The 106,139-nt window shown below is 44.3% G+C and overlaps 14 protein-coding genes across 14 annotated transcripts; 9 read left to right on the top strand and 5 right to left on the bottom strand.

Annotated features, from left to right (window-relative positions):
- The first annotated feature begins 608 nt into the window (after positions 1 to 608).
- LOC106710123 lies at positions 609 to 1,470 on the top strand. Its single transcript, XM_014502106.2, has 2 exons — positions 609 to 704; positions 1,070 to 1,470. Exons 1-2 carry the CDS (start codon positions 693 to 695, stop codon positions 1,298 to 1,300), a joined length of 243 nt encoding a protein of 80 aa, XP_014357592.2. The 5' UTR covers positions 609 to 692; the 3' UTR covers positions 1,301 to 1,470.
- Positions 1,471 to 4,855: 3,385 nt separating this feature from the next.
- LOC106710112 (fibroin heavy chain) lies at positions 4,856 to 8,846 on the top strand. The gene is made up of 3 exons (XM_045681049.1): positions 4,856 to 4,922; positions 5,331 to 5,828; positions 8,329 to 8,846. The coding sequence occupies exons 1-3, from the start codon at positions 4,911 to 4,913 to the stop codon at positions 8,746 to 8,748; spliced, it is 930 nt and encodes a 309-aa protein (XP_045537005.1). The 5' UTR covers positions 4,856 to 4,910; the 3' UTR covers positions 8,749 to 8,846.
- A 1,863-nt stretch (positions 8,847 to 10,709) lies between these two features.
- On the bottom strand, positions 10,710 to 11,407 carry LOC106710124 (keratin-associated protein 21-1-like). The gene is made up of 2 exons (XM_014502108.2): positions 11,311 to 11,407; positions 10,710 to 11,222 (listed from the first exon to the last, which is right to left on the bottom strand). The coding sequence occupies exons 1-2, from the start codon at positions 11,320 to 11,322 to the stop codon at positions 10,791 to 10,793; spliced, it is 444 nt and encodes a 147-aa protein (XP_014357594.2). The 5' UTR covers positions 11,323 to 11,407; the 3' UTR covers positions 10,710 to 10,790.
- A 9,098-nt stretch (positions 11,408 to 20,505) lies between these two features.
- Positions 20,506 to 23,078, top strand: LOC106710098 (DNA repair protein XRCC1). The gene is given in 9 exon segments (XM_045681048.1): positions 20,506 to 20,763; positions 21,013 to 21,123; positions 21,332 to 21,418; positions 21,613 to 21,798; positions 22,041 to 22,076; positions 22,165 to 22,203; positions 22,206 to 22,320; positions 22,467 to 22,728; positions 22,802 to 23,078. Coding segments are annotated over 9 exon segments (1,164 nt in total). The 5' UTR covers positions 20,506 to 20,712.
- A 1,869-nt stretch (positions 23,079 to 24,947) lies between these two features.
- Positions 24,948 to 27,458, bottom strand: LOC106710108 (eukaryotic translation initiation factor 3 subunit F). Its single transcript, XM_045680897.1, has 4 exons — positions 27,296 to 27,458; positions 26,747 to 26,893; positions 25,464 to 25,687; positions 24,948 to 25,373 (listed from the first exon to the last, which is right to left on the bottom strand). The coding sequence occupies exons 1-4, from the start codon at positions 27,402 to 27,404 to the stop codon at positions 25,020 to 25,022; spliced, it is 834 nt and encodes a 277-aa protein (XP_045536853.1). The 5' UTR covers positions 27,405 to 27,458; the 3' UTR covers positions 24,948 to 25,019.
- Positions 27,459 to 28,027: 569 nt separating this feature from the next.
- LOC106710099 (bolA-like protein 3) lies at positions 28,028 to 29,798 on the bottom strand. Its single transcript, XM_045680961.1, has 3 exons — positions 29,607 to 29,798; positions 28,443 to 28,592; positions 28,028 to 28,229 (listed from the first exon to the last, which is right to left on the bottom strand). The coding sequence occupies exons 1-3, from the start codon at positions 29,652 to 29,654 to the stop codon at positions 28,092 to 28,094; spliced, it is 336 nt and encodes a 111-aa protein (XP_045536917.1). The 5' UTR covers positions 29,655 to 29,798; the 3' UTR covers positions 28,028 to 28,091.
- A 697-nt stretch (positions 29,799 to 30,495) lies between these two features.
- LOC106710104 (ribosome biogenesis protein BOP1 homolog) lies at positions 30,496 to 35,784 on the top strand. Its single transcript, XM_045680848.1, has 16 exons — positions 30,496 to 30,704; positions 30,778 to 30,894; positions 31,436 to 31,507; positions 31,860 to 32,202; positions 32,436 to 32,598; positions 32,697 to 32,838; positions 32,917 to 33,099; positions 33,187 to 33,336; positions 33,442 to 33,609; positions 33,707 to 33,881; positions 34,241 to 34,459; positions 34,540 to 34,643; positions 34,718 to 34,891; positions 34,962 to 35,107; positions 35,211 to 35,360; positions 35,631 to 35,784. The coding sequence occupies exons 1-16, from the start codon at positions 30,636 to 30,638 to the stop codon at positions 35,782 to 35,784; spliced, it is 2,529 nt and encodes an 842-aa protein (XP_045536804.1). The 5' UTR covers positions 30,496 to 30,635.
- A 2,038-nt stretch (positions 35,785 to 37,822) lies between these two features.
- On the top strand, positions 37,823 to 52,805 carry LOC106710101 (rho GTPase-activating protein 4-like). The gene is made up of 12 exons (XM_045681047.1): positions 37,823 to 38,455; positions 47,117 to 47,300; positions 47,549 to 47,927; positions 48,590 to 48,718; positions 48,808 to 49,383; positions 49,550 to 49,766; positions 50,125 to 50,443; positions 50,530 to 50,736; positions 50,914 to 51,119; positions 51,210 to 51,285; positions 51,741 to 51,862; positions 52,552 to 52,805. The coding sequence occupies exons 1-12, from the start codon at positions 38,338 to 38,340 to the stop codon at positions 52,803 to 52,805; spliced, it is 2,787 nt and encodes a 928-aa protein (XP_045537003.1). The 5' UTR covers positions 37,823 to 38,337.
- A 2,964-nt stretch (positions 52,806 to 55,769) lies between these two features.
- Positions 55,770 to 60,561, bottom strand: LOC106710102 (protein charlatan). The gene is made up of 8 exons (XM_045680904.1): positions 60,057 to 60,561; positions 59,017 to 59,962; positions 58,566 to 58,931; positions 57,771 to 58,313; positions 57,235 to 57,473; positions 56,498 to 56,645; positions 56,345 to 56,437; positions 55,770 to 56,221 (listed from the first exon to the last, which is right to left on the bottom strand). Exons 2-8 carry the CDS (start codon positions 59,290 to 59,292, stop codon positions 56,141 to 56,143), a joined length of 1,746 nt encoding a protein of 581 aa, XP_045536860.1. The 5' UTR covers positions 59,293 to 59,962; positions 60,057 to 60,561; the 3' UTR covers positions 55,770 to 56,140.
- A 1,778-nt stretch (positions 60,562 to 62,339) lies between these two features.
- LOC106710103 (regulator of G-protein signaling 17) lies at positions 62,340 to 67,655 on the top strand. Its single transcript, XM_045681046.1, has 7 exons — positions 62,340 to 62,446; positions 64,803 to 64,891; positions 65,474 to 65,482; positions 66,126 to 66,215; positions 66,332 to 66,393; positions 66,835 to 67,001; positions 67,329 to 67,655. The coding sequence occupies exons 1-7, from the start codon at positions 62,411 to 62,413 to the stop codon at positions 67,653 to 67,655; spliced, it is 780 nt and encodes a 259-aa protein (XP_045537002.1). The 5' UTR covers positions 62,340 to 62,410.
- Positions 67,656 to 77,030: 9,375 nt separating this feature from the next.
- LOC123721658 lies at positions 77,031 to 77,765 on the bottom strand. The gene has a single exon (XM_045681045.1). The coding sequence runs from the start codon at positions 77,763 to 77,765 to the stop codon at positions 77,031 to 77,033; it is 735 nt and encodes a 244-aa protein (XP_045537001.1).
- Positions 77,766 to 93,885: 16,120 nt separating this feature from the next.
- On the top strand, positions 93,886 to 96,048 carry LOC123721657. The gene has a single exon (XM_045681044.1). The coding sequence runs from the start codon at positions 93,886 to 93,888 to the stop codon at positions 96,046 to 96,048; it is 2,163 nt and encodes a 720-aa protein (XP_045537000.1).
- A 5,619-nt stretch (positions 96,049 to 101,667) lies between these two features.
- On the top strand, positions 101,668 to 102,135 carry LOC123721656 (basic salivary proline-rich protein 4-like). The gene has a single exon (XM_045681043.1). It carries the CDS (start codon positions 101,668 to 101,670, stop codon positions 102,133 to 102,135), a length of 468 nt encoding a protein of 155 aa, XP_045536999.1.
- A 3,537-nt stretch (positions 102,136 to 105,672) lies between these two features.
- LOC123721655 lies at positions 105,673 to 106,053 on the top strand (the record flags this gene model as incomplete). Its single annotated transcript, XM_045681042.1, has 1 exon — positions 105,673 to 106,053. A coding segment is annotated over exon 1 (381 nt), but the record flags the coding sequence as incomplete, so codon positions are not given.
- Between the last annotated feature and the right edge of the window lie 86 nt (positions 106,054 to 106,139).

Below are 106,139 nucleotides of genomic sequence, written 5' to 3'. Positions count from 1 at the left end.
ACATACGTCGAACACGCGCGTGCAATATTTTTGTAACTTAAAACAGAAACGTCGTCAGAGGAAAGGCTCTGATCTAATTCGGACCTGAGAAAAAGAATATTCAACTAATTATGAATTAATGTTATAATTTTTATAAAGGGTTTCGTCCTTTTACGGTTTAAAAGTAATTAGTGTCGCACATGTGTAACGGAGCGCCATATAAAAGTACTTTTTGGAGGGAATTTCCAATGTCAACATATTCAAATATGTTTTGCAGCGAGCTTATTTCGTATACAAAACAATATTCAAAACGAAGGTGAAATACCCAATAAGGTGTCTTTTGTCAAAGACAAAAATATTTAGAAGATTTAGTTGCAATTAAATCGGTGACCCATGTGATTGGCATTTGGAACGGCTACACAATTTTTGAATATCGTTCCATCATGTTCACGATACATCGAACATTTTCAACGAACTGTGCGCATGCGGCTCTAAGGAATGCAGCAACAGAATTTGATATATGAACAACTTTGACGTGGTCGTCCGAGTGACGTCACAAGACAGGAGTTAGTGCGGGCTGGCGGAGTGGCGGTTGGTCTACGGCGAGGCGGCGCATCACGTCACGCGGATCTTCTGGCCGTATATAAGGAGGGAAGCTCGTTCTAAACCTCGTACTGGTACTTCGCTCTCAAAGAAGTCAACAACAACACAATATGAAATTCTTCGTAAGTTGTTTTACTCTGTTTTGTTTTATTTCTAAAAATACTAAGTAATTTCCTCCATTACTTCAGTTTGTATAGGTACAGAAACATTTCAGCAACAGTTTTATCTTCTTATTCGCAATATACTTGATGATAATAAAAGTACTTGGTGATAGTATATGATATGACATAAAAAAAAATCAAATTTAGATTAAAGAAATAGTATTTGACTCTTTTGACACCTTTAGGAATTGAATTCCCCTAGGTCCGTTCTGAGTGCGGGTGCGAGGGGAACCTCATTTAAAGATTCGCATGAAGATCAGTTTTGATGTCATCGTCGTTCAGGGGCCACATTAGAACATGATGTGTAAGTGTGTTTGTGTGCTCAGGCGGGCATCGTGGCTGTGCTGGCACTGGTGAGCGCGGCAGCGGCGGGCTTCATCCGCTCCGGCTGGTCCTCGCCAGTAGTCTACTCGCGTCCGGCGGTGGTCTACTCGCGTCCGGCGGTGGTCTACTCGCGCCCGGCGGTGGTCTATTCGCCCTCTTACTACGGCGGCCTCGGCTACGGCAGCCACGGCTATGGCGGCTGGTCCTCCGGCTTGAGGAGCGGCTGGTGGTAACCGCCGTGTGCCTATTGTCATACCGATACTCGACAACTCCCTTGCAGGCAATAAGTTTACCAGTCAGCTGTCACTACTCTTGCAATAAGTTTTCGTGATAACTATACTCGTATAATTACACAACTTGCCTCGAGTACCTTCCTTATATGTTTCTGTGATATCAATTTTTTTTTCAAAAATAAATTTATTTTAACAATTTTGATTTTTTATACACCTTTGACCTTTATTACTGATCATGTTTACGAAACGCGTTGCATTGTTGCAAAATTAGTTTTAATAAGTATACAAAATGCCGAAATCATACTTATTTGTTATGTATAGTGATAATACATGGCTGATGAATCCGGACTTAGTTGTAAAGATGCGGCCACACAGCGTACGATGTAACAGGAAGTGGAATAGCGTAGTAACTACGCCTGGACATACGTAACAAGCTCAAGTTGCAGATACAGATAATAAGTACAAGAAGGAGTTAAATCGTCGTAAGAGCCACGACATATTCATTAATATAAACTTCTTATAAACTTTGCGGACCAAAGAAACAGGTGTACGAGATGCTTCAAATTGAATGAAATTTTTTATTGAACGATACGCGGATTCACAAGTGGTTGTTATCACAAAAATTTATTCACGGATATGTGAAGCGATATTTTGATGAATTTGTAATCGCTAATTTCCACTGGCGATGTATCCACACATACATTAATGTTATCTTAGTATTTTCAGAGAGGATGAGAGAGAGAGAGAGGTTAATAACGTTTTGTGGAAATGTTTCAGTAGTGAAAAATAACGATTACAGTGTGAGTTCCAACAGGTTACAATCACTTCGTACTCAACACTCTCAAACGTAAGTCGTAACTCCGATGTAAGCAAATAACTCGACAAACTGACGGACATTTTACAATAAACTGTGTTGTGTTAATTGATACGTAATAATATAACTGATTAACTAATTAACTTAATGTTAATTGAAGGAATTTTGTTGATTGAATTAGTCGTTTTTTTTGTTCAAGCTGCTTTATTTTGTAAACAACTAATAAATTACTCACTGGTTTGTAAATTCATGCAAGTCAAATATATTATTGCAAATATTTACATAAGTAAATTGAGGTCATTCTTTGTATCGGAAATGTATCAAAAAGGATTGTTTGACAGGTGGTGACAATGTCGTGTGCTTGTGCCGACCTCGGGGGCTCTCAGGTAAATATAGACAAGTCCCTCGTACAGATTATGTATTTTAAATTCATAAGTATTTGTAAATGAGATATTGTTACCTTTAATAAAAAATTTCGTTACGAAATAGTAAACGTTTTTTTTTCTTTTTTATATTTGTATGCAAAGCGTTGCTTTCAAACTTAAGTTTAGCCGGCTACGAAGAGAATATGCTAAGAAAAGAACATTAGCAACCCCGTGAACATAAATACAAGTTTAACCGGCTAAAGTTTTTGTTCACACCTATCTTTAACCATAACATCAACAGACTACACTTAAATCAAAACCAAAGTGGGCCTAGCAGGAATATTTGTGACAATCACCATCATATCGTGATCGACATAATTTGTATTAGAATTTGTGCAGCACCCATATCGGGCGAACAGAAAGCTAGAAATCTCATACTAACTTTTACATAAATAACTATAATGTTACGAAAGCGATTGTCAGTAGTATTCGTGGTAGGTCCACAGTTTGAACGTACAATGGCGAATATTTTTTTCTCTCACATGTAGTGCTAATACACTCCGCTAGATGGCAGAAATTTAAAAATAACAATATTGCAATAATTCTAAAATCCAAATCAATGTAGAAAGATGAGTTTTCCTTCCGGACAGTATCTGTGTCATGTCTTTCTATCCCGCAGAGGCGCGAAGTTTTACACGTGCCTATTAATTAGTTTTGTCCTTATAGAAATAAAGGTTCATTGAGTTAGATAAATATATTTCTTTCGACATTATCGTCGTTAGCAAAACAGCAACCGCAGCGAGTCACCACAGCCAGCGCTGCTACCATTGCACCTTGAGCCAATAGGTGCAAAACACCTAAAATATAAAGCTGTTTAATCTGCATTATATATATAAAAGTAAACTGATTGACTGAATAATTGATTGATATTTCAACACACAGCCAAAACTAGCCTTCTGTTAGACTAACTAGATTTCTGTTATTACATAGGCGAGTACTGAGTAAGAATTTTAAGAAATTCAGCACCTAAAAGTCGATACTGGAGGAGGGGGGGGTGAATGTTGATATGGAGATATGGTATTTCTTCAGCAGAAAACTGACATAAACACTTTGAGAACAAATAATTAACTATGTGTTCGGACTTTTTCAAATTCATCCTTTAAAGCTCTATACTCTATAATAAGGGTTGAAAGGTCATTATAGACTTTTAAACTCCACGCAGATGAAGTCTGGGGAAACAGCTAGTCTACTGTATCAAGCAAACGACACAGTTTTTTGAATAATTTGTTTTTTTACATTCTTAAGTTAGCGAAGCTTAGTTAAAGGAAATAAAACTTGCTTTATTAGCAAACGAATGACGTTAGGACACCTCGGTGGTGGATGCCGCAGCAATGAGGCCAAGTTCACTCATTTCGATTTAGAAAAACTTAGATTTGATGCTTTTCCTTTGATTTAATAAATTGTTTTTGTTATTTCATATCAGATATCAATCATTGGTACTATATCGAGTGATGCATATGTTGTTTTTTAAACTTTAACTAATTCGAATCTAAGGTCGTAGGAGCTACGTATGAAAAATTTTTGAAGCAGTTTTGCTTTTTACAAAAATTTAAACGACCGCTCCTGGAGAACATTATAAAATACCATCTGCCAAAAGGATGAAAATTTTTTTGTTGGCTCCCTCATGGAACCACAAATGCATGGGGTTGTCCTATTGACTTAGGTACTTTAAAAAAGCAGAAGTCCTAGGGAAGATATAGACTTACATTCTTGACATGTATTCACTATACAACATCTCGCTCGCAGATCTTTATATTACATAATTATAAATTATAGTCAATAATTATAAATCATAGTGTTGAACTTATTATGATAGTGGTAAATATCAGGTACAACATTAACACTGTCTTTAGTCAGTAACTTGCTGTCGCCCGCGACTCCGTTTATATGTTCTTTCAGACTATGTTCTACATGTGTGCCAAATTTTATCGAGATCCGTTGAACCGTTCTGGAGATACACACATCCATCCATCCATCCATCTATAGATACAAACTTTCGTATTTATGATATTAGTAACATGTTAAGTAAAATATATTTAATTTTTTGTTGATCTCCCTGTTAATTTTGTACTAATATGTCTACAAGCGGCTCGTAAGCCTGACGTTATGCTAATTGTGATTATTAATATAAGAGTTGGAAATCGTCTCGATTATGTTAATGTAAAGATGAAGGTTTTTGCCGCGGTTTAAACTGTATGATAACTAGCAATAAATTATCTATGGGACCTAATTCAAGAACACATGTCGGTGCGAGGACACCTTGCGACATACAGACCTACGGACATATATATATACTGACACCGAGGAGAGGACAGACATCACTCGCCGCCCACTAACCAGAGAACCAACCAACAAACAACAAAACAACATCATGAAATCCTTCGTGAGTATAAATCAGAGTTGACAGTTTTTAATCAGCAAAGAAATTTTGAAGTTATAAAAATCAGATAATTACCTGCTAAGATATTTATGTTTATATTTAAAATAAATTGTGAACTGTTCATGGTTCAAATACAATGATACCGAACTTAGAAGAGAAAGTTCTCAGTTATCTCCATCATGACATTTATTTTGAAAAACAAGTACTTAATAAGTTCAGGTGCCATTTGTGCCAACTTGTTGATACACCGCAAATCCTATTGTCGAGTCCATCTTCGATACACAGCAGCCTCAGTACACACGATGAGGACACTTCTGTTCCACACAAGTTAATAAACTTAATATTATTAAAAATATATCAGGATTGCTCTTTCCTTACCTCAGGTTCTTTAACATATTGTTTTTATTTTAGATCGCAGTCCTGTGCCTGGTGGCGAGCGTGGCAGCCGGCAACGTGCGCGAGAAGCGCGGCTTCCTCAGCGGCCTGCACTCCGCCCCCGCGGTCAGCTACTCCGCTCCGTCTATCAGCTACTCCGCCCCTGCCATCAGCTACTCGGCGCCCGCTGTCAACTACGCTACCGCTCCTGCAGTCAGCTATTCAGCCGCTCCTGCTGTCAGCTATTCAGCCGCTCCTGCCGTCAGCTATGCCACCGGTCCCTCGGTCAGCTATGCCGCCGGACCCTCAGTCAGCTATGCCGCCGGTCCCTCGGTCAGCTATGCCGCCGCTCCTGCAGTCGGCTACGCCACCGCTCCTGCCCTCAGCTACAGCGCTGCGCCCGCCGCCCGCCTCGTCACCGTCAATAAGGTGGTCAACGTAAACAGAGTGGTCAGTGTGCCTCAAGTAGTGAACGTACGCAAGGTGGTGTCGGTACCGCAGGTGGTCTCCGTCAACAAGCTGGTGCCCGCTGCCGCCGGCTGGTGATCGGCGCACTATATTTTCCAAATCTAGTCGATTCTTTATTTTGATTTTTAAGTTCATTTTAAGTTTCGTTTGTTATGCTGTTAAAAACTACAAATATATATTTTTCTAAATATTTTACTTATTTCATTTTGTTTATACCCTATGAGTAAGGCATACTAATATGAATCAACTAATTTGCATTAACAATACGGTAATCTATATCATTCGGATTTGAGATTCGGAAAGAGCTCTTACCTTGCAAATATTGTTTAGTACCGAATAGTATCGATAGATCCTGCCAAATGTACAAGATATGAATATATGTACCTACTTTTTCCTGCTCCGACCAACCTTTTCTTATCAGAAAATTTTCCGATCCTTTGGCCATTGTAGCATTGGAACATTGTTATACAGGATGTCCAGAAAATACATGTACAACGGAATAGCACACATTCCTTTGTTGAAAATATGATGATTTAACGCAACTTATCTCTATCTAAAGTTGCGCGGTTTGGGCGCTAGAGGGCGCCATAGCATATAGATTATCTAAATACATTTCTCTGCCAGATTTAAAGTGTATAAAACGGTGTGCGCCAATCCCACGTGAGTGGGATAAAGCCAGGGAGACAACGCAATGACGATTTCTTCAAATATATCTATCTCAAAATTCCTGAATGTATTTTATTCATATTCAAACTATGAATTTTATTTGTTGTACTAAATACAACTTAACAATGCGATAATACCCAATAGTACGTATGAACGGGGCGTTTGATTGGACGAGAAATTGTTACTTTCAGATCACATCAGTTATATTGTGGAAAAGGCATATAAAAATTTGTGAGTTTTCACACGGACCTTATTTTATATAGTATTTTAAATTTTTATTTTTATAGAGTATTTTAAAGATATGTTTACATTAAATAGAATATCGAGCTGTATATAAAAAGCATATCGAGGGAATTCAAAAAGTCTTTATTAATCAGTCAATTATAAAGTGTGAAGAGTGTCATCTTAGGGGTCTATTGACTGTGAAGAAAGGCTGACTTTACTTGACATATGCTTATTGTATGATATTATACATAGTTATGTCGATTTTAAGTTTGTTAGGAGCTAGTTTGTAGAAGTTGAATGGAATACGGCGTACCGAAATGTCGGATTTGTCATACAGGGAGTATTCCACGTCCCTATGCACACCACTAACTACGCAGCCAACAACAAAATAACGCGAAAATCCACAAAGTCATTTTACCTAATGACAAATAACAGTCATGAAATCAAATATTTTTATAAATGAAGCGCGATTGCTGATGTTTTCTTCATGTCTTTAATTGTACATATAAATGGTTTATTTATGAATTAATTCATGTTTGTGAATACTATTATTGGCCGGTACATCATTTATATACTAATTGTATTTATGTTTTTAATAACTTGTTCGTTTTATTTCAATGAATAAATAAATAACTTACTCTTCTCCAAAATATACCGAAAAGATAACAAAAATTAGAAAAAATGTACAGAATAAGTCGAGTTTTTCTTTCATCTTCATCATACATTTTATCTGGATTTTCAAATCCGTCAAAAAGACTTTATTATCATAGCAATGACAAGGATATTGTTCAAGGTCAATAAGAAGGTTTTGATTAAAACACCATAACTTTTAAAATCGACGTTATGTTTTTATTTCCATGGAATATATTTATTTTAATGCACCTAATCTACAATAATTAACCATCAAAACTTAAAATATGTTGTACAGACCAGTGTTATAAATATATTACATAATTGATTTCTTAATACATCCTGTATGTTCCAATGCAATCGAGTCTAATTAAATGATTTACAAATATTGTAAATTGTGTAATTATATAATTTACAACATTTGTAGATTTGTGTGATTTTAAGGCGATCTAGATAGTGAGTGTTAAATATGCCATTATATGGATATGGTTTAAGTCGTAAACGTTGCCCGCAGCGACATCGCGCCAAAAAGTTCCCACATTCGCACGCGGAGCATTCTTGTTCATTTCTCAAGTGCAATCTATGACATAATACACACATATTATACACTTTATACTATTCATTGTATTTTGGTGTACATTTACATTATCAAAAAGCGTACTTTATTTATTTTGTACAACTTATTTATATTACTGAAGAAATATCTTCTCGACTAATGCAAAATACTAAAAAATTTACCTTAAATGCACTCATTATAGATACAAAGATAATGCAAAAAACTGCGAGTCGACCACTGAGTGCAAATTTCGGGTGCTTCGTCCGGCGAGGACGACTTGCGACACCTCTTCAACATCGTGTTATATATATACGGTGGCGCGCAGGCCGGGGCACCACTCTCCGCTTGCAGCTCGCAGATAGCCGATAACCTCACCGACTCTCCCCGACATGAAGTCCTTCGTGAGTGCTTCTCATTCATGCCGTTTCTCCAATGATTACGAGGTGATGAAGGCATAATGTAAAGGTGTGTGAATTTGTTTGTCCGCAGCTGGTAGTACTGTGCGTGGTGGCGTGCGCGGCGGCGGGCGCCGTGCGCGAGAAGCGCGGCTATCTTTCCGGCCATGGAGGTATCGGGGGCTTCGGAGGCGGAATCGGGGGCTTCGGGGGCGGAATCGGGGGCTTCGGGGGAGGCTACTCCGCGCCCGCGGCGCAACTCGTCACCGTCAACAAGGTCGTCAACGTGCCCAAGGTGGTGAGCGTACCGCGGGTGGTGACCGTTAACAAGGTGGTGTCCGTGCCGCAAGTTGTATCCGTCAACAAGCTGGTGGCGTCGCCCAGCTACTCATCCGGCTACGGCAGCGGCTACGGTGGCAGCTACTCCAGCGGCTACGGCAGCGGATACTCCAGCAGCTATGGCAGCGGATACTCCAGCGGCTACGGCAGCGGCTACGGCAGCGGCTGGTGGTGATTACCAAAGCCCTCAGGGTTCAAATCAGCTCCTCTAACTCGGAGTAACAAAGCATATTATTTAAGAATTTTGTTAATAAATTAGATTTATTTTTATAATTACTTTGTATTTTATTTATAGAATGAAAATTTTTTATAACCATATTTTAGAATCAACAAATGAATGTAGGTCATGGTATGTAATTACATCAACACTCACAATGTTGCTCAGTGAGGGAGTGACAAGAGCAACAATACGACAACAACACTATAATATTGTTATTATATACACAACACAAATAGTTATTATATTCTTTTCTCGTCTCTGAACCCATTGAATTAATGAATCAAAACTCTGCCGTTGCAGTTGTGTACTTTAGTAAAAACGCACACAGCAACAAAGCTTTATAATCAAAAGTAAGAATGTATTTTTCATTGTTTAATAAAGTTCTGAGTACATTTAAGTATGTTATCTTAAATTCACTTTCTATCGAAATCTTAGAACGTAATCCCATTGTTTCATGCAAATTGTCTTTCTTCATTTTGTTTTTCGGTAAGTTCCCGCGGCACATTTAAGGAACGTAACCATAGCCAATGCGAAGAAGTTTCTGTAATTCGGAGATATGCTACCTATCCTGTATGCGTCTCCTCTGTCCCCGTCTATCTTTGTGAAAGCGGTAAAGGAGGGATTGACTGTTCCTCTAGGAAACCTCGCCTGTAACGTCATGTTTTATATCTAAACTAGCCGTTTCCCGCGACTCCGTCTGCGTGGAACTAAAAAATAATAATTAATTAGTAGCCTATGTATTCTTCCAGACTATGTTCTACACTTATGCAAAATTTCAGCGACATCCGTTGAGCCATTCTGGAGATGTCTGTAGTAATAAACATCCATCCATACATTCGCATTTATAATATTAGTAAGATTAATAACTTAAAATAACACACATGAAAAAAAACAGTCGAATTGATAACCTCCTTCTTTTTTAAGTCGGCTAAAAAGAACTGTGTACTGGTGTGAGGGCGCAATTTCATTAGTCGATAACGCGGTCATTGTACAGTCTTCGGGGAGAGGGGTGTCCCCGCATATGAGCTAACGACTCTTGAAAATGATCATTTCATTCTATTGCAAACGTCCGCGTCGTGCGGGCACTCAGTTGACAAGTACAATGCGCGGTAAGAAAAAGTAAGGACGCGGGCGCAAAAACTAATGAAAACGGTTCTCGCATGCGAGCGCTATGGCCTGCGTGAAGAAAAAATCTCTTGTACTCCGCATACGGACGCTGACGACGTTCGATGAAACTGCGCTCTGTGTGAAATTAAATGTAAGTAAATGATGTTCGTGCCTGGTGTGAAATGTAGCAACAAGTCCCAGCAACGACTAAGTCAACAAGCGCTCGAAGAGTTTACTTTTACTAATTACTAGCCGTTGTCCGCGACTTCGTCAGAGCGGTATTAAAAATATGGCCTAGGTTACTCCCGTTTCTACGTTCCGTTTCATTCTAAAAAGGTTTCTCGTTTTTAGTGAAACTTCTTGCTCGGAAAATAATTTGTTAAAATTATATTAATTACATTTAGTTTTTTTGCCGTTCATAATGACGTATTTTAACTTTAGCAGTGTAAAGAACATAGAGTCCAGTTAATGTGATATTATAAATAATTTAATGTGTTGGTTAATAAGTTAAGCGCTCACTTTACTTAAAGTTTTTGTGCTTACGAAATAAGTTAGTTCAACTTTAAAAAAAACCCGTGGCAACATATGTGGCATGTTTCATACAAGTTGTGTTGCAATTTGGATCATAATGATAAAATCAGTAGCGGGCGCGCCCTCTGTCTACCGAGCTCGGATACACATCATGTCATCTATGGAGCGTTATCTTCCCTGTGTTCCGTGCTTATCACCTCGGTATAAAATGCATTATGAAAGTTAAACTCAATTGAAATGGAAATGAGTAAAGAGACATTTTTATAACAATATATCTAATTTATTAACAAAATTCTTAAATAATATGCTTTGTTACTCCGAGTTGGAGGAGCTGATTTGAACCCTGAGGGCTTTGGTAATCACCACCAGCCGCTGCCGTAGCTGCTGCCGTAGCCGCTGCCGTATCCGCTGGAGTATCCGCTGCCGTAGCCGCTGGAGTATCCGCTGCCGTAGCCGCTGGAGTAGCTGCCACCGTAGCCGCTGCCGTAGCCGGATGAGTAGCTGGGCGACGCCACCAGCTTGTTGACGGATACCACTTGCGGCACGGACACCACCTTGTTAACGGTCACCACCCGCGGTACGCTCACCACCTTGGGCACGTTGACGACCTTGTTGACGGTGACGAGTTGCGCCGCGGGCGCGGAGTAGCCTCCCCCGAAGCCCCCGATTCCGCCCCCGAAGCCCCCGATTCCGCCTCCGAAGCCCCCGATGCCTCCATGGCCGGAAAGATAGCCGCGCTTTTCGCGCACGGCGCCCGCCGCCGCGCACGCCACCACGCACAGTACTACCAGCTGCGGACAAACAAATTCACACACCTTTATATTATGCCTTCATCACCTCGTAATCATTGGAGAAACGGCATGAATGAGAAGCACTCACGAAGGATTTCATGTCGGGGAGAGTCGGTGAGGTTATCGGCTATCTGCGAGCTGCAAGCGGAGAGTGGTGCCCCGGCCTGCGCGCCACCGTATATAATACGCGGATGAGCGATATTTCGCAACACAACCTCGCCTCACTTGCGAATTAAAATATAAAAATTTTGTCTTTGTGCAAGTTACGTCGTATTAAGATAATATGATGCGAGATTAACATTATTTATATTAACATAAATGTCGATGAACATGCGACATCATGGCCAATGTCAAACCTCTGTTGACTGAATTTTTTAAGTACATCAGCAAACGCAGTTGCCACAGCAAAGCTAAGCGAAGCTTATTAAATCTTTCGACGTATATTGGTTGATCCAGTCCAGGGGGCGCACACAAAGAGAATATTTTCCTTTCCTTTGCGTCCCCTCTTCCGCTGATTAAAGAGGCTACGCATCTGCAATTGCGAATTCTATGGACATCGATCGCTTCGCTATTTCGGCGAATTCAAGTGTCCGCTTGTCCGTTTGCTATCTAATGATAAAAAATCTCGGAGACTTGAAGTTCAAATCACAAATTTAATTCATATCAATATGAAATAATAACCTTTGATGTGGTAGATCACGCCCGTGACACACTTCGGTAAGCAAAATACATTGTACATAAGCGTTATTGGAACGTTTAACTCCATCTTTAAACAAACGTACGTCATACATTTTATGGGACATTTTAGCAATTAGTTCACTCACTCTCTGTTTTACAAAATGTTAAACTAGTCTTATATCTTATACAATCCGTCAGTTACGTGCTCTATATCATTTCATAATAATAACGCTAACAGCAAGGTCACAGAAATAAAGTGGAGACGAAACGACTGACGAGACTTACTTCATTAATCCAAAACCTGCTTATTTTTAAGTGTCGACATTTTATTTGCCTTTGTGCAATTAAGTTGGTACAATTTCACAAGCGTAAAACCAAACAATATGTAATCAAAAGTCTAAAGTTTATGATATTTGATACAGTGTAATCGCGCGTCATTGCAGATCGGCGCCTACTCCAGTTTCCCGACGTCCCCTCACTTTGACCAAATCATCGGTACATCTAATGGGAGACTTTCTGTGACGAGACGTTGCCATTACAAAACTTTTCGGGCAATGAATGTAGTTCAAAACGTGAAGTAATAATCTTATTAAAAACTAGCAGCGTGACTTTTATTGGTGCATAATAATTACAGTAAGGAATGTAAGCACAGAATTAACCAAGATGTCGGTTGAGTATTTTGCTAGCATTGGCTGCAATCGTGAGCGTAAACGAATTTCATGGTCGTTATATTACGTACTAGCATAGGGTAAGACAATGGCAAAGGATTCTGTTGGACTGTCTTAATAAGTAAATCAATAAATAAAGAAGAGATCCAGCGAGCAACCGCTCCGATAATGTCCTTGCTAGCTCGCCGATCATGCCCGCCGTGCAAGCTCGGTGGCAGGGCTCGGCGCCTCTTATAGTACAATTCTGTCTTCCAACCTAACGTTATTTAATTGAAACTGAAATTTCATCTGACGTCTAGAAAGCTGTCGGTGTAGAACATTTTGTTTTTATTTTGTCGCCGCCGACATATTTATTTCAAGGCGTTCAACTTTCTTTGCAACTTCTCTGGGTAGTCGAAAGAAGTAAAAAGTCGTTATAGTATTGTACTGTGTTGTGGTCTCATCTTAGAATTAGCTATCATACAAACAAAATCAATCTTACGTACACGGGAAAAACTTTACTATGTGCTTAATGGAGTACAACTTTCTCGCTCTTTTGTATATTGACTATTTGTTTTGTGATTGAAACTCTAAAATAACTATAACCAGAGCTGGGCGTTAACTCGTTAATCCGTTAATCGTAAATTAACGAAGTTAACATTTTGCTTAACGGATTAACTTTTAAGTTAACTTCAAAAAGTGTTAACGCTTTTGTTAACTTCCGTTAAACTCAACTTCCGTTAATAAAAGTCCGTTAATCGTTAAATTAGAAACTTGGAGACGTGCTGTCATTTTGTTTAAATTACGCGCCACGCCACGCTCGTAAGGTCAGCTATGTTGGGCGACTGTCGACGTCTCGAATGGTGAACGAAATAGTTGATAAATGATATATGTGAAGTTCGCGTGCAAGTGTGATGCATCAGAGCGTCCGGGAAAGACGTGACCAACAGGACAAAACCAAAAGAAGGTTCGAAATAGTATATTTCATTACGAGTATATAAAAGCACGAGTATGTAATAGCCAGAGCTGGGCATTAACTCGTTAATCCGTTATTCGTTAATTAACGAAGTTAACATTTTGCTTAACGGATTGACTTTTAAGTTAACTTCAAAAAGTGTTAACGCTTTTGTTATGTTCCGTTAAACTCCACTTCCGTTAATAAAAGTCCGTTAATCGTTAAATTAGAAACTTTAAGACGTGCTGTCATCGAATGGTGAACGAACGAGTTGATAATTGATATAATATGTGAAGTTCGCGTGCAAGTGTGATGCATCAGAGCGTCCGGGAAAGACGTGACCAACAGGACAAAATCAAAAGAAGGTTCAAAGTAGTATATTTCATTACAAGTATATAAAAGCCTGAGTATGTAATAGCCCACATTCCGAACGCTCTTCGTCCCTGCAATACGCCACTTTTTGAGCAACTGTTTTAAAACACTTTTTTACTCGTGCTTTTTCTTTAGCTTTTCTAAACTTGTCTTTCCCAACTGTCAAAATAATGTCTGTTAAAAAGAATAACCAACCACGAAGTTTTTACAAAAAAAAAATCATTGAAGTTTTTATGATTCATGCAAATATTTCTAAAAAAAGCTCCTAATTTGTTACAATATCAGATTTAATGATTTGATTCAATGAATTAGGTTAGTTTTCATTTTATTTAATCTCATTAAATTTCATTTTCATTTCATATCAATAAAAATAATCTACTGAAGACTTGGTTGTTTGGGCATAGTACCCTTTGCCTACCCAGAATGGGTAAAGAAAACAAAAAAATCTCTGTTTGTATTCTTTTACGGTTGGCGCCATTTTCCAAACATTTTAGTTAGTTGAGTTTATTGTGTTTTTATTATTCTATTAAATTGCTTCATTTTTTCGCAACTGTATCAAAAATAGTTGTTTAGTACACGTGCGAAACTGTCATTCCGCATTCGTAATGAAATATACTATAATGCATTCATACTTGTCTCTAATACTAATGTGTACATTCTATAAATGTATAGTCTAATTAATATTTTAAACAAATGTCGCCACATAAGTGTGAAATTAGTATGTGTAATTTTGGTATGGTTAACTGTTAACGATTAACTTTAACTTGCGTTAAATTTTCGAGAATTTAGCGCTTTAACGATTAACGAAGTTAATTTTTTAATTAACGAATTAACGATTAACGAAGTTAACTTTTCGATTAACTGTGCCCACCTGTGGTAATAGCCCACATTCCGAACGCTCTTCGTCCCAGCAATAACACGCAAAACACTTTTTTACTCGTGCTTTTTCTTTAGCTTTTCCAAACTCGTGCGTTCTCTTTCCCAACTGTCAAAATAATGTCTGTTAAAAAGAAAAACCAACCACGAAGTTTTTACAAAAAAAATCATTGAAGTTTTTATGATTCATGCAAATATTTCTAAAAAGAAGCTCCTAATTTGTTACAATATCAGATTTAATGATTTGATTCAATGAATTAGGTTAGGTTTTGATTTTCATTTCATATCAATAAAAATAATCTACTGAAGACTTGACTTGACTGTTGTTTGGGCATAGTTCCCTTTGCCTACCCCAAGTCTATGACACGGCAATAATAATACCGTGAGTGAGAGAGATACAGTTATACACAATTCCTGTGACGTGACAAAGACAGGGATAACTATCTTCCGTCCCTTTCTGCGTACCAGGGTTTGGGGTTTGTTTGGAACAAAGGTTGTCCCCTACAAACAACCTAGGTTGTCCCTAACAAAGTTTGACATTCGTGCTATTTTTCGAAAATTGTGAGTACTTAGTGGCTGTAATTGTGCAAAAATATTTTGATATTACAGTTTTAGTAAGGTAAAGTTTATAAAACATGGTATACTGCTGTATCGTCGGTTGTAAAAGCCGTAGTGAGCGAAAAGAGAAAAACATAACCTTTCACTCGTAAGTACTGAAACTACGCACGTATTCACATGTATTCATACAAAATAAGGAAGAAAATACAAACTAGTTGTTCTTTACAGTCTTTGTAATAACTAATATGTTAAAATACGGGTAAAATCAGCTAAAATAAAATAGTATTTTTCGAACATTATGCGCCCAAACGCAGATGTCATTTGTGTCAAATAATATACTGTAGATCTGGGAAACAAGCGGCCATATTAAACTTCTTTTCAAATTGGTTGGTTATTACCCGTAAAGATAATACCACCATCTTGTTGTAAAAATTACCCTGAATTTAGGGGAAATAAATTAAAGTATGTATAATGTATATAAATGAAACAATTCACATTTTTTATACTATTTTCAACAGATTTCAAAAGGAGTTTTTAATTCTGGTATATGCTGTGTTTTTAAATATTTGATACTTTCTTATCCCGTTGATTTTAAAGAGTATGCTTTTTAATTTGTCTCATGTAAATTTTGTTTCTTAGAAATTACAATCAAAATAGTTTAATATTAAGTAGTTTTACATGTAGTGTTCACTGTAATGATATACAGAGTAATTTAAAATTATATGACTATAATATTGGTATGTTTTTTGTAGCTTTTTATGAAGACTTAGGGCTTCGTGCAAATCGAAGAAAAATAGGACATCGTTTGAATGCTCGTCTAATGGACCTAAGACTGAAGAGATGCCGCGCTTTGTTGAAGCAGTACGCGGGAAAAGAATATCGGGAAATTCTTTTTTTGGAGTCACTCAAGACATCCTTGATTAAGGCAGCCGCCGATATTGACATGGACCTCGTTCGTGCTGCGATAGACGACTGGCCGAGCAGATTGAAGGCCTGTATTCAAAATCACGGATGTCATTTTGAGTAAACTTTAGTGTCATAAGAATCTATGTTTTGTTAAGTTCATTTTGGTATATAAATGGTCACATAATGAATAAACTTGTTTCAATTATTTTATATTAAACATGTAACAGAATTTATGACCTGACTAAGTATTACTAAAAAAATCTGTTTACGTAATCTTAGTCACATAAACAAAAATTACGCATTGTTTTTTATATTTATTACGTTTATTAATTACAATTTAATTGGGAATATATAAATTGGTCTATATTAAATTATATCGTAATTATTCATTTTCGGGACAAAACAAATAACTGGTAACCCCAATCCTTTTACATATATATAGGTATAGTCTATAGTACTCTCTATCTGTCCCTTACGGGTGAACGCGCATGCCATATCTATATAATTCTTCATCTGAGGCCTACCCACAAGTCTATGACACGGTAATAATAATACCGTGAGTGAGAGAGATACAGTTATACCCAATTCCTGTGACGTGACAAAGACAGGGATAACTATCTTCTGTCCCTTTCTGCGTACCAGGCTTTGGAGCAGCGTTCGGAACCGTACGATAATTATCGTACACATACGATAATTTTGTGCCTACATACGATGTACGATAGCATATTATTATCGTACGCAGATTGTACGATAATTTCTATCATGATGCAAAATTTGAGAATTTATATTATTTCACTCATGCGTTGATAGTCTAAACCGCAGTAGCATGATTTTATTTTGTCCAATAAAATCTTGAGAAAATACCGGGAAATACAAGTTCTTTATTCCTATTGGTCCTTACGATCCGCTCTACTAAGTTTCACCACTGCCAATACTGTAACTTTATCCAGCGCCTGCTGTACACGCTTTCTTATTGGTTAGTATAGCATCTACCAATGCGAACAAGAGAATATAAGTTCGATATTTCGATATTTCGATTATGTTCACACTTCATATGTATCGTATATTTTGTGTAGAAAAGTTGGCAGTTATTTCGTTATATTACTATGATTATATGTCCGTTTTCGCTCTGACAAACGGAATTATTCAAATTAAGTGAAGAAAGAAGTAATTTTTAATCTTTATGAATACCTTAATTATATTAAATTATTTTTTAAAGACTATATTAAAATATAAAAATTATATTTTCTGTTTTTATGAATATAAGTGTATATTGATTAGTGATGTAACGAATATTCGCATTCGCATTCGCATTCGCCAATATTCGCATATTTTTCGATATTCGCATTCGCATTCCTATTCGCAAAAAACGATGCGAATATTTAGCGAATGTATTTAACAAACAAAAAGGAAATTATTATATGGTTGCATATGAAATGATAACACAACTGATAAGATTTATATATTTTTATTTAACCATACTTGAATTAAAAAAAAAATATTATGGAACAGTCTTGGTAAGCAACTAAATTAGAAACACTTTCTCTTTTGTTCTTGTTAGTCTAATTAAAATATTAACAAAATCACAACTTAACTCCACCACAGAAAAAATAACGAATGTCCATGCCTTACATATATTTTGAAAAAAATCTAATTCTAAATTCAAGTATCTTTTGTGAAAACAGAACTTCAGAGATCCAATCAAATCTAAGTATAATATTAATTTATAACCTTTTTGGCTTTAATTATATATTTTTCCATCCCACTATATATTTTCTAAGAATTAAATATGATAATGAAATATAAACTTAAAAAATCAAATAATGAATACTTGACTATTTGTAAATAAGCTTTTTACAAAAACAAAAAATATTTATTTCTATTTAAAATTGGGTTAAATTTGGGAAATGCAATAACACCAAACTAACCTCAAATCAAAACAATACTTTTCGAATGAACTTTCTGTGACTAACTTCGTTCATTCAACCTGTATCGGCTCGGCTATGTTCAATTTAAACATGGCCGACACGAAATGTCAAACATTTTGCGCGCGCTTTATTTGAAATTTAACATTCGCATTCGCATTCGCATTCGCGAATATTGAAGATGAATATTCGCATTCGCATTCGCATTCGCGAATGTGAAAAATCCAACATTCGTTACATCACTAATATTGATATATAAAAAAAATTCTTTGATTTTTTATTTCACCACCCATTCATATCCATTTCTTCTTTATAAATACAAAATTTTGACGTGTTTCATACCCAACTTGCATGAGAACAGTGAAATTTTGTCTAAGTGAATTTTAAGTTTGGCGCGTTTATTGAACTTAAAGTGGAAAGGGAATCAGTTCAGGTCTGTACCACGTGTAAAACATTTGGGTTTCAGTGTTCTGTTGATTTGACAGCGGTGGTTTAAAAAAGATAAACTATAAAGTACTTGCATGCATATCAATATTACAATTTATATGATTAATTTATCTATAATAGACATTATCCTAAAAAATACGATAATTTCGATCCATGTACGATAATTTTACGCCCCTGGTACGATAGTCAGTCCACTTCAAGTTGCTAACGCTGCTTTGGAGTTTGTTTGGAACAAAGGTTGTCCCCCACAAACAACCTAGGTTGTCCCTAACAAAGTTTGACATTCGTGCTATTTTTCGAAAATTGTGAGTACTTAGTGGCTGTAATTGTGCAAAAAATTTTTTGATATTACAGTTTTAGTAAGGTAAAGTTTATAAAACATGGTATACTGCTGTATTGTCGGTTGTAAAAGCCGTAGTGAGCGAAAATAGAAAAACATAACCTTTCACTCGTAAGTACTGAAACTACGCACCTATTCACATGTATTCATACAAAATAAGGAAGAAAATACAAACTAGTTGTTCTTTACAGTCTTTGTAATAACTAATATGTTAAAATACGGGTAAAATCAGCTAAAATAAAATAGTATTTTTCGAACATTATGCGCCCAAACGCAGATGTCATTTGTGTCAAATAATATACTGTAGATCTGGGAAACAAGCGGCCATATTAAACTTCTTTTCAAATTGGTTGGTTATTACCCGTATAAATAATACCACCATCTTGTTGTAAAAATTACCCTGAATTTAGGGGAAATAAATTATAGTATGTATAATGTATATAAATTAAACAACTCACATTTTTTATACTATTTTCAACAGATTTCAAAAGGAGTTTTTAATTCTGGTATATGCTGTGTTTTTAAATATTTGATACTTTCTTATCCCGTTGATTTTAAAGAGAATGTTTTTTAATTTGTCCCATGTAAATTTTGTTTCTTAGAAATTACAATCAAAATAGTTTAATATTAAGTAGTTTTACATGTAGTGTTCACTGTAATGATATACAGAGTAATTTAAAATTATATGACTATAATATTGGTATGTTTTTTGTAGCTTTTTATGAAGACTTAGGGCTTCGTGCATATCGAAGAAAAATAGGACATCGTTTGAATGCTCGTCTAATGGACCTAAGACTGAAGAGATGCCGCGCTTTGTTGAAGCGGTACGCGGGAAAAAATATCGGAAAATTCTTTTTTTGGAGTCACTCAAGACATCCTTGATTAAGGCAGCCGCCGATATTGACATGGACCTCGTTCGTGCTGTGATAGACGACTGGCCGAGCAGATTGAAGGCCTGTATTCAAAATCACGGATGTCATTTTGAATAAACTTTAGTGTCATAAGAATCTATGTTTTGTTAAGTTCATTTTGGTATATAAATGGTCACATAATGAAAAACTAAACTTGTTTCAATTATTTTATATTAAACATGTGACAGAATTTATGACCTGACTAAGTATTACTAAAAAAATCAGTTTACCTAATCTTAGTCACATAAACAAAAATTACGCATTGTTTTTTATATTTATTACATTTATTAATTACAATTTAATTGGAAATATATAAATTGGTATATATTAAATTATATCGTAACTATTCATTCTCGGGACAAAACAAATAACTGGTAACCCCAATCCTCTCACTTATATATACCAGGCTAAAGGACACTGATATCCAATGCCTTAATAAATTAAAAAAAAAAAAAACACTTATATATAGGTATAGTCTATAGTACTCTCTATCTGTCCCTTACGGGTGAACGCGCATGCCATATCTATATAATTCTTAATCTGAGCCTACCCAGAATGGGTGAAAAAAACAAAAAAATCTCTGTATTATTTTACGGTTGGCGCCATTTTCCAAATTAGAACCAGAATTTAGCTGAGGGTAAAATTTTTGATTTAAAACTGGTAACACTGTTAACAAACGTCTTTTCATCGGCCAAAGGACTTTGAATCCAGGTCAGAAATAAATAATAAAAAAAACGTCTTTTCATTTGACAATTACGTTTTCGTTTTAAATAGGTTACAATAGTTTATTTACTTCCGTATTGCCGCGAAAACTTGCATAAAATGAATGACAAACTTATAAAATATTAAGGTGATAATATTAATAGAATACTGTTATGCCGCGTGTTAAGATTGACTACGTTGTTAGTGTAAGCAGCGAAGATCCAGTAAGTAATTTAACTCTGAATTACTTTCTAATAAGAAAGTATATATTTGTTTAATAAGTGATATTTGTTTACAACACCTAATGTATTTTATTGGTCCTGTCTTGGTCCTGGTCCTAGTCAGCCCTAGGTTTAGGGTATTTTGTAAACTTTATTTTGCCTCCCACAACTATTTTGTTTGTAGACAACTAGTTTGTTAGCTATATTGTCTGTACTTAGTCACAGAAACATCAAAATATTAACATGATGTAGGATCACCCGGCCAGCAATCTGCTCGCCAGCGAGGTGAGCAAGCGACGCTGGCTGTGCAGTGCTGGCGCGGGCGAGGGCGCCGTGCTGCTGCAGCTGCAGCGCGCTGTCACCGTCAGTACTCTGTTTCACTTAATTTATAACTCTCATCACAACTCATTTTCAAAGCAACATTCCTGGGTTCACTGTAATCCAATTTTTTTATTCTTCACTTCTTGTTCAAGTATACACATAAGAGAATATATATTAGATTTTAATATGTATCTGTAGGATCCAATTATTAAATAATGTTTATTAATGTAGTTATATAATATGTTTTCAGATATGTGGTGTCCATATCGGAGCACACCAGGCCGCATTCGTGGAGGTGCTGGTGGGCACTGCAGACCGGCCCGTCGACCAGTATGAGGTATGTCGGTATTATTACACAATTTCTGTTTTGTTCTCTGAATGTATCCGTTGATCATTCCTTCATCAAAAATGTAACCTCTCGTCCACTAAAAACAATGGTCTTTTACTGCACCATGCACCTTCATCTCAAAGCTAGCGATGGCAAATCGATGCAGCAGCAGATGGAGACCAAGTTTGATTGCGTGTTGGCAGGTGCTGGTGCCACGCTGCATGTTCTCGGGTCCGGCGGAGTGCCGGCGGGCGGGCGCGGGCGCGGCCGGTGCTGCAAGTGACCGCGTGCGCAGCTTCAACGTGGAGCAGCTGGCGGAGGGCGCGCGCCGGCGCCGCTGGGACCGCGTGCGGCTGCTCTGCTCGCAGCCGTACAACAAGCACTGCCAGGTCTCTCTACATCTCACTCTGTCAGACCTCACTTGACACTGCCAGTTCAGCCATACTTTTACCGACAAATTTTGGTCCTTCTTCCCTCATTAAGAATAGTACAAGTCGATAATGGATTTTGTCAAATTTATTCTAGAAAATTAATCTAGAAAGTGATGCATGTAAAATAATTTCTTTATGGTATTTTTACCAAATTAAATTTTTTATACTTCTTTTATATTGAAATTTTTGTCAATTTCTAGTTTGGACTCTCTTTCATTCATATTTATGAACCGGAAGTTGTAACGACTGAGTCTTCTGCGGCGGCCGAGCCTGTCGCCTCCGCCCCCGCCTCGGCCCCGGCCCCGGCCTCGGCCCCAGCCCCAGCCACAGCCCCCGCCCCGGCCCCAGCCCCCAGAGACTTGTTGCTCTCCCTCGGGAACTACTCCTCGGACGAGGACGAGTTCCGGCCTGGGGCATTGTTCGCTAAATATCGACAGAGTCTGAAGCAGAACGACGACAACGTCAGTAGTTGTAACTCAGGTATTGAGGATTACATTCAAACTTATAATATTAGCTGAATATCGATGGCTTCGTTTTGTTCGTGGCTCTCACCGCCCGCCTATTTAAATTGAAATACTTTATATATTAAATAAATAAACTAACATATACTATTTATTTCAATTAAGATGCCCAAATAAGAAAAGCGTCCGCGCAAGCATTGAAAAATATACCAGATGCGGACACGAGACTCAAGAAAACTGCAATAGAAAGCGGCGGCGAGCGAACACCGCGCCGAGCTGCGGCCGGCGACCAGCGCGAGGTGCTGCGCGGCGTCGTGTTCGCATTGAGCGGCTTCGTCAACCCCCAGCGTGCGGCGCTGCGGGACCTCGCCCTCGCCCTCGGCGCCCGCTACCGCCCCGACTGGACCCCCGACTGCACGCATCTCGTGTCAGTGCACGCGCATCGCAACTCTGTGTATATTGAACGTCCCGCTGTATTATACAACGAGACGTCTTTACAGGTGCGCCTTCCCCAACACGCCCAAGTTGAAGAAAGTGGTAGCGAGCGCGCCCCACGCCCACGTCGTCAGCGCCGACTGGCTGCACGCCTGCCAGCGGACCCGGCGGCGCGAGCCCGAGGCGCCCCACGCGCCCCGCGCACCCCACACGCCCCGCGCGCCGCGACATAAACACCCCGCGCCCTCGCCCGCACCGCCCCGCGCGCCCCGCACACACCGCGGTTCGTGCACTCAACTACAGCAGTCTTATTCACGATCAGACCGAACACAGGGAAAGTGATTTTTATAATTTACGCAGACGAAGACACCGACGACACCGACGACGAGATAGAGAAGGTGCGCGCGCGCAACAAGCGGCCGCGCCTCGCCCCCGCCCCCGACCCCGACCTCGCCCCCGACATCGCCCCAGACCCCGCCCCCGACATCGCCCCAGCCCCCGCCCCCGACATCGCCCCGACCACTCCGCCTTCAGACAACGACGTCTCCTTCATCTGCGACGAGAGGTTTAAAGGTGACTCAAATGTTCAGTAGTTTAATGGTTTTTACAATTAAATTTATTTTAGTTAATTTGTGATGCGAGCTCTCTACAAGTATATGTTGTGCGACCGACTTTGCTACCCACTAAAGTCAATAAGTCTGAGTGGTAAATGAAGGCTGAGCTCGGCCGCAGGCAGCGTGACGCTCTCCAGCGACTCGGACTCGGCCACGGAGGAGGAGGAGGCGGGAGAGGAGACGCCGGAGGTCGGGGAGGGCTCTGCTCGGGGCACCCTGCCGCCCTTCCTGGAGGGGCTGAGCTTCAGGGTGGAGGGCGGCGCGGGCGAGGGCGCAGGTGAGGGCGAGGGCGCGGGCGCGGGCTGCGACGTGCGCCTTCTGTCCCGCTACGTGCGCGCGTACGGCGGTCTGCTGCTGCAGGTCAGTCTCGCTCTCTCTCCGCTCTCTTCATATATATGTCAGTGTCGAATATTGTTCAACGAATCTTTGTCATTAAATATAAACGTTTTCTGTTTCAATCATCGTGTTTCAAATCATCAATGCCGTGTTTAACTCTCCGGCGGTCGCACGGCAGGACTGCGACCTGGAGCAGGGGGCGGCGGTGGACTACGTGCTGTGCGCGGGGGGTGCGGGGGGCGCTGGGGGTGCGGGGGGCGCAGGGGGTGCGGGGGGCGCGGGGGGCGGGCTGCGCGTGCGCGCCGACTGGCTGTGGCGGTGTCACGAGCTGCGCGCGCTGGCGCCCACATACCCATACGAGCTGACGAGCTGACCTCCGGCAAACTTCATACAAACATTATTCTTCTAAATATTAAATAACTAAAGAATAATAATAGTAATTATGATATTGTAGTTATTTCTGTTCATAAAAATCCTTAACCTCAATATTTATACGAGCTCGAGCACGATTTATGTACGTATGTACGGCGTCTTCTGTGGCTGTGATAAAATATGATATTGCATACGTAGATGTCCTATAATTCTGACACACCTAATAATACATTTATCGGGAGCTCAGACAAAATAAATCAACGGGGTTCGCATAATATGAAACCTTATTAAAAATTATGATTTTTTTATATCATAAATTGACACCTGAAAGAAAGCGGACATCTGAATTCTCCGAAATAGCAAAGCGACCGCTGCCCTTGGACATCTGCAAATGCAGGTGCGATGCAGGATATTTCTCCTTCCTATGCGTTCCATTACCGCTAATTTCCCCTTCCCATTATTTCCCTAGTAAGAAAAGGGTGGGAAGAGAACGTGGACTAAAATTAGGTCATAATTAATTATTTTACGTTTTTATTGTCAAATCAATCTTTGTATCTAAATTAGATGGAAAAAAATATCTAAAATTATCTATTACTATAAAATTTCAATAAAAATGAAAATTGACAAAATTTGTGAACCGCCAGTGTTAAAAACTGTATATCTGTATACCGCGGCTCGCACGATTCTACAAATTGGCGCGAGAGTATTGTAGCGGGAACAACAAACAACCGCACACACAGCAGAGGACGCGAGTGAACATATCGCTCCCTGACTTATTACTCTTACCAAATGGTATAATCCATGATTGTGTCGTAAGTAAACATTAAGCTGTAAGTATTGAGAGGCAGAACGCCGGCGACACGGCGCTACATAAAGTAACAGAAACAGGTCACGGTTTGAATGTTTTATTGGTGACTTATTGCAATAAAATGTATGTTGCCGGCGGACGGCAGGCGGCGGGTCACTGCGAGGTGAGCAGCGTCAGCTTCTCGTTGAGCTGCAGCTGCGTCTTGACGAGCTGCGCGAGCGTCACCACCATCAGCAGGTCCTTCACGCTGGAGGCGAACGCGTCCGCGAAGGAGTCGGCCGCCAAGCTGGGCAGAGAGTGCGCCAGCTCCAGCAGCGCGCGCCCCGCCGCCTTGTTGCCCGCCTCGCGCCCCGCCACCACCTCCTCCACGTACTGCAGCACCTGGTCCAGCGAGCCCGCCAGCCGCGCCGCAGCCTCCGCCACCTGCGCCAGGTCCGGCGCCGGCTGCACCTGCCGCGCTCGTCCGCTCGCACCTATCGTCTTCTGACACAGCTGCAGACCCACCACCTGCAACAGACCGCACGCCGGTACAACCTCGGACAAATGTGACACACGCCCGCAGTCCAACAATACGGATAGCTGATGGTTAATGCGCACCTCGGGCTCGTAGCAGATGAGAGAGACATCGATGGGTGTGAACATGCAGCCCTGCTTGCCGTGCGGCACGCCCAGCGGCACGCACACGTAGCCCCGCAGCCCCATGCGCTCGCCGGCCAGCGACGTGTCCAGTGTAACGTGCACCGGCTCGCGGCACTCGCGAGAGTAGTACTCGTGGATCACCGACGAGTGGTTGGTCACCTCGTTGCCCGTCGCCCACCACCCTGCCCGCAACAACACGAATCTTAAGTAAATGTAGTACAACTGACTCCGACTTTCTTAATCTCACCATTCATATTTTTGAAAAGAAAAACAACTTTAGAACATTTCAATTTACAACAAAAATGTACTAGCTAAAAAACAATTGCAAATAAAAGAATCTTCCTGCTTCCATATTAATGTAGAATTGCCCTTTGTTTTGTAGAAGTACTGGAACATTCAACATTCACTTGTACATTCACAAGCACACATATTTGCAAATTTAAATGTTATCAATGAACAATTTTGTACGCAGCACCAAACATGTTCTATGTATGTTATTATTTGTTTGTCAAGTATACAAATGTATTTTCAGCAACTGTAAATGTTTACTTGCTGTATTAGTCTTGCCATCGTCAGACCATACCTAATAATATCAAATTAATTATACTTTTGCACTCATGTCCGTCATAGTCACTAGTGCTAGTGTTAGTTTTCGCACTAGTTCGGTTCTTTGGTTCTACTAATTATTTATGGTAACAATAAAGTTACGCGATCTTTGTTTACTTCAAGCATTTTCCTTAATTATTTCCATTAAACCAAATTACTTACTTCAGATACCCAATAAATGTAGTTAACAGATTTTTTTTATTACTTAAGTTATTTTAATCCATACTTATATAAAGAAGAATGTTTTGATTGTTACAACAAACCAATTAAACAATCATTAGCATGTATTTAAAGCACCTTAATCTTAATTCCTGCTGAGTAAATACTTGAGATAAAAAAAGATTATTTTTTTGGACTTCTACCACAATTAGTTGGTAAATCTTTAACCAGTTAATCTTCTCTGGTTCACCAGTTTGCAGTAATAAGTATATCTTATTTCTTACTAATATTATAAATGTGATTGTTTAGATGGATGGTATCTCTGGAACGAGTCAACAGATCTTGATGGATAGGCTACTAATAAAGTTTTTATTTAATTCCGCGCGGACAGAGTCGCGAGCCACAGCTAGTTCACATTCATATATAACAAAAGTTTTTACATCATCCACCCCGAATCCCATATCAATGTAACTTACCAACAATGTTTTCAGAGGCATTAACCCGCCGGTTGAGCTCATACACATCCATGGCATAGTTTAGCTCAGCTTCCACCTGGTCTGCATGCTCCTTGTGTGGCACACAAAAACAATTTGTCACTTCCACAACACCCTTGTCCGATGTGCCTTAAAAGAAATAAGTTATGTTTACCACAAACATTAAGTCTTAGAGGTAGAGAACCACCATCCCTATAAATGTATATTTGACATTTTCAATTAAAAATTTGTACATATCTATTTCCCAACTAATCTTAAAAATGCACATTTTTGGATTGATGTATGGATGTATGTAAGAAGGTATCTCCAGAACGACTCTACGGATCTCGATTAAATTTCGCAAAGATGTCAATTATAGTCTAGTAGAACACGTAGGCTTATTATAATGTTATTTTTTATTCCGCGCGGATGGAGTCGCGGGCGACTGCTAGTTAGTAAATAGTTGTCGAAAGCCAAATCCTATAGGTTATTCCCATGACGTCTACTAAAACGTTAAATAAATCATGATGAGTATATAAAACATTTTTTTACCCAGCAACGTGCCAATAACTCGATGTGAATCCGCATTTCTTCGCTCATATGCATCAACGATTTGAAATAAAACTACGGGATGTATCTTGACAACTAAGTTTAGGGCCATTTTGGATTTCAAGAAAGAAGAAATAAAAAAAACTGCAAAGATATCAATCAAATTGACAGCAATTTCTAAATCTAGAATCAACATAGATCATATATATTATTATACTCTGTACCACTGATTTCTATACATATAGACCGGCAAGACTAAAATAGTCCCGCAAAGATCTTTTAGTTTTTTTACATTGACAGCGGGGCGCCTACAAGTTTTAAGGGTTACCAGTTGGCATAAATCTCCTAACTTTTTCAAAACTGGTTGTAACTTCAAGCAATTCATTTCCAAGTTATGACATGCAAGCATACTAGCAATTAAATAACATAAGCGTCATAACATCACGCTTGATTTTTAAGCAACAGGCTAGCAGCGACTCTCTCATTGGTTCAGATATCCTTGTTTCACTAATTCACTATAGAACGACAAGGCTATCCAAACCAGCTCACTAGCGCCCCACTATCAACGTCAAAAAATGTCTCAAAATCCTCTTAGTACCGTAGGTCACTTTTTTTCTTTTCTTTTATGTCACAAGCTGGCATAATGTAAACCAAGCATAGCTTATTTTCCTATTACTTAGTCAAAAAAGTGCCATACGCATTGCTGAAATAGCTTCAAAAAATAAAAGGAAACCACTATTTTAACAACATTTTATTTAAAACAATGACTAATATTAGGTAGCTATAGCTTTATTGTATTTTATTCAGAAGATGTAGGCGGCGTGGTGTGAATGCGTATCCCGTGCATTTCTGCTATTTCATCCTTTAGGGACTCTGTCACTAAGCGATGCTGCTTCACGCGAGACAGTCCCGCAAATTCTTTGGCTTCCACACTTACCTGTACAAAGTAACATGGGTTTATAAATTTACATTATAATAAAAAAAACAATAAGTAGCCTATGTGTCCTTCCAGACTATGCCACAGCCACATTCTACATCTAAGCCAATTTTCAGCGAGATCCATGAAAATGTTTTGGAGATACCTTCTAACAAACATCCAAACTTTTACAGTTATAATATTAGTAAGATTGCCCGCGTGTTAGATTATTACTTCAAACATGGCGCCGCAGCCGCCGGAGATGTCCTCGACGCTGAGGTAGGTGATGCCGGGCAGAGCGCGCCGCAGCGCCGCCGCCAGCTGCTGCTCCTTGCCCACGGCGGCCCCGTCGCCCACTCCGCCCACTCCTCCCACAGCTCTTATCTACTTTCACAATATCATTATGATTTTTAATTATATAGTTAATATGATCTCAGTCTTTTATACATACTATATGCCTTTAAATGTTAATTATTGGAGTTCAATCTTACAAGTCAGTTAAAATTAAAATCAGTATATGTTATTGGAAATTATTATCTATATATTTTTTTTCTATATTTAATTTACAAATATCTTTTCTATGTATTGTGATGTTGGCAAATGACTCACAAGTCTCCCTGTGAGTGAAAAATATGTATACCACAAAGTATAGATCTGAGATGACTGAAGATTAGTTAATCTGACTTCATGTAGTCAAAATGTTGATATTAGGATGGTTGTTCCGGGTTTAACAAGTGATAAAAATGGTTTGTTTTGGCAAACTCACATGAAAGAAAAGAGCAAAGTTAACTTATAAGTTAAAGTTTTGAGTTAAAACTGCTGAAACATCTATACAAAAACAATATGTATTTGAACACATGCTTTGGGTTGCCAAACGGGGTAGCCATTGGGCTATGCCCATAAATTATTGCATATGTTGTGCCACAGAATATTTGGAGAAAACTGAGTGTGGACACATTTATTGAATAGCAACAGACAGTTTATTCACTGATATACTACTCTACTACTGATTACTCAATATGAGGAGCCTTCAAAACTATCAGCCAAAATATAATAGGCACACTGTGCAAATTAAATATATGCCTAAAAGAGAATTATAATAGAGTTTCAAGTAAATAGAATGGTTATCAGCTTCATCTTTAAATACTGTAGTCAAACAAATTGTTTTAAATAATATTGAGATACAAATCTATTACAATCTGAAATTATATTTGAATGTTATTCACTATATGTAATTCTATATTCACTATAATGTAATATGCCTATAGTTAGACAGCATAAAAACTACAATATAGACCTTGTGCATCTTTACTAAAACATTAGTTCTACAGCTATTTATTTTGTATTGTATGTGTTAATATAAAATCATATGACATATTTAATGAAATTATTTCTTACTTTAGTACTAATAAGAGGTCGCAACGTTTTTAAGAAAGTCCGCAACATTTTGTGTTCTGTTTTTAAACATTAATTGGACAGAAAATCGGCAACATATTAAACAACAAACAAATTTTAAACTGAAGTCTTTACAAGTGATTCCTAAAATCTTATCACTTAATTTTAATTTTTTATTTATGCAACTATCATAACTCTAACCTTAACTTGCTATTGCCATGGTAGCCTGACAGCTGATCAGCTGTCTCAGCTTTCAACTGTCAAAAAATTATTAATTATTGATCTTTGAATACTCAATGAAATAATTCAATACTCAACTGTTATTTTATGGATTTGTAATATTTGATTATAAGTCTCTAACACGTTGAGGAAAGCAAGCAAAGAGTCTCCTTCACCTATAATTTCCTAAGAGAAAGCTGTAGTCTAAAATTAAATAAAAGTAATAAACCTACACAGTTATTTGTTTGTATCGGTGAGGATGGCGCTGTTATAGCGATTAGTTATCCTATTATGAAAGTATTAATATTATAAGTACTTCGTGATATCTCGCCTTATTTTATGCGTCTATGCGAAAAACCTACGCAAGTAATTTCTTAAAAAGGGCAACAACAACGTTATTAATGAAATCGTTACCATGTCATTGACCTACTTGATAATTTGATGAATTAATATGCTGAAAAATATTTTTAGACGAGAAGTCCAAAATACTGAATTTTTTTTTTTTGAGTCATCAAAACAAGCTTGACGGTTTGGTTCGTTGGATGTTTGACGCAGATGTAAAGTTTTGCAAAATCACTGGAAATTGTACCACATAGATAACAGGTTGTTTGTATTGATGGCAGGCCTTACCTACTCTTTGGTCAAAATATTCATTCATTCATTCACTGTCAGTCAAAGTTGAATCTTTCAAAACACGTGTTCATTAAAATTTTGAATAAAATGCGGTTTTGTGAGTTTTAGGTTTAAGAGAACCGCATTAAACTATCAAACAATTTTTGTAATATGTTATGGTGATACTCATTTGTATAAACAATGCCACCTTATAAAACGGGATTACTTAAAAGAAAAATATCAGAAAATACCAATAAAACAGAGGATAATGTAAGATTATTTTGTTTATCGTCGGTATTATGGTTTAAAAATAATTATATTAATATATAGTTTTATATTGCAGAGCAGTAACAGTAGCTGTGATGATCACAATTTAATTACCGGTGATTTAGACAAAGAGGAGGATTCCTCGGACTCTGACAACGAGGACGGTGTTGTCCCCTCGGACACCGAACTAGATGTACATATTAAACTAAGTTATAGTTTTAAGTTATTATAACCAAAATAATGTAATACTTTACTACTCACTAATCCTTACTAATATTATAAATGCGAATGTAACTCTGCCTGTCTGTCTCGCTTTTACGCCAAAACTATCAAACTGGTTTTAACGAATACACAGATAGTCTAGAGCCAGAGAAAGGACATTGGCTACCTTTTAATGCAGAAAAAGATTTGTAAGGGGTGGAAATTTGTACTTGAAGTATCCTCATTTTTACAGTTAGAAGCTTGAAACTTATTTATTAAATCAAATTAGGCTGTTAATTTCATGTAATAAATATGAAATTTAAAATTTGTAAAAGTTTGTATGGGAATATGTGAGGTTAATCTGAATGTTTTGTAAGTTTAATATGTTTTGTTGTAATCTTAATAATATTATGTTTTTTTTTTTATTTTTTTTTTGTGCAGTCAGCGTTACCGGCGACAGTATATATACATAAAACTAAATGTGTCAATGTGTTTCTCTAAAAGTAATACCACTCAAATAATATCATTTTTAGGGAGTAGTGTTTGATAGTGGAGACTCTCTTCTGAGTGATGATGCTGCTAATGAGTCTTTAGAAGAGTCATCGGTGAGTTTAATTTTAATCAAAAGCATTGTCTATTTTTATTGGCAATCTTTTCCTGTTAATTCTATTCTTTTGATTTTATTCTGGAATATATGTTGTTGCTGGTGCTATATCTGTTTCATGTGTACTATGGGAAGACCACAGATGACCTGCCTCAAAAAATAACAAATTAGCCAATTTTTTTGTAATGTTTAAAGTAACTTAGCATAGCTGCTAAAGATCTTACAACAAATCCAAATTCTTTGACTAACATTCAAGTATTTAGTTCGTATATTGTAATACTAATTACATGTTTCATACTTGTTATATATCTGAATAGCTAATTTACTGTTAAAAGATTTTGATTGATTTTCAGGATGTTAGTGATTCAGAGGAAGATGAAGCATCAGATGGCAGCAATGAGGAGAGTGATAGTGATAAAAGTGAGAGCAACACTGAAGGCACAAATGCAAACACAGCAAAAAGTAAATTAAAGCCTGACAATGAAGACAGCGGCGCGGAATCAGGCAGCGGTAGCGCGCTCCGCCCACCTCGCTCACCTCGCTCATCCCGACATAATACCAACAAGAAGCCATTTAAGAAGAAAGAATTTAAACAAACAAAAACTGTAGCAGACAAAAATGCAAATAGTAGTGTAGATGCTTTGGAACAAAAGATTAAAGAAGTTCAGGTTAACATACAACCTGTGCAGGAGAAAGGTATTTTTGCTGACATTTTATTATGCCCTCATAGTGTTATCAGCTTATATATAAATACCACTCGGCTCAGTAAAACTGAACCATTCGTTTTACGGCCGTACCTAACTATTGACTCTTTAAGATCAATCTGACTGTTATTTTAAATAGTTTGTATAGTAGATAGATAGCGTTAGGTATTGACTAGTAGAGAGACACAAGTGAGGTGTGGGGCCATTGCACGTGTTTTGTCTCAGACGAGTACGAGTCGGGCGACACCTCGGACGAGGAGGGGCGCGTCAACACGGCGGGCGAGGTGCCGCGCTGGTGGTACGCAGAGTACGACCACGTCGGATACGACGCCGACGGCCGCCGCATCGCGCGCCCGCCGCACGCCGACCGCATCGACGACTTCCTCAGGTGCGCCCTCGCCGCATACCGCACGCCGCACGCGGCATGCCGCACGCCGCACACCGCACAGCCGACACTCACTACAAGTTGCAATCGTTCCGTTACAGGAAGTGTGAGGACCCGGACTTCTGGCGCACCGTGCGCGACCCCTCCACGGGGCAGGAGATCATACTGTCCAAGAAAGACCTCGAATTGATCAGCAGAATACGGGAGGGGCGAGTGCCCAATGCGGAGCACGATGAATATCAGGTCACTTTATCATTTATACTTTTGTCTATGATCGAAAGATACAAATAAAAGCGAATGTATGCGATCTGTTGAACGCAGCCGTGGGTGGAGTGGTTCAGCGGCGAGGTGCTGCAGACTCCGCTGCGCGCCTTCCCCGAGCACAAGCGCTCCTTCCTGCCCTCGCGCGACGAGCAGCGCCACGTGGCGCGCCTAGTGCACGCCCTCCGCATGGGCTGGGCCAAGACCCGCCGCCAGCTGGCCGACGAGCGCCGCCGCAACAAGGTCACCTCTCTCTCACACAAACAGTACTCTACATACATTTGTACGCAAGATATCGCCCGAAAAAGTACCCGCAACGTAACATTACAGGAGCTGAAGTTCTACGACCTGTGGGGCTCCGGGGCGCAGGAGGAGCAGCCGCGCGCCCTGCAGCGTCACATCCCCGCACCGCGCCGCCCTCCACCCTCGCACGCAGAGAGCTACAACCCCCCGCCGGAGTACCTGCTCGACGACAAGGAGGTACCCGCACCGCACATGTATTCTACTGCCGCCATGACCCCGCGCGTTGCATTGCATTTACATATCGTTCTTTGACGTGGCATCATGCGTTTGACACCGCACCAGATGAAGGAGTGGAACTCACTGGAGGAGACGCCGTGGCGGCGCAAGTACACGTTCCTGCCGACGCAGCACTCCTGCCTGCGCGCCGTGCCCGCCTACCCCCGCTTCCTGCGCGAACGTTTCCTGCGCTGCCTCGACCTCTACCTCGCGCCGCGCGCCATCAAGATGCGGGTGAGCCCCGCCCCCGCCCCGGCCCCGGCCCCGGCCCCCGCCCCCGCCCCGGCCCCGGCCCCCGCCCCGCCTAACGCATGTCGCCGTCCGTTTGCAGCTGACGATCAGGCCGGAGGAGCTGGTGCCGCAGCTGCCGGCGCCGCGCGACCTGCAGCCCTTCCCCACGGACGAGGTGCTGCAGTTCCGCGGCCACACCGGCCTCGTGCGCTCCGCCGACTTCGACCCCGCCGGACAGTACGTCGTGTCCGGCGGAGACGACGCCACCGTCAGGAGTACGGCAACTCTCGCTCTCACTCTCACTCTCACTCCCTCAATACACGACAACATGCTCCTCTGCAATATGTACAAACCAGCTTTCGAAATGTTGTTCGAGACTATGATATATATATGTGCCAAATGCCAATAACATATGTTGAACCTATGGCAGAGTTAACGAGTAATATATAAAAACAAAACAAACATATCCCTCGGGTACATATTTTCAGGATCGTAAGTACTATGTGTTTCTTCTAGACTATGTTCTACAATTATCTCAAATTTCAGCGAGATCGATATGTAGAACGACCAGCGTTCCGTCCCATCCCTTGATATTTATAATATTAGTAAGAAGTGAGACATTGTCGGTGCGCAGTATGGGAGGCGGGCACCGGGCGCTGCCTGCGCACCATCGAGCTGGGCGAGCCGGTGCGGCTGGTGGAGTGGACGCCGGTGGGCGGGCTGACGCTGGTGGGCGCGGCGGCGGGCCGGCGTCTCCTGCTGCTCAACCCGGGCGGGCACGTGGGCGCACACCGCGCCGCTCACCGCACCGACCTGCTGCTCGCCGAGCCCCCGCCCGCGCACGACGTCCGCAGTGAGTGCTCGCCTATCTGTCTCCTCGCATGGGTCTCGTGACGTGTGGCGTGTGGCGTGTGACGTGTGACGTGTGCGCAGTGGACGAGCGCACGGCGGGCTGCGTGCAGTGGGAGACGGTGGACGCGGCGCAGTGGGCGCGCGGCGTGCGCGTGGCCATAGCGCACTTCAAGCCCGTGCAGCACGTGAGTAGCGCCGACCGCACTCGTGCGAGGTGAGGGAGGTGAGGGAGCAGAGTTGACGCGTGTCTTGTGCGCAGTTCTCGTGGCACGCGCGAGGCGACTACGTGGTGGTGACGCTGGAGGAGGGAGCGTCGCGCGGGGTGGTGGTGCACCAGCTGTCGCGGCGCCGCAGCCAGCTGCCCTTCCGCCGCAACGCCGGCCGCCTGCAGTGCGCCGCCTTCCACCCTCACCGGCCGCTGCTCTTCGTGGTGGTGAGTGCCCGCGCCGCGCGACGTGTGCCGGTGACGTGTGACGTGACGGTGACGTGCGAGTTGTGCGCAGACGCAGCGCGCGGTGCGGGTGTACGACCTGGTGAAGCAGGAGCTGGTGCGCAAGCTGTTGGCGGGCGCGCAGTGGCTGAGCGCGCTGGCGCTGCACCCCGCCGGCGACAACCTGCTGCTCGCCTCATACGACCGCAAGTGCATCTGGTCAGTCGCTCTTTAATGTTCTATTTAAACATGGATACATTCGGGCTCGTAGACCTTTATTGACAATATTGATCCACTTTATCCTACAATATAACGTGTGCAGGTTCGACCTGGAGCTGTCGTCGCGGCCGTACCAGACTTTGCGACTGCACGCCGGCGCCGTGCGCTCCGTCGCCTTCCACCGGCGCTACCCGCTGTTCGCCTCCGCCGGAGACGACCGCCACGTCGTCGTCTGCCACGGCTGCGTCTACAAGTGAGTGTCTCTCTCGTACCTGTGTCTGTGTGTCTGTGTGTCCGCTCGCTGCGGCGCTACCCGCTGTTCGCCTCCGCCGGAGACGACCGCCACGTCGTCGTCTGCCACGGCTGCGTCTACAAGTGAGTGTCTCTCTCGTACCTGTGTCTGTGTGTCTGTGAGTGTCTCTCGTACCTGTGTCTGTGTGTCTGTGAGTGTCTCTCTCGTACCTGTGTCTGTGTGTCTGTGTGTCCGCTCGCTGCGGCGCTACAGCGCTGTTTGTGTGCGCAGCGACCTGCTGCAGAACCCCCTGCTGGTGCCGCTGAAGCAGCTGCGCGCGCCGCCGCCGCGCGACCAGCTCAGCGTGCTGCAGGTGCGCTGGCACCCCGCACAGCCCTGGCTGCTGGCCGCCTGCGCCGACGGCACGCTGCGCCTCTACGCCTAGCCTTTGTTAATAAACAAACTCTGAATATGACTGTACTTTCTTTTATCCTCCTTTACCTTTTATGAAGTGTCGTGTTCTCAAATATATCGGTGACAGAACCGCACTAGAATTACGTGTTGGTTATGTTACCAACATAATATATAACATAATTTATTTTATCGATTATAATTAATATTTATTTTATTCTATTATGTCAAATGACTATTTATTGGCTGCCAGTTTGAAGGGATGTTCGCTTGACACTTGCCTTCAAACTGACAGGAAGTAGTGAAATATATTCAGAGACACTTATTTGACTTGTGTCGTGGTGTATCGAAAAACTTGGCTTGGTCGGGCATTCGCTTGCCAGAGTCCGACCAGAACGGTTGTGTTGGCAAATAAAAGTACTCCTCGAAGTGAAGTGTTTATTTTTACTGATATCCTCACATAAAGTTACCGAACGATTAACGTACTAAGTGCCATTTGAACAGGCAAATAATTGTTCGTGTCGTTGCGAGGCATTGTGAGAAGGTCGCAACAGTTATGCCAAGTAATAGCAACATATTTTCTTTATTAAAACGACTAGCTTTCGCCGGCGACTTCGTCCGCAAAATAAAAAAATATATAAGTAACCCTATGTGTTCATCTGTGCCAAATTCGGAAATACCTTCTAACAAACATCCATATATCCATCTAATCTTTCGCATTTATAATATTATCTAGGATGTACAAAGGAACTGTTCGCAAACGGCTGATTTTGTGGCGAGGTTCAGGTACAAACTTCAAACACAATAAAACCTTGGTGAAAGAACAGTTAAAGCTTGACACAGGTGTATTTTGGGTTCCGTTCCTCGAGAAGAAAAATCGGAACCCTTATAAGATCATTTTGTTGCCCGTCAAGACCCTTTCTCTTCCCCTTCAGGAACGCGTAGAGGTATCAAGCTGGAATTTATATCAAATACTCAGATCTACTGTCCCTTGGTGCTGTGAAAACATCAAACTACACCATTAAATTAGGGGCTGAGTAAATTAAAAAAAATGTTATGCGAGACCTGTTGATGTTAGTTAGTAGTTGGGGCTCAGTTTTCCGCAACTCCACGACAAGCGCGTATTTTGCGTGAACCTGTTGATGTTAGTAGTTGGGGCTCAGTTTTCTGCAACTCCACGACAAGCGCGTATTTTGCGTGAACCTGTTGATGTTACATGACAGTTAATTTTATAGTACAGTAGTATAATAACAAGTAGTTCGAATACATGCCACCACTACAAACCGCTACCATCAGCGCAAAAATGGCGGAAATGAAATAGGCACAAAATACAACGTCTTTTAGCCAGTTCATATGTAGAGGTCAGTGGCTGTGAGTTACGGTTTCGGCTCGTTTCATTCCGTGTCCGTGATCGTGCAGCTCGTGCAGTCGTGCTAGGAATGTAACATTGAGTGGAAAAATCGATTTTTACAGTCTATGATAAAATCGATTAGTCAAAAATCGTTTTTTAATTAAAACAATCGTTTTTGCAATCCCTATTCCCTATTGTCTATTGTTATTTTGCTCCCTTAAGGGTAAAACTTTTGAAAATTAACTAAAATTGATGATACTTCCATGTATCTTCCCATCCCCTCTTTCAACCGCTTGCAAAACCTTTTTTCTGTTTAAAAAGTAGCCTATGTCCTTTCTCAGGCTCTAGACAATCTTTGTACCAAATTTAATTTAAATTAGTTTAGTACTTGTAGCTTGAAAGCAAGACAGAGTTGTTTTCTTTTTTTAATTTAATATCAGAAGGCATAAGAATTAGAATATAAAAATATATTAAACTGACTCGTTCATTTACAACAAATTTTAATGAACTTGTTCAAATGTCGTTGGGTGTGAAATATCTCATTGATAGCGCTGTTTGAAAAATCGAATAAATTATATAATCGATTTTTTTAAAATCTGCTTTTATAAAAAAAATAATCGTTCCATAAAAATCGTTTTCTTTTTTTTTATAAAAATCGATTTTTTCCAAAATCGATAATTTTTAAACATCCCTAAGTCGTGCAGTTTCGTGCAACAAGCCAACAAAATTAGATTCGTGATTTGTTGCTTTGGATCTGTTTCTGTTTGGTTGTGCTGCGGGTAGTATTGTTGTGTTTGACGTGCTGTAATGCTTTTTTTCCTTCGTTTAATTAATAAATCGGTAAACTTTGGTAGAAAGCAATACGTATTTGTTTTGGAGCTGATTAAGTTTCCTTTCAAGCTTGAAATACCTTTAGTTCTTTGTCCTTGTGAAATGTGAAGTGAATAATCCCATTTGTATTTTTTTTACGAAACAGTTTATGATTTATATTTTTGTTTGGGGATACCGCAGCGCTGATAAAAAAACGGGGCTACTTTGAATAGTTTCGAAGTGAAAAAGTGAGTCAAAAATATTTTTATTCATTAAGTGAAGCAGACTCGAGCGGTTAATTTAAATGTTAAGGGTGCGTGAAGCGCGTATTATAAAGTGTGATTGGTGCACGCGGTGACGGGGTGAAGGGGCGAAGGCGCGAGGGTGCGAGGGTGTGACGAGCCCGCGAGGGCGTCGGGTGGCGGCATGTCGGGCGCGACGACGCCGACGGCGGCGGAGTGCGCTGCGCTGGACGAACGCGACCTGGAACCCCGCACGCCCATGAAACGGCTTGGCTCTACCAGGAAGCTCGCCGCGTTCAGCAGTAAGTTTTACTTCTTATTCTTGTTGCTTGTGTCAAACTTGTAAGACGATATTAGATTGTTTACATGATAAACATCTTACAAATTTTGTACAGTGTCGATTCTTTTTTTAGACAAGCATGCGATATTCGTTCTATCATAATACCGTGACATCGTCGAAGCGGATTTAAAAAACAAATCCAGTAATAAATATAGCCTAATACCTGATTTACATTATGCCAGTAGATTGCAAAATCTGGTGAACACCACCAGTAGAACTGTACTGTACTGGAGTAATGTAAACCAGGTATTAGCCAAAGATAATGTAGCTTTTAATGGCAAAACAATTTTTGAAATCAGTCCAGTAGTTTGTTTATAAATAAAACACAACATTTGAAATTGTTACCATGTAAGTAGCTGTCACCTGCAACTTAATCCACACAGTATGAAAAAAACTAAATTAATAGCCTATGCATTCTTCCACACTGCTCTACATCTATGCCAAATTTCAAAAGGATCTCCTTTTCTGTTCCGAAGATACTTTTTCAACAAACATCCAGCTCTCCATACATCTAAACTTTGTATTTATAATATGACTAGCTGTCGCCCGTAACTCTCCTCGTGGAATAAAAAAAAAATAAGTAGCCTATGTGTTTTTCTAGATTATGATCTACATCTACGACAAATTTCAACAAGATCTGTTAAGCCATTCTGGAGATACCTTCAAACAAACATCCATCCATCCAGCCATTCATCCATCTCTCTAAACATTCACATTTATAATATTAGTAAGATTCTTTTGTTTTTGATAAAGTTTAAAATATAATTCTAGCTGTGACATTTTTGAAAAGCAAATAATATTTTAGTTATTTTGAGAATTTGGGGAAAATGTTCATTATATTCGACCTTATTTGAAACTAATTATCTACAATAAACAGTCAATTATAAAATTCTGAAATTAAATGAACAATTATGGCTGTTTACATTATTTACAGTGTAGTGTATTTGAAGTACCTAAATCATACCTTTATCATAACCAGTTGGTAAATCTTATAATTTTCTACAGCTTGAGCTTTAACAGTAACATTTACACTAATTACATTATTATAATAAATGCAATGTAGAATATGTATGTAAATAAATAAAATATTTTAATAAATTATATTAGAAATGAATGTAACAACAAGGACATGAGTGACAGGAAAACAATATTAATTTCACTTTTGTTTCCTTTCTCTGATCAGTCAAATCTTCTTGCCCCTACAATTATTTACTTTTTATCAGTTCCAATGTGCTTTCTCTGCAAAGGATTAACAAATATAAACAAGTTGCTAATGAACTTTATGAAAAAAAAAATATTTATATAATGAATTATAAATGTATAATGAAGCATGAGAACATGTGATGAGTAAATAGCCACAAACCTCAGCCGGCACCAACTAAGCAATGAACAAATATTTTCTTACTTTTATTTTAAAATCACTTTTCTTCTTTGTTAATTTTTATTATTATTTAAGTATTCTTACATAATCCATGATGTTTCATAATGTTGAAGTTAATTAAAAATGGATTTTTATACATTTTATTAAGTTTTGCCAACAGCACAGATGGCATCAGTTAGTTACAATATAGAATGCAGAAACCATTGCATTGTGTTTGCATCAACACATCACATTCTACATTGTGAAAATAACTACATATACTTCATCAATCACCATCAAAAAGCTAGTTACAAATAAAGGTGCTTAACTTTTAACTAAGCAATATTGTTGCCATGTTGTTGCTCAGTATTGTCATTTATGTTGCAAATTGTACATCAAGTTTGGATGATGCATACTAATGTAACAAATTGACACTTAAATTCGTGCTCTTACTACTTGCTACAATTATACCTTCAGTTCTATGAAGGAAACTGTTTAAGTAAACTTTATTTCCATCTTTATCCAATAAACCTCTGACGGAGGACCTTCATTAGCAAAGTGCAGATTTGAGCAAAATCAAGTGTCCCAGTGACTAGACCACTTAGTAGTAGTAGTAATTGATTGTAATGTAAAGTTTAGCGACGACAGTGTTGACGACATATCTCACCGCGGCTGTGCTCCTTGCAGCTAGAACAGATAAAGAATTGTCAATGCATCAATTTACTTTCTGAGAAGATATCGAACAGAGCTAGATAAACACATCTGACATATGCTGTTGTCCGCTGCGCTCGAGGGCCTCGAGTGCTCACTCGCGCTCGCGCTCGCCCTCGCCGCCTGCCAGCCACCACGTTACAGAGGTCGTCGACACGCAACACGCTGATAGTAATTTATTCGTTTTAGATAAATTTCAATGTTGTCTAATGTATTTCGGCGGCGCGGCGTAACGATAAGGCCGGAATATTGCACTGCGCCTTTGACAATGTTTAACTAGAGCTAGACGAATGCATCTGTGTGTATACGAACGCAACTCGCTCGACCTTGCATCTAAACCTAAATAGCAAAAGTCAACATTTTTTGAAAGTCCCTCCCCAACTTGCTGCTTAATTATAGTTTGAAGCAGAAGTGGAACTGGGCAGGACACTTATCCCGATATAAAGATGAGAGATGGACTTACCGAACTACTAAATGGGTGGGCCCAAAAGGAAAACGAAGTGTGGGGAGACAAAAGAAAAGATGGGTCGATGATATCATAATGACTGCTGGAACAAGTTGGATGCATTTGGCCAAGGACAGAGAAAGATGGAAGAGGATGGAGGAGGCTTTTACCCAATAAGGGGCCACATAACAAAACACACAAACTAGTTTACATAATCTGTTTTATATTTATTTTTTATTGTTAAGTGGAAAATAAAGCTTAAATAAATAAAACTTGCTTCCTTGATACATATAAAAAATATAACACGTGGAAAGAGGTTGAAAACGACATATGTTTATGCTTATAAACAACATTAAGCTGTTAACATTTAAGGTAAAATGTTGTAGGTTGGCGTCAAGTATGAGGTCCTCTTGGTCCGCGGCGTGCTGAATCCTGGAGCGGTGTGCCGTACGCGATGCTTGGCGCCGGGGCGCGTGAGTCAGCGCGCCGCTAAATATAACCAGCCGTACGGCGTGCGTGGCGGATAGCCGGCGATGTCCGTCGCCCGCTTTGTATATCGAGACACCTTTCCTCCTCACAATGAGTTATTGTAGACGCTATTGACGCATTCGAACACTCGCTGCGTCGACATGAAGGCCGACTACGAGTCGTTGCGAATTCCAATTTCGCGAGTGACGTCCCGTCCCGCTGCCCTCCAGCTTCTCATGGTTAGGTTAGGTTTATACTATCCGTTGCTCATCGACTTATCCATTCATCAATCGCTGTACTACGGTATCCTAAAAGACGTATGAGTTTTTACCCAAATAGAGGAAATCGTAAAAAGGTGTCGGCCATTTTGTGTAGGTCGCCAACATCTGTTGCACGAACGGGGCGGCTCGTCCGGTGCAATATCACAACCACAAAGAAAACAGACGTAAAGTGGAAGTAATTCCGCGTTTCTTCTAAAGTGTGCGCGCCGTAGACCTAATCTTAAACGTTTTTCCCTCTTATCCTGTTCTTATAAAAAAAAAAAATCAAATAAAATGCACTAAAAAGAAACAAAATAATGTCATGAAAACTCTCTAAACTCTAGTAATTAGTAGTAGGGGCTCAGTTTTCCGCAACTCTACGACAAGCGCGTATTTTGCGTGTCTCTAAACTCTAAAGAAAGTTCTCTTCTTTCTTGTAACATGTCTATATTGTATAATTATTGTTATTTCGCAGTCGGTGTCGGCCGAAGTAAATAGGTGACATTTTATATTTGAGATGTATTAGACATACTTACGTTTATATCCCTACTTAGGCCGAAACCGACTCCAAAATAACAATAATTATACAATATAGACATGTTACAAGAAAGAAGAGAACTTTCTTTAGAGTTTAGAGACACGCAAAATACGCGCTTGTCGTAGAGTTGCGGAAAACTGAGCCCCTACTACTAATTACTAGAGTTTAGAGAGTTTTCATGACATTATTTTGTTTCTTTTTAGTGCATTTTATTTGATTTTTTTTTATGTTACTTTTGAGTGCATTTTGTTTGAAATTGGTTTTTTATTTAGGTTACTTTTGAGTGCATTTTGTTTGAAATTGGTTTTTTTTTGGTTACTTTTGAGTGCATTTTGTTTGAGATTGTTTTTTTTTTGAAGTCGGCTATTTTTTTTTCTTAAAATTTTTGTTTTATTTCACAATTTTTAGTGAATTTGAAGTTCAGTTACAAATTTCCTTAATACATATAAAGACATAAATAAGACAAATAAAGAAAAGGACTTTCCTATTTGATATGTGTGTACTTCAATTCAAAAACTAATTTAGAATGCAGCAGATAACCACTTATCCTTTAAACAATGAAATAATTATCAAAATCGGTATACAAATTGAAAATTACAGAACTAATACATCGTAGCGTGCCTTTAATTTTGTCCAGCCGCGCGCCGCACTAGCATTTTTCGAATGCGCGTAGTTTTTAATAATTTAATATCTTCCAAACTATTGATCAGAATTACATAGTTTAAAGGCTAATGTAATCTGCATTTAATACTCTAGCCATCAAACATATTTATTTGGATAAGGATTCATATCGAAAATAATATAATAGCGCCGTAAGCTTACGACGCTGTTTTTCGTGTGCATTTTAATCGAAGTTTGTTCACAATAACATGGTTTTTGTGAGACATCCATAGATGATAGATATATGCCACCGAAGACTTTTATTTAGCAAATTTAAGGATCTATAATTACTCCAAACATCATTTTTATGTAAGTCATATAGTTTGACCTACGTAAGCCCAGAAAGCAAAATTGTGCTTTTCGTGTAGCATTTTTCGTTTCCGCGTAATTTTATTCTTACGATATCTCCTAAACTATTAGACAGAATGATATAGTTTCAATTGCAAATATAATCTACATTAAATTCTCCTGATAATGAACATGTTTATTTACATAAGGGTTAATACTGAACTCGAATAATAGCGTCGGAAATAGGGCATGAATTTAATTGATGTTTCTGAAGAAAAAAATGGTTATTGTGAGAAAACTATAAAAGATAGATATATGCTATCGCGGACTTTTATTTAGCACATTTAAAGAGCTACAATTCGCCATACATCATTTTTATGTAGGTCCTATAGTTTAGCCTACGTAAGCGCTGAAAGCAAAAATGTCCCTAATTTACGCAACAAATTTTGAAGCTATATTCAAAATCTACTAGTCTTCTAGTTATTTAAAAAAAAAAAACAAAAAAATGGGACCCACCTGCAAGCACTTCCTTTCGATTAAAATATTTTTCATCAAAATCGGACCACCAGGGGCGGAGTTTCGCGGTAACACACATAAAAAAAAAAAAAAATACAGTCGAATTGATAACCTCCTTCTTTTTGAAGTCGGCTAAAAAATATAGGATGGAATGAGGAGGTGGATTTGGCGGAGAAGGGGACGCAATAAAGGGAAAATATCCTCTTTCTCCGCGTCTTCTCCTTTGTCTAATTGTGGATAACCTTTGTGAATGAGATCAGAGAACCGGAATTTGTACCTGCATAGAGTTATGATTTGCGTTTCGAGCTGCGAACTGTTTGTCACCAGGTAGCTCGCAGCTCGCAGCTCGTCGACTCACATAGTTAATATTGTACACATCGCGATTAGCTGTCAGCTGCTAATTTACTTGTTGAGTCGCAGCTCAGTGGTTCAAGTCCGTGTGACCTGAACTTTTGAACCGGTTCAAAGCTGATTTGCACACGTCTACCTCTGCCGATTAAAAGTAGGCAGCGCGTCTTCAATTGCGGATGTCTATCGGCAAGCGGTAACTTCGCTATCTTAGCGAATTCAGGTGGCCGCTTGCTTGTTTGCAAACTTACACTATAAAAAAAAAACTAATGTAATGAGAAGCAGCTCTTCCTAGGAATTCACTGTCTGAGTGAGATTGGGTAATGAAAAACTTGATAACATTATTTATCAAGTATTTCAAGTAGCAAAAACCAACAATTAATCGCCTCGCTATGAGGCTGAGGGAAAGGAAAGAGTGCCTATAATCTTTAGTGTTTGTATCGCATCCCCTGCCGGGGCGCCGCGACGCAGCCGGGGCGCAGGACACGCGCGCGGTGTGGGGAGGGTGCACGGATGTGGGAACGGAGGCTGCGGCGCAGTCGTGCGGCGGCCGGCGAGGACGAGCGGCATGTTCCAGTGCATCGTGACTCCGCGCGCCGACTGGCCCGCCTCCGACCGACACGATGCTTTTGCCGGTACATATATTATAAATTTACCGCCCCCTCTACCGGCCCGCGCCGTCGGCCGCGCGCTATATTTAGCTGGCGCGTTGCCGCCACCGCGCTGCCTCGCCGCCGCCACCGCGTCGCCCCGCTGCCGGTCGACATCCGCCGCGCCGGCCGCGAGCCTCACGTGTGTTTATCGAAGTTGGACGTATTCGTACTTTTTGGTAGCTAAGGTGTTTGATCAGACTGTCGAGAACATCGAACTGTCCACTGAAACTGTATGAGAATGGCGCGGGCAACAAAAGTGATGTTAAACACTCTTATTATAGTACTAATTAAATATTCCACAGCATTCGTAATAAAAAAATAATATTTTTATAAAAAAATCTACGGTCCGGTTAGCGTCCAGTTAGCTGTGTTGCCCATTTCAGCGGCGTAAACAAAAAGTTTTATCAACATCAAACTTATGTGCCAATGTAAATTGGTTCTAAAATAGTCTAGTTACGATATAAAAAATAAATTGTTCAAATTTTATTTTAATATTGCCAAACGTTTTCAAATATATGAAATAATAAGATATTAACAGCACCCGAAACCTAGATGCATGTATGCGTATATGTATAAAGCGATAGAGGTGTGTCAGGACCGCGTCTAATGGACGTTCGTGGTCTCTGCCTGCCTCTCTGGGTTACGGGCGTGAGTTATGTTATTGTTGTTAAAATATTCCCAAAATGCCAACCAAAATGTCTACTAAAAAGCCCTTGTCACCTTGACTAGACGACAGTCGTAGTCGTGACTACTGACGTCGTCGTCACTGAGGATAATGTTGTATCATAACAATGTTGTACAATAAATATCACAGCTCAGCACAGACTCACAGAATACAGTTATACTGTTTTCCTCTGACTTTGAAAAGGTTAATGCTTATTAATCTTTAGTTATAGTCTGTAGCGCCCGGTGTTGACGGTGATGGGGTACCTTCCCAACAGTGAAAGAATTTTTCAACTCGGTTCCGTAGTTTCGGAGCATTTAATATTCAATTCGAACAAACAATCAAATCTTTCATCTTTATAATTTTAGTAGGTAAACATTAATTGGCATCGTAAATAAAGTCGATTTTTATTTGTTTTTTCTAAAACAAAAAATGTTAATCAAAATGTGAATTCTCAACAGCGTGGTGAAAACGGTTTTTAATCCGTTACGTGGATTATTAGAAGATATAGCCAAAAAGTTTACAGACAAAATTCAGTTTGTATCCCATATAAATTTTGTCCTTTCTGCATAATTGAAAATGATATCGGTGGCGAGCGCTCGCACGACACCCGCAATGACCTGCGGCGAACTCAACCACTCACCCGCTCACCGACGTCGCCGTCGCCGTCGCCGCTGACAATAGGAAGATTATGTTTTTCCGTTGTTTAGTTTTAAAGCTCGATTATCTCGCCCACTTTACTAATTGGGGCCGCTTAGTACGCATCCCGGAGCTGATAGTAGATAGCTTCAGAGCACATCCGCCTTCACTTCGAAGTTAGCGAGTAGCGCTCGAAATCAGCATTGGCATACAACTGACAATAGCATGTTTTACATTACGCCATTACAATAGGACAGTAGCGCTGGCTTGTCATGAACTGTTTCGTCGTTAGTGTCTACATGATGCCAGCCTGCCATAAGTAGTCTAGACTACTTTGACAATGATTTCAAAAACGCAATTGAAATCACTTTATTAACATACATTACATTTACTATTATAAGAAGTTATTTAAAAAATATATTCTAAATATGCCTTTAGTGAATACAATATTGATATTTAGGATCGATGTAATGCTAGGTCCAGGCTCTCGGTTAAAATTAAAATTGCCATCGTAGGTTTAAATTTGTTAGCATCATGGCACAGGCACAGTCATTACAGAATACGCCTTCATTTAAAAGTCATTAGAAATTACGAATATATACTTTGAAAAATGAAAACCACGAACATAAAGAGCGGTGGCCGATGGCGCCACATTTTTATCTCTTTTTAAAATAACCAATGAGTGGTTCCTGTACAATTATTCTCTAGACGCTGGATTGGCATAGGACAGGTCGACTACATTATGTCTGTTACGGTGGAATTGCCTAACTTGTCTCAAAACTAGTATCCATGCCAGTTATTAGACTGGCATGCTCACTGGCGCTGGTGAGTGTCTACATGGGGGAATAGTATTAATATTGTAACGAGAGTGAGGTACTTAGCGATGACGACATAAACTAAATTCGGTTACTGTTGGCCCCGGGCTACTTGACGATAGGGTAAAACTGCCTATATATTATTTGACTAATCATCTAACCGTGTTTCCGTCGGTCGATGTGGCAGTAGCAGGGCAGTGTATGTTTTGTGGTGTGAGGCCTACTGTAGGAGGGTACTGAGAGCGGCGTGCGTTGCAGACATACGCGCGCAGCTGTCGGAGCAGGCGCGCGTGCTGGAGGCGCGCGCCGAAGCGGCGGCAGGCGTCGCGGCCGAGTTGGCCGACCACTGCCGGCGTCGCGCCGACCTCGAGCTCGACTACTCGCGCGCTCTCGACAAGTTGGCACGCGCCGCCGCACAGCGCCACAAGGACCACAAGCACAAGTACATCTATACATCATTACTGCTACCATTCCTCTCCCGCATTCCGGTAACCCTCGCATACCGTGCCCTGCATCCGGCTCACACGAGGTAGAAGGTATTATCTGAACAATTATTACGATGTGAATCAAAACTGACATACATACATTCACGGCGGAAATTGGCCACGTCAATATGTAAGAAATACAATCTGTAATTCAATTTGGAACGTGTCGATCAGTGACGTGTGGTGTGGTTGTATGCGCGAGCAGACGCGAGCAGTGGCCGCTGACGGGCGCGTTCACGTGCTGGCAGGCGGCACTGGAGCAGACGCGCGCGCTGGCGCGGGACCACGCGGCGCTGGGCGAGCTGTACGGCGGGCCGCTCGCCGCGCGGCTGCAGCGCGCCGCCGAAGATGTGACACGTCTGCAGCGCCGCGGCCGCGAACTGCTCGCCGAGCGACAGGAGGAGCTGGGCGCCGCGCTGGCGGAGGCGGCGGCGGCGGGCAAGGCGCACGCGGGCGCCGCGGCCGCCTGGCGCGCCGCCGCCCTCAAGCTGCGTGCCGCGCATCTCCAGCGCCGCGCCGCGCCCGCACCGCCCGACGCGCCCCGCACACGCAAGCTCAAGGCGCTCGATAAAGAACTTCAAAAGGTGTGTTTTTATTTCATTTCATCAATAAAATGTTATCCGATCACACAAACACACAAACTTTATTTTGAAAATTGAAGGCGCCATCGCTATACGTCAAATGAAATACGTTGTCTTTATTTATAGAGATGCATGTATCCTAGCACGAATATTTATGACAAGCGCCTTCGTATATGTACGTATATGTTAACGATATGAAAATTGACGCAAATATTCGTGCTACGCTCACAGATCGTCAAAAACACTACTCCATCTGTCAGATGCACGATTATAAGGGTGTTTGACATTAAATTTTTGTTAAATTTTCAATGTGTTCTCATCTTGGAAACCTTAAATTATATTATCACTAACTGTCGCCCACTATGTTTCAAATTTCATCAAGATCCGTTGAGCCATTCCGGAGATACATTCTAACAAACATTCATCCATCTAAACTTTCGCGTTTTTAATATTGATTGAAGATTGTAATGTAGAGATTATGAGGAACACATCGATATATGTTGTCTCATTGAACAACAACAAACAACAATTTTTGCAAGGTCTAGAATCCCATACAAAAAGTAATGATCGTTTTTAACGTATGGTTTGTTTTGACCTTAAAGAAACTAAAACAATGAATAATCGAAGTGTCGATACATATTTGTGTTTGTTCGTATACGTTGCAGCGTCGCGCGCGGCACAGCGCGGCGCGCGCGGCGGCGTTGCGAGCGCGCGCAGACTACGTCCTCAGTCTGGAGGCCGCCAACGCCACGCTGCAGCGCTACTACCTGGACGACGTCGCCGACGTCATGCTCGTCAGTCACCACATTCTACTTCTCCTAGTAGGAACGCTCTGCGGCCTGCGGTCACGAGATTTACGAGAGCTTTCGTGTACGTGTCGCAGTGCACGGAGGTGGGGTACGAGGCGGTGGTGGGGCGCGCCATGCGGACGGCCGGCGCCGCGGAGAACGCGCGCGCGCGCTCTCTGGGCGCGGCGGCGAGCGCGCTGCTGGCGGCCGCGGACTCGCTGGACGCGTTGGCCGCGCGCCGCCGCCTGCTGGAGGCGCACCGGACGGCCTTCGCCCCGCCCGCGCCCCTCGCGCCCCGTCCGCCGCCGCCCGCCGACCTGGAGCGCGACATGCGCGCGCTGCTGCCCGACGAGGAGGAGACGGACGAGGCCGCGGAGGAGGTCACGCGGGAGCTGCACGCGCGCCTCGCGCAGCTCGAGGCCGCCGCCCGCACGCTGCGCGCCGAGTGCCGCGAGCACGCCAAGACGCTGGACGCCGCCGAGGCCGAACTGGTGCGCATGATGGAGGGCAGCGCGGCGCAGTGGGAGGTGGGCTCGCTGCTGGCGACCGCCGCCACCGCGCCCACGCCGGCCGCCGCACCCGCTGCGCCCACCGCGCCCACGGCGTCCACCGCTACACCGCCCGCCGAGGACGACGCGCCGCGTCGCGCACAAGAAGACTACTACCTCGCAGTGAGCCCCGATCATAATTGCTCGTTTACATGGGACGCAACGTCCTCGATGATTATTTTGTTCTAGAAGTGTTTGTTGAGCATACCTTTATATTTAGTCTGGGGATGTGATGTAGATGTATGTATGTATGTATGTATGTATGTATGTATGTACGTGCGTGTGGCAGAAGTTCCGTGCGTACGTGTGCAGCGCGGGGCGGCTCGCGCGGCTGGAGGGTAAGGCGGCGGCGATGCGCGCGCGTCTGCTGCCCGCCGGCGCCCCCGCCCCCGCCCCCGCCTCGCCCCGCTCCCCGCCGCGCCGCCAGCGGGGCCTCTTCGCTGCGCCGCTGCACGACTCGCTCCCCCCCGTGCTCACCTCCTGCGTGCGCGTCATCGCCACATACGGTATGCAACCGCCCACCCCCACCCCCGCACTCGCCCGTGTACCCCCGCACTCGGCCGTGTACCCCCGCACTCGCCCGTGTACCCCCGCACTCGCCCGTGTACCCCCGCACTCGCCCGTGTACCCCCGCACTCGCCCGTGTACCCCCGCACTCGCCCGTGTACCCCCGCACTCGCCCGTGTACCCCCGCACTCGCCCGTGTACCCCCGCACTCGCCCGTGTATATACCCCCGCACAAAATAGTCCGATGGTTTCAACAAGAGATTACTACAATTATTGTTGACTTTTGCGAGAATGAAAAAAATAAATGTAGTTCGAAGTCCAAACGATGCAAGCGTGCGTCGCGTGCGTTGTGTGCAGGTCTGCGGCACCAGGGCGTGTTCCGCGTGTCGGGGTCGCAGGTGGAGATGGCGGCGCTGCGGGCGGCCTTCGAGCGCGGCGGCGACCCGCTGGCCGGCGTGCGCGACGCCTCCGACATCAACTCCGTCTGCGGCTTGCTGAAGCTGTACCTGCGCTCGCTGCGCCCCCCGCTGCTGCCCCCCGCGCTGCACGACCGCCTGCTGGCGCTCGCCGCCGCGCCCGACGACCTCGCCTTCGTGCGCCGACTGCGCGCCGCGCTCGCCCACCTGCCGCTGCCCTCGCTGCTGCTGCTGCGCTACCTGTTCGCCTTCCTCGCCCAGTGAGTGTCCGCGGCGCCCACGCGCGCCCACAGCTCCCCGCCGCCTCCCCGCCGCCCCTCTCACACACGCCCCTCTCCCGTTGCAGCCTCGCCGAGCACAGCGAGCACAACATGATGGACGCCTGGAACCTGGCCATCTGCCTCGGGCCCACGCTGCTGGCCGCGTGGGGCGAGGGCGGCGCGCAGGTCACGGCGCAGAACCTGGTCAACGAGCTGGTGAAGCGCATCATCCTGCACCACAAGGAGCTGTTCCCGCAGGACGTGGCGCCGCACACCCTCTACCGCCGCCCCGGGTAATTAGGAAACGAAGCAAGCCAATTTGTCCGTTAGAAAAAGCAAAAGAGAGTAAAATCTTACTAATTCCAGTATTACTTAAGTATCAAATAATTTTCTCTGATTTTCTGTGTCTGTCCGTGTCTAGTGCACTATTACATTGTGTTTAATTGAGACATTTGTTGCGCAATTTACAGAGAAGAAGATGACGAGATAACGGGCGAGGGCGAGGGCGCGGGCGTGGGCGCGGGCGTGGGCGAGGGCGAAGTGGAAGGCGCGGCGGGGGCGGGGGAGGGCGACGACGAGGCGGACGCGGCCGCGCGCACCGACGACGAGCATGACCTCAACGATGACCTCTCGCTTTACGACGACGACGACGACCTGGAGGAGGAGGAGGATGACGGTGAGACGCGACGCCGCACACCGCAAGCTGCGGTACCGCTATTTATAATATGTTTATATAATAATATTGAGTTGTGTGTTGTTGTTGCAGACGAGGACGGCGGCGAGGAGCCGGACGCCGCGTGCGCCGACACATCCGGCGGAGCGGCGCAAGACGTCGAGCGCAGGTGACGGCCCCATACATACTGTACATATGAATACGGTCTGCTCTTAGGTACTAGACTAGTTAGTTAGCCGGTCGGGCAGCTCGTGGATCAACCCCAGCGACCCCCCACGTGTCCACCCCGCATTGAGCACCGTCTGCGATACTTATGTCGTGCAAACTGTCTCAAACTGCGACCCGCTCGGCTCAAGTTGCCCGCTCGAGTGAACGATGGTCTCCCGCCCGGTCGCTGGGCTACTGGAGTCTCTGCGGACCAGTCGCCCTTACATATTGCACACTCGAGCCACTCAGAACGTGTACGAGCCGAGAACCACTTCATTTTTAATATATATATTGTTTGTAATATTGACTATGTTCGTCTTTGATACATTTGCATAAGCCGACGACAGAATGCGGTCGCCACAAAATTAATAAAACTGACTTGTGTGTTTGTGTGTGTGTGTGTGTGCGCGTGCGCAGGCGTCTGGCGGAGAGCACTCCCGACCTGGTGCTGGACCTGCCGGCGCGCGCAGCCGCAGACACCTTCCTGCACAACCGCGACACGCTCAAGAAGCGCCCCGCCCCCGCCCCCGCCCCCGCCCCGCAGCCCCCGCACAGGTGACACCACCACACCACTACACCACTACACCCCCACACCACTACACCCTCACACCACCACACCACTACACCACTACACCCCCACACCACCACACCACTACACCACTACACCACCACACCACTACACCACCACACCACTACACCCCCACACCACCACACCACTACACCACTACACCCCCACACCACCACACCACTACACCACTACACCACCACACCACTACACCACCACACCACTACACCCCCACACCACCACACCACTACACCACTACACCACCACACCACTACACCACCACACCATTTTTTAACAAATTGTTTCAAAAACTACACCAATGACTGTATAGTATAAAATTTAAAAAATCATTTGCTTTGTTTTCGGTTTTTCATGTAGAAAAAGTAATTGAAATAGTTGAGATCAACAATTTCGCGTAATTTCATACGTTTTTATTAAAAAAAAGCACGTGTTATATCAATGTTACATGATTAATAAATATTAAATTGTTACTTTTTTAATGGCGATTGTTCGTTTTGATTCATTGACTCGCGTCTTCCACATCTGCACCATGTATTAACATTATTTAATTATTCAGGCAAACTTGCCCCGAGAGCGACCCAGAGCAGGGCGATGGCGCGCACCCCCCGCACCCGGCGGCGGCGGGCGCGGCGGGCGCGCCGGGTGCGGGGGGTGCGTCCCCCGCCGCGGGCAGCCCGGTGCCGGCGCGCAACACGATGCGCGTCGCCGCCAAGTTCGCAGAGCTCACGCTCACCGGCGGCTCGCTGAAGCCCGCGCTGGCCGCCAAGCCCGCGCTGCTGCGCCGCCCCACCCCGCACCCGCACGCGCGCCCTCCGCCCGTCGCGCCCGTCGCGCCCGCGCCCACCGCCGCCGCACCCGACGCGCCCGCCGCGCCCGCCGCGCCCACCGACGCCTAGCCCCCCGGCAGCGGTCGCAGATGCTGAATACTGCGTGTAAAGGAAACGCACACCAACTTGTGGACAGATTGTATTGCAGTGTTTTATATCATTTTATATTGTTAAGTCAATAATCGAGACTATTTTAGCTTTTATAAATGGCGCGACGAGTGCTGTGTATGTTGTGTTAGCGACAACTTTTTTACTGTAATTGTATAACGATTAGTTATTTTTGTACTGTGGCGGCCGACAGCGGCAGACATCGGCAGACCTGTGAATCTCTGGAGCATACAATAAATCACTATTAAGCTCTCGACTGACTTTTCATTTCGAACTTATGATAAAACTAGCAGACACCGACTCCGATATAACTTTCTTACTTTCAAAGCTATTCATGATGTCATCTTGTTAATTTTTTGAGAATGTTTTCTTTAATTATTGTCGGTTGTTTGTCAAAATGTTTATAGTCGAAGGACTTTGCGGACAGTAAATATAGTCTGAAAATAGTACAATGTAAAAACAGTCATTAGCCGCGTACCCACCTAGCGCACAGGCTCACGCGGCAGCCTCGTGAGCCAATGCCTCGGCTGGTGTGGACGTGCCTCGACCTGCCTCGGGCGCGCGTTTCCTCGACCGAGCACGGCTCGGCCCCGAGCCATCTGTTGTCGGTAAACTTGACGCGCTCAAAGGTGCCTCAGTGAGCGCTGTGCGTTAGGTGGGGACGGCTATGTTTTGGCTCGCGCGCGAAGCTACTTCAAGTTTTGTCTCTTGCCGTATTTGTCTTCTGTAATTTTGATATCATGAGCAGTCAGGAGGAGTCCAGTAGGTTTTTTTGATACGTGACTGTTTTCGTTTCTTTAAACAATAAGCAGCTAGGAAAATAGTTGTAGCTGAAAATACACGACTGTCCATTACGAATACTCGCGGACTTATGATGGCTCAGCCTGCCTCGCGAGGCGGCCACGGCCACGCGGAACAAAACTACTGAGGCTGCCGCAGGAGCCATCGCTCGCGATCCGGACACCGAGGCTGCCGCGTGAGCCTGTGCGCTAGGTGGGTACGCGGCTAATTTCTACTTTACGTAGAGGAAAAAAATATTGAAGTTAAAAAGCAGTAAAAAGGATAAAACTGCATTAACATGTATAAATAACTTTAATATGCTATCTATATTTATATAATTTCTTTTTATACATTGTTGGCGTAGTTTCTGCTACGCCCTAACAGATGGCGCTGTTGCGAAACCGTATTTGTATGAACACGATGTTGAGTACCTTGTCCCGTATACATATACTTCCCTGCGGGTTTCCACCCTTGTGGTTAGTGATGCAACGGATGTCTGTTTCCGTTTCCGCAAGTGCGGAAGTTCCGCGTGCTTTTCAACATCCGTTTCTGCTTCTGTTTCCGCAACTTTTATAACGGAGATAAAACGGAACTTTACGACGGCTGAGAGATCCAAATGCGCGGCGCTAAACGCGCAGTCCGTGCGCCTCCGCGCGCCGAAAGGCCTTTCGGCACTTGTCGCATTTGTTTGTTCACGTACTTTTTTTGTGAATTTAAGCGCGTAATATTTTCTGCTGCTGTTTGAAACAATCAGTTTCTCTTGCTGGAGTTAACTGTCTAGTTGTTGTCCATATAAAATTTGACAACTGGCAAAATGTGACTATTTCATACTTACGAGTTATTAAATGTACTTTTGAATCAGTGATAACCATGTAATATATCATCATCATTATTATCATCAGCTACACACATCAGCACTATACAACTATATACACATCAGCACTATACATCCCCACTAAGGGGCTCGGAGCCTACCCCAAATTAGGGGTGACTAGGCCATAGTCAACCACACAGGCCCAGAGCGGGTTGACTTCACACATATCATTGAATTTTTTCTCAGATATGTGCAGGTAGCATCACTATGGTTTCCTTTACCGTAAGAACGTCGGATAAATGTACATATGTAAATCGAAAAACACATTGGTACATGGCGGGATTCGAACCCAGGACCTGCAGATTGCAAGTCAAGTGCCACGAGCCACCGACGCCTAATAATTATATCTTTTTCTAATGTAGATTTGGTGTATTTGATACTTAACACATTCACTGTTTACAAAATAAAAAAGATAACAGCTGGGAGCCAAAACTTTTTATGGTGAATTTTTATTATTTAGTAATATTTTTATTTTTAAGTTTTAATATTTAAAAGCCTCCGTTTATCAACTCGTATTTTAACTTATTGCAGCACAGTAAAAATACATACATTGAAGGCTAAAGGACACCGATATCCAATACCTTAATAAATTAAAAACGGATACAAACTGTTTTTACCAAAAAAATAAATATTTGTAAATATGTTTTTTTTTCATATTATTAACACTTCTGTTTCCGCATCCGCTTCCGTTTCCGTTTCTGCTAAAATTTATTTTTGACATCTGTTTCCGTTTCTGGTTCCGCTAAGACACTTCCGTTGCATCACTACTTGTGGTGTTCGAATGCTCGATCCGGTGTTATTTCTTCCGTTCGTTGGTTGTTAATTGTTATTGTTATCTTGTCTTGTCTTGCAATTTGTAGGAGTCGTTGGTTTAAGTAGTCGAGAAGAGCGTTAAAATTTTCAGAGTTACGAAGGAACAAATATAATTATAACTTACTACCTGTCGCCCGCGACTCTGTCCGCGCGGGATAGAAAAAAAACTTAATAATTAGCCTATGTGGTCTTCCAGACTATGTTCTACATTTGTGCCAAATTTCATCAAGATCCGTTAAGCCGTTTCGGAGATACCTTCTAACAAACATCCATCCATCCATACATCTAAACATTCGCATTTATAATAATAGTAAGATATACTAAAGTATGAAATAATATGAGGTGTTGAAAAAATAATAAATAGACAAAACGAAAGAAAAATAATTTCTATTAAAATCGAAATTATAAATACCATAATATTATATAAATTTTATTCATCAATCAATAAAGCTGTTATTTTTAACTGTTACATATAACGTATTGTTTAGAATTTAACAAAATGTAACGAACTTTGAGAACAACATCGAGACAAATGATGCAGCGACCTCTTCCCGCTTCCGCTTCCGCTTCCGCTTCCGCTCGACTCCGTATTTACACTTTATACAATTGTCACTTCTTAATTATAACTACATGTACAAATAAAAAGTCATTTGGAGTTTCTTAAATAAATAATATAGATATTACGAGTATGTTCCGACAACAACAACTTTGAACTAAGGTAAATATTAAAATCCCCACACGATAGGTATCTAAAATTGTGGTAAGTAATATAGAGTTATAAAACAACGTACTCTAATGCAGAATATAATTATACATTTGGGGGAGGGCGCTAGTATCGCAGGCAGTGGTCGTGGTGTAGCGCGTGGTGCAGTGGCGCAGCGTTCTCCTTGTCGCGCGCGTAGTGCGGCGCCGCGTGCCCGGCGTGCGCTGCGTGCCCGGCGTGCCCGGCGTGCCCGGCGTGCGACGCGTGCGCCGCGTGGTGCGCGTGCCCGGCGGGGGGCGCGGCGGGCGCGGCGTGCGGCTGTTGCGGCGCGTACTCGGGCGGGAGCGGCGGCGGCTCGTACTCGTCGCCGGAGCCGTCCGAAGCTTCGAGGTAGCCGAAGAGTCTTGCGGCGCCGGCGGCGCGCTGTTCGCGACGTCGTATGGCGCCTGCCGCGGGCAGAGCGGGGGGCGGCGGCGCCGGTGCGGCTCCTCCCGCCGCTCCCGGTGGACCCCCCGCGCCCCCGGCGCCCGTCGCGCCCGCCACGCCCGCCACGGCCGCCTGACTCGTCTGGAACGCACCCGCCGATCGTCCAACGCCCGTTGGTACTTTCAAGTTGCGGCTCTCAATATGGCTAGAATATTTAATATTTTTTTATGTGAAAATGTGGCAAACGAGCAAACGGCCTCAACGCCTGAATTCGTCGAAATGGCGAGGTGACCGTTGCACATAGACATTCACAAATGCAGATGCGTTGCCGTAGGCTAATTATGATCCCGTAAACTCGTACGGTTCCCGTGAGATACGTTTGATTCACGTATTTACTCGACAACTTCGCAACGGTTTGACACATCTTATTGAAATTTTGCACAGATATAGAACATATTCTCGAGTAACACATGATATTTCACTCTTTATTTTAAATGATATGCTGGATGACTGAAGCATGACAAGCGCCCGCCGGCGCCGGCCCGATCGGGCACGAGCCCAGTATGGCGTGCGGGAACTTATTATCACCACCTGTGGACCTGTGTGACCTTAGACCAGAGGAAATTGAAGGGAAACTGAAATGTAATTTAAGAATGTGGGGTTCTTGTCAACGACCGAGAGTGTCATCGTCAATGTAAACAAAATAAGATTATGATAAGAGGAGGTTAGACGTGAGGTCGTCGCGAGATGGTTGTGGGGAGGGCGTGAAGTCGGCAGGAGAGGAGAATACTGACTGTGCATCGCGCAGGTGGAGCGCCAGCTGCTGCGGCTCGTCGGCGAGGTAGGGGCACTTGGCGCAGGCCTTCTTGTTGTGCACTTTGTGGACGTGTGTGGCGAGCCGCTCGGCGCGCGCCGCTTTGTACTCGCACAGCGCGCACGCGAACGGCTTCAGGTGAGTGTTGAGGTGCCGCTTCAGGCACCAGTTGTCGACGCCCGACCACGCGCAGTAGCAGCACGCGTAACGCCGCTCGCCCTGCAACCCGCACTCGCGTCACACTCTCGTCCTTGCTTCCCGCCCAACTTGGACGACATTTAAAAATAACATTCACCACCAACAATAATGACCACCCGATACTCAAATAATAATTATTTTAATAAGTGAAATTACACTAACTTCGAGTATAAGCATACGACACTTACGCTGAAGTCGACAAATATGAGATGACAACGGGGAGGGGAGCGCCGTCGCCGTAGTTCCGCTTCTTATTATCTCAAATCGGTATAACGAATGTCGATAATAAAGGATCACATTTACGACATCACACCTCACCTTGCGACGTACCGGGGAGGAAACGGTCGGCTTGTGTGTGGCGGTCGGAGAGGCCGCGGGCTCGGCCTTGGCCAGCGGCGAGCGCTCCAGCTTCACCGGCGACGGGCGACACTCCGGCGCCGCCGCTACGTCGCCTGCGCCTTTGACGCAGTAGTGCGCGCCCGCCGCGCTCGTGCCCGCCTCCGGCTTGATGCCGCTGGAGCGTCTGATGCGATTGAGATCGTACGGCTGGTCGCGGTGCATCCGCAAAAAATGTTTCTTGACGTGATCCGCGCGGTTAAATTGTTTCTGGCAGAGATAGCAATGGAACGGCTTCTCGTCGCGATGGATGTTTTCGTGACGAGTGAAGAGGTCGCGGCGGTCGGTCGCGTACGGGCACGCGGCGCACACGTAGCGTTTGCCGGCGTCGCCGAGCGCGGCGGGCTCGCCGCTCGCGGTGTCCGCCACCGGGCCCGGCCCGCCGCCGCCCTCCGCGCCCCCAGAGCCCCCCGCGCCCCCTGCGCCTCCCGCTCCTGTGCGTCTCTCGCTGCGCGTATTCTCCACCTGATGACAAAGACCGGACATTCTACATTTAATGTAACTTTCTTGTGAGTTATATGGATAATTTAACAAATTAATTTTTGTTTTAAAAGTAAAATTAAGGCTTTTCGAACCATTGCAAAAATGTAAAATAAAACAGGAAATTTAAAACCCTCTAGAGTCCTAACTAACCAGAATCAAAACTAACATTGGAAAATTATATGTATACATAATATGGTATTGTACAAGCGAGAGTGAATCGCGTCGCCGACGTACCTTGGTCTTGAGGCGCTGCAGGTAGCGAGTGAGGTCGTCGAGCGCGGGGTTGTCGCGTAGCAGGTGGTCTGCGGCTGCCGGATCGGAGTGATGGTCGCGCGCAAGGTGTTGCCGCACGGCTCGCGCCCACCCGCTCGCGAAGCCGCAGCCCGCCAGCGGGCATTGGAAGGCGCGCGCCTGCGAGTGCGTGCCCAGCCAGTGCTCCGCCACGCGCGCCAGGAAGCCGACGCACTCGCAGTCGGTGCACTTGAAGAGCCGCTGCGCCGGGTTGTAGGCGGCGACGCGCGAGTGCGCCCACGCCAGCGGCTCCTCCGCCGCCGTCCACCGGTCCTCGGCCGACGGGTCCGTGCGCGGGGTAAAGTTTGCCTGCACGAAATATAATTATATATATTCAACGGGTTCACGATCGGTACCACGACGAGTGAAGGAATGAGAAAGTGAAAGTGAACACCTGCAAGATGCCGGGCGGCGGGAATCCGTTCTGCATGAGAGCCGCCAAGCCCCAGGCGGTGATGTGCTCCTCGGGACGCAAGTCGTCGACCAGCTCGCGCTCGGCCGGAGGGTACTCGACGCCACCGGCGCCCGTCGCGCCCGCCCCGCCGCTCACGTTGACGCCAACGCCCATGGCGGCCTCCTCGCCATACAGCTTCTTAGTGATCTCTTTGAACATGTCCTCGCAGTCCATGGTGAGCGATGCCACGCTGGACACTCCGCCACCTCCTTCCATCTTACCTTTTTAATTTATACTTCTTTATTTCACTCTGCAAATTTTAAACCAGAATAAGAGGAGAATCCAGTGGTATAGATCGAGATTTGTAAATTTGACGAAAGTACCTCGTTGGATTTCATTTCGACATAAAAACTACTTAATTTCATTAATGACGTCAGTTTAGAAACGCCACAAAAGCTGATCGTGCAGTTCGCCAACACCATATTTAACGGGTCTACTAGACGGGGCTCAGCTAGATCCTCTGGGGATAAGAGCTTTGACTGAGATCCTAGCTTGCACCTACGGTTATCTGAGGCGTACTTAAAAATTGTAAGCGTGCGTATCGATTGCTGTGTCGCATGCGGTGGGTCCCCTCTGGTGGTGCCGAGGGCGCCGGGCGCCGCTGGGTGTCGGGTGCGATCCAACGAGATACGTTCGAGAGCGGGCCCGCGCCCCTTCCCACCCCGCGCCGCCCGATGCAACCTGCAGCCGCACCTGCTCGGCCCGCCGGCGGCCGCCTACTGGGCGCGAGTGGGCGCGAGGCGGCGGCGATCGATGACAAGGGGACGTCGCCACCCCGCGCCTCCTGTGCCACCCCGTGCCCCCGTGCCGCCCTGCAATGCTCGTCCATCGATCCGCGACGTCGGACGGTGTCGAGGTTTCTCAGAAGCTTAAATATAGCCTCTATCTAAAATATAGATAGCAAACCTCTCATTTTATTGCTATAGAAAAGTCGTTGCTACAGATACTGAAAGAATTCGTCCGTTAAGAGTTACACTTACTTATATATATTACACATAGAATAATATACTATTTTGCTATTATGTCCGCCGCTCATGGCATGGTGGGGTACATATTTTAACACAGATTACACCCCTGGCACCCGGCAGGCGGCGGCGCACAGCCTTCCGCGACCTCCCGCGACCTCCACGTATCTCCCGTAATTCATTGAATCTGTTTTCATTATTATATAGTTAAGTAATAGTTTGTTAGCTTTAAAATATCTTTTTAAAAATCACCTAAATAAATATGAATACGAGCAAATCAATGGTAGTCATCGTAAGCAGATCAGAAGAATAGTTCGTCGCGTCAACGCCTCGTCACCACCGCACGTCTAGTGAGACGTGCGGTGAGCTCAAGTAGTGCCTCGCTAGGTACTATTTGAGCTCAAAGTAAAAAAGGTATAGAAAATGGCACAAGAGAAAAAACATGACATGGCAACTAGAGTACGAAAAGGATCTTGTGACACTTTTTTGAGGTTTACAGAGCGCTAGTGAACTGCCATAATTAATTTTGACGTATACACGCCTCGCCGCGCCCGGATAAGTGTCTTTGTCATTCTATACGTCCCGATATTTTACTTCGTACTATCTTACTCGTACTATAAATGCGAATGTTTATTTGAAGGTATCCCCGGAACGGCTGAACGGATCTTGATGAAAGTTGGCATAGATGTAGAACATAGTCGAGAAGAACACATAGGCTACTAATTTTTTTTTAATTCGGCGCGGGCGAAGCTAGTTAGTTTATAAAAAAAGGGGGGGGGGGAGTCAAAGTCGTTTTCGCACATCATTGTAAATACTAACAGTAAGTTTCTACAATAATATTCGGGCTCTTCCGACAATTTCATATCCTAAATTTGATTGTGGATAAAATTAGAACTTTGAATTCTTATAATCAGTACATATACTATAACTGATATACCTGGCTAATATCACACGAATATCTCATAATGATACCATATAGTTTACGAATTATTTTTACACACTGATTAATACTCTACTTTTTGAAAAAAAAAACTTACTGATTAACAAAACTTTAGTAGTCCTTCAAATCTCACATTTTAAATTTTAGTCAATGGGAATCATATGTATTGAAAGGATAAATTAAATATTCCAAATTCAATTATATACAATTTTCATTGCAAAATTAAGGTTATTAAAAATAGCGAAGCTACGTAAAGTGAATTCCGCGCTGGTGATCCTAATGAGGGTTTGTGTTACTTCAATTTTACTATGGTAAATGGTAACACATTACAACTATAACAATACAACTTGTTGCAGAGTTGCTGATCCGTTACCTTACCTTAATGGACATATTTTATTTTTATTTATGTATTTATTTCATGTAACATTACCTAGGTAGGTACACAAATAGGAAAAATATTACATTATATTTTTTTCGAAGAAGATGTACAGGAAATATTGCCTGTACCTGTATCTGTACCTGTACCTGTACCTGTACCTGTACCTGTACCTGTACCTGTACCTGTACCTGTACCTGTACCTGTACCTGTATCTGTACATACATCTCCTGCGACCAATTGTGAATACATCTCCTTTGCGAAATCCACTACCCCTTTTCGTTGGTAAGATTCAAAATACCAGAATTTGAGCTCCGGCATCCCACTCATCAGACGAGTCGAATAATACTCTAATCATAATCTTTTGCGAGGTCGTGGTGTTTCGTCTTTCGCGGCTCGCGGCCGATGAACCACGCGTGACGCCGCCGCGGCCTATCGACCCGCCGCCTATTGATTGCGCGACGAGCACTGCGCGGCGCAACTCGGTCGCGCACGTCGCCCGCGCCCGCGCCCCTTGCCTGCCGCCCGCCCCGCTGCAGCACTGCGAGCGCCGACGCGACTCGAACGCGCTATAAATACGCGCGTGCGGCCCTCACCCACTACCCTCTAAACGCTGTTTATTTTCTCATCGTCCGCGATTGCGTCGCTTCCGCGCCTCTCTCGCTGTGCGCGGCGGCGGCGCGGTGGCGCGCTCGGCGCGGGGCGCCCTCCGGCCGCGCCTGCGCGCTGCGCCTCGTGTCCGCGCCTGCGCGATGCGCGCAAGCCGAGGCGACGGCCGCCGCGGTTCGCTCCGGCCGGGATCGACTCCTTGTGTTAAATCTGTGTCCGTACCAGAAGCTAAATATTCGAAAGTCTTTTTATAAGTTCAACTCTTTCAAATGTGTGCAGAACGATCTGAGCTACGATTTGATTATCGTACGAGTTAAAACATAGTCGGGTGCGTGTGGAGCAGCGCGGCGGCGCGGGAGGCAGCGGGCGCCGTGCCGCCGCCCCGCCGCGCCCGCGCGCCCGCTCCACTCCTGTGACTTTGTCCCCGTTCGACATGTAGGAGACATGTTAAAAGTGGCAAGCGTCCTGTTTATGGAAGAGGTAATCTGGATTGTGTTCATAACATATAGTATGATAATTCGTAAATGTCACATTTTTTATAAGATGTCGATTACCGCCGGCCACAGGCGACCCTGCCTCGGCTGGTGGCGGTTGTGTTTACACTAAAAAACACAAATAATAATTAGAGGCGGATAAGATCAATGGTCGAGAATAGGACACGCCTATAAACCGTGAGCGAGCCTGTGCCACATGATCGTTAACGTCGGTCGTCATGCAGGTGTTATTAGCAGGGCCGTCTTACCCCGTGGTGCTAGTAGTACAAGGCGCAGAGTCTTAAAATGCCCCAGCCAATGGAAATATTACGTTTAGGGGGGCCAAACTAATTTTCCCACCCGAGCGCCCAATATAATAAAGACAGTCCTGGTATCGACCGTAAAAACTTTCCGCAGGAGTGTTAAATTCTGTAAGGTCTTTTTTTCCCTCGATTAGATTATGACGGCGTGACGTTTAAAACATATTTAATAAAATATATGATAACCAATGTATAAAATACTTGTTTATATATATTACCAATTGTAAGCGTAGCAAAAAGATATTTGAACAAATTAAAGTTGCGTCGAAAAAGACAAGACGACGAAGCTTAGAATTGAATGTGGGTCCAGCACCAGGTCCAGCTCCAGCGATCAACAGTGACATTGCGCTGTAGTCGCCGGCGCATCGAGCTTAGGCTAGTCGCACCTCGTGGTGCACTTGCCAACGAACTGTCGGCGGACCTCAGTCTCAAACATCCAACATTTAAAACCTTAACATGTACCTAATGGTGACTATCACTCTGTTAACGCAAACACTGGAACTGATTTCTTTGAATGACTCTTACAATTTGCCTAGGCAAATTAAAAACGGACATAAATATACTCTTCAATAAATAACGGCTAATATCATCGTCATCAGTAAGTAATAGGAATTATGTGGACAATACAGATTTTTACATAATTGCAAATTATTGTTTATTGATAGGATTTATCATAACGACTCCACAGGCGTCTATTGTCAAACTATACTCGTACTAAACTTATACGAGTAAGTAGTGTGTCTATTTGAGGGTGATTAGTTTAACAATTCATTTGACAGTTTACGACGAGATGACGAGATGAGTTGAGTAAAATCGGTAATGAATCTTTTCGATTTTCGATGGTTCTTCTCATAGAACTTGTTATCCAAAAATTCGTGATTATTGTTTTTTTTGTTCAATATAAATAAAATAGTTTCGTTCTATTCCTAATTTATTCTTCAAAACTACATAAAGAAATAAAATATCAAACCAAAAATTGAGGTTTTGACAAATATAAAATGAATGTATTTAAATTTTTTGTACGATACGAAGACAAATAACTTAAGAAGTAAAAAGAAAACACCTAAATTATAGTACTGATAGTATTATAGTGGATGCTCGATATCTCATAGTTGTTCGTTATGTCACGTCACGTACGGTCCGACACTATGACAACCGACCATTAAGTACAACATTAAACCTCATACAAAATTAATTTGATACTTCATAGTCGTCAGTTGTCAAACTAATGACCCTTAAATAGGCACACTATAAAACGCACAACGTTTAGTTGCATAGACCGACCCTTTGTCAGTGTGAAGAAAGTCTCAACGACCCTTTTTTTTTTTAAATAATTTCCTATGCCTACGTAGTTTTAAATGTTTTCTGATAGAAGTAACCGCGACATCTGCACATCTTTGTCTTGCTCTGATAACGTTGTCCCACTATACGAGTATATCGTAGTACCTTTCTCAGTATTGCGCCATATTGAGACAAATTAATTCGGTTATTGAACTTCATTATTAGCCGACTTCAAAAAGAAGGAGGTTATCAATTCGACTGAATTTTTTTTTTATGTGTGTTATTTTTATTATAATATGTTTTAGCAAAAAAACTGACTTCAAATAATTATAAAAAGCAAAAAGAACTAATAAGTAATTCCTTATTATTATATAATTTGTATACAATTATTAATACTCTGCCTCGTGTTATGATAAATCCGAGTGTACAATCGCAGACCTGATCAGAAAGGAGGTTCTCAATTCCATTATTTTTAAGTCAGTTAAAAATGTACCTACTTCATGTAGTCCACTAAAGTTGACTTGATCAGACGGAACGAGTTCATGGCATTGCGCCGGGCGAGCTGGTCATCGTGCAGCTGTGAAATGCCACTGTTCAAAACAATACACGATACACTTGAATCTATCGGAGCACGATCGAATCTGGTAATTACGTAAGCAGGTGCACCGCACGAACGGTGGCAACATCGCAACCGACACTTCAGTCCATGACCATCCAGTAAAGTATGAGAACTATGATAATTAACATATGATTACGTTGCAGATGTGCAGCCTGGGTGAGCTGGCGCGAGGCTGCCGGCCGCCCGGCGCGCGCTGCTGCCTCTGTTGGTGTTGCTGCTGCTCCTGCTCCTGGTGCGTGCCTCATCCGAGTATCTAAATCAGCTCAACAACTAAATTGGCAGCTTACGGCTCATCTCGATTTACTATAAATTATGTGTGCCATTGAGCCGCGAGCTGCCTGCTGACTCACAGTCTGCAGCTCGAAACACCATTCATAAGTCTAAAGTACAAACTGAGCTAACCTGTGAGTCGGTTCTCTGCACTGCTTCACACATGTGAACCGTGAGATCAGCTGCATATCATGAATTTTGCTTTAGTGACGTCATACGCCGTGGTTTAAACGTACATTGGTTTTACTGGCGGCTCGCAGCTGCTGACAGCTTACTCAACGGCGACACGAAACAGTCCTGTGCAAACCACAAGTGACGCCAGATATCTTGTTCAGAATATAAAGCTTTTCGTTATCTCGCTAGGAACTAGTTTTTTTTTTTTGCAAAAAATTAACATCGCCAAACATTATTAAAACCAAAACAATGTAAAAGTAGCATAGGTAGCCAGCTCCACCAGAACAGGGACGATCTAAAGGATGAAATTTTAAAGTTGTAGTGTAATATATAATAATATATGCTTATAATATATGCTTTTCGGTTGCAGGGCCAAATGGTAAGTTCGAGCTGAGGAGTGCACTAACGGCCGCGCGGTACCCCTCTATGGTAACAACAAATTCACACTGAGTTGAGCTGAGCGTTTCAATCCTCGGATCAAACAAACGAAGATCTTTTAATGTTCGCACATGATCAAATGAGTTTAGGAGCCGAATCTTAAGTTGGCAACTAAGTCTCTCCGAGCTTTTTTTTTATAAGAAAATAAAGGATGATGCAAAATCCTGGTCTAACCCTGCAATAGCCAAATCTTAGTCAATTCAAAGTTTTTTTTTTTTCATTAACAAATTATTTCATTTTGTCATTAAGTAATATAATTCAAAGATATTTTATCAGTATAACCGGACGACATGCTCTAGGTATTTTTTTATTTTATTTTTTACGCTCATTGTGTCCCCGAGCAACTATAGTATAGTATGTTGTTTACAAAGTAGGTTGAAAAGCAATTCATTTTATTTATTAGTTTTCCTTCAAATAATAATTCCTGTCGTCAGAATCGTGACTAATGGAATTACAAATACTCTGCGTAGGTTTATATATACCAGCCCTAAAAGTGTAACTGGTTATGTAATTTTCTGTATACTCTCGATACTCACGAGCACACTCGGGCGCGGTCGGGGTTCTCTGGCAAGGCTCTGTTGCAGCGCGGCGGAGCGCGCCGGAGAGTGTAGCGCGGGCGGCAAAGCAAGCCGCCCCGGTCCGCACGAGCCGCTGCTGGTCGAAGGAGACGCGCCGTGAGTCACTTCACTATTTTGCTATTCTTTTATATGTGCTCATTACTTTTCATATTCGTTTATCTTCCTGTCGTCAGTTTACATACAAACGGTTAACGTGACCGTTACTCTCGCAGGCCTACATTGGAGGAGATCCAAAGCTGGGGCCAGTCGTTCGATCGCCTCATGCGCAGCGCAGGTGAGCTCGAGGGATTCTTCACTTTATAGCCTTTGTATAAATCGAAAACAGCAGCACACCAGCCAAAGTGCATTTATTATTTGTTATAATCCTTATATTAAAACTCTTTACATATTTAATAACATTTGCATCAAACTGTATTCACTCATATATCTCGTTGTCGACTCTTCGACTTCCCGCGCGATTCTCTTTTCACCTTTATGATTTTTTTAAAGCTAAAAAGGCTAAGGTTCTTAGTGGCCTCTTCACCTCTTCGGCAGAATGTTTAATTATACACTCAACAGCCTTGTGTTAATTTATCGGTAGGTAAATATATCAAGATAAAGATATGAGACAGGATAAGATAGATAAGGTAAAGATATCAAGGGATCGAGTATCACAGAGAGGGCTTTAAAATAGGTGTGAGTATGTGTGAGCGAGCTCATGACAGCTTGTTCACAGCGGGGCGCCGGGTGTTCCGCGACTTTCTGCGCGGCGAGTACTCCGAGGAGAACATCATGTTCTGGCTGGCGTGCGAGGAGCTGAAGCGCGAGACCGACCCCGACGCCGTCGAGGAGAAGGCGCGTTTCATCTACGAGGACTACATCTCCATCCTGTCCCCTAAGGAGGTGAGCACCACAGCCAAATGCTGCTACCATCACATTGTAACACCATGAATCACGAACGATTTTTTTTTAATTCATATTATGTGCGACAAAGTAAATGTATAATATTATGTGACAGCGTCACTCTCGTCGTGCTTGATATGTTTGTTTGTGAGTTTAAATTACTTCGATTCCATTACCATTTGTTTATCAATTCCTCTCATACAGATATATATATATGTGTATATTCGTGTGTACAAAATCAGCAAATCCATTTATATAATAAATCATTTATAGTTTAAAATATTGCAAGATAAAGGCGAGGTTTGATCCGGTGTCGGTCGTTGGCAGGTGTCGCTGGACTCGCGCGTGCGGGAGACGGTCAACCGCAACATGGTGGAGCCGACGCCGCACACATTCGACGAGGCGCAGCTGCAGATCTACACCCTCATGCACCGCGACTCCTACCCGCGCTTCGTCAACTCGCCGCTCTACAAGGCGCTGGCGAGACTGTCCGCCGGATCCCCGCCCCCCGCGCCCTCCGCGCCCACCGCGCCCTCCGCGCCCACCGCGCCCACCGCGCCCTCCGCACCCTCCACGCCCTCAGCGCCAACACCAACCGCCGCCCCCGCCGCCCCCGCCGCCCCCGCTGCGGCCGAGGAAGCTGCCGCGCGTTGACCGAGGACCGCCTCGTGCAACATACGCGAACATTGTGTCACGTGTCCTGTACATAGTTTCGCTACATATTGATTAATTATTTAACGGTTACTAATGTAAATAGACATTATTTATAAGAAAAAAAAATAGAGAGAAGTCCGCGGCCGTCGAGGCAATATCGCTGGTCCACCGCCGCTGGCGCCCTTACCCTGCCTATCCCGTTCCGAAGCCCCGAGCACCCGAACCGTATCCCTCTCCCTTCCTGCCTTTAGTCCTTACTTCTCCTCTCCGCGAGGCGGCCATTGGCGTCTAGTTAGAAGCAATAATAGGTGGACCAATCGAGTTTGCCACAAATTCAACGAAACGATACATTGTATTATTACATTTATCATTTTTTTACTTCTGTAAAATCTTAGAATAACTTTTAGTGAGATCATTGATCCTCATCTTCGGTCTACGCATATGTTGAACTAAATACATTTTATATACAATACTCGTAAATGCAATACTCGTTTTATTTTTATATCCCCCTAATTGAAGGAAAAGATTACTATTACTATTAGCTGTGGACAAAAGAACGGTGTGACACTTCAAGACCGTACGTATTAGGCCCTTCGTACATAAGGCATGATAGTTATTATTGATTGAAATATGTGAATTATAGAATTTTAATTACTAAGCACAAAGTTAACTTAGGCCCAGGCAGCGGCTGTACATAACGAATTGTACCTTGCAAGACCACCGTCTGGGCGCGACGCGCTGAACATACTTACCGAATTTATTTATTTATTTAGATACACCAACAGGTAAATTATAACACATGCACAATAACTAATATAACAAAAGCAAATTAAAAACTGAATAATAATTTATCCAAATTATAGGTGTACACATCATACAAGTATAATAAAGTAACAAACGGACAGAGCTGGGCATTAACTCGTTAATCCGTTAATCGTTAATTAACGAAGTTAACATTTTGCTTAACGGATTAACTTTTAAGTTAACTTCAAAAAGTGTTAACGCTTTTGTTAACTTCCGTTAAACTCAACTTCCGTTAATAAAAGTCCGTTAATCGTTATGCTAGAAACTTGGAGACGTGCTGTCATTTTGTTTAAATTACGCGCCACGCCACGCTCGTAAGTTCAGCTATGTTGGGCGACTGTCGGCGACTTGAATGGTGAACGAAAGAGTTGATAATTGGTATATGTGAAGTTCGCGTGCAAGTGTGATGCATCAGAGCGTCCAGGAAAGACGTGGCCAATAGGACAAAATCAAAAGAAGGGTCGAAATAGTATATTTCTTTACGAGTATATAAAAGCACGAGTATGTAATAGCCCACATTCCAAACGCTCTTCGTCCCTGCAATACGCCACTTTTTGAGCAACTGTATAAAAACACTTTTTTACTCGTGCTTTTTCTTTAGCTTTTCCAAACTCGTGCGTTCTCTTTCCCAACTGTCAAAATAATGTCTCTTAAAAAGAAAAACCAACCACGAAGTTTTTACAAAAAAAAAAAAAATCATTGAAGTTTTTATGATTCATACAAATATTTCTAAAAAGAAGCTCCTAATTTGTTACAATATCAGATTTAATGATTTGATTCAATGAATTAGGTTAGTTTTCATTTTATTTCATCTCATTAAATTTCATTTTCATTTCATATCAATAAAAATAATCTATCGAAGACTTCGCTGTTTGGGCATAGTTCCCCTTGCCTACCCAGAATGGTTGAAGAAAACAAAAAATCTCTGTTTGTATTCTTTTACGGTTGGCGCCATTTTCCAAACATTTTAGTTAGTTGAGTTTATTGTGTTTTTATTATTATATTAAATTGCTTCATTTTTTCGTAACTGTATTAAAAATAGTTGTTTAGTACATGGGCGGAACTGTCATTACAACTTTTGCCAGCTGTCAACCCTCACCTTCGGCTGCGCCTCGGCTCGGGTAGACATTTGTCGGAACACTTTGCAATGACAGGCTTTCCGCACTCGTAATGAAATATACTATAATGCATTCATACTTGTCTCCAATACTTATGTTTTATAGAATTAAGATTAATTTTCATTAATTTTCATATTAATAAAAAATAATTTTATATTAATTTAATTTTTATTAATATAAAATTAATTTTATATTAATAAAAATTAATTTTCACAATTAAAATAATCAAATTAATATTTTAAACAAGTGTCGCCACCATAAGTGTGAAAGTAGTATGTATAATTTTGGTATGGTTAACTGTTAACGATTAACTTTAACTTGCGTTAAATTTTCGAGATTTTAACGCTTTAACGATTAACGAAGTTAAATTTTTAATTAACGAATTAACGATTAACGAAGTTAACTTTTCGATTAACTGTGCCCACCTGTGCAAACGGAAACACCAAAACTTTATATAAACAAAATTAGTAAGTTTTATGTGATGAAGCTAATTATAAAGAGGAACAACTAAAATCAAATGATAACATCTCGAAGATATATATTTTTTTTTAACTAATGAACTTTTCCAAGCTGTTGGAAAAACTCCAGAGGTAAGGGACTTATTAAAAATTAAACAGAGAGGGAAAGCCAATGCACTAGCACAGTTTACGAGAAAGACAGCCGGTATCCCATCGGATCCAGCTCCCTTCTTAGAATCAAGTCTTAAACTCTGTAGACATGATCTCTGGTTACGGATAGGGACGAGAAATAGTTTGAGACGGTAGGCGTACAGAATTCGTTTTTACTAGGAACGTTTATGGGAGTATTGGGGGGGTAAACTGACGAGAATTGCTTTGGGAAGAGGTCACAAATATCGGGTCCACCGGTTGCGATTCTATCCCCAGCGGTCATTAAGGCTGGAAAAATGCAACTGCCTTTTTCTTATATGTTTGAGAAATGTTCATATATATTTTGGGTTCGATGTCAAAGATGAATTAACAATAAGCTAAAAGACATAGTACATTAACATTAGATGAAATAATTTTATAACGCCATCTGTCTAAGATGCAATGAATTCACGCGATTTTCTAAATCTAATAATGAGCTTAACGTGCCTACTACCATACCATCTGTCGGAAAGTAGCGTCAACGGTAGGTTCAATTTTTAAATTTCTTTATGTGCTAGGTGATCTTTTACATATTGTGTCGCAGGGCCCGGGGCAGCAGTCATCCTAAGCGATTTGATACTATTGTCTGACTGCTGCCTGGGCACAGTGCTCCTATAACTAATTTATTATTATATCTAATTCTAATTCTATACATAAAAACGAAACAAAACAAAACAATTCTTTATATTTGGATATAAGTGGAGAATTCTTACGATACATACATACTGTTGTTTATCTATGAAAATGAAATGCAATCGCGGAGATAAAACCCTATATCTAACGTATATCTAACATATATAACTGATGGAATACATTCTTACATTTGGTAAAACTAAAAGTTAAAACATATAATTAGTCGTGAGCTATACTCCTTATATTGGCGACATATTTATAAATCACATTATAAAAGTCTTAGGTAACTTACAAAGAATTGGTGATTATTAATGATGTTGATAGTAAAATAAAAATAAAATAAAAATATAGAAAATAAATAAAAGATGGATAATATTAAGTAATGGTATGTACTAGCTATAATGTTTCACTGATTTGTTGAAGAATTGAATAGTTTAAGGTTGTCGATGATGTGGGTTATGAATTTAACGAAGGACTCTATGGCAGACGCTTTATTGATTATTTCGGTGAGTGTATAGGGGGGCACCTTAAGATTTCCGCAAAGGAGTTCGTGGTCAATTCTTCGGCTAAGGAATCGCGGGCACTCTTTTATTAAATGGGTTAGAGTTTGAGCCGTTGTCTCGTCACAGGGGCATGCCTCGTTATCTACTATTTTAAATCTGTATAGGTAAGCCTTATGGTAACCGTGTCCCGTGAGAAATTGCGTGAGCTGAAATGTGACTTTGGTAGCCGCCCAGAGGTTGGACACACTGTCAAGTGTGGGGAGCAAAGTTTTTGTGTGGCTTCCCTGTGGCGCGTTCTGATACCTGGCTTCCCAGGTTTGGCGCTGACGAAGACGTATTTGTTGCTTAACGTATGATAGAGGGAAGTAGGCATAATCGGGGCTTCTATGTAATGTGGCTGCTGAGTTGGCTAAGGAATCTGCGGTCTCGTTGCCAGTAATACCAATGTGGCTTTTGACCCATAAAATTTTGATTTCCCCTGTATCTTTGTGTGAGTGTATATTGTTATGAATTTTAGTGACGAGAGGATGGGTGTTACTCCTATTGTGAATGGCCTGTATGGATGAGAGAGAGTCAGTAAAAATATATGTGTTTGTGAATTTTTTATTACGTGCCCAATTGCATGCTTCTGAAATGGCAAAAAGTTCTGCTTGGAAAACTGTGCAAGTGTGGTGGAGTTTGTACTTTTTGGGTGTGGATCTGTTGGTATGAGGGTCCCAGCATACAAATGCTGCACCTACCGCCCCGTCTTCTTGTTTGCTGCCGTCAGTGTAAATTTGACAGGCGTGTGGGGGGCAAATTTTGTCGGTTTCCTCCTGGTTGAAGTTTACGGATTTCAGTATTTATTCTGAGTGCAGGGTGAATGAGCTTGCCTGGAGGGGTGGGGCGTTCTAAAGGGATATTGTTGGGTATGATGGGGGATGCACCTGTGAGTCGGGTGGTTTCTATAGCATGTTGTTCTAAAATTTTTAGGTCAAAAGGAGTGAACTGAGCGAGCGCCAGCGCTGCGGTTGTGGAGACAGTGCGGAATGCCCTGATGGCTTTAATTGCAAAGCCTCGTTGTAATCTCTGAAGGTCATTTTTTATATATAGTTTATGGGCAATGTGTCCCCAAATACCCGCCGCGTAAGTGATTATAGGTGTTATTACTTGATTGTGGATGGTCCTGATGTTCTCTGGATGTGCGCCCCAAGTAGGTCTAGTGTAAAGGCAAAGTTTATTGAAAATTCGACTCGCTTTATTGATAATGAAATGCACATGGCTGGTGAACGTCAAATACTCGTCTATTATTAGACCTAAATATTTAATTTCTTTATCAAAAATGAGTGTGTGATTGTCTATTTTAATAATGGCTCTTTTAGATCTGGGAGTGAATGAAATTACTTTAGTTTTGGATGGGCCAAACTCAAGTTTAACGCTCCTTCCCCATTTAACTATTGTGTCTAAGGCGCTGTTTGTGTGGAGTTCTATCTCTTCGACGTTTTTTGTGGTAATCGTGAGGAAGACGTCATCAGCGAACGCCTGTATATGACATCCTGGGGGGAGGGGTAAATCGAGAAGTTCATCTAGGATTATATTCCAAAGGATGGGTCCACAGGTTGAGCCTTGGACGCATCCCTTGGTCATGCTTTTGGTGACTCGTGCTCCAGCATGCTCCATAGTGACTTTACGATTCTGTGTGTAACTTTGGATGAGTTCAAAAATGTTTCTAGGGCAGTTAAGTAATCTGAGACGATGAAAGAGTGCCGGCCACCAGGCATTGTCAAACGCTGCTTTAATATCTAGAGAGACCGCTATTACAAGACGTTTCTCTGATTTGGCAGTTTTAATTATATCCAATGCGCTGTGTATGGCTGAAATTGTGTTGGTCTGCTCTTTGAATCCGAATTGTCTCGTGTTGAGTTTATTATAAAACAGTAATTGAGAAATAAAACGCTGAAAGTAACTTTATGCGTGTAATCGGGCAGTAATTCGCCTTAATTAATTTTACAGTAAACGTAATCTAATCTAAATGAGCTGCGCATTGGCTTATATAGGCTGGCTACGCTTCTCCCACCAGGCATGGCGGTGGGAGGATGACGTAGGCTTGCAACTGGCGACATCTATTGGCGTGTTGTTACATTATTATTTTTGTAAGCTATGTATGTCACTCGTTTGATGAATAATTTTTCAAGAAGTTTTCCGAATACAGGGAGGAGCCCGATAGGTCTGAATGAAGTTAGTTGGGTGTTGTCTGGTTTGCCATGTTTGGGGACAATTTTGACGTAGGCCTCCTTCCACTGCCTAGGGAAATGTCGAGCTTCGAGGCATTTATTAAAAATATCCGTGATGAGTTGGGGATAGTCAGACGCGAATTGGTAGCAGATGTCAGCAGTCAGTCCGTCTAGTCCTGGTGCTTTTTTGGGGTCCATCTGTTTTAGATACTCAAGCATTTCCTCCTTGGAAAATGGGATGTCGTCAGGGGTATTGGGGCTGTCTTTTTCGGGAGAACGGAGATTGTGGTGGGAGGGTTCTGTGTCTGGGCCATCATCTGGGTAGAAGTGACGCAGTAATGCCGTCGCAGTCTCGTGAGCATTAGTGATGCAACGGATGTCTGTTTCCGTTTCCGCAACTGCGGAAGTTCCGCACGCTTTTCAACATCCGTTTCTGCTTCTGTTTCCGCAACTTTTATAACGGAGATAAAACGGAACTTTACGACGGCTGAGATTCAAATGCGCGGCGCGAGACGCGCAGTCCGTGCGCGGCCTTTCGGCACTTGTCGCATTTGTTTGTTTACGTACTTTTTCGTGAATTTAAGCGCGTAATATTTTCTGCTGCTGTTTGAAACAATCAGCTTCTCTTGCTGGAGTTAACTGTCTAGTTGTTGTCCATATAAAATTTGACAACTGGCAAAATGTGACTATTTCATACTTACAAGTTATTAAATGTACTTTTGAATAAGTGATAACCATGTAATATATCATCATCATTATTATCATCAGCTCACTATACACTGAGGGGCTCGGAGCCTACCCCAAATTAAGGGTGACTAGGCCATAGTCAACCACACAGGACCAGAGCGGGTTGACTTCACACATATCATTGAATTTTTTCTCAGATATGTGCAGGCAGCATCACTATGTTTCCTTCACCGTAAGAACGTCGGATAAATGTACATATGTAAATCGAAAAACACATTGGTACATGGCGGGATTCGAACCCAGCCCCTGCAGATTGCAAGTCAAGTGCCACGAGCCACCGACGCCTAATAATTATATCCAGAGCTGGGCATTAACTCGTTAATCCGTTAATCGTTAATTAACGAAGTTAACATTTTGCTTAACGGATTAACTTTTAAGTTAACTTCAAAAAGTGTTAACGCTTTTGTTAACTTCCGTTAAACTCAACTTCCGTTAATAAAAGTCCGTTAATCGTTAAATTAGAAACTTGGAGACGTGCTGTCATTTTGTTTAAATTACGTGCCACGCCACGCTCGTAAGTTCAGCTATGTTGGGCGACTGTCGGCGACTCGAATGGTGAACGAACGAATTGATAATTGATATATGTGAAGTTCGCGTGCAAGTGTGCGTCCATCAGAGCGTCCGAGAAAGACGTGACCAACAGGACAAAATCAAAAGAAGGTTCGAAATAGTATATTTCATTACGAGTATATAAAAGCAAGAGTATGTAATAGCCCACATTCCGAGCGCTCTTCGTCCCTGCAATACCCTCCAATCCCTTTTTGAGCAACTGTATTAAAACATTTTTTACTCGTGCTTTTTCTTTAGCTTTTCCAAACTCGTGCGTTCTCTTTCCCAACTGTCAAAATAATGTCTATTAAAAAGAAAAACCAACCACGAAGTTTTTACAAAAAAAAAATCATTGAAGTTTTTATGATTCATGCAAATATTGCTAAAAAGAAGCTTCTAATTTGTTACAATATCAGATTTAATGATTTTATTCAATGAATTAGGTAAGGTTTCATTTTATTTCATCTCATTAAAGTTCATTTTCATTTCATATCAATAAAAATAATCTACTGAAAACTTGGCCGTTTGGGCATAGTTCCCTTTGCCTACCCAGAATGGGTGAGGATAACAAAAAAAATCTCTGTATTCTTTTACGGTTGGCGCCATTTTTCAAACATTTTAGTTAGTTGAGTTTATTGTGTTTTTATTATTCTGTTAAATTGCTTCATTTTTTCGCCACTGTATTAAAAATAGTAGTTCAGTGCATGTGCGGAACTGTCATTAGAACTTGTTCCAACTGTCAACCCTCACCTTCGGCTGCGCCTCGGCTCGGGTAGACATTTGTCGGAACTCTTTGCAATGACAGGCTTTCCGCACTTGTAATGAAATATACTATAATGCATTCATACTTGTCTCTAATACTAATGTGTTATAGAATATATAGTCAAATTACTATTTTAAACAAGTGTCGCCACAAAATAGTGAAATTAGTATGTAAAATTTTGGTATGGTTAACTGTTAACGATTAACTTTAACTTGCGTTAAATTTTCGATAATTTAACGCTTTAACGATTAACGAAGTTAATTTTTTAATTAACGAATTAACGATTAACGAAGTTAACTTTTCGATTAACTGTGCCCACCTGTGATTATATCTTTTTCTAATGTAGATTTGGGGTATTTGATACTTAACACATTCACTGTTTACAAAAAAAAAAAAGGTAACAGCTGGGAGCCAAAACTTTTTATGGTGAATTTTTATTTAGTATCTGGGAATTTTTGAACATATAGATAAATTAATAATGTTATTATAATTATTTAAATAAAAAAACACAATTTTTGCATTTGATCGCTAGGGATCATCATTTTGAGCGCTAGGGATGGCAATGGTTTAGTTCACTAATATGTAGATATTTGTTCCACTATTGCATTTCTGTGTACTAATATGTTACAAGATTTTGACAAAGTCAAGTTTTTCATCAAATTCCAGAATATTGAGTAAAACATGTAAGGATACTAATCAAAACCATCTTTTATCTACATGGTTCAAGATCTTGTAACATTTCATACATACACACGTATACACACACATATACACAAAAAAACGCATATATAAGTACACACACACACACACATACAGGACATACATATATTAAAAAATATACATACATAACAAAGTTCAGACTTAGCTTTATGTGATACAAGATATTTGTATGTTTGCCTCCGTACGAACGTGGTACTAATCACTATAACACTGTAAGAATTAAACTAATACTCTTTTTCGTTTCGCTTCAAACGCCGGCGGCTTACTACTACTGCAAAGTGAACGGACCCCTCGCTCGGATCCGAGGGGAGGCGCCGCTACTAATAGCTCTGCCCACTCGGATCCGAGTGGTCAGCAGTGAATGTATTAATAAAGAAATATATTTGTAAAATGGTTTTAATATTTAAAAGCCTCCGTTTGTCAACACGTATTTTAACTTATTGCAGCGCAGTAAAAATACATACATTGAAGGCTAAAGGACACCGATATCCCATGCCTTAATAAATTAAAAACGAATATAAACTGTTTTTACCAAAAGAAAAAATATTTGTAAATGTGTTTTTTTTCATATTATTTACACTTCTGTTTCCGCATCCGCTTCCGTTTCCGTTTCTGCAAAAAAAAAATTTTGACATCTGTTTCCGTTTCTGGTTCCGCTAAGACACTTCCGTTGCATCACTAGTGAGCATCCTTAGTGAAGGTGTTGCCTATTTTAAGTGTGGTGGGGGGGCGACGCGGAGCGGTGTCCTGAAGAAGGCGATTAGTGAGAGACCATACGTTCTCTTTGTTCTGGAGTTGGCAAAATTCTCTGAAGTTTTTAGTACTTTCGGAGCGCAGATTTCGTGAATACTGGTACTTAAGAAGTTGTTGTTGAGCCGCCAAGTCTGCGATGGGTTGGTTTAGGGATTTAGCTCGATGGATCTGGTGGTGTAGTTGTATAATGGATCTTTTCTGCTCCTCTAAGGACGGTGACCACCATGGGGGCTTTGTTTTGCCCTGGCCTTTTCCCTTGACAGGCATGGAGTCAGTACAAGCAGAGCGTATAATGTTAGTGACATCATCAATAAGTGACTCTAACTGTTCAGAACTAAGAGCCGAGATGTCGCGATCCAGGATGTCAGTGTTGGTCATGCGGAGGTGAATGGAGTCTTTAAATAGGGGCCAGTTAGCTTTACTGCTGTTGAATAAGAATGTAGAATTGTTGGTAGTTCCAACGGTTCTGTTACATAAATCAAGTGAAAAGTCTATTGCATTGTGTTGGGAGGAGGGGCAAGCCTCTAGGTTGACTTGCCAGTCATGAATGTGGTCATAAATAGAGGCTGAGGAGAGGGTAAGGTCAATAATCGATGAGCGATATCTATCATGTGTCACTGTTTCAAAGGTTGGTGTTTTTCCCCGATTGCAGACAACCATGTCATTTCCGTTGGCTATCTCAATAATTTCGTGACCCCTAGCATTTGTCCGTGCACTTCCCAGGTGGAGTGCCAACCATTAAAGTCCCCCCCTACTATACGATGTGATTTGTCCTTGGCCTTGAAAAAGTCATCTAAACGCTCTAGTGTGTTATATTGATCGTTATCAGGTTCAACGTAGACCGAGGCGATGTAAACACTACGATGTCCCAGGCATATATGGACAACGCTCAAGTTAGGAGATGAGTGTTCGCTATCACCCATTACATCGCCTAACAGTGGTTTAGTAAATATGCAGGCCTTGACATTGTTGTTGCTAGTACCTGGAAACTGGAAGATGTTTAAACCGCGTATAGGTTTGACTTCCCTGCCAGTACCTAGGTATGGTTCAGAGATAAGCGCGATTTGGTGATTACTAGCCATAAAGTACACAAGGAATTCGTGTGTGCTGTTGCGAGATCTGTCTAAGTTACACTGTATAATTTTTATGTTTCTAACTGGAACCATAGTCGATACGTGAAGTTATTTTGGCTTTTATGGAACGTAGTATTGGGCATCGTGAGTCTGTGGCCTTGTGTTTAGTGTCATTATTAGAATTAAATTTTGCGTTATGGGCCTTACAATTGTAGCAGGTGGGGGCTCCCTTCTTTATATTGGTGGAGCAGGAGTCTATGGGGTGACCGGTCTCGGCGCAGTAGGTACAAGGGCTTTCCTCTGAGGGGCACCTAGCCTTGGTATGTCCAAATTGTAAGCACTTATAGCATTGAAAGAAAGGTGAGAAATCTTGAGCGTGCACACGTTGGTGGTCTACACAGAGGCGGCCGCAGGTGAGGATTTGGCGCCACACTCTGGGGTGAGCTAAAAGAACCGCATTGTATAAGTTGGGGTTGCGGTTATTCCTTTTAAATCGGAGTTTAAGGTCGTCCTCGCTGCTGATAAGAGCGGCAACTTCCTCATTTTGATTTTGAATAATTTCGACTAGCTCGTGTGAGGGGGTGTCAACGGATATACCCTTAAGGATGCACATTGGTTTCAGGCATCGAGCCGGCTCCGCCTTCACCTCTGCGCACCCCTCCAGGCGCCTCAATGTGTCGTCGCGTTGGGTTACAGAGTTGAACTCTACTCTTAATTTGTTGTTGGAAATCGCGCGTATACATGCTGGGGCATAACTATGCTGTTTAAATGATGCCTGTTTTTTGAATGCTGTCACGACTTCCTGACGTGTTTTGGAGGGTTGTACAGTACTGATTATAAGTGCCGGCTTGCTTGTAGGAAGGATCGGTGTTGCTGACCCTGAAGGTGGTGCACGTCGCGGTGTGTTAAGGGCCTGGGCATAGGTTGTGCGGTGTGTGGCAGTATTTCTCAGCTTGTTAATTTCTTCGCGCACACAAGCCACAATATCTTCCTTGATGTCATTTAAACCCCCGTAGTTAGGTGGCTGAGGAGAGTGTTGGGGCATGCCTGCGAGTTTGTTTCCGCAACGTTTTATTTCGTCGGCGGCGGACGTAATGAGTTTTTTTTTTTTTGTTTTTTTTTTTTTTTTGTTACTGGCCGTAACCGATTTCCCTTCCGAGATTGCCAAGGATATACACTCACTGAGTTTATTTAAAGTGTCCACAAAACTTGTAATGTCAACAACGTCGTCCACTCCAGCAGGGAGAGGAGGGGGTGGTGTATTGTTGATAGGCATTGTATATTAGAGAATTAATTTTGCATCACTATTAAATATATATATAACTAAATAATATTTACATACATTAACACTAGATGGCATTTTTTGAGCAATTTTTATTATATGAAATCACTATATTGGAAAAATGTCAATAAATTAAAAAGTCAATTTTGCTTTGTAATTACGCAACACAATTTTCTTCTCTAAATATCTTCGGAATTAAATGTCCTTTACACTAATGTAATGTCTTTTGCACTAGATGGTATTTTTTTTTAGAGCGATCTTTATTATACAAAATTACTATATTTGAAAAATGTCAATAAATAAATATGTCAATTTTGATTTGTAATTACGCAACACAATTTTCTTCTCTTGATATCTTCGGAACTAAATGTCCGATTTTGATGATTCAAACGGTGTTAGAATCAGCTGGCGAAGTAGTTGTCGTCCTTGTTATCTGTGGTTTTATAATATTAACCAGTAGACCGAGAAGTTTTTCATATTATGAAAATTTTGTTTTTGTTATGATGCTATTTAAGTCTATTATATACACTAGTTTTACTATTGTTATTTTGTTCACTGCACTAAATTAATATATAACAAGTCACTCACAACATTCGGTTTATTAATTTATACGTGTGTGAAGATGGAAAATTTTGTAGAAATTTATTTTCTATCGGCAAAAATCTAGATTGTTCACTAGAAGCAAGGTTTCATATCGGTGCTCCGAATTATAATTTAAAACAGATATGTTCTCGATCTTGTTTTCGAGGCGTTTCAATTTGAAGTTTAGGTAGGTAGGTAGGTAGGTAGGTAGGTAGGTAGGTAGGTAGGTAGGTAGGTAGGTAGGTAGGTAGGTAGGTAGGTAGGTAGGTAGGTAGGTAGGTAGGTAGGTAGGTAGGTAGGTAGGTAGGTAGGTAGGTTTTTTTTTTTTTTTTTTTTTTTTTTTTTTTTTTTTTTTTTTTTTTTTTTGATTTTCCACCCGAGAGTACACCCTCCCGGGTGGGAGTATATTGTCATGTTCCACAAAATTTTATACATGGTCTTACACATTAAATTATATAAAACATTGTTCGCGTGGTCCAGACAGCAGTCTTCCTTAGCGATTTGATACTATTGTCTGACTGCTGCCTGGACACAGTGCTCATAATAAAGACTAACTTAAAATTAAACCTAAAGCTAGACTATTATAGAAAAATTTTATACAACAAAATAAAACATATAAATGGATATGACATATGTGTAAATGTAATGAACAAGAAGGGTCAATTTGAGTCTTAAGGGTTGGGATTGTTGAATGCTTTTAAATGGTCAACTATATATGTGATGAATTTAGTGAAAGAATCAAGGGCAGATTTCTTAGACAGGAGTTCGGGCAGGGAGTATGGAGACACCTTGAGGCACCTACAAAGGAGCTTGTGGTCTAATCTATAATTTTGAAAGCGTGGGCAGTCCTTAATTAAGTGATCAAAAGTTTGTGCAGTGGTATCATCACAGGGGCACGCTTCGTTATCTGCGATTTTGAATCTGTAGAGGTATGACTTGTGAAAGCCGTGCCCTGTGAGATACTGCGTGAATTGAAAAGATGTCTTAGCAGCAGACCATAGATTGTCAACGCTGTCTAAAGTGGGGAGCAAAGAACGTGTGTGACTCCCTTGAGGCGCGCTCTGGTATCTCCTCTCCCAAGACTGACGATGACGAAGACGTATTTGTTGCTTGATGTGTGAAAGGGGGAAGTAGGCATAATCGGGGCTTCTATGTAATGTGGCTGCTGAGTTGGCTAAGGAGTCTGCGGTCTCGTTGCCAGTTATACCAATGTGGCTTTTGACCCATAAAATTTTGATTTCCCCTATATCTCTGTGTGAGTGTATAATGTAATGAATTTTAGTGACTAGTGGATGGGTGTTACTCCTATTGTGAATGGCCTGTATGGATGAGAGAGAGTCGGAAAAGATATATGTGCTTATGAATTTTTTATTGCGTGCCCAGTTGCATGCTTCTGCGATGGCAAAAAGCTCTGCTTGGAAAACTGTGCAAGTGTGGTGGAGTTTGTATTTTTTGGGTGTGGATCTATTGGTATGTGGGTCCCAGCATACAAATGCTGCACCTACCGCCCCGTCCTCTTGTTTGCTGCCGTCAGTGTAAATTTGACAGGCGTGTGGGGGGCAAATTTGGACGATTTCCTCCTGGTTGCTTAGTTTACTGATTTCAGTATTTATTCTGAGTGCAGGGTGAAGAAGCTTGCCTGGTGGGGTAGGACGTTCTAAGGGGATATTGTTGGGTATGATGGGGGATGCACCTGTGAGTCGGGTGGTTTCTATAGCATGTTGTTCTAAAATTTTTAGGTCAAAAGGAGTGAACTGAGCGAGCGCTAGCGCTGCGGTTGTGGAGACAGTGCGGAATGCCTTGATCGCTTTAATTGCAAAGCCTCGTTGTAATCTCTGTAGGTCATTTTTTATATATAGTTTATGGGCAATGTGTCCCCAAATACCCGCCGCGTAAGTGATTATAGGTGTTATTACTTGATTGTGGATGGTCCTGATGTTCTCTGGATGTGCGCCCCAAGTGGGTCTTGTGTAAAGGCAAAGTTTATTGAAAATTCGACTCGCTTTATTTATAATGAAATGCACATGGCTGGTAAACGTCAAATTCTCGTCTATTATTAAGCCTAAATATTTAATTTCTTTATCAAAAATGAGGTTGTGATTGTCTATTTTAATAATGGCTCTTTTACATCTGGGTGTGAATGAAATTACTTTAGTTTTAGATGGGCCGAACTCCAGTTTAACGCTCCTTCCCCATTTAACTATTGTGTCTAAGGCGCTGTTTGTATGGTGTTCTATCTCTTCGACGTTTTTTGCGGTAATCGTGAGGAAGACGTCATCAGCAAACGCCTGTATATGACATCCTGGGGGGAGGGGTAGATCGAGAAGTTCATCTAGGATTATATTCCAAAGGATGGGTCCACAGGTTGAGCCTTGGACGCATCCCTTGGTCATGCTTTTGGTGACTCGTGCTCCAGCATGCTCCATAGTGACTTTACGATTCTGTGTGTAACTTTGGATGAGTTCAAAAATGTTTCTAGGGCAGTTAAGTAATCTGAGACGATGAAAGAGTGCCGGCCACCAGGCATTGTCAAACGCTGCTTTAATATCTAGAGAGACCGCTATTACAAGACGTTTCTCTGATTTGGCAGTTTTAATTATATCCAATGCGCTGTGTATGGCTGATATTGTGTTGGTCTGCTCTTTAAATCCGAATTGTCTCGTGTTGAGTTTATCATTTTTGTAAGCTATGTATGTGACTCGTTTGATGAATAATTTTTCAAGAAGTTTTCCGAAAACAGGGAGGAGCCCGATAGGTCTGAATGAAGTTAGTTGGGTGTTGTCTGGTTTACCATGTTTGGGGACGATTTTGACGTAAGCCTCCTTCCACTGCCTAGGGAAATGTCGAGCTTCGAGGCATTTATTAAAAATATCCGTGATGAGTTGGGGATAGTCAGACGCGAATTGGTAGCAGATGTCAGCAGTCAGTCCGTCTAGTCCTGGTGCTTTTTTGGGGTCCATCTGTTTTAGATACTCAAGCATTTCCTCCTTGGAAAATGGGATGTCGTCAGGGGTATTGGGGCTGTCTTTTTCGTGAGAACGGAGATTGTGGTGGGAGGGTTCTGTGTCTGGGCCATCATCTGGGTAGAAGTGATGCAGTAATGCCGTCGCAGTCTCGTGAGCATCCTTAGTGAAGGTGTTGCCTATTTTAAGTGTGGTGGGGGGGCGACGCGGAGCGGTGTCCTTAAGAAGACGATTAGTGAGAGACCATACGTTCTCTTTGTTCTGGAGTTGGCAAAATTCTCTGAAGTTTTTAGTACTTTCGGAGCGCAGATTTCGTGAATACTGGTACTTAAGAAGTTGTTGTTGAGCCGCCAAGTCTGCGATGGGTTGATTTAGGGATTTAGCTCGATGGATCTGGTGGTGTAGTTGTATTGTATAACAATCTATGGAATACTTAAAATATAAAACAAAACTATTTCTTTCTTTTACAACATTTTCACAACTTTATTTATTCAACTGTTTTATTTCTTCTACTATTACGCACGGCTTCGTGTTACCGGCCAGTACGACCTCCTAGGCAGCTTACATCCTCTGCCGTGCTACCAAGGAGGTTCTATGAGCAATACGCGTTATACATACCGCCCACCAAGGACAATTGCTTTGATGCAAGTGTCCTTCACTCCGCCCACCATGGGACAATATGACAAATTTCTTTACAACATAACAAACTAATTAAAATATATATATATATATATATATATGTGCCCACCGTGACATGGATAATTAGATAAATTTCTTGACATTATAAAAACTGAAATTACATAAACATATCCCGCCCACCTTGACATGGGATGTTTGACAAAATTCTTTTACTACACAAGATACTAGAATCCGCCCACCATGATGTGGGAATTAAAAACTTAACTATAGTTACTAACATACCTGGACCTATCATTTAACAAATAAAAACAAACACTAAATAAACACTAACATTTCTTTCTATAACATTAACATTACTTAATATCTAAACAATATTAATCTCCCTTATTTATATTCATCACCACCTAGATGCATACCTTACTGTCAGATCCTACAAATTTTAACAATTTTAAACACCATTATAAATTCAAAACCACCTGGATGCGAACCCTATTATTACGAGTATCTAACCGTACAAAAATCTAATTTAATTCCCTATTTGAGTGAGTAATATCGACAACTAGTTAGTCATATACCTATAACCTGCCGCAAATTCAACATAACCATTTAATCACTTCATATATTACTTGAGCAATAACCTTTTTGAACTCTTAATCCGTAACCCTTGTGGCTATAAGTCAATAATTATCGCGAGAAGATCCTTGCGGCCACACGCACATGTAAACAATATAAAAACTAATGTAACCCTACAACATATCATACTTAGGTGTTACATTCTATGTTCTTTAGACTTTCCCATACTAATCAATACTTAAATAACCAAAATCTATCACTAAACGTTCCTATAGGTACTTTTTGGATTAGCATAATTCATTTTACACCTGCACCCTATGTTGCCATACCGTAACTTTACCCTAGAATATGGTAACTGTCCCGTTTCCCGATATACATCTCCTGTCATTGATCCCCTGTCGAAAACCATGTTTTTTCTATGAAATTTTCTAAAGTCATTATCCACGCAACGTGACCGTTCTATACAATTACTATTCCATTTCCGCAATTCCATTCCACCTTTCTGTAAGAATCCTTTGTCACCAAAGCGAGCGTGCGACTTAACTTTATAATTACAAGACCTGAGTACATCACTTACACCACCTGACAGTACCCAACCCAGAGCTGTAGACTGAGCTACTGTTGAGCCATTCGGATCCCTTTTTATACCTTCCCGTATCACTTGGGAGTAGACTTTGGCTCCAAGGAGAATGTCTATTCTGTTAGGTGTGTTGTAACCCGGATCAGCTAATTCTAACTTTTCAATATCTACCCAATTCAGCAGTGGAATTTCCTTACTAGGCAATAAATCCGTTACAGTATTTAAAACATAAGCCTGCACCTTCACCACATACTTTGGATTAATCCGAGATTGAATATCTAATGTCACTGTTGCACTAGAACCTACTTTACTGTTTCCTCCTATTCCTACGATATCACTCTTTATAGGGACCTTTTCCAAATTTAATAACTGTACCGCAGCTTCAGTGACAAAAGATGCCTGCGAACCTTGATCTAATAACGCTCGTAACATGTAATTAGTCCCTTTTCTCGAACTTGCCTTTACCAAAGCTGTAGGTAATAAAATTTGATTGTAAGTCCTACCTACCGAAAGACACGACACAATCTGACCTGGAGTGCCGTCTGTACTTGGTGACTCCTCACCAGCGCTTGAGCCGCTCAACTCGAGATTCTGATTGCTACCGGTTGCTGTGTCTATGCCTACGGGATGCACCAAGGTGTGATGACGTTTGCTACATGTATCACATTTAACATATCGTTTACAAAACCTTGCTGTATGGTTATTGCCTATACATACAAAACATAGATTATTATCCCGTACAAAATTACGACGAAATTCACTACTTTCGTTCGCAAACTTACTACAATGACTTAACACGTGTTCTCCCATGCAATATTGACATCTAACATCTACAACATGAAAAGATCTCCGAACAAACTGAGGCTTTGACATATTTTCCATCTTATTATTATTAACAACATGCGAATTCGATTTACTTGTATCTATTGCCTCTAAACCTCGAGCCCGATCTAGTAAAAAGTTTTTAAATTCATCAAAGGTTGACAAGACGTCCGATGAACTATTATTATTACTGTAAAACTCCCATTGCCTTCTGGACTCCTGGTCAAGCTTTAACGACAACATATAAATTAAAATTACATCCCAATCACTAACATTTACACCTAAATTACTTAAGCCATTTAAACAATCTCCAGCAGTATCTACTAAATGTTTTAAATATTGAGCCGATTCACAAGTTGCATTTCTCAAACTGAACAATCTTTTTAAAATATTTGCTGTTAAATACTTTTTATTATTGTAGCGCGATTTAATTGTCTCCCAAGCTATCTGATAATTGTCAGCGGATATAGGAATCTGTCTCAATAGTTGTTCCGCTTCGCCACTAAGATATCCTTTTAAATAATGCATTTTTTGGACGTTATCTAGGGAGTCACAATTGTGCACCAATGATGTAAATAAATCTCGAAATGTCACCCATTCTGTATATAATCCGGAAAATGTAGGAATTCTAATCTTCGGCAACTTAACATGAGATGAATTTGGATTACATTTTTCATTTGTATGAATAATTTCAGATTCAAAACTTTCTAACAACATCAATAATTCTGCTTTGTACTCCATATAGCATTCTTCAGTTCCATCATAAACATTTTGTACATAATACGTGCTACTCTTAAATGCCTTTGAATCAGACTCCTTAACAAGACTTTCATGAGTCTTATTAAACTGTTGCCACAATTCATCTAACGATTTTAACCTAATTTGTACATGCGGACGAGTTAATCTATCTTTCGGCGATTTCTTATAATTTCTTTGCGCCTTAACAATCCTATCTGAAACATCTTCTTGATATTTTAATAACCCTTCCATTACGATAATTCAAATCTTTACAAGGTTAGTATGAAAGTCACTACAAAGTTTACGAATCACTTTAATCTCTAATAGTTAATTAGAACGGACTCACTTTATTCACAAGCTTGTACGCCGTCGTCCTAATAACTCCTCCTTTTAGATCGTCGCCTTGACTCGCCGCTCCGCTGCCGTCACTCACGGGCGCCGCTAAAGCGCCTGCGCTGGCCAATATTTCCGAAGAGCTCGTCTTGACGAAATTAACAAAAGGGCATTTTCTACTTCAATTCACTTTAAAGCTATTGGATCGGACTTTTTTATTATAAGCACTAAGTACTCCCGCGCCGTCCCAATAGTTCATCCACTTCGCTCGCCGCCTCGACTCGCCGCCGCCGCCGTCACCCACTACAAGCGCCTGTGTAGGCCAATCTTTCGGAGACTCGTCGATGGAACGAAGGGAATATTAATTACACCTTCGAAAAACCCTTATCCGGCTCGATTGGACCAAAAATTATGTATAACAATCTATGGAATACTTAAAATATAAAACAAAACTATTTCTTTCTTTTACAACATTTTCACAACTTTATTTATTCAACTGTTTTATTTCTTCTACTATTACGCACGGCTTCGTGTTACCGGCCAGTACGACCTCCTAGGCAGCTTACATCCTCTGCCGTGCTACCAAGGAGGTTCTATGAGCAATACGCGTTATACAGTATAATGGATCTTTTCTGCTCCTCTAAGGACGGTGACCACCATGGGGGCTTTGTTTTACCCTGGCCTTTTCCCTTGACAGGCATGGAGTCAGTACAAGCAGAGCGTATAATGTTAGTGACATCATCAATAAGTGACTCTAACTGTTCAGAACTAAGAGCCGAGATGTCGCGATCCAGGATGTCAGTGTTGGTCATGCGGAGGTGAATGGAGTCTTTAAATAGGGGCCAGTTAGCTTTACTGCTGTTGAATAAGAATGTAGAATTGTTGGTAGTTCCAACGGTTCTGTTACATAAATCAAGTGAAAAGTCTATTGCATTGTGTTGGGAGGAGGGGCAAGCCTCTAGGTTGACTTGCCAGCCAAGAATGTGGTCATAAATAGAGGCTGAGGAGAGGGTAAGGTCAATAATAGATGAGCGATATCTATCATGTGTCACTGTTTCAAAGGTTGGTGTTTTTCCCCGATTGCAGACAACCATGTCATTTCCGTTGGCTATCTCAATAATTTCGTGACCCCTAGCATTTGTCCGTGCACTTCCCCAGGTGGAGTGCCAACCATTAAAGTCCCCCCCTACTATACGATGTGATTTGTCCTTGGCCTTGAGAAAGTCATCTAAACGCTCTAGTGTGTTATATTGATCGTTATCAGGTTCAACGTAGACCGAGGCGAAGTAAACACTACGATGTCCCAGGCATATATGGACAACGCTCAAGTTGGGAGATGAGTGTTCGCTATCACCCATTACATCGCCTAACAGTGGTTTGGTAAATATGCAGGCCTTGACATTGTTGTTGCTAGAACCTGGAAACTGGAAGATGTTTAAACCGCGTATAGGTTGGACTTCCCTGCCAGTACCTAGGTATGGTTCAGAGATAAGCGCGATTTGGTGATTACTAGCCATAAAGTACACAAGGAATTCGTGTGTGCTGTTGCGAGATCTGTCTAAGTTACACTGTATAATTTTTATGTTTCTAACTGGAACCATAGTCGATACGTGAAGTTATTTTGGCTTTCATAGAACGTAATATTGGACATCGTGAGTCTGTGGCCTTGTGTTTAGTGTCATTATTAGAATTAAATTTTGCGTTATGGGCCTTACAATTGTAGCAGGTGGGGGCTCCCTTCTTTATACCGGTGGAGCAGGAGTCTATGGGGTGACCGGTCTCGGCGCAGTAGGTACAAGGGCTTTCCTCTGAGGGGCACCTAGCCTTGGTATGTCCAAATTGTAAGCACTTATAGCATTGAAGGAAAGGTGAGAAATCTTGAGCGTGCACCCGCTGATGGTCTACACAGAGGCGGCCGCAGGTGAGGATTTGGCGCCACACTCTGGGGTGAGCTAAAAGAACCGCATTGTATAAGTTGGGGTTGCGGTTATTCCTTTTAAATCGGAGTTTAAGGTCGTCCTCGCTGCTGATAAGAGCGGCAACTTCCTCATTTTGATTTTTAATAATTTCGACTAGCTCGTGTGAGGGGGTGTCAACGGATATACCCTTCAGGATGCACATTGGTTTCAGGCATCGAGCCGGCTCCGCTTTCACCTCTGCGCACCCCTCCAGGCGCCTCAATGTGTCGTCGCGTTGGGTTACAGAGTTGAACTCTACTCTTAATTTGTTGTTGGAAATCGCGCGTATACATGCTGGGGCATAACTATGCTGTTTAAATGATGCCTGTTTTTTGAATGCTGTCACGACTTCCTGACGTGTTTTGGAGGGTTGTACAGTACTGATTATAAGTGCCGGCTTGCTTGTAGGAAGGATCGGTGTTGCTGACCCTGAAGGTGGTGCACGGCGCGGTGTGTTAAGGGCCTGGGCATAGGTTGTGCGGTGTGTGGCAGTATTTCTCAGCTTGTTAATTTCTTCGCGCACACAAGCCACAATATCTTCCTTGATGTCATTTAAACCCCCGTAGTTAGGTGGCTGAAGAGAGTGTTGGGGCATGCCTGCGAGTTTGTTTCCGCAACGTTTTATTTCGTCGGCGGCGGACGTAATGAGTTTTTTGTTACTGGCCGTGACCGATTTCCCTTCCGAGATTGCCAAGGATATACACTCACTGAGTTTATTTAAAGTGTCCACAAAACTTGTAATGTCAACAACGTCGTCCACTCCAGCAGGGAGAGGAGGGGGTGGTGTATTGTTGATAGGCATTGTATATTAGAGAATTAATTTTGCATCACTATTAAATATATATATAACTAAATAATATTTACATACATTAACACTAGATGGCATTTTTTGAGCAATTTTTATTATATGAAATCACTATATTGGAAAAATGTCAATAAATTAAAAAGTCAATTTTGCTTTGTAATTACGCAACACAATTTTCTTCTCTAAATATCTTCGGAATTAAATGTCCTTTACACTAATGTAATGTCTTTTGCACTAGATGGTATTTTTTTTTAGAGCGATCTTTATTATACAAAATTACTATATTTGAAAAATGTCAATAAATAAATATGTCAATTTTGATTTGTAATTACGCAACACAATTTTCTTCTCTTGATATCTTCGGAACTAAATGTCCGATTTTGATGATTCAAACGGTGTTAGAATCAGCTGGCGAAGTAGTTGTCGTCCTTGTTATCTGTGGTTTTATAATATTAGGTCCTTACATATGAAATTGGCGTTTTTCGTACTGGCCAATTTAATCACGAATTTCTCCTCTTTGGTAAGGAATTCCAAATTTTAATTTGTACAGCTATAGACTCATGTATCTGTGGTTCGATGACCGTCATTCGTTTGTTTTTTTTCTTCTGTTTTTTTCTGTTTGCGTCACTCATTTTACAAAATGGAAAACTAAAAATATCGCATTATTTACGATTACGAGTTCCACGGTGGCACTAGTGCTGCGGAAACGACTCGAAGGGTGAATGATGTGTATGGCGGTCGTGTTGCAAAAGAAAACACAGTTCGTTTTTGGTTCAACGTTTTCGTTCTGGAAATTTCGATCTGCAAAACAAGCCCCATGGACGGCCTGAGACTCAAGTTGATAATGAAGAGTTGAAGGCTATTTTGGAAGCGGATCCATCGCAAACCACGTCCGAGTTAGCTGCAGGCTGCGATGTTAGTGATAAAACTGTTTTAATTCACTTGAAGCAAATTGGGAAGATTAAAAAGCTTGAAAGGTGGGTACCTCACGAATTGACTGAAGCAAACCGGCAAACGCGCGTCGACTGTTGCGTTACATTACTAAACCGGCACAATAATGAAGGTATTTTAAACCGAATCATTACCTGTGATGAAAAATGGGTTCTTTACGATAATCGGAAGCGCTCAGCGCAATGGTTGGATCCTGGCCAGCCAGCCAAATCCTGCCCCAAGCGAAAATTAACCCCAAAAAAGTTACTTGTAAGCGTTTGGTGGACTAGTGCCGGTATTGTTCATTACAGTTTTCTCAAATCTGGCCAGACTATTACGGCTGATGTCTATTGTCAGCAATTGCAAACCATGATGGAAAAGCTAGCGGTTAAACAACCTAGGCTGGTCAATCACTCCACGACACTGCTGCTTCACGACAACGCTAGACCACACACTGCGCAACAGACGGCTACTAAATTAGAAGAGCTTCAATTGGAAAGTCTAAGACATCCTCCGTACTCCCCGGACCTTGCTCCAACAGATTACCATTTTTTTCGAAATTTGGATAACTTCTTGCAAGGGAAAAAATTCAACTCCGATGGGGCAGTCCAAATCGTCTTCAAAGATTTTATTGATTCCCGTCCGACTGGTTTTTTTAGTAAAGGGATCAATGAACTACCTATGAGATGGCAAAAGTGCATAGAAAATAATGGTTCATACTTTGATTAATTAAATATATTATATTAAAAAATATTCGACTTTTTTTCCTCCCATACAAAACGCCAATTTCATATGTAAGGACCTAATATTAACCAGTAGACCGAGAAGTTTTTTCATATTATGAAAATTTTGTTTTTGTTATGTTGCTATTTAAGTCTATTATATACACTAGTTTTACTATTGTTATTTTGTTCACTGCACTAAATTGAAATAATAGATATATAACAAGTCACTCACAACATTCGGTTTATTAATTTATACGTGTGTGAAGATGGAAAATTTTGTAGAAATTTATTTTCTATCGGCAAAAATCTAGATTGTTCACTAGAAGCAAGGTTTCATATCGGTGCTCCGAATTATAATTTAAAACAGATATGTTCTCGATCTTGTTTTCGAGGCGTTTCAATTTGAAGTTTTGCACTGAAAAGATTTACAATTTTTCCACTATAACTTTTCACACAGATTGTATTTTACAAAGATTTTTGCACCATTTTGTTCGTGACACTGAGGCGAATCTAACGATATATAACACTTCAATATTTGAGAACTTTTTCCCACTTCGAGTTATTTTTACTGCGGAGCCGCGCGGGAGCGATGCGTTCGCGACGGCGTCTGGCACGCGACAAGGATAGGTAGGTAGGTAGGTAGGTAGGTAGGTAGGTAGGTAGGTAGGTAGGTAGGTAGGTAGGTAGGTAGGTAGGTAGGTAGGTAGGTAGGTAGGTAGGTAGGTAGGTAGGTAGGTAGGTAGGTAGGTAGGTAGGTAGGTAGGTAGGTAGGTAGGTAGGTAGGTAGGTAGGTAGGTAGGTAGGTAGGTAGGTAGGTAGGTAGGTAGGTAGGTAGGTAGGTAGGTAGGTAGGTAGGTAGGTAGGTAGGTAGGTAGGTAGGTAGGTAGGTAGGTAGGTAGGTAGGTAGGTAGGTAGGTAGGTAGGTAGGTAGGTAGGTAGGTAGGTAGGTAGGTAGGTAGGTAGGTAGGTAGGTAGGTAGGTAGGTAGGTAGGTAGGTAGGTAGGTAGGTAGGTAGGTAGGTAGGTAGGTAGGTAGGTAGGTAGGTAGGTAGGTAGGTAGGTAGGTAGGTAGGTAGGTAGGTAGGTAGGTAGGTAGGTAGGTAGGTAGGTAGGTAGGTAGGTAGGTAGGTAGGTAGGTAGGTAGGTAGGTAGGTAGGTAGGTAGGTAGGTAGGTAGGTAGGTAGGTAGGTAGGTAGGTAGGTAGGTAGGTAGGTAGGTAGGTAGGTAGGTAGGTAGGTAGGTAGGTAGGTAGGTAGGTAGGTAGGTAGGTAGGTAGGTAGGTAGGTAGGTAGGTAGGTAGGTAGGTAGGTAGGTAGGTAGGTAGGTAGGTAGGTAGGTAGGTAGGTAGGTAGGTAGGTAGGTAGGTAGGTAGGTAGGTAGGTAGGTAGGTAGGTAGGTAGGTAGGTAGGTAGGTAGGTAGGTAGGTAGGTAGGTAGGTAGGTAGGTAGGTAGGTAGGTAGGTAGGTAGGTAGGTAGGTAGGTAGGTAGGTAGGTAGGTAGGTAGGTAGGTAGGTAGGTAGGTAGGTAGGTAGGTAGGTAGGTAGGTAGGTAGGTAGGTAGGTAGGTAGGTAGGTAGGTAGGTAGGTAGGTAGGTAGGTAGGTAGGTAGGTAGGTAGGTAGGTAGGTAGGTAGGTAGGTAGGTAGGTAGGTAGGTAGGTAGGTAGGTAGGTAGGTAGGTAGGTAGGTAGGTAGGTAGGTAGGTAGGTAGGTAGGTAGGTAGGTAGGTAGGTAGGTAGGTAGGTAGGTAGGTAGGTAGGTAGGTAGGTAGGTAGGTAGGTAGGTAGGTAGGTAGGTAGGTAGGTAGGTAGGTAGGTAGGTAGGTAGGTAGGTAGGTAGGTAGGTAGGTAGGTAGGTAGGTAGGTAGGTAGGTAGGTAGGTAGGTAGGTAGGTAGGTAGGTAGGTAGGTAGGTAGGTAGGTAGGTAGGTAGGTAGGTAGGTAGGTAGGTAGGTAGGTAGGTAGGTAGGTAGGTAGGTAGGTAGGTAGGTAGGTAGGTAGGTAGGTAGGTAGGTAGGTAGGTAGGTAGGTAGGTAGGTAGGTAGGTAGGTAGGTAGGTAGGTAGGTAGGTAGGTAGGTAGGTAGGTAGGTAGGTAGGTAGGTAGGTAGGTAGGTAGGTAGGTAGGTAGGTAGGTAGGTAGGTAGGTAGGTAGGTAGGTAGGTAGGTAGGTAGGTAGGTTAGGTTAGGTTAGGTTAGGTTAGGTTAGGTTAGGTTAGTCGCGCGCCGGTTGCCGTACCGTGTGCATCGCTTCCGTGTCGCTCCGCATTTAAAAATCTTTAAATGCGGTAAAAAGTGAAGTGATTTACGTGTGTCATACATCGGGAGATGCGCCTCGGCGAGACGCATCTAGTGATATATAACACATAGTGGACAGAGACCAAAATAGTTAAGTTTTTAGTGTTTTAGTGTTTTAACGGTTATTTCGGGCGTGGCACTTTTTAACAAAGTTTAAAAAGTGCTTCGATTTCGACGTTTTATATATCGGGAGATGCGTCTCAGTGAGACAAATCGACCGGTATAGTTTTAGTGTGGATAGAGACCAAATTAGTTAAGTTTTTAGTGTTTAAGTGTTGTAACGGTCGTTTTGGGCGTGGCACTTTTTCGACAAAGTCCAAAAAGTGCCCCGATTTCGACGTGTTATATATCGGGAGATGCGTCTCAGTGAGACAAGTCGACCGGTATAGTTTTAGGGTGGACAGAGACCAAAATAGTTTAGTTTTTAGTGTTTAAGTGCGTATTTTAGTGTTTGTAGAACTTTGCCTATGAAAAGTCTACAATCGCTATGAGTGACCAAAACAAAGCGGCTTACGACATGGGGGAGGACACCTCCATGTCGGACTACACGTGCTCAGAGGACGAGGGCGCCTCCGGGCGCCGACTGGGAGCCGCGGGCGCCGCGTGCACCGAGGACGCTGCAAGGAAAAATAAGGGAGGTAAGCCGCGGTCAGCGGCCTTGACATTAAAGTTCCGAACGGGAACGACCCATAAACGGCCGTTGGCCGCTACATCCGCGGATGAGGACGCCCCGGCCGTGGCGCATAAAGTGGCCTCCTCTTCGACGAGGGGCCGCGTTAGGCGCCCGGTAGGGGTGTACAGCTTCCTCAAGGAGGCAAAAGACTACCTGGCTGATGGGGGGGATAGTGAGGGGGAGGACCCCGACCCAACCTACCGTCCAAGCGGTAGGAAGACGAGCCCCGTAGTGGCCTCTGCAAAAGCCTCCGACGATGGGACCCCCGGCGCCCTATCCAGGGGCACGGTCGAGGCCCTCGCCGAGGAGGCTCTCAAAAGCGTGGAAAAAATAAAGGAGGAAATAAAGAAGAGTAGCCACCTAAAGGGTACCGTGTGGGGCCAGATTAACCGGGCCACTAAATGCGTTGTTGAAGCGGTTGAGGGCCTCCGCGATATAACGCCAGATGAAGAGCAGCGCAGGCTCCGCGCGGACAATGCTCGCCTTTCAAGGGAGCTGGATATTGTCCGCAACGAGCTGCGTGCCTTCAAGCAGGCGTACGTGGAGTCGCAGCGGAAGTCCGCTGCAGCCCCGAAAGAGGCCACAGGGCCACAGCAGCCCAACTTTGAGGAGGTGCTAAGATACGCCATGGAGGAAATGAAGGGGCAACTCCTGCAGTCGGTAGGCGGGATGATCAATGCCCGCCTACAAGACCTGGAGATGCGCCTTCCTCCGGAGCCCGTCATGAGGCCCCCTCTGCGTGCCGACCAACGGCAGCCGCCGCCGCCCCGTCACAAGTCCCGATCGGGGCTCGTGGAAGGCGCCATGGAGGTGGATGGGGAGGCCCAGCCACCCCAGGCGCCCACACCCAGGGCGGTAAAGAAGGCGCCGAAGAAGGGCGCCGCAAAGCGGCCGACTGCCCCCCCGCCTCCTCCTCCCTCCAAGGGAAAACAGGGGGCAGGACAGGCAGACGCGACCCCTCCCCCCCCAACCGCTGGAACAAGTGGAGAGGGGGAAGCCCAGACGGAGACTGTGGGCAACTCCTGGTCCGAGGTTGTCCGGCGGAAGAAGAGGGGAAATGCCGCTGTCGCTGCTTATTCCCCCCCCTCAGCCGGAACAACCCGGCAGATCGCCCCGGCCCCACCAAAGGCCGTTAAAATCGTGGCCCCAAAAACCGCGGCCATAGTGGTGACCCTCAAGAAAGGGGCCACCATGACCAATGCGGAAGGGGCCACGACTGACGCGAAGTACACCGAGGTCCTGGCAAAGGCCAGGTCCTCGATATCCCTGAGGGAATTCGGTTTGGAGTCGGTCAAGATCCGAACGAGCATGACCGGCTCCAAACTGATGGAGGTTGGGGGGACCACCCCCGAGGAAACCGCGGACCGTCTCGCCGCCGCCCTGGTGGAGGCAGTAGGGAGCTGGGCGGACATCACCCGCCCAACCAAAATGGCCGTCCTCAGGATCACCGGTCTAGATGACACGGTGACCACTGAGGAAGTGGCTGCCCAACTGGCATCGGTTGGCGGGTGTCCCCCCAGCTTGATGAAAGTAGGGAACATCAGGCCGAGTTTCTGGGGCGGAGGCTCCGCCCTGGTCAAGTGCCCAGCGACCGCCGCTAAGGCAGTCGTGAAGGCGGGACGAGTGGCCATCGGATGGACGATGGCCACCGTCAAAGCAGTGGAGGCCCAGCCATTGAGATGCTATAAATGCATGATGCTGGGCCACACTCGCGCTCTTTGCCCAGCGGAAACAGAGAACGGGCGTCTCTGCTTCCGCTGCGGCAGTGAAGGGCACAAGTCGGCAGAGTGCGAGGCCCCCTGCAAATGCACCGTGTGTGCAACGACGGGGCGCCCACACTCACACGTGATGGGGGGTGCCAAGTGCACCCCCCCGTCGGTGAAGGGCAAAGCCCCGGCGTCGAGCAGAGTGCCTCGCACTCAGCCCCAACCGCACGGCAGCCGTATGGCTGAAGAGGAAGAAATGCAGGTTTCTTAATGCCAAGACACCTGCATTTCGACCTACTACAGACGAACACCAACCACTCTGCCAGGGCACAGGACTTGCTCATGCAGTGCCTGGCAGAGTGGAGAATTGCTGTTGCGGTCGTGGCTGAACCCTACTTTGTCCCCCCCCAACCCAGTTGGTTCGGGGACACAGAGGGATTAGTCGCCATTGTGGCGCCGCCTTCGAGCCCGCAACCCCTCTCCCTCAGGGAGCGAGGAGCGGGCTACGTGGCGGTGAACTGGGGAGAAGTAGTACTCATAGGAGTCTACTTCTCCCCAAACAGGAACCTCCGACAATTCGAGAGGTTCCTGGATGGCCTGGAGCCGGTGGTGCAGAGAGCATCACCGGCCCAGGTCATCGTGATGGGGGACCTCAACGCTAAATGCGCAGCGTGGGGGTCCTCCATCACTGACCTGAAAGGGGCGCTTCTCCGGGACTGGGCCGTCATGATCGGCTTAGTTCCGGAGAACCAAGGCAACGCCAACACGTGCGTGCGCCGACAAGGGGGATCAGTCGTGGACGTCACGTTCGCGACCCCCGGCATCGGTGCACGCATATCGTGTTGGCGTGTCCTTGAGGAGGTGGAGACCCTGTCCGATCATTTGTACATCCGGTTCAGGGTCTCCACCGCGCCCCAGGGGTCACAGGCCCGGACGGCAGCGGCAAGACGACGAGGCGCTGAGGGCTTCCCAAAGTGGCAGCTCTCACGCCTCGACCCTGACCTGGCGGAAGAAGCCGCCATCGTCCGGGCATGGGCGGAGGAACCCCCCCAAACGGTGGGGGTCGACGAGAGGGCAGCGAGATTTCGTCGAGATCTGACCGCCGTCTGCAACGCCGGAATGCCCAGGGCGCGACGTGGATTCGCGCCCCGGGAAGGGGTGTACTGGTGGACGCAGGACCTAGCCGCCCTGCGCTCCGCCAGTAACGCCGCCCGACGGGCATTCACCCGGTGCCGCAGACGGCGGAACAGAACAGAGGAGGAGCTGGAGCGCCTTCACACTGAGCTGAGCTCGGCAAAGAAGGCGTTCTCCAGTGCGATCAAGGCCGCCAAGGACTCTGCCTATGCGGAGTTCTTGGCGACCCTAGACGCAGACCCGTGGGGGCGCCCATACCGCATGGTGCGGGCGAAGCTGAAGGTGGCGCCCCCCACGGAAACGATGGAGCCGGCGGTTCTTAGCGCGGTGGTCGAGGGGCTGTTCCCGGATAGCCCCCCTTTTGTACCACCGCGCATGACAAGAGACATGCCGGCGGACATCGAGCCGTTGAACCGATCCGCCGCTCTCGCCCCACCCCCGATAACGAAGGAGGAAATGGCCAGGGCGGCGGGCCGGCTCAGGGGGACCCGCAAAGCCCCGGGGCCAGACGGAGTGCCTGGCAAGGTTTTGCACATTGCACTGGAACACCTCGGGGAACGCCTCCGCAGACTGTTTAACGACTGTCTGGCGGAGGGGCGTTTCCCCGGGGTGTGGAAGGAGGGTCGACTGGTGTTGCTGAGGAAGGAGGGTCACCCCGTCGACTCTCCTTCCGGCCACCGGCCGCTCGTGATGCTGGATGAGGCCGGGAAGCTGCTCGAAAGGGTATTGGCTTCCCGGATCATCCAGCATCTGGAGACGGAAGGGCCGCAGCTCTCCGAGAATCAGTTCGGGTTCCGGTCCGGGCGATCCACCCTGGACGCTCTGACTGCCCTGAAAAGGTTCTCGGAGGATGCGGCCGAGAGAGGACAGGGGGCGATGGCGGTGTCACTTGACATCGCCAACGCCTTCGGCTCCCTCCCCTTCGGAGTAATAGAGGAGGCACTTCGGTTTCACGAACTGCCCCTCTATCTCCGGAGGATCGTGGGACACTACCTGCGAGAGCGGGTAGTGTCCTACATGGGGAGGGAGGGAAGAGAGGAGCGGCGGATGGCCTCCGGTGTTCCTCAGGGGTCCGTCCTAGGACCCCTGCTATGGAACATCGGCTTTGACTGGGCCATCCGCGGGGAGGTGCTGCCCCGGATGGCTGTCATCTGCTACGCGGATGATACGATGATAGCCGTCCGGGACACCACCTGGAGGAAAGTCAAGAGGAGGGCGGAAGCCGGGGCCACCCTGTTGGTCCGGAGGATCGAGGCGCTCGGACTCCGCGTGGCACTCCACAAAACCGAAGCCCTTTGCTTCAAAGGGCCGAGGTGGAGAGTGCCCGCAGGAGCGACCCTCCGGATCAACGGGGACGAGGTCGAGGTTAAGGCCCGGATCAAATATCTTGGCCTTATCCTCGATGGGGGTTGGCGTTTCGGAGATCACTTCCGGACGCTAACCCCCCGACTCGTCGGCGCGGCTTCCGCCCTCGCCAGGCTCCTCCCGAACCTGAGAGGTCCGGGCGTGCAGGTCAGACGACTGTACGCCATGGTCGTTCGCAGCATGGCCCTGTACGGCGCGCCGATATGGGCAGAAGCCCTTAACGCGCCAAACAGGGCCCTCCTCCGCAGGCCGCAGCGCATCGTTGCGGTGCGCGCATGCATGGCCTACCGCACGGTTGGCCATGCAGCGGCCTGCGCTTTGGCCGGCACTCCCCCGTGGGAGATAGAAGCGGGTGTGCTGGCCGAAGCGTACCGGGAGCGGGCCGAGCAGAGAGCTCGGGGCGAAGCCCCGGCTCCAGAGGAGCTCGCCCGGTCCCGGGCGGAGAGAAAGCGAACGACCATAGAGCTGTGGGCTGCTGGCCTAGCGGACGCCCAATACGGCGCCCGCACCATAGAGGCCATACGCCCACAGCTCTCGGACTGGTGCGGGAGGCGCCACGGCGCGATGAATTACAAATTATCACAGATTTTAACAGGTCATGGCTGCTTCGGGCGATATCTTCACCGGATACGAAGAGAGGAGACGACGTCGTGCCACGAGTGCGGCGCTGATGAGGACACCGCGCAACACACCCTTCAGGTTTGTACAGCGTGGTCCGAAGAGCGCCGCACTCTGGTAGCGGCGATTGGTGATGACCTCTCACTCCCAGGCGTAATTCGCGCCATGCTGGGCAGTGAGGGGTCATGGGAGGCGGTTTCCTCCTTCTGCGAAATAGTAATTTCGCAGAAGGAGGAAAGGGAGCGAGAGCGCGAGGATAATCCCCTCGCGCCCCCGCTCAGATGCAGGAGAGTGGGGAGAAGGAGGCGGGGTTTCGCCGCCGTACTTCCCCCCACAAACCATGCGTGAGAGGGAGGCCCCTTCAGGGCGATAACGCAGGCGGGGCCACGGAAGAAAGCTAAAGCGTTCCCGTGGCGCCCGCCATAATGCGTTAGAGGGCAGTCAGGTTTTAGTGGGTATTCCGGTCACCTTCTGTGGCCGGCGAGTCCCACACTCCCTACGCCATTGCACAGCCCGGCGTAGGCGTGCGTAAACGCATTTCCTGACTATAAAAAAAAAAAAAAAAAAAAAAAAAAAAAAAAAAAAAAAAAAAAAAAAAAAAAAAAAAAAAAAAAAAAAAAAGGTTAGGTTAGGTTAGGTTAGGTTAGGTTAGGTTAGGTTAGGTTAGGTTAGGTTAGGTTAGGTTAGGTTAGGTTAGGTTAGGTTAGGTTAGGTTAGGTTAGGTTAGGTTAGGTTAGGTTAGGTTAGGTTTAGGTTAGGTTAGGTTAGGTTAGGTTAGGTTAGGTTAGGTTAGGTTAGGTTAGGTTAGGTTAGGTTAGGTTAGGTTAGGTTAGGTTAGGTTAGGTTAGGTTAGGTTAGGTTAGGTTAGGTTAGGTTAGGTTAGGTTAGGTTAGGTTAGGTTAGGTTAGGTTAGGTTAGGTTAGGTTAGGTTAGGTTAGGTTAGGTTAGGTTAGGTTAGGTTAGGTTAGGTTAGGTTAGGTTAGGTTAGGTTAGGTTAGGTTAGGTTAGGTTAGGTTAGGTTAGGTTAGGTTAGGTTAGGTTAGGTTAGGTTAGGTTAGGTTAGGTTAGGTTAGGTTAGGTTAGGTTAGGTTAGGTTAGGTTAGGTTAGGTTAGGTTAGGTTAGGTTAGGTTAGGTTAGGTTAGGTTAGGTTAGGTTAGGTTAGGTTAGGTTAGGTTAGGTTAGGTTAGGTTAGGTTAGGTTAGGTTAGGTTAGGTTAGGTTAGGTTAGGTTAGGTTAGGTTAGGTTAGGTTAGGTTAGGTTAGGTTAGGTTAGGTTAGGTTAGGTTAGGTTAGGTTAGGTTAGGTTAGGTAGTTAGGTTAGGTTAGGTTAGGTTAGGTTAGGTTAGGTTAGGTTAATCGCGCGCCGGTTGCCGTACCGTGTGCATCGCTTCCGTGTCGCTCCGCATTTAAAATTCGATAAATGTGGTAAAAAGTGAGGTGATATACCAGTGTTATACATCGGGAGATGCGCCTCGGCGAGACGCATCTAGTGATATATAATACATAGTGGGCAGAGACCAAAATAGTTAAGTTTTTAGTGTTTTAGTGTTTTAACGGTTATTTCGGGCGTGGCACTTTTTCGTCAAAGTCTAAAAGTGCTTCGATCTCGACGTGTGATATATCGGGAGATGCGTCTCAGTGAGACAAATCGACCGATATAGTTTTTAGTGTGGATAGAGACCAAATTAGTTAAGTTTTTAGTGTTTAAGTGTTGTAACGGTCGTTTTGGGCGTGGCACTTTTACGACAAATTCCAAAAAGTGTTCCGATTTCGACGTGTGATATACCGGGAGATGCGTCTCAGCGAGACAAATCGACCGGTATAGTTTTAAGGGTGGACAGAGACCAAATTAGTTTAGTTTTATTAGTGATTAAGTTTGTTTTTAGTGTTGTAGAACTTATGAATAGTCTGCAAACGCTATGAACAACAATAGCAAAGTGACTTACGACATGGGGGAGGACACCTCCATGTCGGACTACACGTGCTCAGAGGACGAGGGCGCCTCCGGGCGCCGGCTGGGAGCCGCGGGCGCCGCGTGCAGCGAGGACGCCGCAAGGCCAAACAAGGGAGGTAAGCCGCGGTCAGCGGGCTTGACATTAAAGTACCGAACGGGAACGACCCATAAACGGCCGTTGGCCGCTACATCCGCAGATGAGGACGCCCCGGCCGTGGCGCATAAAGTGGCCTCCTCTTCGACGAGGGGCCGCGTTAGGCGCCCGGTAGGGGTTTACAGCTTCCTCAAGGAAGCTAAAGACTACGTAGCTGATGGGGGGGATAGTGAGGGGGAGGACCCCGACCCAACTTACCGTCCATCCGGGAGGAAGACGAGCCCCGCAGTGGCTTCAGCAAAAGCCTCTGACGACGGGACCCCCGACGCCCTATCCAGGGGCACGGTCGAGGCCCTCGCCGAGGAGGCTCTCAAAAGCGTGGAGAAAATAAAGGAAGAAATCAAGAAGAGTAGCCACCTAAAGGGTACCGTGTGGGGCCAAATTAACCGGGCCACTAAATGCGTTGTTGAAGCGGTTGAGGGCCTCCGCGATATAACGCCAGATGAAGAGCAGCGCAGGCTCCGCGCGGACAATGCTCGCCTTTCAAGGGAACTGGATATTGTCCGCAACGAGCTGCGTGCCTTCAAGCAGGCGTACGTGGAGTCGCAGCGGAAGTCCGCTGCAGCCCCGAAAGAGGCCACAGGGCCACAGCAGCCCAACTTTGAGGAGGTGCTAAGATATGCTATGGAGGAAATGAGGGGCAACTCCTGCAGTCGGTAGGCGGGATGATCAATGCCCGCCTACAAGACCTGGAGATGCGCCTTCCTCCGGAGCCCGTCATGAGGCCCCCCCTGCGTGCCGACCAACGGCAGCCGCCGCCGCCCCGTCACAAGTCCCGGTCGGGGATCGAGGAGGGCGCCATGGAGGTGGATGGGGAAGCCCAGCCATCCCCGGCGCCCACACCTAGGGCGGTAAAGAAGGCACCGAAGAAGGGCGCTGCAAAGCGGCCGACTGCCCCCCCGCCACCTCCTCCCTCCAAGGGAAAACAGGGGGCAGGACAGGCAGACGCGACCCCTCCCCCCCCCAACCGCTGGAACAAGTGGAGAGGGGGAAGCCCAGTCGGGGACTGTGGGCAACTCCTGGTCCGAGGTTGTCCGGCGGAAGAAGAGGGGAAATGCCGCTGTCGCTGCTTATTCCCCCCCCTCAGCCGGAACAACCCGGCAGATCGCCCCGGCCCCACCAAAGGCCGTTAAAATCGTGGCCCCAAAAACCGCGGCCATAGTGGTGACCCTCAAGAAAGGGGCCACCATGACCAATGCGGAAGGGGCCACGACTGACGCGAAGTACACCGAGGTCCTGGCAAAGGCCAGGTCCTCGATATCCCTGAGGGAATTCGGTTTGGAGTCGGTCAAGATCCGAACGAGCATGACCGGCTCCAAACTGATGGAGGTCGGGGGGACCTCCCCCGAGGAAACTGCTGACCGCCTTGCCGCCGCCCTGGTGGAGGCAGTAGGCAGCTGGGCGGACATCACCCGCCCAACCAAAATGGCCGTCCTCAGGATCACCGGTCTGGATGACACGGTGACCACTGAGGAAGTGGCGGCCCAACTGGCATCGGTCGGCGGGTGTCCCCCCACCTCCATGAAAGTAGGCAATATCAGGCCGAGTTTCTGGGGCGGAGGCTCCGCCCTGGTCAAGTGCCCAGCGACTGCCGCTAAGGCAGTCGTGAAGGCGGGACGAGTGGCCATCGGATGGACGATGGCCACCGTCAAAGCAGTGGAGGCCCAGCCATTGCGTTGCTATAAATGCATGATGCTGGGCCACACTCGCGCTCTATGCCCAGCGGAGACAGAGAACGGGCGTCTCTGCTTCCGCTGCGGCAGTGAAGGACACAAGTCGGCAGAGTGCGAGGCCCCCTGCAAATGCACCGTGTGTGCAACGACGGGGCGCCCACACTCACATGTGATGGGGGGTGCCAAGTGCACACCCCCGTCGGTGAAGGGCAAAGCCCCGTCGTCGAGCAGAGTGCCTCGCACTCAGCCCCAACCGCACGGCAGCCGTATGGCTGAGGAGGAAGAAATGCAGGTATCTTAATGCCAAGACACCTGCATTTCGACCTACTACAGACGAACACCAACCACTCTGCCAGGGCACAGGACTTGCTCATGCAGTGCCTGGCAGAGTGGAGAATTGCTGTTGCGGTCGTGGCTGAACCCTACTTTGTCCCCCCCCAACCCAGTTGGTTCGGGGACACAGAGGGATCAGTCGCCATTGTGGCGCCGCCTTCGAGCCCGCGACCCCTCTCCCTCAGGGAGCGAGGAGCGGGCTACGTGGCGGTGAACTGGGGAGAAGTAGTACTCATAGGAGTCTACTTCTCCCCAAACAGGAACCTCCGACAATTCGAGAGGTTCCTGGATGGCCTGGAGCCGGTTGTGCAGCGAGCATCACCGGCCCAGGTCATCGTGATGGGGGACCTCAACGCTAAGTGCGCAGCGTGGGGGTCCTCCATCACTGACCTGAAAGGGGCGCTTCTCCGGGACTGGGCCGTCATGATCGGCTTAGTTCCGGAGAACCAAGGCAACGCCAACACGTGCGTGCGCCGACAAGGGGGATCAGTCGTGGACGTCACGTTCGCGACCCCCGGCATCGGTGCACGCATATCGTGTTGGCGTGTCCTCGAGGAGGTGGAGACCCTGTCCGATCATTTGTACATCCGGTTCAGGGTCTCCACCGCGCCCCAGGGGTCACAGGCCCGGACGGCAGCGGCAGGACGACGAGGCGTTGAGGGCTTCCCAAAGTGGCAGCTCTCACGCCTCGACCCTGACCTGGCGGAAGAAGCCGCCATCGTCCGGGCATGGGCGGAGGAACCCCCCCAAACGGTGGGGGTCGACGAGAGGGCGGCGAGATTTCGTCGAGATCTGACCGCCGTCTGCAACGCCGGAATGCCCAGGGCGCGACGTGGCTTCGCGCCCCGGGAAGGCGTGTACTGGTGGACGCAGGACCTAGCCGCCCTGCGCTCCGCCAGTAACGCAGCCCGACGTGCATTCACCCGGTGCCGCAGACGGCGGAACCGAACAGAGGAGGAGCTAGAACGCCTTCACGCCGAGCTGAGCTCGGCAAAGAAGGCGTTCTCCAGCGCGATCAAGGCCGCCAAGGACTCTGCCTATGCGGAGTTCTTGGCGACCTTAGACGCAGACCCGTGGGGGCGCCCATACCGCATGGTGCGGGCGAAGCTGAAGGTGGCGCCCCCCACGGAAACGATGGAGCCGGCGGTCCTTAGCGCGGTGGTCGAAGGGCTGTTCCCGGATAGCCCTTCTTTTGTACCACCGCGCATGACAAGAGACATGCCGGCGGACGACGACGAACCACTGAACCGGTCCGCCGCCCTCGCCCCACCCCCGATAACGAAGGAGGAAATGGCCAGGGCGGCGGGCCGGCTCAGGGGGACCCGCAAGGCCCCGGGGCCAGACGGAGTGCCTGGAAAGGTCCTGCACATTGCGCTGGAACACCTCGGGGAACGCCTCCGCAGACTGTTTAACGACTGTCTGGCGGAGGGGCGTTTCCCCGGGGTGTGGAAGGAGGGGCGGCTGGTGTTGCTGAGGAAGGAGGGTCACCCCGTCGACTCTCCTTCTGGTCACCGGCCGCTCGTGATGCTGGATGAGGCTGGGAAGTTACTCGAAAGAGTATTGGCTTCCCGAATCATCCAGCATCTGGAGACGGAAGGGCCGCAGCTCTCCGAGAACCAGTTCGGGTTCCGGTCCGGGCGATCCACCCTGGACGCCCTGACCGCCCTGAAAAGGTTCTCGAAGGATGCGGCCGAGAGGGGACAGGGGGCGGTGGCGGTGTCACTTGACATCGCCAACGCCTTCGGCTCCCTCCCCTTCGGAGTAATAGAGGAGGCACTTCGGTTTCACGAACTGCCCCTCTATCTCCGGAGGATTGTGGGACACTACCTGCGAGAGCGGGTAGTGTCCTACATGGGGAGGGAGGGAAGAGAGGAGCGGCGGATGGCCTCCGGTGTTCCTCAGGGGTCCGTCCTAGGACCCCTGCTGTGGAACATCGGCTTTGATTGGGCCATCCGCGGGGAGGTGCTGCCCCGGATGGCTGTCATTTGCTACGCAGATGACACGATGATAGCCGTCCGGGACACCACCTGGAGAAAAGTTAAGAGGAGGGCGGAAGCCGGGGCCACCCTGTTGGTCCGGAGGATCGAGGCGCTCGGACTCCGCGTGGCACTCCACAAAACCGAGGCCCTCTGCTTCAAAGGGCCGAGGTGGAGAGTGCCCGCAGGAGCGACCCTCCGGATCAACGGGGACGAGGTCGAGGTTAAGGCCCGGATCAAATATCTTGGCCTTATCCTCGATGGGGGTTGGCGTTTCGGAGATCACTTCCGGACGCTAACCCCCCGACTCGTCGGCGCGGCTTCTGCCCTCGCCAGGCTCCTCCCGAACTTGAGAGGTCCGGGCGTACAGGTCAGACGCTTGTACGCCATGGTCATTCGCAGTATGGCCCTGTACGGCGCGCCGATATGGGCAGAAGCCCTGGACGCGCCAAACAGGGCCCTCCTCCGCAGGCCGCAGCGCATCGTTGCGGTGCGCGCATGCATGGCCTACCGCACGGTGAGCCACGCAGCGGCCTGCGCTTTGGCCGGCACTCCCCCGTGGGAGATAGAAGCGGGTGTGCTGGCCGAAGCGTACCGGGAGCGGGCCGAGCAGAGAGCTCGGGGCGAAGCCCCGGCTCCAGAGGAGCTCGCCCGGTAGCTCGCCCGGTCCCGGGCGGAGAGAAAGCGAATGACCATAGAGCTGTGGGCTGCTGGCCTAGCGGACGCCAAATACGGCGCCCGCACCATAGAGGCCATACGCTCACGGCTCTCGGACTGGTGTGGGAGGCGCCACGGCGCATTGAATTACAAACTTTCACAGGTGCTGACAGGACACGGGTGCTTCGGGCGGTACCTGTGCCGTATAAGAAGAGAGGAGACGACGTCGTGCCACGAGTGCGGCGCTGATGAGGACACCGCGCAACACACCCTTCAGGTATGTACAGCGTGGTCCGAAGAGCGCCGCACTCTGGTAGCGGCGATCGGTGATGACCTCTCACTCCCAGGCGTAATTTGCGCCATGCTGGGCAGTGAGGGGTCATGGGAGGCGGTTTCCTCCTTCTGCGAAATTGTAATTTCGCAGAAGGAGGAAAGGGAGCGAGAGCGCGAGGATAATCCCCTCGCGCCCCCGCTCAGACGCAGGAGAGTGGGGAGAAG

This window comes from Papilio machaon, chromosome 14 (genome assembly GCF_912999745.1).
Source record: "Papilio machaon chromosome 14, ilPapMach1.1, whole genome shotgun sequence".
NCBI classification, from domain to species: Eukaryota; Metazoa; Arthropoda; class Insecta; order Lepidoptera; family Papilionidae; genus Papilio; species Papilio machaon.
Note: the sequence above shows the minus strand (reverse complement) of the source record. Positions and strands in the feature narration are given on the sequence as shown.

Excerpts from the sequence above, each read along its gene's own strand:
- LOC106710101 (XM_045681047.1), top strand. The coding sequence starts at position 38,338 with ATGTCGGGCGCGACGACGCCGACGGCGGCGGAGTGCGCTGCGCTGGAC. Across the intron at positions 38,456-47,116 it reads GAAGCTCGCCGCGTTCAGCA|ACATACGCGCGCAGCTGTCG; the intron begins GTAAGTTTTACT and ends CGTGCGTTGCAG. Across the intron at positions 50,737-50,913 it reads ACCCTCTACCGCCGCCCCGG|AGAAGAAGATGACGAGATAA; the intron begins GTAATTAGGAAA and ends CGCAATTTACAG.
- LOC123721657 (XM_045681044.1), top strand. The coding sequence starts at position 93,886 with ATGAGTGACCAAAACAAAGCGGCTTACGACATGGGGGAGGACACCTCC.
- LOC123721658 (XM_045681045.1), bottom strand. The coding sequence starts at position 77,765 with ATGGTTGTCTGCAATCGGGGAAAAACACCAACCTTTGAAACAGTGACA.
- LOC106710112 (XM_045681049.1), top strand. Across the intron at positions 5,829-8,328 it reads ACAAGCTGGTGCCCGCTGCC|CTGGTAGTACTGTGCGTGGT; the intron begins GCCGGCTGGTGA and ends GTTTGTCCGCAG.
- LOC106710102 (XM_045680904.1), bottom strand. The coding sequence starts at position 59,292 with ATGGAAGGAGGTGGCGGAGTGTCCAGCGTGGCATCGCTCACCATGGAC. Across the intron at positions 58,932-59,016 it reads CGCCGCCCGGCATCTTGCAG|GCAAACTTTACCCCGCGCAC; the intron begins GTGTTCACTTTC and ends TATTTCGTGCAG. Across the intron at positions 56,646-57,234 it reads CTCCACCTGCGCGATGCACA|CCATATTGAGAGCCGCAACT; the intron begins GTCAGTATTCTC and ends TAAATATTCTAG.
- LOC106710103 (XM_045681046.1), top strand. The coding sequence starts at position 62,411 with ATGTTAAAAGTGGCAAGCGTCCTGTTTATGGAAGAG. Across the intron at positions 66,216-66,331 it reads CTGGTCGAAGGAGACGCGCC|GCCTACATTGGAGGAGATCC; the intron begins GTGAGTCACTTC and ends TTACTCTCGCAG. Across the intron at positions 66,394-66,834 it reads TCGCCTCATGCGCAGCGCAG|CGGGGCGCCGGGTGTTCCGC; the intron begins GTGAGCTCGAGG and ends GCTTGTTCACAG.
- LOC123721656 (XM_045681043.1), top strand. The coding sequence starts at position 101,668 with ATGATCAATGCCCGCCTACAAGACCTGGAGATGCGCCTTCCTCCGGAG.
- LOC106710108 (XM_045680897.1), bottom strand. The coding sequence starts at position 27,404 with ATGGCCCTAAACTTAGTTGTCAAGATACATCCCGTAGTTTTATTTCAA. Across the intron at positions 26,894-27,295 it reads AGTTATTGGCACGTTGCTGG|GCACATCGGACAAGGGTGTT; the intron begins GTAAAAAAATGT and ends ATTTCTTTTAAG. Across the intron at positions 25,374-25,463 it reads TCATCTGCTACGAGCCCGAG|GTGGTGGGTCTGCAGCTGTG; the intron begins GTGCGCATTAAC and ends GGTCTGTTGCAG.
- LOC106710104 (XM_045680848.1), top strand. The coding sequence starts at position 30,636 with ATGCCACCTTATAAAACGGGATTACTTAAAAGAAAAATATCAGAAAAT. Across the intron at positions 34,460-34,539 it reads GCCCGCGCACGACGTCCGCA|TGGACGAGCGCACGGCGGGC; the intron begins GTGAGTGCTCGC and ends ACGTGTGCGCAG. Across the intron at positions 35,108-35,210 it reads TACGACCGCAAGTGCATCTG|GTTCGACCTGGAGCTGTCGT; the intron begins GTCAGTCGCTCT and ends TAACGTGTGCAG.
- LOC106710099 (XM_045680961.1), bottom strand. The coding sequence starts at position 29,654 with ATGTTGCGGACTTTCTTAAAAACGTTGCGACCTCTTATTAGTACTAAA. Across the intron at positions 28,593-29,606 it reads GACCTCTTATTAGTACTAAA|ATAAGAGCTGTGGGAGGAGT; the intron begins GTAAGAAATAAT and ends TTGTGAAAGTAG. Across the intron at positions 28,230-28,442 it reads GCTGCGGCGCCATGTTTGAA|GTAAGTGTGGAAGCCAAAGA; the intron begins GTAATAATCTAA and ends TACTTTGTACAG.